The sequence below is a fragment of the Eptesicus fuscus genome, chromosome 12 (genome assembly GCF_027574615.1).
Source record: "Eptesicus fuscus isolate TK198812 chromosome 12, DD_ASM_mEF_20220401, whole genome shotgun sequence".
NCBI lineage: Eukaryota > Metazoa > Chordata > Mammalia > Chiroptera > Vespertilionidae > Eptesicus > Eptesicus fuscus.
The window spans coordinates 86548897-86681582 of record NC_072484.1 but is presented as its reverse complement, the minus strand read 5'-3'; the positions used below and the strand labels follow the sequence as shown (position 1 = coordinate 86681582).

The 132686-nt window shown below is 51.0% G+C and overlaps 1 protein-coding gene across 5 annotated transcripts; it reads left to right on the top strand.

Moving 5' to 3' along the window:
• The first annotated feature begins 12977 nt into the window (after positions 1-12977).
• On the top strand, positions 12978-131319 carry MAPRE2 (microtubule associated protein RP/EB family member 2). Of its 5 annotated transcripts, none has more exons than XM_054724076.1 (8): positions 12978-13035; positions 36286-36347; positions 81530-81657; positions 100135-100280; positions 104753-104966; positions 124117-124256; positions 127589-127747; positions 130051-131319. In XM_054724076.1, the coding sequence occupies exons 3-8, from the start codon at positions 81537-81539 to the stop codon at positions 130120-130122; spliced, it is 852 nt and encodes a 283-aa protein (XP_054580051.1). In that variant the 5' UTR covers positions 12978-13035; positions 36286-36347; positions 81530-81536; the 3' UTR covers positions 130123-131319. The 5 variants fall into 5 exon arrangements, with proteins under 5 accessions (XP_054580051.1, XP_028011502.1, XP_054580050.1 ...); XM_028155701.2 differs by lacking the exon at positions 12978-13035 and adding an exon at positions 14250-14419; XM_054724075.1 differs by lacking the exon at positions 12978-13035 and adding an exon at positions 15711-15729.
• Positions 131320-132686: the final 1367 nt, after the last annotated feature.

Below are 132686 nucleotides of genomic sequence, written 5' to 3'. Positions count from 1 at the left end.
TAACAGCTCCCAGTCAGCTCACTTGCCTACTCTTATTATCTTAAACTCATTGGGAAGTTTTCCAAAATTGCCATACAGATCATTTATTCATTCTGTCACATGTACCAAGGAACAGCATGCCTAAAGGAGACCTAGGGAAAATGTCGTTCATCGTCCATCCTCCACCGACCCAAATATTCAGGGTAGATTATCTTCTCTCTCATTTTTTACGTCATTACTAAAAGCACTGGTGCATTTTAAACAGCAAAGAGCGCCATTCAACCATCTCTGGGATGGTGAGGCACACTGCCTTTGACTGCCCCGTTCAGTATAATTTAATGGTAAACATAATAAACGTTTAGTGGCATCTGAAAGTTAATGGCTTAAGGGCTTTTATTCATTTTCATTTTATTTTTGAAATATTTCTAGACTGCAGACCAGAATAGAAAAAATTATAGACTTCTATGTCCCTGCCACCAACATTAAACCTGTTAACTTTAACCATATTTGCTTCAACCTTTACATCTACCCATCTATCTACCTAAGCCCCTCTCCCATCTTTCCCCTTCTTCCACAGAAGTAGACCACATTGTAGAGTCTATGTGTATCATTCTCATGAACGAGTGGGAGGAGAAGCAGGTGGAAGAGGAGGAACAGGAGGAAAAGAGAGGAGATGATGCAACAGGAGGAGGAGAAGGAAATAGAGTAGATGTTTTAGTATTTTCCAAATTTATTGCAAAGAGCATATATTAATTTTGTGTTTTAAAAAATCACTTTTAAAATAAAAATTGAAACTTTAATATTACCTTCTATTTCAAGGAGTGCAGATGGAAAATATTTTTGAAAGATTGTTTTCTGTCACAGTTAGGAATAGGAATAAATAAATAAATAAATAAATAGGACCTTGACTTAAACTTCACACCTTAGTAAAAATTTAACTAACTCAAAATAGCTCAGAGATCTAAATATAAAATTCAAAACCATAAAACTTTTAGATAAAAACATGAGGAAAAACTCCCAGGCTTGGAGTTAGGTGAAGAGTTCTTAGACATGACACCAAAGAAGAAGAAAAATATCAGTAAATTGCACTTCCTCAAAACTAAAGACTTTGGCTCTGACAAAGATTCTGTTAAGAGGATGAAAAGACAAATCACCAACTGGGGCAAAAATACTTGTAAATCATATATATACCTGTCAAAGGACTGGTTTCCAAAACATATAAAGATGTCTCTAAAGTCAGCAGTAAATACACAAACAGTCCAACTAGAATTTAGACAAAAGATATAAACAGATCTTTTACCAGACAGTGTATGAATGCAAGTAAGCACCTGACAAGAGCCTCACTATCTCCAGCCATAAGGGAGATGCAAATGGAGGTGACAAGGAGATCCCATTACACACCTGCTAGGGTGACTAAAATAAAAAATACTGATGATATCATCAAGTGTTGGGGAAGATACAGAGCAACTCTGTTCTTGTATTACTTTTTATGGGTCTTAAACTATTTCAAAATTGAAAGTTATTTTATAAAAAGTAGTGAGAGCAAAAATCTTATCGCAGGATTGATCAGGGGAAGGGAGAGGAGAAAGTAGAGTCAATGAGTAAAGATCACTCTGGAAAATTATCTGACTGGTTATCTTCATAGAACATGGCCCTCAACAGTGGGACCTGGGCAGGCAAATCCCGAGATGAGGAGTAGCAGCCTGTGCCAGTACAATGAGAAGGAACTTGAACTCCAACTTAGGGTTGACACTAACTCAAAATTAAAGTTGTATGACCTTAAGAAACAAATCTGTGCCTGCTTTCGCCTCTGAACACAGGAAAACCATAGCATCCATTTTGAGGGATCATTTTGAAGAAAACACTGTTCATATAACATTCTAAATATTCAATCCATTTTAACTTTTTAATTATTATTATACTTGCCTAATTTTGCCTAAAATCTAAGGTATCAAAGTATCTTAATTCATTTATTTTCTCTTCTACCCATTTTCGGAAACCACTTCTCATTATATCTTTCTTTTTTAAATGTATCTTTATTGATGAAAATGTTACAGATGTCCTCGTTTTTTCCCCATTGACTCCCTCCATCCCGCACCCGTCCCCCCACCCCACCCCCAGGCCTTCACCACTCTATTGTCTCTGTCCATGGGCTGTGCATGTGTGTATATAAGCTTTTTGGTTAATCTCTCCCCATCCACCCACCCACCCCTGCCTTCCCTCGTCAGTCTGTTCCATGATTCTTTGTCTCTGGATCTATTTCTCAGTCTGTTCCATGATTCTATGTCTCTGGATCTATTTTATTCATCAGTTTATTTTGTTCATTAGATTCCACATACGAGTGAGATCATGTGATACCTGTCTTTCTCTGACTGGCTTATTTCACTTACCCAAGATGATTACACTGTAAGGAAATAGATTAGATGATTGTGTACTGACTTTTTCTGTAAAGGGAAACTTTTCACGGTCCTTCAAGGAGTCACTCTTCTTATTAACAGAGAATATGCCTTTTTCCCTCAAAGCCCCAAACCCTTAGGAACCATTAAGCATGATTTAAGTCAGTGGATTAATTCAAACTTTTCACCAATAAATTATTCACATTTTTCCTGTAATAATGACTAATGGAATATGTAGGAATTGTGGAGTATATTAACATTTTCATGGTTATTTTTATCAGAACACTGAAAGCACATGTTCTAAAACATTTATCAGTGGACTACATTAAAATTGGTAGCACACAAAAGAAACGAGGAGAATTATTATCTAAAATCCTGAAGTACAGAATGCTGTGGTTATGACTTTAATTAATATAATGCTTTACACATAGGAAAGTCTGACATACATGCCTGATATTGTAGAAACTGCAGTTACGTGTTTATTAAATCAACATTAAAAAGCCTAAGTCCAGCCCTAACCGGTTTTGCTCAGTGGATAGAGCGTTGGCCTGCGGACTGAAAGGCCCCAGGTTCGACTCCGGTCAAGGGCATGTACCTTGGTTGTGGGCACATCCCCAGTAGGAGGTGTGCAGGAGGCAGCTAATCGCTGTTTCTAACTCTCTATCCCTCTCCCTTCCTCTCTGTAAAAAATCAATAAAATATATATATTTTTTTAAAAAGCCTAAGTCCATAATGTGCTGGGCCACACAGATTTAAAGTTTTGGTCTTTGACCTGGGAAGACCACCTTCTGAATGGCAGGTGCCCTGAAATACGCAGAGAAGAGGAAAAGGCAGCAATGTACTGTCATGGTCTACTCTTCCTCATAGTTGGTAGGGGCTACACGCACACTCTCCTGAGAGGCCGATGAACAGGTAATTGTAGCAGTGTGGCAGTGCAGCCATGGTTATACCTACAATGTGAGGGAGAAGGGGGTACCTGTCCCGCGTGGCCCAGAGGCTGCCAGTGGTGGCCGACCACAAGGCATGTTCCGCCCAGCGTGTCCCAGCTTGAGGCAAATGCACATCAACATGTCAGAGCATACGAAGCAGGAGAGTATGGGGGACATGCCATTCCAAACTCACCCACCCACACCATTGATTTGAAGATGTAAGTAGGCCCCACGGTTTGATGCCGAGTGAAAATTAAAATATATTGTTCCTGTTTTTTATGTCAATCGGTTTATTCAGACTCGTCAATTGGATAGTTTGGCTCTCTCCTGCCTTGGCCTGTTTTCATCTAACAGTCAAAGCACAAACACTGATTGTGGTGTGGGTTTTGTTTTTGCCCTTTAAAAAATATTCATACCCGAAATGTAACTGAAAGAAATGTTAGCTTTTCCTTAGGTCAGATTGAGCTGTTTATTGCTCTTGTGAAAGCCTGTTAAGCAAGACTCATTTGCTCTCTGCTTCCTAAGGTTCTGTGTCAGGTAACAGAAAGCCTGGGCCTCAGACCTGGATTGTGTTCGGGAAAGGGTTTGGGGGAGGCTGTGGTTTCGGGGAACTGCTTGAAAGCTGTGATGTAATTTTGTGTGTCCGCTTGTCTAGCTATGATGCCCAGTTGTTTAAGCACGAATGCAGGTGTTGCTGTGAGGGTATTTTTTAGATGTGGTTAAAATAGATTGCCCTCCATAATGTGGGTGGGCCTCACCCAATGAGTTGAAGCCTTTAAGAGACATGACTGAGGTTTCCCAGAGAAGGAATTCTCCTCGGGACTGCAACATCAACTCTTCAGCCTCCAGCCTTTTGGATTTAGGACTTGTCAGCTCCCACAGTCACCCTAAAATAGTGAGAGCCAATTCCTTAAAATCAATCTATCTCTCTCTCCCTCTCTCTCTACCTATCTCTTCCCCCCCCCCTTCTTTTTTCCCTCCCTCCCCTTCCCTGTCTCTTTCCCTCTCTCCAGATATAGAGACAGAGACAGAGACATACAAAAGAGAGCAGAAATTCACTGTAGTTCAGGAATACCACCATTTAAAAATATTTTCTCTGTTATTTATTTACTTTTCTATGCATAGAAACATATGGAAACATTTTCACTCAAATGACATCATCCTGGATATATAAGATTTCAAAACTTTTGAATTTTGTCTTTGTCCTTTAATATGTTAAAGTGATCATTTTACCATAGCCTAAAATATTTTAATGTGAATTTTTTCCAGCAGTTACCAAAAAATCCATCACATAACCAAACCATAATCTGTTTAACGGTTTGACTCTTTCTGGGCTTTTTTGAAAAATGAGTTCATTTTATCCTTTAAATACACAGCCCTCTCTTCTGGTGTTAGAGCCAGCAGGGCTCTGCCCTGGCATCTGAGGTCTCCACCAGTCAGGATCAGAAGTGTCACCTCTAAACTCAGCAAGTTGTGTGCATTAAACATATATAATTTTTTATTTTTTTTTTTTTTGTATTTTGCACTTGGTTCCATTTGGTGCACGCCAGAGCTCATTAGGATTAAACAGCGTGTTGCCAATTCAGTCTTCAGCCAAGGTGAGTCTGACCGGCCTCAGAAAACGTCACTGCTCTGGAGGTGACCACGAAGATGTGTGCCCGCCGTAGAGGCCTTTGGGCAGCACGTGGACCCCTGGTCCCTGCTCCCAGGTCACATCACCGTTAAGAGCACACATTTGTTTTCAGGTAACAGGAAATGCGTGTGACTTGTCCAAAATGTGTTCCATCCTATACAATCCTCATAAGAGTAAAAAACAAAACAAAACAACAACAAAGAGAATAAAAGGAGGGGGAAGAGTTGTGGAAGGGCCTGAGAGCCTGTGTGGACTCTCAGTAGGAGCGTGTTCCGCATTCACACTCCTAACTGTGAGATAAAACTAAATGTGTGCTCATGAGTGGTGAGCAGAATGGCTGTTCTTAGAGAACAAAGAAACACATGGTAGCATGGCAAACCACGTTAGCATTTCTCCCGAGCACCATTGTCCGGGGAGTTTCGGGCCGGCTTTCCCACCACTACAGATTTCACTCTCCATCCATTATCGTCATGTAAGGTCCTGGTCCAAGTCCCCAGAGCCAGCGCACTCCCAGCAGCTGGACTTCTCTGAGATGGGGAAGTGGCATTTTTCCCAGTCACTCTTCTCAGGTTCTAGATGGGGGAAACATAGTATTGTGAAACGGTGATAATAATAGCAAGAATTAATTTGTGGATTTGGTTAGATGTTATTTTAGCAATGCCTTCAAGTATAGCATCTGATTAGTGTTTCACTAGAACAGATAGTCATGGTCTATAAGAAACTGATTTTTAGTTCTTCAATTATTTTAATATATTTTATATTTTTTATTTATTTACTTTTTTGCCATATTCTAGAGTGAACTTTTGCTTATGAAGGCTGGGTTTTGTTTTTAAGACTAAACTTGACCTTCTTACCTAAATATTTCTGGGAGACTTACATAAGATATGTTTGTGGCCTTTAGTGTATCTGTAAGCTAAAAGAAGACTGAAAGGACTTTTTCTCCTAGATGCTGAAAGAATAAAACTTTATGTATCAAGCTAACTATATCACAATAAACTTATATTAAACTGAGTTTTTACAAGTAAATGAAGTTGCTAAAATACAGAGAAACAAAATAATATGTTAAGATTTAAATTTTTAAAAAATAGGAAGATGATTCAAATCAAGACATTTATGAGTCTATTCTGTTTCTTTATTTATATATTCATTCAGTCATTTAGAGATTTTTTTTATCATCTATCATATCCTAGACACAGTTGTGTGTGCTGGAGATAGAAGAGTAAACAAAATGCACAAAAAGTCTTGCCCTCATGGGGCTTCCATTCTAATGGAGAGGGAAAAACCCCTGCACTGAAAGTAATTCCACTGTAATAAAGAATACTGCATACGTGCTTGAGATGACACAATGCCACAAAACCATATGAGAAATTGCAGATTTAAATCAATATCTATTACCGTTATTTAATAATAGTATCTTATTTATGAGCTAAATGGTTAGAAATAGAATTGTATGAAACCTGAAAATTAAACTGGTAAGTTACCTGCAGATTCTTCGTAAGTGGAAGGTAAGCATTGAGGGGAATGGCATGGTATTAAAGCCATCCTCATAACTTAGCAAGAACATGCTTTGTCCAATAAATAACACGCCTTAGTTTTACAATGCTCATGATTCCTGAAGAAGGGGCACGTGTACAGCAGAATTAGAGCACAGTCCCAATTCCTACAGTGTAGTAAGAGAAAATAAGTGATTGGCTTGAACAACAAGGTTTTAGGTGTGAAAGACAGTATGAGAGAGTGACTATTTTACAATACACCATCGTCTAGATAACACTTGAAAGAGATCAAAATAGTAAACTAGCCCAAATGTCCAACTAAAATCCTAAGATTGTCTGTTCGGTGATGATGTCATACCATCATGCAATGTTCTTAATCATTTTTATTACATTATGAAACATTATAAATGTTAAGCTGTTGTGTTAATTTTTCTTTAAATGAAGGGATTTTTTTTAAGACCAGCAGTTACAGAAAAAGCTGCAGATCGAGAAATTAAGGCTACTGCAAAATCTGTATCTCCAAGCTCTCCAGAGCCTGATTTATATTTAAAACACCCACCATCACCTCCGGGAATCCCTTGGGCACCTCTGATTTAACATGTCCTAAACTGAACTCTGTATCTTATTCAGTATCCCGTTTCCTCCCTCAAGTAACAGTTCCACCATCCAATCAGACTGGCAAGCTACAATCTCTCTCTCTCTCTTTCTCTCTCAGACACACACACACACACACACACACACACACACACACACCTACTGAAAACCAAACCACGTGCTTTGGTGATCTCTCCATCACCAGGTCCTCACCACCTGTCCTCTGAGTCAGGATAGTAGCCACCTGGCTGATCTTCCGGACTCTGGTCTCTCACCTTCTACTCTAAAGTGTTGTTTAAGTCACCTTCCAAAAAACAAAGCTAATCATAGATACCTTGCTCTAATATCTTTTTTTTTTTTTTACTTCCTTCTGCCTACACACTCCTGTAGGTAAAACATTTATTATATCACACATATACATTCATTTATAAATTATATAAATATACAACTGCGTTAATATATTGTAGACATAAAAATATACCACAAAATTGAAATTGTAAAGGGTAAATTAAAGATGAAATACACACTTTTATATTCTACTAGAGGCCTGGTGCACGAATTCATGCACCAGTGGGGTCCCTTGGCCTGGCCTGCAGGATAGGGCCAAAACCAGCTCTCCGACCTCCCCCAAGGGACTCCACTGGTATACAATCAGGGCCGGGGAGGGACACAGAAAGTTGGCCAGCTGGGGAAGGACAGTGGGAGGGCTCCAGGGCGTGTCCAGCCCGTCTCACTCAGTCCCAATCATCTGGACTCCAGCAGCAAGCTAACCTACCAGTTGGAGCGTCTGCCCCTGGGTGGTCAGTGCACGTCATAGCGTGGCCTTAGCATATCATTAGCATATTATGCTTTGATTGGTTGAACAGACTACTGGACGATTGGACACTTAGCATATTAGGCTTTTATTACATACTAGCATTCCCGTTGCAGGAAAAATCCTGCAATAGGGTTTCCTGCTGCACTCTACCCCGCCCTGCCTGCTCTCCTCCCTTGTCCCCTGCCCCGCCTTCTCCGCCAGCCCACCTGCTCTTCTTCCTTCTCCCCTGGCCCCGCCTCCACTCCTCCCTTCTCCCCCGGCCTGCCTTCTCCGCCAGCCCGCCTGCTTTTCCCTTCTCCCCCGGCCCCGCCTCCGCTCCTCCCTTCTCCCCTGCCCCGCCTTCTCCGCCAGCCCGCCTGCTTTTCCCTTCTCCCCCAGCCCTGCCTCTGCTCCTCCCTTCTCCCCCGCCCCGCCTTCTCTGCCAGCCCGCCTGCTTTTCCCTTCTCCCCCGGTCCCGCCTCCGCTCCTCCCTTCTCCTCCCCCCACCTCCCGGCTTGCTTGCTTCTCCTCAGCTTTGCTCCCTTCTGCAGCTCTTGGCTTCTTTCTACGCTGTCTTGATATGCAAATTAGCCACCACCTTTGTTGGGGTAATTTGCATACTCGTCCTGATTGGTTGGTGGGCGTGGCTTGGGCGTAGCGAAGGTGTGGTCAATTTGCATATTTGTCTATTATTAGGTAGGATGATTTCTTTTTTAATGTATTTTTATTGACTTCAGAGAGGAATGGGGAGGTAGAGAGAGATAGAAACATCAATGATGAGAGAGAATCATTGATCGGCTGCCTCCTGCATGCCCCATCTTGATAAATGCTGTCATATCTTGGTAATGAACATTTCCATCTCAGTCTGCATGGCATTACAATATATTCATAAGTGGCTCACTGCAGCATGTCTGTTGAGACTATGATTTATACTTAGGCAGTACCACAGGTTAGCAAGCACTCTGAGCTAAAAATAAATCAGATAAAATGAAAAGTATTTGATCATACAGTTTAAAATATGAATTGATAAACTCTGTCTCCCCTTTTCAATACCTCATCTTAGATATTTGTGGAAATGTGTGATTGAAGTCTCAGAATACTAGTTTTAGGCAGACGCTGATATTCTGTAAAAATATTTTATCTGGGAACAGTTTTATGAGAGGTACATGTTTTTAAAAGGATGTCACTGGTGGGTGTGGGCAGGGACAACATAAAATTGTTGAGATCAAAAGCATGATTCAGTGCCCAGCAACACATTTTAATAGCCTATATCCATATTGCACGTTAGAGCTAACAGCATTCGTCAATGCTTTTACCTCTTTTAGATACAGGAAGTGTCGGGGGATGTCAGAAGCAAGTTTAGTTGACAGAATCTCTGCTCTTTAGGAAAAGAATTCAAAAAGCTTACAGAAAACCATGATTTTATTCGTTCACACTGATACCAGTGCTTTTTCCCCTCTGTGGACAGATTTTTACTCATTACGCTACATTTCAACATTCCCTTGAAGACAAGAAAATTCTTTGTCAAAAGCATAATTCAGACAATTATGAGAGGAAACATGGGACACTTGGATCTCACTGAAATATTTCATTCTTCGTAGACACATTTTCACTCCTCGTAGAGAATGACCACCAATGTCAACCAAATCAGCAAATTCTCTTGTGTTAATGAAACCTTACTTACTAATGGTTGCTGTGTCCCCAGAGTAGAATCAAGATGGAAGACACTTCCCGGCTCCTGTGTCACAGAGAGTTTAGATGATCGGTGCCTGGAGCTGACTGACCTTGGCTGAAGCATAAGTTGACGCTGAAAAGCAGCGAGATGGAAGTTTTCACTGTGAAGTGTCTCCCTACATAACAACATTGTATAACAACAACCATGGCAATGCTTCTCCAAAGACTCCACGTACAACTGAGTACCTTCTCCAACTGGCACTCTATGCTCATTCCCCACTATAACGGACTGCTTCCAATTCGATTTTACCCCTCACCCGCTGTGTCCAGTGGGTCCCTGTGGTAGTCATTACTTATCCCCCAGATTCCTACTTTCCCATTCCTTCTGAGTGCACACCCCCTAAAGTTAGGTAATGACCATGTGACTTCCTTTGGCCGGTGAAGCGTGAGAAGTGATCCGTGTCGTTTCTAGGCGAAAGTGCTTAAGGTTTGGTGAGCAGTTTCCCACACTCTGCCATGGCCATGGTGCTCACGGAGGGTCTCAGGAGTGAAGCAGGCTAAAATGATGAATCCCCATAAGAGCTGCCCAGGAGACTTGGCATGAGCAGGAAATTAACTTTGGTTGTAGGAAGCCACTGAGATTTTGATGGTGTTTCCTACAGCAGCATAATCTAGCCTCCCCCCCTCTCAGGAGCTCAGTTCACACTGATCACCATTTATGCAGCAGCCCACAGCTGCGTATGTGGGTGCCATACCAGCAAGTTGTTTTTATATATGCGTTGGCCCCATATTGAAGGCAAAGTCTCACAGCAATACCTGGGAGCAGTAGGAAGGCAGCAGGGATAATCATACTGTGTCCCCCATGTCCTTTCCTAGTCCCTGCAACAGCACTGAGGGCTGCCCAGTGCAAATAACCATCTTGATGTATTACCAAGGAAGTATCAGTTTTATGGGAGGAGGGAGGGGCTTAATTTAGAGCACACTGGGACTTCTAAGCTAGTGGAGAATTAGTGGAAATGCCTAGCAAGTAATTGGTAATGCAGAAATGGGGGCTTGGAAACAGGTTAAGGATGTAGGTATAGATTCAGGAGTAATCACACACTTAAAAATTAAACATAAGATGTAAATAAATTTCCAAGGGAAATGGCAGAAACTGGAAAAAATAAAAAGCCAAGAAATGAGTCTTAGGACACATTCATATTTGGGTGGGGGGATGGGGTGGGGAGGTACAAAGAGAGGAGAATGGAGGAAGGGAGAGATGAGAACGATGGTGACAATACCATTCATTTTGAGAGCTAAGAATACCACATCTTCATTAATAAATCCATTTAAACTGCAAGGTTTTTAATGAGGATAAAAAACGTACTACCCCTTAACAATTCATTACTCCCTCAGATATTAAAACAGATTACCCACCTGACAGGCAGCTGGCCATCTATAATAGAGAGCAAAATGGCTTTTTAATTCAATGTCCCAGAAATCATTTATCAAGATTAAAAGTTTTGCAGATGAAACAGGAGAACTTTTTAAAAAATATTTCAAAGTTTTTTAATAAACATATTTTGGGATTCATTTCCTTCTCACTTTGTTTTGTGGGATTTCCCTGGTTAAACCTAAAAATTACCTTTCGTTTCACAGATCCAGTGTTCTATGCTGACAGAAGAACTGGTTGACAAAAATAACAGATTAAAAAAAAAAAACTCTTTAAAAATGTCCAAATGGAAACAGCCATCCCGTGGTGCTTCAGGGTGTTCACGGACCGTACACAGATGGCTTTGCCAAGCCACTTCCGCTACTGGAAACTCCCTCGTGGCACACACTATAGTTCACCGGGAAATGGGTTCCCCCAGCACCTCTCGGTGCGTTAATCCTTCTTCATAAAATGGTCTCCATTGTCGCAGAGGTCAAGTTCCCCCAGGGCTGAGGGCAGTCAGAGCAGCCCTGCCTCTCCATCACCAAGACCCCGTGCAGGTCCCTGACCTCCCAGCAAGAAGGTTCTTGCTCGAAACAGAACTTTTAAACATCTATGATTCGCTCTGCGTTGCAGTCGTCCAACTACTCAACAACCTTATTCTGCACATCCGGCCCATGCCAGGCCCTCTGGGCGCAGTGGTCATTGTCGGGCTGGCTGCCTTTACCCTGGGCCATTCCACACACCACTGCCCCCGCAGGCGTGCTGGGATCTGTGCCAGCTTTCCTCCTGCAACGGGTGACACCCAACAATTAACCAACATTTCCTAAACCCCACATGAGTGTGCCAGGCACTACACTAGGCACCTCAGACGAGTTTTCTCATTTAACTTTCAGGATCGAGGTGGATGTTAGTCAGTCACATCCCTGTTTCACAGCTCGGGAGGCTTAAATGCTAGGAAACTTGCCTAAGGTCATGGAGCTATTACGTGTTGCAGTCAGCACTCCAAATGGTTTGGCCAGCGCCCAGCGGGGTGCTCTCAGCCTTGCTCCTCAAAGTGTGGCCCTCCGGCCACGTGCCCCGTCATTACCTGGGGGTACCATGCGGAATCTCAGGCGCACCCCCAGACCCACTAAGTCAGACTTTGGTTTAACAAGGCCCCCTGCGATCCCTCTGCCATTCAAGTGTGGGAAGCACTGGGCTGGGTCACCCACATGCAGACCTCACCGCCATGGGTGCTGGCGGGGAGGGGACCGTCTTTCTCCTGAGCTGCAATCTGGGCGGTGCGGGGAGGCACCAGGTGTGTTATCCAAGGGCAAGGGGAGGGATCCAGACAGCAGGTTCGTGCAGCTTCAGACACTGGGCGTCCGCAAAGCGTGGGACCACTCCCAGCAGCAGCAGGTACTGGGCTGCATCTGACAGGGTCTCAGTTCACCTCATTCAGCCCAGGTCAGTCATCCGGAAGGAGCGGATCCAGCCGGGACCCCATTTTCCCAACAGAATGCAACTATCAACAGCACCAACGAGCAGACTTGAAACCTCCATAAAACTTGCGGTCATCACCTCGCTCATCGCGTTACTCGGCTCGGAATTCCTGGTGTGGGTCACAATGTTCGGGACAGAAACAGTCCGCCCCTCCTGATCAGTTCTTCCCGGGCTCCAGTGTAAACCCTCCCAGGCGGGAGAAGGCGCGGGCCGCTGGGTGCGCAGCCCCGGTCCCAGGGACCCGGTGGAGGGGGGAGTGGGGTGGAGCCTTTCCCAGCCCCTGCTCCGCGCCGAGCCGCCGCCTCCCCCCCGAGTGTGGCCCCCCGGCCCCGCTCAGCTCCCCGGGGCACTTCATTTTAGGTCACCCACTCACCCCGGCTCCCTGGGGTCCTACCCAGCGTGCCACCTCCCACCTGCCCCGCAGGCGGGCCACCTCGGACCCGCCCGCACCCCTCTCCGGCGGGGGTCTCCACCCCGCACCCCCGGAAAGGGGCGGAGGCGGCGCGGGCCGGGCGCCCGGGGGTGGCCCTGCCGGGCGGCGGCGGCGGCGGACGGCGAGTCACGTGGCTGGGGGCGGGGCCGGCGGTGGGAGGAGAAAACAAAGCCCCCAGCTGTCAGCGCGGGCGGCGGCGACGCGCGGAGCAGGTGAGTCAAGTGCATTTAAAGCGGTACCGCCCTGCGCACCCGGCGCCCCCGCACCCCGGCACCCCGGCCCCGGCCTGGCGCTGGCCGCGCCTGCTCCCGCCGCCCGGGGGCTGCAGTCGCCGCCGGCTGCGCCCGCGGGACCGACCGGGGGTCTCCGAGCCCGGAGAGAACTTGCGCGGGGTCGGCCCGCGCCCCGGGGGGGTGCCCCCGCCGCGTTCCCGCGGCCGCCGCCTCCCGGAGCCCCAGCGCCGCACACACACCCCGGGAAAGGGGGGAGCCGGGCTGCCACGCTGGCAGCACCGAGCGGACTGGCTCGGGGTGAGGGCGCGGCCGCCCGGGACAGGGACACCGGGCGCCGGGAAGGAGCGGGTCTGCGGGTGCGCACCCGCGGCGCCCCGACATAGAGGCGCCAGAGTTGGGGCGCAGGGCTGGGAGCCAGGGGCGCTGGCAGAGGCTGCGGGGCGGACCAGGAAGTGCCGCGCGCGGGCGCCCCCGGCGGGGAGCCACCCCGGACGCCGACCCCGCGCTTCCCTCCGGCCGACCAGCCCCCCGCCCTCACTCTGCCCCCCGGCGCCCGGGATGGAGCTGGGGGGGTGGGAGGAGAGTTCTCCTGACCCAGTGGTTCTTCTGCAGAAAGCACCCCGCGCGCTGGGCGAGGGCCACTCCGCGACCCCCCACTCTGCTCCCAAAGGACACTCTCCCCCACCCCCGGGGGGCTGTGCCAGGGCCCGGGGCGAGGTGGGCGCAGGAAGACGCCCCTCTGCCCCGGCGCGCTCGGGCAGGCAGACTGCGGAACCCCGAAGGGGCCAGGAGACTGGGTCACCCCGAGTCCCTCGGCCAGCCCCGCGCCCAGGGCCGGCGGCTCGGGAGGAGCCTTTGCCCCCCCCCCCCGTGCCCCCCAGGCCTCCCGCTGGCCTCGCGGGTCGCAGCGCGCGGAGTGACGGATATTCCTCCCGTGGGCCGGCCCTCCGTCCGCACCAGCCCGCAGGCTGTCTCCCCGCGAGCTTTTCCCCATCCCTCGCTCACGTTCTCTTCTTTCCAAAAAAAGGACCGTGGTCCAGCACCGCCGGGCCAGGGGCGGTCCCTGCCCTCCCCCCAGTGCGGTCACGGTCACGGTCACGCAAAGCCACGGGCTGCGCGCTCACCCCGCACGGCCGCCGCCCACGCCCACGGGCCATCAGCACAGGCTCTGCCCCGCGGCCGGGAGGCGCGTGGTCCCCGCCGAGCGGAGCGGAGCGCGCAGTCCCGCCCGTCCCGTCCGTCCCGTCCGTCCGTCCGTCCGGGTGCAGGTGTGCACGCAGCTCGGGCTTCTCCTCGGCGAGGACCTCGGGCTTCCAGCCCGGCCCCCCGACACGTGGCCATGAGGCAGAACCGAGACCCAAAGGTAACGAAGGGCGCTCCGTGGAGCTGGGTGTCCAGCCAGCGGAGGGGCCCGGGGCCCGGGCTGGCCAGTGTCCCTGCCCCGGGACATGCCCCCCCCTCCCCCCGGCGGTGCCGGCGTCTCTTCTGCCGAGCTCACCGGGACGTCAGGGTCGGGATCTGCAGGGTGGACCGTCTGGGAGCCCACCGGGGGTCCGGCTGAACGGGTCGGGTTCTCTCGCGGGGGGGGTGGGGGGGGAGAGCGATGCTTCTCCCAGAGCAAAAGCTCCTCCACTTGGCTGCCCTGAGAACCACCTGGGAGCTGGGAGGGACCCCGACGCCCACCCCGCACCCCCATCCCTTTAAGTCCGACTGTTGGAGGCGTCACTGTTTCATTGGAACCTCCGGGGGCGGGGGTGGGGGGACCCCTGGCCGCCGCGGCGCAGCGAGTTTGAGAATCCCTGCTGCCAAGGGAGAGCTCCGTGGCCACTTGTGCAGACGTGGCGAGACAAGATGCCCGCTGAGCTCCGTGGGTGGGTGGGTGGGTGGGTGGGTGGGGGTTCAGACGCGGAAACTGGGGGGCCGCGGAGGGACGCCCTAGGGCGGGGGGCGGGGGGCGGGGGTCCGTCCGCGGGGCCGGCGGGGCACCTGCCGCGGTCTGGGGTGGTTCTCAGCGGGAAGATCGAGGTTCCCGGCCAGGGCCCGCCCGCTGCACGGGGGTTGAGGCGACGGCTGGAAACTTTGGTTCCTGCGCTGAGTCACGTGGGCCGGCAGCGGGGAGCCCGGCAGACACCCCGGGAGCAGCCGGTGAGTCAGCAGCGGCCGCGCGCCCCGGCGGGGCGGGGCGGGGAGTGGGGACCGGAGTAGCTGGCAGGCTCCCCCCACGCCGCTCCCTGAAAGTGCGTTTGTCTATCTGATCGCGGTCTGGCTGGTCGGGCCCGCCCTTCTCCAGTTCCTATGCCACCTGCCCCCAGAAGGTTCTCTCCGGGAGGAGGGGAACCCCGGAGCCAGCGGGACCCCCTCTTGTCCTCTCTCTGGTGCTGAGGCCTCGGGGACAGGAGCCGTGGGGGGGCGTGAACTCGCCTGGGCTGTTTCCATGGGGTGCAGGAGAGAGGATGCATTTGCAAGACACACATTTCGGATGCAAAAGCGTCAAAGGCTGTTTGATTACACACTGGAGGTGGGTTAAAGGGTCTGTTGAAATAGAAATGGTTATCCCTAACATTTTACTTACATGGAACTTTATGTTTGCTATTAGCCCAAGGTTTCCTGCTTTAAAAAAAAAAAAAGTTATCCCCAAGGGATCAGCCTAAATAAGATGGCCTGCTTAAAGAGGTACACAAAGTTTATTAAATACTTACTTTTCTTATTTGTATTCGTTTTAGTTTTTATACTTCTCCTTTCTAAGTGTTGTTTTTTTTAATCCTCACCAGAGGATATTTTTCCCATTAATTTTTTAGAAAGAGTGGACGGGAGGGAGAGAGAGACAGAGAGAGAGAGAGAGACAGAGAGAGAGAGAGAGAGAGAGAGAGAGAGAGAGAGAGAGAGAGAGAGAGAGAGATGGTTACCTCCTGCTACCAGGCTGAGGATCTGGGATCAAGCAACCCAGGTATGTGCCCTGGACTGGGAATTGAACCCAAGACCCTTGGTGCCCAGGGCCAAACCCTCTAACCATTTGGCAACACTGGCCAGGGCTCTTTGTGTGTGTGTGTGTGTGTGTGTGTGTGTGTGTGCGCGCGCGTGTGTGTGTGTGTGTATCATCATGACTCTCTCTACCATTGCCTAAATGCTTTCTTTCCCATCTTGGTCTCTTACGGAGAAACAACAGTGCCTGGCACATGGCAAACTGGACATTGTCAGCTACTGAATCTGAGCCTCTCCCAGCACTTACTTCCGGCGTGGTGTTCTGTCGTCTCTTTATGTCTGCAGCCCCCATAGCACAGAGCACAGGGCCTCCCGTGTGATGGGTGCCGCTGTTTGTACTGAACATTATCAGACGGTGGGGTGAACGCTTGTGAATAAAGCATCCTGGGTGCGTTCGGTTTCATTTTGAACACTGGGAGCCAAAGTCTGCGACACTTCTTAAGGGCTCCCAATGGGCAGCTCATCTGCTCACTTACATTTTTACAAAAAACAATCTAGCCTTCTGAGCATAACCAACAATTGTTCCAGGACTTAGGTCACAAAAGTTCCCTCTGTACCCATTTTTTTGGGGGGGAAATACCTATCCAACCATGTGTATGCCTCAAGGAACTCATTCAGCTAGGAGAGTTATTTCAGAGAAGGACAGACAGCAGGTTAATAGTTAACCAGCTCGTACTGTCATCTGCCTACTGGTTTCATGAAGATAGCACACGCATATTTAAATAGCCAGCATATTTCCAAGTGGGAAGTTCGATGTATATTTTGACATATACCACCAAAAATAAATGTTAAGAATTTCCCCCCAAGGCTTCTGTGTAGCTTAGAAAAAGACCCAGGATGCACTTCTGCAATTACCACCACTTTTTGGGGGGGGAGGTGTGAGATACTGAAAGGCTGAAATGCAGACGAGAAACATGGGAGTAACCCAGATGGATCAGAAACTGTTCCTCAGAGGATGGCAGACACCCAGCTCTGTAATGTTTACAGGTAGGACAGAAGGGGGAGGTAGAAAGAAAGGGTGTCATCTCAGCTTCAGAAGCTCTGAAGTTTTCCAGAACCGATGAGAACTGCCCAGTCTTATTACCTTAAATGCATACCGCCCTTCAGTCTTAGTAACATATCAGGGCCTACACAGAATTGGGTAAATAGTATCCCCACATGCCAAATAGCACAAGGAAGTCCAAAGGTTAAGTGATCTTCCAAAGTGGCAATGCCAAGGTGAGAAACCTGGGGTCCTGATGCCTCTGCCAGTTCCTATGCTATCACACTGCCCGCTTCTTGAATAGGTTTTGATGTCATACTGCGCAGAGGCGTTGGCGGTACAAACCCAGTTCTAATGATCTCCTCCCTCATTCTAATGATCTCCTCCCTCCTTCTAATGATCTCCTCCCTCCTTCAAACAGGAGAAACTCCTCGCAGATGGCATGCTCTCACTGGTTTTATTCCGCAATCATCTTGGGACTAGGCCAACCCCAAACATTCTGAGCCGTGTGTGCTTCTTATCTAGGTGACCAAAGTAAGTTTTAAAATCTTTGCCCAAATCATAGAAGCAACGCTCTCTTGAGGGCCCTTAATCGTCAGTTGCGCCAACCAAGGAACTCAGGTGCCCTATCCAGCATCCTGAATAATTGGCCCTCTGACTCACGTTCCCATTCTCCTTCTCAGCACATTCCATGGTGGGGAGGCTCTCTGCAGTACCACCTACTGGAGAGCGCCAAGATGCAATCCAACGCTCTTACATACTCACCTGCAGCCGCCCTAGTTTAAAGGGAATGGATTCTCCTCCACCAGAAAAATCTGGCTATGATATCTCTAATCTGTTCATTGCATACAACGTTTGCTCCCAGTTGGCACCCAGAACTGTCCAGAGAAGGACTCTAAATTGTGGTTTGTTACTCCGGGGCTTTAGAGAATAGAAGCACTGGAAAATTTGCTTCCAGCAAACCTAATCTACCAATCCACACACTTCAAAATCGGCTACTGACCACCCTTGTACCGTGAAATGAAGCTCGGGTTGCGTTAGAACCCATGGCTCCAACTCTTCCTGGGATCAGCAAACCTCGGCCTCCTGGCTGTGTCTGTGTGGCTCCCAAACTAGGGTTGGTTTTTATCTTTCTGTAATGGCCGAAAACACGTCAAACCAAAATAACTGTTTGACACTTGAAAATTACCTGAAATCCAAAGTTCAGTCTACAAAACAAAGTCTATTGGATACAACCGTGCTTATGTGCTTGCACCTTGAGCTGCCTCAGCCAGGTGGGCTGTCGCACCAGAGAACGTATGGGCCATAAAGCCCAACATATTGACTGAATATGTACAGACTAGGTTTGCAGACCCTTGATTTACTCCATTTCAACGTATTTCCGCTTTAAATGAGTATCTGATCACGTAAAGCCTTAGACTTCTTTCAGTTCTTCTTGCTGAGGAGAAGGGGGGAAATTTGTTTCCAGACTAAATCACTAAAGACTAGAGGCCCAGCGCGTGATATCATGTGACACCCAGACCCGACACACCAGTGGGACCCAGGCTGACTCCCGGGAGACCCAGAGTCAAGTCCCCGCCCACCCGCAATGCCTCGCACGCAGCCTCCTGGTGACCAGTCTTTCGTCATTCTGCCGTATTGGCGTCACAGCCAAGGGGTTTTTTATAATAGAGGTAGTTTAGTTATGCCCGGCCAGTGTGGCTCAGTGGTTGAGCATTGACCTGTGAGGGCACATGCCCAGGTTGTGGGTTCGATCCCCAGTGGGGGCCATGCAGGAGGCAGCTGATCAGGGATTCTGTCTCATCATTGATGTTCTCTCTCTGTCTCTCTCTCTCTCTCTCTCCCTCTCTCTCTCTCTCCCTCTCCTTTCCTCTCTGAAATCAATAAAAATATATTTTTAAAAAGATAGTTTCACATCCCCCTTTTTGTGTGTATTTACTTTGCAAAAGCAGTGCCTTTCTAAATAATATATGAATCTTAGTGGTATAGTTAACGGTAAAACTTCAGGACCTGAACAAGCTCAAGGGGTGTGATACCGACTTGCACTGAGCTATGTCTGTCCCCAGAGCTCTAGAAAATGGGGTAACATGCTCTTGCCAGAAGCCCAGGCTGACACTTGCCTTAACTCTTTAGAAGTGGCAACTGCCTTTTCCTGCCACCGTGAGGGGGTTTGTATGCTTTTTTGATTTAGTAAATGAAGGCACACCTTAAGGATTCACTCAGATTTAGAAAATTTTCATTGTCACTTCAGACTGCTGCCTTTGGGAATAGCACTGCTTTTCTGAAGTATGCATGTAAAGTAAGCCCTAGCCTCTTTGGCCCAGTGGATAGAGTGTCCGTCTGAGGACTGAAGGGTCTCGGGTTCAATTCCGGTCAAGGGCATGTACCTCGGTTGCCGGTTCAATCCATCCCAGGTCCTGGGTCGGGGAGCATGAGGGAGGCAACCAATCCATGTATCTCTCTCACATCGATGTTTCTCTCTCTGTCTCTCCCCCTCCCTTCCACTCTCTCTAAAATTCAATGGAAAAATATTCTCAGTTGAGGATTAACAAAAAAGTATACATTTAAGGTAAATTGCTTGCTACTTATAAAGGCAGTGATCATTAGATGACAATCGGATACGCATACAGTCACATCACGAAAGCCTGGCATTATGCCATGGGCAATTTAGTTTGAAATTCCCAAATTTAAAAATAGATCAGATTCTGGTCTTCAAATTATTTGCCTTCCGCCCAAGGCTGGGCAGATTCCTCTGAAGATTCTACAAAGAATATTTGAAAGGACAGTAAGTGCATTGACAGGAACTTTTTTTTTTTTTTTTTTTGTAAGGGTCGCCTTTTATAAAATTTCCTTCCGTTAAGAGAACTTCCTCTTTTGGAGGACTGGTGAAGCCACAGAGCATTTGCTCACTGAGGTGAATAGAGCAACTTTAGGGGTCGCCCAGAACTGGTGCCCTCCTCATCCCTTCCGGGATCAGTACCCCTGCAGCGTAAAGACCCGAAAGTAAGAGGAAAAAGAGGAGTTCCTTTTTCACTGAGTCCAACAAGGCAACACCTATCATGCAATATACGTAATGTCTGAGATCCTTGAGATCAGCTAAATCATTTCCAAAGACAATCAAAAGTAAGTGTGTTTATTCCCATTCAGGACTGTGGGTAGGAAGTCCCCTCCCAAGGTAACAACCACGTAGTGTTCCTGACAGGGGAGGAGCGGGCAGGGGAGGTAGATTGTGTAACTCCTATGCTGACCTGGTAAGGAGCCCCTTAAGTGAACTCACCTCTCCTCCCTTATCATCATGTAGATTTCACGTTCTTATTAAATATATTTTCCTGCAGCCAGTGCAGTGCAATTAGGTGTACACACGGAAGTGAAATCAGAGCACTAGATTCTACCCTCTTACTAGAAGGCTGGGCGAGGCCGCCTTCAACCACGGACAGGCCAGAGGTGGGAGAGTGCTGCAACGCCTTACACGCACCTTCCTTCCATCAAAGATCATCTTGCAGCCAATCAGCTTGCCAACATGTGCTGGACTCAGAAGACCCTTTCATGAGTCTAACCAAGACCCCACAGCCTCTGTTTCCCACCAGCTTCTTCGGCCCTCGAGAGCGGGAGAGAGAGGGAGCTGGAAACACCCTGCTGCCTTGCCCCCCCTGGTCCTTCCCGGGAGGCAGCTGTTGAGATAAGACTTGTTAGTTTAACTTCCGGCTTGGCCTCTATCATGGTTTTGTTTTTTTTTGTTGTTGTTTTTAAGTGTGGTCTTCTGGGCACAAATCTCCTAAAAGGAGTTCCCACACATCGACAGCAGGAATAGCCAAGTGCTCTGTGGGACTGGCAAATCCAGAAAGCAATTCTCTGAGCTGCTGGAACGCTTGAACGACACTCTCAGAGGGTCTGTTAACTCTCCACCCAGCACCTGCTCTGTCAGCACTTCCAGGTCAGTTAGAATCGGGGGCCTAGGGTTGCTAGATAAAATACAGGACATCTGCTAAGTTTGAATTTCAAAAAACTGGTGTGTGTGTGTGTGTGTGTGTGTGTGTGAAAGTATGTCCCATACATTGCATGGGATAGACTCGTACTAAAAAAATTAATCTTTTAATCTTAATTTAATCTGATTTCATTTTTAAATCTGAATTTCAGATACACAATGATTTTTTTCTTTTTTTAGTATAAGTATGTCCCATATATTGAATGGGATATACTCATACTAAAAAAAAAACTAGTCTTTTCTCAAATTTACCTGGACATCACATTATTTGGGGTTGCTGTTAGCTTGGAGTTTCAATGTTGCTTTCTCTTTTTCTTTTTGCTAAATTTTGTGACCCTATTCTTACTCCATAAGAGACATCACCATGATGAGCTTTCCTGGTCTGTAAAAGATCTTACCTGAGACTGCCTTTCTTAAAAAGTCTGAGCTGTCTTCACCTACTAAAGAAAAAAAAAATCAAACCATTATATGAAGTTTTCTGCACAATTTGCTTAATTAAGAGGATAAATAAAAAATAAAACTAGAACTAGAAAATTAGCAATTGTTTTATTATGTCAGATGTTTTCAGGTCCTTTCTATTTCACAGAGTTGTGTGTTTTTTTAATATGTTTTTATTGATTTCAGAGAGGAAGGGAGAGGGAGAGAGAGAGAGAGAAACATCAGTGATGAGAGAGAATCATTAATCGGCTGCAGGCCCCCTACTGTGGATCGAGCCTGCAACCCGGGCATGTGCCCTGTCTGGGAATCGAACCATGACCTCCTGGTTCAGTGCCGACCACTGGGATAGGGGCTTAATCACAAGGAACAACAACAGCCTGTAATTATTGGAATCGAGAGTGTAGGTCAGTGGTCGGCAAACTCATTAGTCAACAGAGCGGCAAACCGCGGCCCTGGAGCCGCATGTGGCTCGGGAGCAGCAGATTGCCGACCACTGTACCTGGTTCGTAGGTCGATGCTCAACCACTGAGCCACGCCGGCTGGGCTTCACCGAGTTTGTAATAGAATAGATACGTCAATAGGTAAATTGTTGGCTCAAGTGGAGCAACGTGAGAAACACATCAACTGCTGGAATGTCGCTCATCCAAGTTCAATCTCAGGTCAAGCCACTGAAGTTCCCTCCCAGGGGCCTGCAGCGACGCCCGCACAGCCCAGTGTGGGCCCAGCACCTGCAGCCCAGCACCCCCTTGGACACCTCAAAATCAGAATCCCATGACCCCCCAGAACTCCCCACTCCTCACTTTCCCTTTCCCGAGGCCCGCAGGTGATCCGCAGGTACATTAACGTCTGGGAAGCCCTGAACCACATGATCTAGTTTTTCTCACAGAAATGGGTCTATTTTTACTGCCATGTTGAAATCATCTTTAGCAAACTCTCTTTTAACACCTAAGAAGGAATGGTTTCTTTTTTGAGCAAATACCTTCGAAATACGGAACTATTGTATTTCTGCTTTATTTATATGAAAATCCTGAATGATCCTTTCTAATATTGTTTTATATAACAAAATAAGACCAATGTAAATTTAAGTCTGACTCCCAGGTGGACTAACTCGACAGCCGATTGTGAATGAGAGTCTGGGTTGCCCTTGATTAATAACCTATAATTAGGTGGCAGGTATATCCTGGCCCTCAGATCACCAACAAATCGCTCTCACGTTCTTTATCGTATGTTGTAACTTACACAAGAAGGCTCATACGCCAACACCACACATTCATACATTTGTATATTTTTACCCCTCGGTTCCTCTAAAACGGAACAAACGCATGCAGTTTGAGCCTATGGCCCATTCCAGTCTGCCCTTGTGAAGCTGTGAGTTTTAAAAAGTCATTTTTTAAAAGTTCCATAGATTTAAGTTCCTTTTGAGTTCAAACGCTGCACTTCCTCATGCCAGCGTGCCTGTCAGTCTGTTTTTAAGAAGTGATGATGGTGTGTCAGAGGGAGAATTCTGGAATCGCAGTGAGAACATCAGAAGGGCAGAGTGTAAAGCTGGTTTGGAGATGTTACTACCACCCTTGGGCGGCATCTCTCCAGCCTCGTTCTCTCGTCTGTCCGGTGGAGACAGCGGAGTCTGGCATCGTCTCGCCAAATTCTCATAAGAATCCAATTAGGTAACGTGTGGGTCTTCGTGGTGACATTTCTTTAGTGACCTGCCTCAGGTAGCCTCCGACGCGGTCCCCTGCCTACCTGGGGAGGAAGGTGATGTTCATTTGGGGAAGGGAACCACGGAGCACATGACATGCGGCTCGTGGCTGTAGGTCCAAGGCAGCCTCAGCTTTCCCTCCTGCTCCTCAGAAATGGGAAGATCCCGGCTGGGGACAGACTTGCTCCAGGACACCAGGCAGGGAGCTCCTGGTCAGATTCCCCCCCCACCCCCCACCCCCCACTGCGCTGTGAGGTCACAAGACACAAGGGTGGCTGGGTGGCTGGGTGGCTGGGTGGGTTGGTTTCGTCGGCCAGAATCCCGCACTGTTCCTCCCGCGGCCTTCACCGCGTGCCGTTGTGCTAAGTTAGAGGTGGGGCTGTAGGTTACCAGTCCCACAGGCCCGGATCGCAAGAAGCTGCGTGGCCGCTCCGTGGTCAGTGAGGGTCCGAGAAAGGTGAGGGCGGGCAGGAGGGGACGCCTCCTCGTCTTACCACCGCGACGGCAAAGACTGTTTTCCTTTGGGGCAAGGCTCTTCGGTCGGCGCTCACGTTCAGTCATTCTCCACATGGATATTTCCCCAGACGCCGAGCGCCGTTTCCCATGCCCGGCGTGTGTGCGTGTGTGTGTGTGTGTGTGTGTGTGTGTGTGCGTGTGTGCGTGTGTGTGTGTGTGTGTGTGGCTTCGTGTCTGCACGTCCTTCTGCCTGCCTGTCTCCCTGGGAGACCTCAGCCCAGCCTGGTCTCCTCTCACATGGGACTGCCTCTAGGCCCGTGGTCGGCAAACCGCGGCTCGCGAGCCACATGCGGCTCTTTGGCCCCTTGAGTTTTTAGCAAAGGCCAGCTGAGGAGGACCCTAATTAAGTTAATAACAATGTACCTACCTATATAGTTTAAGTTTAAAAAATGTGGCTCTCAAAAGCAATTTCAGTCGTCGTCCTGTTGATATGTGGCTCTGCGGACTAATGAGTTTGCCGACCACGGCACTAGGTCCTTGCAGCTCAAAGGGGGCTCCACGGACCAGGAGCACCAGCAGCCCAATGGGCAAGGCCGGGCTCCCCCCAGGCTTTCTCGGTGAAAATCTGCGGCCCAATGAGATCCGCAGGGGCCACTGTGAGGCGTTCACAGCTGAGAAGCATCTTCTGGAAGCCTCCCTCATCATCCCCTCCGCGTTCCCTTCAACCCCCGCAGACGCACGTGGGCCTCCCGCACATAAAGGGGCTGGAGCTGGGGCGGGACGCGGTCATTCCACGCCATCCGCCCTGTTCAGAGCTCGCTTTCTGGAACTGTCCCAGCGTCCGGACTCCGCTGCTTCCAGTCCCGGAGACACAGATGACCCTCCCCTTCCAGGCCGGGAGGAGGGCTCCTCGGGTAGGGCTCCAGGTCAGGGGTCGGCAGTTCCCTTTGGCTGCAGATTTTACTGCTGCAAACATGGGGGTGGGGGCCTGGGGGCGGCATGCTTCTCTCTCTGCAAATAATTCCGGAATTATTTGGCACTTTGTCCCTTTTGCTTAAAGTGTGACGATCTGTTCAACACCCACGTCCCCGGGAGGAAAGGCAGGCTACACTTGGGGCGAAGGCCGCGTCTGGGGAGCCGCGCAGAGATCGTGGTCACCTGACGGAAGACGGGGAGCAGGGGTGGGTGCTGGAAAACGGGAGGGTGGGATGCTGCTGAGCAGCTTCTAATTCTTCAGGTGTTACCGTGTTTTTATCTTGAGTCCTACCACAGGTCCCTTCTCCATTTTAAAAACTCACCCTTCTTTTGTTATCTTTATTGTTGAAAGTGTTACCTGGTACACATGTCCCCCTTTTTCCCCCATTGACCCCCTTCTAGCTCCACCCCCACCCCAGGCCCTCACCACCCTACTGTCTGTGTCCATGGGTCATGCATATACACATACAAGTTCTTTGGTTGATCTCTTCCCACCCCACCACCCCCCCCTCCCTCCCCCACCTGCCCTCTGAGATTCCGCAGTCTGTTCTATCCTTCTGTGTCTCTGGTCTATTTTGTTTATCAGTTTATTTTGTTCATTAGATTCCACATACGAGTGAGATCATGTGATACTTGTCTTTCTCTTATCTATACATTTCTTATCTATAAAATCTCAGGTGGACTCCCCCACCCCCATCCTGCCTTCCATCCAGCATGCGGTCAAAGCAAAGCACTGGTACCTGGGGAGCCCCCCCCCCCCCCCCATATTTCTTTTAGCACTACAGACAAAGGGCACTGGTGTTCACTTCTAGGCTGATGTTTCCAAACGCCCATCAGCACTCCACCACAGCTGGGCTCTGGGGAGCGTTCGGTGTGTCCGGGGACCCCGGGGTCTTTCATGGTGGAATTGGCTGTTTTGTGAACTCGGGGAGGGAGGAGCGGCTGGACGAGCTGCGGAGGGCGTCGGCCAGGCTGCAGTTTGGAGGCAGCAGGAGGCCGGTGAGGGCTCTGGAGTCCGACTGTCTCCAGAAACAAGACCCTTGTGTCCTGCGAGGCTGTTGTTTGTCTTCCGCGAACGGGCCCAGGGGCTCCTGGTACCGCTTCCCCGCCCTCTCACAATCAGCCACTCAGACCCAGGAGTCTAATTACAGCAAGAATGGTGGCCCCCTCCCCAGGCTGCCCTGGGCTGCTCCTCCCCGCGGACACCGGCTCCGGGGCAATGAGACTGAGCCGGGCAGGTTCCTCTCTGGAGCTGGTATCAGGCTGTCTTTCTGTTCCGAATGCTGTCCGCCTGGCCAGGGCGATGCTGTGCATGGTCAGGTGCCCAGACCCGGGCCTGGTCGGGGTGATGCTGTGCATGGTCAGGTGCCCAGACCCGGGGCCTGGCCGGGTGATGCTGTGCATGGTCAGGTGCCCAGACCCGGGCCTGGCCGGGCGATGCTGTGCATGGTCAGGTGCCCAGACCCGGGCCTGGCCGGGCGATGCTGTGCATGGTCAGGTGCCCAGACCGGGGCCTGGCCGGGTAATGCTGTGCATGGTCAGGTGCCCAGCCCCGGGCCTGGCCGGGCGATGCTGTGCATGCTCAGGTGCCCAGACCCGGGGCCTGGCCGGGGCGATGCTGTGCATGGTCAGGTGCCCAGCCCCGGGCCTGGCCGGGCGATGCTGTGCATGGTCAGGTGCCCAGCCCCGGGCCTGGCCGGGCGATGCTGTGCATGGTCATGTGCCCAGACCGGGGCCTGGCCGGGCGATGCTGTGCATGGTCAGGTGCCCAGACCCGGGCCTGGCCGGGGTGATGCTGTGCATGGTCAGGTGCCCAGACCGGGGCCTGGCCGGGCGATGCTGTCCATGGTCAGGTGCCCAGACCCGGGCCTGGCTGGGGTGATGCTGTGCATGGTCAGGTGCCCAGACCCGGGCCTGGCCGGGGTGATGCTTTTCATGGTCAGGTGCCCAGACCCGGGCCTGGCCGGGGTGATGCTTTTCATGGTCAGGTGCCCAGACCCGGGGCCTGGGTGGGGTGATGCTGTTCATGGTCAGGTGCCCAGACCCGGGCCTGGTCGGGGTGATGCTGTGCATGGTCAGGTGCCCAGACCCGGGCCTGGCCGGGGTGATGCTGTTCATGGTCAGGTGCCCAGACCCGGGGTCTGGCCGGGGCGATGCTGTGCATGGTCAGGTGCCCAGACCGGGGCCTGGCTGGGTGATGCTGTGCATGGTCAGGTGCCCAGACCCGGGCCTGGCCGGGCGATGCTGTGCATGGTCAGGTGCCCAGACCGGGGCCTGGCCGGGTGATGCTGTGCATGGTCAGGTGCCCAGACCCGGGCCTGGCCGGGGTGATGCTGTGCATGGTCATGTGCCCAGACCGGGGCCTGGCCGGGCGATGCTGTCCATGGTCAGGTGCCCAGACCCGGGCCTGGCTGGGGTGATGCTGTGCATGGTCAGGTGCCCAGACCCGGGCCTGGCCGGGGTGATGCTTTTCATGGTCAGGTGCCCAGACCCGGGCCTGGCCGGGGTGATGCTTTTCATGGTCAGGTGCCCAGACCCGGGGCCTGGGTGGGGTGATGCTTTTCATGGTCAGGTGCCCAGACCCGGGGCCTGGCTGGGGTGATGCTGTGCATGGTCAGGTGCCCAGACCCGGGCCTGGCCGGGGTGATGCTCTTCATGGTCAGGTGCCCAGACCCGGGGCCTGGCCGGGGCGATGCTGTGCATGGTCATGTGCCCAGACCCGGGCCTGGCCGGGGTGATGCTTTTCATGGTCAGGTGCCCAGACCCGGGGCCTGGGTGGGGTGATGCTTTTCATGGTCAGGTGCCCAGACCCGGGGCCTGGCTGGGGTGATGCTGTGCATGGTCAGGTGCCCAGACCCGGGCCTGGCCGGGGTGATGCTCTTCATGGTCAGGTGCCCAGACCCGGGGCCTGGCCGGGGCGATGCTGTGCATGGTCAGGTGCCCAGACCGGGGCCTGGCCGGGCGATGCCGTGCATGGTCAGGTGCCCAGACCCGGGGCCTGGCCGGGCGATGCTGTGCATGGTCAGGTGCCCAGACCCGGGCCTGGCCGGGCGATGCTGTGCATGGTCAGGTGCCCAGACCCGGGCCTGGCCGGGCGATGCTGTGCATGGTCAGGTGCCCAGACCCGGGCCTGGCCGGGCGATGCTGTGCATGGTCAGGTGCCCAGACCCGGGCCTGGCCGGGGTGATGCTGTGCATGGTCAGGTGCCCAGACCGGGGCCTGGCCGGGCGATGCTGTGCATGGTCAGGTGCCCAGACCCGGGCCTGGCCGGGGTGATGCTGTGCATGGTCAGGTGCCCAGACCCGGGCCTGGCCGGGCGATGCTGTGCATGGTCAGGTGCCCAGACCCGGGCCTGGCCGGGCGATGCTGTGCATGGTCAGGTGCCCAGACCGGGGCCTTGGGTGCGGTTTTGTGTGTCAGCTGACACCTTGGGAGTGTACCTGTTGATCAGTCTGACGCAGGTGAGCCGGCGGGCTGGGCAGGACCATGGCTGATCCTTACACCGAGGCCAGGCCTAAATCCCTGAGTCACAGTTCCCCGCGGGCGTGGGGCCCATCCCAATGGGCAGAGAAGCTTCCCAGCACGTTCTCCTGTGAGGCTTCCCGGTGCGTTTGGGTTGCTCCTGGGATCTGAAAGCCACGCGCATTTTTTGGTTTGTTTTCCACATGTGTGTGTGGGCGGGGAGGTTGTTTTAAAATGTTAAATACTTACTCATCTTGGGCTTTGTTACTGTTCTGCTCATTTGTAGGACATTAGTTGAGAGACTTCTTCTATACCTTTTGATCTCTCTCTGAAAAACCACCAAAGTTTGTTACGAATGGTCCTGAGTAGAAGTTCTAGAGATGAAAAAATTAAAGGAGCAAATTAAAGTTATTCCAGATGCAAAGCGTGGGAGAAATGATAGTCAAAGAGGAAGCGACCACATCAAAAGATTCAAAAGAAAAATAAGCCTGAGTTAAGATGGAAAATGGCTGTCTCTAACTCCCCCCTCATTCGAACAATGATCTTCTCTTAAAACCTCGGCAAGTGAGGCACCTTCTTCTTGTTCTCATTGTACTAACAAGTCCGTTTGAGCTGATGGTCCGGGACCTGGGTCTCATCCCAGCTCCGCTTAAAGTGCAATTCAACACCTCAGTTCACCTCGCCTCCAGCCCATGAAGGAGGAGGGGCTCTCATCTGTACCTTCCCTTTCCCCAGCTTAGCCCCGGGCTCGGAAAGGTGGCTGCTAATCCGTCTTTCTTAGAATAAAATGTAATAGAAAATGCCGTGGGGGCTACATTTTCTCTCTTTGGAGAATCCACACATTTTTCAAAACATGAGGAAAGGATGGTTTTGATAGTCCACTAGAATTATTTCGTTAAATTGGAACAGGCAGAGTGGTAAAATTCCACTTAACACGTGGAGAATGCCATTGGCTCTCCTCAAAATACATATGAAAGTAGTGTGATTTCTGGCACAGCAGACGTATTTTTAAAAAGCATTTACTCAGCCCTAGCCGGTGTGGCTCAGTGGATAGGGCGTTGGCCCTCAGACTGAAGGGTCCTGGGTTCGATTCTGGTCAAGGGCATGTGCTTTGGTTGCAGGCTTGATCCCTGGCCCTGGTCAGGGTGCGTACAGGAGGCAACCCATCGATGTGTCTCTCTTACATCTTACATCGGTGTTTTTCTGTCTCTCCCTCTCCTTTCCATTCTCTCTAAAAGCAAATGGAAAAAAGTATCCTCAGGTGAGGATTAACAAACAAAACAAAAGCTTTGACTCAGAAGCCCTGCTGAGCTCCCTTTTCCCAGTGAGGCTGTTAGTGTTGGAGGCTCCGGCTCTCCAGCAGCCGGCCTGGTCTGAGACGGAAAGAGGCCTCATGTCCCATTGGAGACAAGGGAAGACATGGGAAACAGAACGACCAGCCCAGGCTGGTGTGGGTTGTATTGGGCTGCCCCGGATCCAGGCAAAGACAAGAAGGCCTGCCTCCGATGGTTTCTCGTAGCTACACAGTCACCGAACGCCAACATGGTCCCCACCACCAAGAGCAGCAGAGCGGGCAAGGACAAGAAGCAAAAGAGATTTAAAACACAGGGCTTGGAGAATGGTTATCCATCTTCTGAGCCAGGTCGTAGCAGCCCTCTGGTCACTGTCAGTCTTACTTAGATCGCACATGTTACCTTTCCAACATTTTAAATATGTTACTGTCAAGACAAGGCAGCCCTCGCCGGCTTTGCTCAGCGGATAGAGCATCAGCCGGTGGACTGAAGGGTCCCGGGTTCAAATCTGGTCTAGGCACATGTCCAGGTTGTGGGATCCATCCCCAGTGTGGGACGTGCAGGAGGCAGCCAATCAGTGATTCCCTCTCATCATGGATGTTTCTGTCTCTCTCCCCTCTCCCTTCCTCTCTGAATTCAATAAAAATATATTAAAGAAACAACAACAACAACAAAGACAGGACAAACATGAAGCATGGTTTCCAGGAGGACCCAAACCCTGAATTGGAACCCTCAGCTCTGCAGGTGCATCTCCGCGCTGCTGCCCTGGTCCATGAACATTCTGCTCCGTCCCGTTGGCAGTCACACCCACGAGGAAAGGCCATTCTTCTAGGCCAGTGGTCGGCAAACTCATCAGTCCACAGAGCCAAGCATCAGCAGTACAACGACTGAAATTTCTTTTGAGAGCCACATTTTTAAACTTAAACTTCTTCTAACGCCACTTCTTCAAAATAGACTCGCCCAGGCCGTGGTATTTTGTGGAAGAGCCACACTCAAGGGGCCAAAGAGCCGCATATGGCTCGCGAGCCGCAGTTTGCCGACCACGGGGCTGGGCCAACTACTTTATTTTCAAGGACAGCCGATTAGAAATGGGTAAAAGTGCAAGGGAAAGCTTCTCAGAATTATACTGCATGTGCGTGGCTCCTGCGTGCAGTTGGTCCCACGTCGTTTTTTCTTTAGGATTTTACTTTTGTAAGTTTAGCACTATGAACGTTCTATCTAGAATGGAAAGGGCAGGCTATGCCCATGATGGGCAGCAGCAGATGGATAAAGGAGGGTTCTGAGACGGGAGGGTGAGGCCCAGTTTGTGTGGAAAGTCCTGGATTTCTGTTGTAGTATAGCTAGCCAATTAGGTAGGTAGTTTCTGGGGAATAAATTATATATATATATATATCCAAATCACAGAACCATAAGTTCGTAATGTTATTGCTCTTCTTAACATCTACCACCCAAATCCCATGATCCGCCAGCTAACGTTTTCCAAAAGCCCTTAAATACACAATGTGGGTCCTTTGGTCGTTTGCCTTTCTTAGAGGAATGTTCTGTACCATACTCAATGCCCACCATTCGGTGTGACTGCACCCCGTTACTTGCCAGATACTCTCATTTGGTTCTGGTTTCCCTGGTGGGTGCTCAGCTCAGTGCTTCCCAACAGTCATGCCCTGGTCACCTCCCCCACCCTCTGGGGGCGTTGAATTTTGTAGGCTCTTGACCCCCCTCCCCCCCGCCCATGCACTGGGGAAGACCCAGATCCCAGCTGGAGACCGAGAAGCTAATGGAGGAGGTGCTGGCAGGGGCGGGCTCTCTGGAAGCTGTTAAGGAGTAGGATCGGCTAAGGATTAATAGCCTGTGACCTTCTGGGAAAGCTTACAAGCTGCTGTATTTCTAGAAAGCTCTGGGCCTCCCACACTAAAGAATGCGATATGCAACTGGAGTGATTCCATATCGCTGAGTAGCCGGAGGGGGTTTGGCATTTAGGATGCAGTTCATTGTGAAAATCCCAAGATAGCTTAGTCAGCCCCTGAGAGGAAAAGGGGGTTCGGGTCCAAGGGGGTGGGACAGTCTTGGAAAAGCTGGGAGCAGCTGGGGAGGAGCAATTTCCGTCTCTGTGAGGGGAGGGCTTGACCCTTGCATTGATCAGCGGCCTCGCTGGTGGAACAGAGCACTACAGAGAGAGTGAGAGAGGGCGAGAGAGAGCTCTTCACTTTTCCATGGCATGGCGTGACCGGAAATAACTTTACTGCCCTTTTTCCCCATTCTGACATATCTCTTATGTGCCGATGGTATGGCTGTACCACAATTTGCTTTTTTATGGTCGTGCAAGAAAGCAGTCTTTTTGGGGGCGGGGAGGTGGCAGAATCCAGAGTCTGTTTGATGGAAGGGGATCTGCAGTTTCCAGAGGATGAGGGAAATGGAGTTTTGTGGAAACAGAGAATGTGCTTTGGGGAAGAGTTTGACCGCGTCCTGGCTCTCGTCCTCACAAAGGCGTTGGGTCTTTTCTATGAACACAAAGCCGGCAAGCCCGGAGGGGGCGTTGGCTGACAGCGGTGTGTTTCCGAGGCGCTGGTGGTGCCGGAGCGAGAAGAGGGAAAGTCACCGCGGCCTCTCCCAGCGTGGGGGGGCCTCGGCCAGCTCCCCGTTAGCGGGGTGGTGAAGGGTATGCCCTCACTTAGTGTGAGGTCCAGGTTCCAGTACAGAACCCCTGCCTTGTCACCCACACAAACCCCAGGGATGGACTCTGCTCCTGTGCAAAGAGCACGATGTGGGAATTTTGGGAATTCTTGGGTAGCATCGGCTGGGAGGTATGAGAGGTCATGTCCAAAGTGCAGGTGTTATACTGCGCTTCGGAAGTCCCTTCTGGGTTTGGGAGTGTGTGTAACAATATTTTGAATGTTCATGAAGGGTTGGGGGGGTAAACATAGGAGAAGGGTTCACGGCAGAGAAAATGCCAAGATAGGCCGGCAGTGGGCCCTGAGTGCTGAAACCACAGGTGAGATTATTTTTTTCTCGGATCTGTGCAAAGGGGAGCAAATTCCCAACCCCATCTTGCTCACTGCTCTGGGGCTTTTGTTCTTCTCTGGAAAAGGAAGGAAATGAAAGAAGGGAGTTATCTTGTTCAAGCCTAGTTGCTGTCCAATCTCCTGATTTCTTGGATTAAACTTTATTTAGAAACAAGTGTACGTTTTTCTAGCTAGAAGAAACAATACAGAGATATTGCATGTAAGCCTTACTCAGTTTCCCCCTCAGGGGTGACATCTTGAAAATCTACACAGTGTCACCACCGGGATGTGACATCAACTCTCGTTCAAGGCACAGGACATTTTCATCGCCACAAGGATGCCTTGTGCTGCCCTTTTCTGACTGCGCTCCCTCCCCTCCAGCCCTCACTCCCTCCTGAACGCCGTGCAACCGCTAATCTGTGTTCCATGTCTATCGTTTTCTCATTTCAAGAATGTTAGATAAATGGCTCTTTTCATTCAGCATCATTCTCTGGAAATTCACTCAGGTTTTTGTAAATGTCAGGAGCTGGTTTCTTTTTATTGCTGAGGCATATTCCACGCTATGGATATACCACAGTTTGTTTAACCATTAACCGGTCAAAGGGTATCTGGGTTGTGTCCAGTTCTTGACCACTATAATAACTTTGCTATAAACATACATTTTTAACTTCCTTGGGGAAATCCCTAGGAGTACAATTGGTGGGTTGTATGTTTAGCTGTGTGTTTTTTTAAGTCAAATGTTTCCAGAGTAGCTGAACCATTGTACCTTCTCACAAGCCATCGGTGAATGATCTAGTTTCTTCTCGTCCTCGTCAGCCTGTCGTGTTGTCACTCTTTATTTTAGCCATTCTGTTAGGTGTAGAGTGATCTCTCATTATATGGTTTTTAATTTTCTCTTACCTAGTGGCTAATGATGTTGAATATCAATTCATGTGCTTATTTGCTATCTGTATATTTTCCTCAGTTAAATGTCTGTTCATGTATTTTGCCCATTTTCCAATTGTTTGGGGTTTGTTTTTTACTGTTGAAGTTTGAAAGTTCTTAATTTTAAATGCTAGCGCTTTGTCAGATATGTAGTTTGCTAATATTTTCTCCTAATTTAAAGCTTATATTTACATCTACTTCATGTGGGCAAAAGTTCTAAGTTTTGATGAAGTCCAAGTTATCAATCTTCCCTTTTATGGATTGTGTTTTGGGGGTTAAGGTCAAGAACTCTTTGCCAGGCCCTAGATTCCAAAGATTGTTCTGGGTTTTTTTCTGAATGTTTCATGGTTCTTACATTTTACGTTTATGTAGTGATCCATTTTGAGTTAATCTTTATATAAAGTGTGAAACTCATAGACAATAACTGCTCTACATCTACTAAACACCACAGAAAAAAACAAACTGTTGTCTCCCCTGCCACCCCCACTAGAGGGGGCCCTAGACCTCCACCCTTGCAAGATGTTGTCTTATTGAGCACCTACTATATCCTGGAGCCGTCGCTCTCCAGGCATTTCAAATCAATGGTGAGGGGCTGGCTTTTAAGGTGTATGCTGTGGACGTGAGAGCTGACACTAGAATCCATCAGACTACATTAGAACCCAGCTGTGTGATATTTGGGCAAACGGCTCCCTACGCTGAGCCTCGTTTTTCTTCATTTGTCATAAGATGGCTTTGAGGATTAAATTAGACAAAGTGTGTGAAATGGCCTGTGCCGGGGTGTTCAATAAATGATCTCATTCTTCTCCAAACGGATCCATTGCAGCTGTTGGACATTAGCAATGGGTTGTTGTCAGAGAGCAGAAAAAGGCCAGTTGTGCGCAGCCAGGCCCGAGTTTTCTAAGGGCTAATTATCTGGTTTATAGATAAACTAGGAACCGTCTGCTCTGGCTTCCCAGCTTGGTGGCCAGTGCTGTGACCAGCACCCAGCAGCTATGGTGCCAGGCAGAGAGGGCAAGTGAACATTTTATTCCGACTCAGTTAATATTTCTAGAAGGTTGGAAGGCTCAAGAAAGAAATGAGCATGGATAGAAAGAGATTTTCTTTAAACTGATTTTCTTAATTTTACCAACTTTCTATAAATTGTGGGGGCGGGGGGGTTGGGAATGAAATACCCATAAAATTAAATTCTGCTATAAAACACATAAAGAAATTCCACCTGTTCTATCTGAAGGGGAAAAAGTGTCAGGTTACCAGAGTGCAGTTCTTGAAACCATTCATGTTAAATTTTCTGTTTTTTTTAAAACTTTATTGTTCAAAGTATTACAAATATGTCCCCCTTTGTCCCCCGTTAACCCCCTCCACCCCACTCCTGCCCCCTCCCCAAGCTTTCTCTGCACTAATGTTTGTCCATGGGCTATGCATATATGCATATAAGTTCTTTATTTAGTCTCTCCCACACCCCCTCCCTCCACCTTCGGAAATACATCAGTCTGTTGCATGTTTCAGTGTCTCTGGATCTGTTTTGTTCTTCAGTTTCTTGTGTTCACTAGATTCTTTTGAGGTCCCTTACTGACTAGTGTGACAGTGAAAACTCAGCTGTCTCCTTTACTTTTACTCTAGCACTTACCATTTATTTGCCTTTTTTTCACTTACCATCTTCTCTTGCCTCCCTTTCTTTTTTTTTTTAATATATTTTTATTGATTTCAGAGAGGAAGAGAGAGAGGGGGAGAAACATCAATGGTGAGAGGGAATCATTGATCAGCTGCCTCCTGCACACCCCCTACTGGGGACCAAGCTGGCAGCCCGGGCCTGTGCCCTGACCAGGTCGATGCTCAACCACTGAGCCATGCTGGTCGGGCCCCCCTTTCCTAAAATCCTTCTCTGAGTGACATCTCAGAACCATGCCTGGGATCCACCCCCTTATGTCGGGCCTGCCACACCAAAGGCATTTCTGAAAGGGCCACACACAGGAAACAGAGTCGTGTGCAGGGAAAGGCTTAGGTGGAAGGTGGAGCGGGGTCATTGCTAACTTGTTTCTCGGGGACGGGGAAGACCATCAGGGATCCTGCCTGCATCTTAGGTCCTTGTGAGCAGCATCTGCATGAGCCTCCCCCCCCCCCCCCCGTTTCCCTCCACCCCGCCCCTGACACTGGACCCTCACAGCCTGGAGCTGGGACACACGTCCCAGCCTCTAAATTGGATCTGCCCTTCATCTGTTTACTTTATCCTTTAGCCACAGCGAAGAGAAATAGTTAATTCACATAAAGAACGCAAACTATTACTTGTGGGTGCACATATTTTGACGTTTGATCCTGGCATTTTTGTTTTGTTTTGTTTTTTTTTAATGTATTTTTTTATTATTTCAGAGAGAGGAAGGAAGAGGGAGAGAGAGATAGAAACATCAATGATGAGGGAGAATCATTGATCGGCTGCCTCCTGCATGCCCCCTACTGGGGATCGAGCCCACAACCCCGGGCATGTGCCCTGACCTGGAATCCAACTGTGACCTCCTGGTTCATAGGTCGACGCGCAACCACTGAGCCACGCCGGCCGGGCCCTGGCATTGTTTTTAATGCTTACCCTGTTAAAATGAACACAAATCTGTTGACTAAGAGACGAAGCCTGGGTCGATACAAAACCTGCAAATTACCTAAGTTTGGGGAAGTCAGTATTTTCATTGCTGTTGACATGTGATACCCCATGAGAAGCACTGTCCCGGGTTTCCTGCTAACACACGATTCTCATCACATGGCGGGGGGGGGGGGGGTGCTCCTCATAGGACCGACAGACTAAATGCTCACACCCTGTGATAAAGCCGCCCAAGAATAACGTGGATTGAGAACCCTATTGTTTGGCTGACCTCTCTCCCCTGGGAAAAGCCACTGGGGTTGGGTGTTGTGTGTGCGTGTTTCCTTTCATCCCCTTTTGTGTTGTTGGCCACACCCGGTGAACTAAAGGATAACTCTTTGCTCCTGTGTTTTCACCGTGTTCCATGCTCACTCTTAATTTCTCTTTCCGTTTTTTTCTATTCCAGCATCCCCCCTCTCAGAGGAACAGTTCATCTCGACAGCCGGGGAGAGAGCCCGGATGCGCAAGGTAAGGTTTCGATGTCAATTATGTTAGTGTGACTTACAGACTAAGTCGTTTACAGATCAAATTGGAGTATTATTAATACCTTTGTCATAAATTTATCCTCAAAATGGCATGATACAACTAATGCAAATATTTGAGCAAACACGCTTGGTTAAAACGTTATTTTCTCAAACTATATTCCACATCCCATGGGTACTGAGGGCTAATTAACCGCTATGAGCAATTCCTCTAAAAGTGGGCAAGCCAATTAAAGTTTACTGTTAGAGACCTAATGAAGGATACGTGGAGGAAGAGACGTTTCTAATGGTAAGCGATTGTTTGATCTTGTTAAAAACCAAGGCGACTGCTCTGTTGACTTGACAATAGAGAGAGACAGGGTGTCTGGGGAAGGAGGTGAAGACCCGGGGTGCCTCCCTGTCCAGTTTGGGATTTGTGTTTGAGACGCAGTCATTTGACCTTCAGTTCTTTCCTGCTGGTACTGAGTCTCCAGGTTCACGTCAGGGCTCCCCAGAACAAAGGAACAATTAACCAAAGTTCCACCAGATGGCAATCTTTGGAAAGCCATCGACAGGCTTCCACGCTCTGAGCCTTGACTGTCCAGAGAACAGCCTCGCTCAGCCTAGCGCCCTGGATTTCGTCAGAGGCGCTCCAAACACCTCTCGTTTTACTTTTTTCCCCCCAGCAGCAACGTTTTTCCGTCGGGGGGATAAAGGAGTGTGGGGTATATGTGCTGCTTTCTTTCTGGAATGATAAAACTAGAACTCCGTTCTTCGATGATTCTCCAAACTGTATTTGGTGAGCTTTACAAGCTCAAATCCATGGGTGATGTCCCCTGTTTGCCTTGCGGTGTCTTTGTGATAAACATTATGGCTGATGATCGTTTTAAAATAGAGTCATTTAGAAGAGAAACTAAAATTCTTCTCCAACAGAAGCGTAGACTTGCAAGGAGTTGCCTTGATATTGAACCCAGTGAAACATACAGGTACAAAATTATATTAAATTAACATAATTCATTTACTTAAATAGGGGTTTGCTCTAGTAAACTTCCCCCCTGGGTGGTGTCCAAGCAGCTGGACTCTTCGGGGCCCCGCGCTGGCTCAGGGGCTGAGTTGGGGCAGAGGGAACTGGAAAGGCCTTTGTGGGGAGAAGCCGACGGGTGCCTAGAAGCATGGACACATGCACACGGGGTGGGAGGCGTGAGCCTGCGGTTGTGCTGGTCTCCCCGGCAGAGGGCCCGCGTACCCGAGCTGAAGAAAACTGGACAGGAGCCCCTCTTTGGGGAAATATGAAACTTGATCATGAGGACAATGCATTTATTGTAAAGTAGGCTGATGCTTTCTTTTTGGAATGTTGTAGGGGTAAGAGCTGTTGACTGGTTTATGAGTTTATTAGTACAGGGTTGTAACTAACGCACGAGCGCCCCCTGTGGACAGACTAGATTCTGAGAGACCGGCCTTCGTTAACCATTGACTTGACTGATAATGAGACGTAGAAGAGTTGGAGTAATTGGGTGTCCCATCCCTCATCCACCAACGTGTACTGCTTGTCATGGGTACTTGTGGCACCGACTGGAGTCAGCTGCTTTCTGCATTCAGAAATTAAACTGCCGACTGCTTAGCAACCCTGTAGTACACGGTACCCCTTCCGGAGATTTCTGCCTTCCACAGAGAGTTCTGGAATCTGGTGGAGTGCTCGCATTGTGGCCAGCAGAAAAGGTTGACGTATCTTACCAACGTGTTCTTTCCGAGGGGGCTGAGGTCCGTGGAAAGAATGCTACTGAGGTCGCTCAGGCTGGAGCCTGCAATGCTTGTATCTAGTGGGGCTCCCTAGCCAAGAATCGGGTTTCTGCCGAAACCGGTTTGGCTCAGTGGATAGAGCGTCGGTCTGCGGACTGAAAGGTCCCAGGTTCGATTCCGGTCAAGGGCACGTACCTTGGTTGCGGCCACATTCCCGGTGGGGGGTGTGCAGGAGGCAGCTGGTCGATGTTTCTCTCTCATCGATGTTTCTAGCTCTCTATCCCTCTCCCTTCCTCTCTGTGGAAAATCAATAAAAATATATTTATAAAAAAAAAAAAACAAGAAGCGGGTTTCTTCTGCCCCCTTCACTGTCTGAGCTGAGTTTTCTGGCCTGAGAGTCATTACAAAGAAAAGGATTAATAAACAAAGATGCTGGGCACTAGCCCTCGGACACGTCTCGCTCCCACGGATGGCCCGGAGCAGTTCCTAAACGCCTGGGGTTGATGATGAAGATGCCCTGCGTCTGGGCCATCATATTTGGTAGCCACTCGCCACATGTGCACATTGAGTGACCGGAATGTGTTCACGTGATTGGAGAACATTTTAGATGCATTTCCAGTTGTATTTTATTTTAATTCATGTCACGTGAAGAGCCACACGTGGCCACTGGCTGCTGTACTGGGCCACCAGCTCTAGAAGCCAGATTAGCGAGAACTGACGCTTTCAGTACATCTTACAAACAGCCTCCTGGGAGCTCGCTCTGGTCTGGAGGTGCAGACAAGTATGGCCTGGCCTCATGCTGCGTCGTCGGTTATGACCAGGGATCCTGGTCCCTGGGAGGGTAATTATGGGGGGGGGGGGAGCAAGATCTGAGAACAGCCTGCAGCCGAGGCGGGTTCACGTCCAGTTCTCCATAAACTGTCTCTCCAGTGCTGAGCACAGGGTCCTGTGTGCCAAGGGGGAAATGGGAGAGAGAACAAACTTTATTTCATGCCTCCTACAACCCAACTCCAACATTTAGTGCCTGCTGGGTCCAAGCACTCAGCTACAACTCAAGCATTGTCTCAATCTGTACATGCCCTATGCTTTTCATGGGTGAGGAAATTGAGTTTCAGAGAGATGACTCGTGTGTTCAAGGCACATAGCTAGTACGTGGCAGAGGCGAGATTAGACCCCCCGCAGGTGTGAATCCAAAGTTACTTCCACAAGCAGGACTCACACCCGGACACACGTTTGGAACTGCCTGTGAACCAGAAAGCCTTCGGGGCAGGGGGAGGTGGGAAGGGAGTGGAAGTAGAGTGGAGGTTATGGGAGCAAATGACTTTAGTGTGTGTGTGTGTGTGTGTGTGTGTGTGTGTGTGTGTGTGTGTGTGACTAATCCTGATTATCTCAGAAGTTGAACCTGTATTCCTCCTCTCCTCCCCCTTCCCTCCTGCCCTCACTCCCCTCACACCACCCCGGCCATGTTGACCACAGATGACCTCTTGGTGGCAACACAACTGTTAGTGTCCTAGAAGACGTACAATTGCTCATTTGGATTAAAATCACGCAAGAAACAAAGACACATTTCAACGTCTTAGTTACCATTGAGGTAAAAGCCTCAAGCCACTTGGCACTGACCTATACTTATGTTTTATGAGAAATAGATTAGATTACTTACAATCATTTAAGTTGTAACTATCTCCCAGCGTCCAGCTGCTGCCTGCATTCCTTCTCAAATGTCTCGCACGTGTACATTTTCTTCTACTTCTGTAGTATTTCCAAAATTTCCGTTATTGAAATTAATAGTGGAAATCACAAAAAGCAAATCGCCTATAATCCTCCCCTAACAGATCATTTGTTCTAGTCTTTCCCTTCTAGCCCTCCTTCACACCGTTTTACATACTGTAGCGATACCTTGTGCACATCTCTGTGAGCTGCTCTTTAACCTTGTCGAGCAGTGTTCCATGCGGCCTCGCTGTTCATGAGTGTAGGGTTAAAGTCTGTAGAACAGCCTACAGAGCTGACATATTATTATTATTCCAACCTGCCATTATTTGACGCACGGAGTCGCCTTCAAAGCTAATTGGCAGACTTTAAACTAATCGGTCCCAACGGGTTAAACAATACCCCCCTGGCGGCCTCACACCTTGTTCCCACACCCCCTGGGAAGGCAGCTGTTGTGCTATGAGATTCCTGATTGGATGTTACCTTAGATCTCATTGTTTTTCACATCCATAATTTCTAACTTCCAAAACATAACGTTCCCAAGAGCGGTGCTTGGTGATGCATTCTACTGCAACCGTCTCCCTCCCCCACACCTGAGCCGCTCAGCACAGGCTCCCCACAGGTTCTGTGAAAGTCTGTACAGCTGGCGTGGCGTCAGGTTGCCCGGCGACTGGTACTGCGTGTGACACAGATTTCCAGCATCCCTCGCCTCAAATAGCATCCTGCCCCAGATGCATGCGCTGGCGTGTTTGTCTCTGTCCTAAAGTTAGTCACATTCAGGCTTCAAGAGAGCAGTTCAAAGGGATCACAGATGATCAGGTTAACCACAAACTGCATTAATAAACGTGGACGGTAAAGGTCACGTAAAACCTCAGATGCCCCGGAGACTGAGTGCTGAGCCACGCGGGTTTTGTATTTTCCGATACTTGGGACTCCGCTTTGGAGAGGGGCAGCCAGCCCCCCTGCCCTGTGGTATTCCCAGTGCTGGCGTGTCACGCCCTTTCAGGGCAATGGCTGGGCTAGGTCATATCGCTGCGGAGAGCTTCCCTCGTGGGAGTCTTGCTTCTCACTTTATTTTTGCTCCTGGGGAGTGGCACGTCTCAGACCGGCGTGCGGGAATGCCACTCAGGCAGCAGTACCTTGGCTTAGGAGCGGGACTGAGCCATTAGTACCCTTCTCTGGTGCCTGGCTTAGGGAAACTGGGCTTGGTTTGTCGAAAAATGTGAATTGAGTGCTTGGCACCTTATGTGATGACAATGTTGTCTCCCGCCAGGAATAACAATTCTAGATGGGTGTCTCGGATTAAGAGGAGCCAGCCGCTCTTCCTCCTGCTTAAGAAAACGTGGCCTAGCCCTGACCGGTTTGGCTCAGTGGATAGAGCGTCGGCCTGCCGACTGAAGGGTCCCAGGTTCGATTCCTGTCAAGGGCATGTACTTTGGTTGGGGGCACATCCCCAGTAGGGGGTGTGCAGGAGGCAGCTAATCCATTGATGTTTCTAACTCTCTTATCCCTCTCCCTTCCTCTCTGTAAAAAATCAATAAAATATTTTAAAAAGAAAAGAAAACATGGCCTAGTAATAATGGCCTAACCCAGGCACACTCGTTTTTGAAAGCTGTATCTTATCAACAACCTTGATTTTTTTTTTCATTGTAGCACTCGATTCTGAATGTGCATTTTCTACAAATGACAACTGACATATTATTCACATAGACAGAATAGATGGGAAGGAAAGGAGAGCGGGAAAGACAGACTCTTGGGAGCTACTGCATTTGTCCACATTCCTGATGATATGAATTTGCTAGAAACAAACAAACAAAAAATACTGAGAGAGGCAGCTGGAAAAGAATTGATAGGATTTTTTGGTTGGGTAAACACTTGATCAGGATGGATTTAAAAAGGGAGGAGGGAGAATAAAGATGTATAATAATTTCAGACTCATTGGTTAGGAATCTGAACTGAGGCTACTAACAAGACGATACCCAGGATGATAAACTTATTTTTAAATTTACTGACGCCTCGATGTTTCTTACCCAGTAGTATTTCTCCAGGCTGGTGGAGAAGTGAAAATATAGCCATTGTATTAGGCGGCATTTGTGATAGGATCAAATATTTTTCATTATAGGAATGTGATAATCCAACTATTTTTATTTCATCATAAAGGTCAAATATATTACAGTAAAGAATAAGTTTAAGTTTTTTTGGTCAAAACCTTTATATACAAAAACCTTTATTTTTACATAAAACGAAGTGTTGCTGCTCCAGCTCACAGTGGGTGCTGGCTCTCTCAGATAGCTTTCAGGGGTGCAGTTTATGGTGGGGGGGGGGAGGGGCGGGGGTGTGCCCGGTTTCATTGCGTTAGAAGCACTCAGAGTTCAGGGCTGTGAGTATCGGGTTTTCGGTGAACTTCTAATCCTGCTCTGCTAATGGGATATTAGCAACTTTCCCATCTAGATCCTATTTGCCGCACGTGCTTAAGCTTCCAACTTGAAGCTAGGAAGCACGGAGATCTCTTCAAACCCCTTCGCAAAGTATTAACATTCCGGGTCCCTCTTCCCTCCGTTCACACGCTGACACCATCCCTCACTCGTGGAGTATTATTTGCCTTCAGACGTTAAATGCTACTTTCTTCAGACTGTCGTAGAACAAAGCATTTTATACAGATGAACCTATGTCAGATCTAGTGATAACTGCAAACCGTGCTTTTCGTCAGCAGATGGAAACAAGAATGCCAAATTTCACAAAATGTAGCAGCAAGATCTGTGGAACAGGATCCAAAAGTTCGCTTAAACTCCACTTCCCATTGTGGAAAGAATTATAATTGTGCGTAAAATCATGCAGAAAACTTGGCTCTCACATTTGCCTGATTGATATTCAAGGGGAATCAGAAAAAGAGCTTTTCAGTAAATTTAGGATCTTCCTGTCTGGCACAGACACCTCTCCCCTCGCCCCGGGGCTCTGCCTTTGGCCAGGGAACAGTGTGCAGGACTTCCGAGAGGCTGGACAGACATGAGTTTTTTTGGTGGTTGTTGTTTTATTGCTTTCAGAGAGGGAGGGCGAGGGAGAGAGATAGAAACATCAATGATGAGAGAGAATCATTGGTCGCTGCCTCCTGTACGCCCCACACTGGGGATCAAGCCCGCAACCCGGGCATGTGCCCTGACCGTGGAATCGAACCGTGACCTCCTGGTTCATAGGTCAACGCTCAATGACTGAGGCATGCCAGCTGGGTCATGTGTTGGCCTGTGATTGGGCTTTTCCCTCCGTGCTGGGCATGGCTACAGTGATGAATTTAAAGGGTGGAAGTCAATGATTCTTTTGCTTAGAGACGGGGGAGAGGAGAAAAGAAGATGGGAAAAGTAATACAGGCTAATTATGCATTTTAGAATTGCATCTTGAGGCAGCATGGGGGGTTATTCTTAAGTCTCTTCAGTGGTATTAAGCCTCACGCCTTGATTGGCACCAGCAAAGCGATGCTCCTTCTCCTGACCCGAATGTGGCCTTTGCATGGGGTTTGTGCAGCGCAGGTCACACGCATGGACTTGAGCCGCCTCCTGACGTTGTGAAGTGTGTTGGCTCTGCTCCGCAGCCCTGGGTCCAAGCTGCAGTAGCTCGTCTCCAGGATGGTGGGGGGGAGACCACAGGGATAAGTGCTTTCCCGAGCCCAGCGCTGTGCGTGCAGAGGGCGAGGGCTGCTCTCAGCAGGTCGGGCCCGAGTGGAAGCGACCAGCTGGAGAGACACTCTGGGGGCCTGTGGCCCGGCCTCACCACGGACCTCTGCGGAACTTGGCTCTAACCAGACAAGAGACCCCACAGCTGCGGGGGTTCTTGTCCCAGCCTTACAAAGGGTGCTGCAATCTGGAGAAAGTAGCTGATGCGTAGATTCAAGAAGGAGTCCAAAGACGAAAGATAATTTTGAAAGGCATTGGGGGTCAGAGGTGCTTCAGCTAAAGGAGCTGAAAGACTACACCCTTGTCTAAGGACCCCATGCTATTTATTAACACAGTTTGTCCTAAGGAAAGGTGGAGATAATACACTTCAAAGGGTAAGGTTTCAAAGGGTAGGGTACAGAAGCATTGTCAGTTTGGGGAATAGCCTACAGCTGTTCAGGTGCCTGGCCAACAAGAGGCAATAAAATGCCCTGAGCTGTCTGGCAGCAGACAATCCTACTCAGGTTTGGTGGAAGTGCTGTTTTGTCGCTCCAACAGGTAAACTACGTATGTGGCTCAGCCCTTGTTGAGCCACCCAAGCTTCATCACCTTTTGATGAAACTCTTGTAGTTATTACATGCTGGAATTGGTTCCCGGCACACAGCGATGTGTGATTCTTGATTTATTTCTTTTTTTTTTTGTCCTCACCCGAGGATATTTTTCCATGATTTTTAGAGAGCGTAGAGGGAGAGGGAGAGACAGAGAGAAACACCGATGTGAGAGAGACACATCGATTGGTTGCCTCCCCCACAACCCCGACCAGGGCCGAGAGCCTGCAACCAAGGTCCGTGCCCTTGACAGGAATGGAACCCAGACCCTTCAGTCCACAGTCCCACGCTCTGTCCACTGAGCCAAACTGGCTAGGCTGGTTCTTTATTTCTTTAGAGCAGTCATCCCCTGCGAGGTTTCTAAGATGACAAGTTAATTGGTGAAACAGTGGTTCTGACTGTAAGGGGGTCATCTGATTGGTCCGAGCAGGCGAGGAGGAGGGGCAGTGGCTGCGTGTCCCTGGCTCGCTCTCCTTGCCCTAGGCCAGTGGTCGGCAAACTCATTCGTCAACAGAGCCAAAGATCAACAGTACAACGATAGAAATTTCTTTTGAGAGCCTGATTTTTTAAACTTAAACTTCTTCTAACACCACTTCTTCAAAATAGACTCACCCAGGCCGTGGTATTTTGTGGAAGAGCCACACTCAAGGGGCCAAAGAGCCGCATGTGGCTCGCGAGCCGCAGTTTGCCGACCACGGCCCTGGGTGGACGGGGCCCTGCGGAGACCTCAGGTGCTGTGACATGTGCTCCATCGTCCACTGGCCGGCTCCCGTCCTCTTCCTGCCTTTGTGATGAAGCAGCTGACGTTGTTGTCAAGCGGGAGCTTAGAGGTCTGGCAGCCCCACGGAACACAGAGTCCAGAACAATAGCTGGCCGGAAGAATCTCCTGCCGCAGGAGCATGTGTGAGTGATTCCAAATAGGGACACCTACCGGCTCTTTCCTCTGCTGTCGCTTCCAGGGAAGTCTTCTGTGATGCTGACTCCAGGAGACGGAGCAGCATTCCAGGTTAAGAGGCAGCCAAGTTCACCCCACCCTCGCTGTCGGTGGGGGGAGACAGGCGTCTGAGGGGAGTTAGAGTGCATAAGGCTTTAAGCACCAAAAGGGAACCGTGGAGTTTTTATACGGCCCTGACGGAGAACCACTGAAGACTTTTGGAGAAGAAGCGGGGAGGTCACTTTCATGGCTTGTCAGAAGCATAGAGCAGTAAGAGAGCCGGGGAGCAGGGAGCCCTCTGGAGAGGCCCCTAAGGCAGGCAGGAGGGGCGTGTCCCCTGAGGTGTGCTGGGGGTGGGAGAGGAGAGGAAGGGCCTAGTGTCATGTTGTGAGATAAACAGGTGTGGTGACCAAAGGAGAGACACGGGGGAGGGAGAGCGGCGAATCTGAGGTCGATTCAGAACTGAGTGCTGGCTCGGGGTGCAGTTCAAGCCGGAGGTGTGGGAAGCGAGGGGCCAGGGGGGAGTCCTCCTCACTAAATGTGCTGTGTGGGCCAAAACTATGCTTTCATTGAACAGGCACCAGGTCCCACCAATGGCCCCACCCTGGCGTCCGCTCCTGCCTCTGGCCTGCCTTCATTCGGCGACGGGGAGAGTGCAGTGATGACTGCAGACACCACACCACACTTTTACCAGGAGCTTCTGGAAACAATGGAGATTAAGGAAGGCGGGGGGGGGGGCGGGGGGGGCGCTTGAGTTGCTTTCATGGCAACTCTGCCTCAGAAAAAATCACCGCATAGGGTCAGGAGTGTCCCCCGGGGCCCCCCAGGAATATTCGGCAGCTCTGCAGAAATAGGGGTGTCACAGTGACCCCTTCGCCCGCATCGGGCCCTCGTGCTCCTGGGAGCCCAGAGCCTGTGTGTTGTTACGACTAAGATCCCTCTGGCTCTCCCAGGGGTCTGGCTCCTTCACGTAGAAATGAAACAGAAGCCGCTGGAGGGGACCCTTGATGTCTCCGTGCGTTAGACCCCGTAGTCACATCCCTCAGGCGCGCCCTACGCACACTCGGTGCGTGTGAATCGAGACCACGAAGCCTCGACGTTATAAGCTCTTGAGTAAACAAAGTAGAAGCACTAATTAAAACATTCCCGATGGAAACTTAGCCTGACTTCATAATTTCCATGTGCGTTCTTTTCTTTAATGAAGTAAGCTTCTTTAATTTCTTTTCTAGAATTTTATTTGGATGAGGTCAGAAATGGGTGGATGTCTCTCCCATGACTCACACTGCTCCCCAGCTGCTGGCCTCATGTTCCCTGACGCCCTGGTGAGGAGCCATCGGGGGCCGGAGCTCCACGGCCGTGGGCAGCAGGCTCCCCGAGACGCCCCGGCCCGGGGGGACCCTCCTCCTGTGTCCCTGGTGGCCACGGTGGTCTGGCTTCTGAGTGGCTCTGGGACGCTGGAGGCCCCTGGTGCCTGTTAGAACTGCTGTCCCCACCCTCCCCCACTGGCTTTGGATCTATAAATTCAGGAGCGTCTTCCCTCAGTTAGGACTTCTGAATATCAACGTCAGAAATGAAGCCCAGTGGTTTGTGGCCAGCAGGCCCCAGCCTGAGTCTATGACCGGGCTGCACACCACCGCCGCCGGCAGGACCCAGCTGGCCACTGGCTTTGAACACCCTTAGTCTAGGGGTGGTGTCTGCACTTTCCAGTGATGAGGAAGGGGGATCAAAAGAAAAGTGGGCAGAAACCGGTTTGGCTCAGTGGGTAGAGCGTCGGCCTGCGGACTGTCCCAGGTTCGATTCCGGTCAAGGGCACCTTGGTTGCGGGCACATCCCCAGAGGGGGTGTGCAGGAGGAGCTGATCGATGTTTCTCTCTCATCGGTTTCTAACTCTCTATCCCTCTCTTCCTCTCTGTAAAAAATCAATAAAATATATTTTTAAAAAAAGAAAAGTGGTATTTGTAACACATGAACATATCTGAAATTCAAATTTGTGTTGATAAAGTTTTATTGGAAGGAAGGAAGGAAGGCCAATGTGCTAGCTGACTTTTGAGAACCCTAAAGAAATCATTGCTTACAAGCTTTGAGCCTTCTGGAAGATGATTGGCTAATGGTACCTAGAGTCTCTTCATGTCCCTGGCCCCCCCAACGGAGCCCATGATGCCTTTTATCCTTTCTTAGTTGTCCTACCTGTCAGCTCAATAGGAGGTGTTTTATGTGAACATGGAAATAAGGTGGAATGAAATACAGGCATCTCATGAACCTGGGCATGGACACGTTTCAGTGAGAGCATTCAGCGGGGCATGCCTGTAGCGGATGGGTGACTGACAGCAGGCCTGGTAGAGTGAAAATGAAAGCAGGTTCTAGCTTCGAAAACAAATACCAAAACAAGTGCCTGTGGCCTCTTCCCCCTCCAGAAGAGAGCAAAGGCGTGGACAGTGATAGTCGAGGCTTGCTCAGAAAAAGAAAATAGCTAATCACTATAAATAAGGGTACGACAATTATTTTTCTCTGTTGATAACATATACTGCTAACACCAAATCCTGGTATCTCTTCCCCCCCCCCGCCCCCCCCCCTTCCTTTTCCTGAACCGTAATTTACAACTCCTGTCCTAATCTCTCCAGGAATACTGCTCCCCTGACAGGCCCATCCCCGCCTCCTGCCCTGCCCACTGCCTTCTCCTGGCTTCCCCTCTGTGCTCCCCACCGACCTGCCTTCCGGGCCGCAGTGGACACTCCTGCCTCTTGTGTCCTCGCTTCCTCCTCCCTGCGGTCCTTCTCCCAGGTCTGACCAGGCCCTGGTGGAAGGCAGGCTGCTCGAGGGTTAGGAAGCCGGCTTTGGCACCTGGCAGGCCTGTGCGTGCCCAGCTCCCCACTTCCTGGCTACTGATCAGGCAAAGTTATTTCACTCGTTACCTCCTCTGGCGAATCGGGGTTTAAAATCCCCCCTCCCTCATACGTTTCTGTGAGGACTGAAGCGCCTGTTCAATGAAAGCATAGTTTTGGCCCATTAAAAACGTGCTCGGTAAACGTTAAGTGTTGCCATTGCTATTATTGTCATTGTTACTAGAATTCCACGTCTGTGCCAACAGATACTGCTAGCACAGCCACAGATGAATGGTTTCTCGTTGGTGTTAAGCCAAAGTCTTTCCAGTGGCTGTTCAAAGCCCTGCACGTTCTGGTCCGTCTGACATCTTTCTGACCTCATCTCCTAAGATTACCCCTGCCCCACCTCACACACACACACACACACACACACACACACACACACACACACACACACACATTCATACACTCAAGTGTAAGTTCCATGAGGACAGGAAATTTGGCATTTTGTTAATTTCTGTCGTTTCAGTGCCTAGAATTATTCCTAGCACATAGTAGGTGCGCAATAAATGTCTGTGGAGTGAATGATGAGCCCTAGGAGAAATAAATCTCACCGCCTTGGTGGAGCTGTGTCTGTTTCCCCAACAAGGTCACTTTCTTTTCTGAATCCTGCGATACCTAATACATTCTTCAGTTATCACATTTATCACGTTGTATTTTTATGGAAAACATATTTAAAGCTCTTAAATTTAACCAGATGGCATAATTCACAAGCACATTTTTATTTAGTGGAGTGAACCCTCACATGGCACAGATGTGACTGAACGGTTACAGGAATCGCCGTGCTCCGTGGGTGTTTTCAAGTGGCATTCCCATCATGTTCTCTGAGTTGTTCCACAAAATCATGTCCACGCTTGAGAAAATCCAAGAAAAAGCAAATGAGAAGAGAAATTCCAGCACAGAGAAAGCTTACACGGTGGCGTGTTGTGTAACACATGAACATATCTGAAATTCAAATTTGTGCTGATAAAGTTTTTGAGATGCCTGTATTTCATTCCACCTTGTTTCCATGTTCACATAAAACACCTCCTATTGAGCTGACAGGTAGGACAACTAAGAAAGGATAAAAGGCATCATGGGCTCCGTTGGGGGGCCAGGGACATGAAGAGACTCTAGGTACATTAGCCAATCATCTTCCAGAAGGCTCAAAGCTTGAAAGCAATGATTTCTTTAGGGTTCTCAAAAGTCAGCTAACACATTGGCCTTCCTTCCTTCCTTCCTTCCTTCCTTCCTTCCTTCCTTTCTTCCTTCCTTCCTTCCTTTTCCTTCCTTCCTTCCTTCCTTCCAATAAAACCTTATCAACACAAATTTGAATTTCAGATATGTTCATGTGTTACAAGTTTTGACGTCACGGAAACCTTGCTTGTTTGACTAGCACGTGGGGCGGTGCGGGGGGGGAGGGGGGCTGGCAGGATGCTGCCCGGCCCAGGCGTCAGCGCAGCCTCAAATGTGGCTGAGAAATAGTCCGCAGCCATGAACCCTGGAGGAGCGCACCTGTGTGGGTTGGCTTTGCAGAGCGTTTCTTCATCAGGGAGAAAACTCACCAATGTTTCGGAAGTAAAATGCTATGACTACAAGCCAGGAGCCGTATACATATCAGACAATTCTCACCAGATCTGCAGAAGGACCTGCTAAAGTCTTCCATGCCTTGGGGTAAAGGTAGTGGGCAAGGACCCCTCTCAAATACATTTCTCTGCCACCCATGTGATTCCGGGGCCAGTGCCCCTGGCTGACCACTCACGCATTTATTCCCTGCTGTCATTCTGGGTGTGAAGCGGATTGTGAGTCATTGATACGCAGCTCCTGCCATTCCCTGCTGGGAAATAGGCTTTTCCCAGGACAGCAATGGGGGCCGCTACGTGGAATCTGTGTCTGCATTCGGAGGCGACAGGCTAAGGAAGCCCCCTCAGAGGTGCTGTGGCAGGTGTGAATGCCTTGGACTGTAGTGTTTGTCACCTCCAGCGGACACCTTTTCACCCGAAAGGCCTCCGTGATGAGCAGGTGCTTCTGGGAGGGGATCAGGGTTAACGGCCGGCGTGGCTGATGATGTCATGTGTTCCCTGCTATTCTGTTGGAGCAGTGGTCGGCAAACTCATCGGTCAACAGAGCCAAATACCAACAGGACAATGATTGAAATTTCTTTTGAGAGCCAAAATTTTTAAACTTCTTCTAACGCCACTTCTTCAAAATAGACTCGCCCAGGCCGTGGTATTTTGTGGAAGAGCCACACTCAAGGGGCCAAAGAGCCGCATGTGGCTCACGAGCCGCAGTTTGCCGACCACAGTGTTGGAGTTTTCCAATCCAGGGCAGTGCACAATGCCTGTTCTAGATGCACCTCTCTGTGGAGTCGGGAGACGATGGTTTCTGCCAAGACGCAGTTATCGGTGCTTGCTGGCCAGGGAAATGGGATTGTGCTACAACCTGCGAACTCCGGGAATGAAGACTGGGCTGCCTCCCGCTTCCATCTGGATTGGATCTTGGTTCTGGGGGTGCTGCTGGCTTCCTTTTGTGCGTGTTGTTCCCGTGGCTCTGGCTCTGGGTCCTCTGGGTCCTCCTTAGTAGCCCTGCTCTCCGAACAGGAGTTTTAAATATTGGACTTTTTTGGGGGGGTGGAGGGAATCTTGACCCACTAGAATGGGGGTGCAGGGGTGGGATCAGTTCATCTGGGGCCTAACTGGGGCCCATTGATGAACACATTGACCCCTCTGGTATCACTAGGAGCTTTTTTGTTGTTGTTGTTGTTGTTTAAACTATTACAAATAGTAGTGCATATGTCTCCTTTTTTTTTTTTTTCCAATTGACCTTCCCCCAGTCTCCCTACCCTGGCACATGCCCTCACCCCCCTCACTAGGAGCTTTTTAATGCAGGCACTTGTTGATTCTAGTTAGTCGCTGATACTATATACATGACGCTGGATTTAATATCTCTTCCTTCCTTCCTTGCCTATCTTTGCTAGGTCAGAACACTAGTAACTTGGCAAAGTATTGCAGCTTTCCCTACGTGCTAACGATTTCGGTATTTCCTTCAGATCTGGAATCCAACTTCTTAAGCATACCTTTGAAAGCACCTTATCAAACGTAGTGAACACCTCTCAGCCTTATCTGATTCAAACTTCCTGTGACCCTGGGCCCGGAGACTTCCTCCTCTCTGCTTCTCCCCGGGGCCCCCAGGGAAACCACTCCCCGTGGTGATGGGCCCCACCGTGCAAATGTTTTTTAATCGCTTAGCTTTTAAAGAGTTCCATCCCAGGCTTCTCTTTCTTCCTGAGTGAGGTGTCAACACCCCCAGCTTCAGTTAGCACCTGTGAGATCATTTCCTCCAAATCTCCAAGTCAAACAGATCTCGGAAGTTCAAAGGCCCTCATATGCCCTTAGTCAGCAGATACCTGAGGACCCCCCACTGTGTGTGAAGGCCAGTGACCACGCATTGTCACCGCTGGGATGTCCTGTAGGCACTTCTCTGTGTCCAAGACAGAGTAGGAGAAACTTTCTTCAAGAAGGGCGATTCGACCTGTATTTCCTAGCGTGATGCCACTGTCCACTTGCTCACGCAAGCCATAAACCGAGGATTCATTTGCAATGTCTCTTTCTACTTCACTATGCACCCTCATTCAACATCTGTGCCCACATCCAGTCAGTCAGAAAACGCTGAAAATTATACCCTCCGACAATCTCAGAACTGTGCTTTCTTTCTTTCTTTTTTTTTTTTTTTTTTTATTTTAGAAAGAGAGGAAGGGAGAGGGATAGAGAGAAACACTGAGATAAGCTGCCTCCTGCACGCCCCTCCTGGAGATCAAGCCCCAAACCCTGGGCATGTGCCCTGGCCGGGAATCGAACCTGGGATCTCTTAGTTCATGGGTTGATGCTCAACCACTGAGCAACACCAACCAGACTGTGCTTTCTTTTTTAACCTCTTGGCCTCTGTCTTAGTTTAGGCCTCCATCACCTGTCCCATTTTAATCTTACGTACCAGCCTCAGACTTTCTTGATGCGAATTTCGCCGTCAATTTCCCTCCCTAAAGCACTTCATGGATCCAAAATACCTTCAGAATTAAGCTCAACTCCTGCGTTTGGCCACCTTTCTGCGCCTGGCCCTTGTCCTGTCTCCTGCCACTGTGTCCTCTAGTCTGAGTCTACACGAAACAACTTACTGTGTCTCAGAGACATCTCCCCGTCCTACCTCTGGGCCCCAGAGCATCTGCCTGAGGGGCCCTTTGTCTTCCCTCCCCACTACCGGCCTCCCTTAGATGACAGTGCTGCCTAATGGGTAAGCGTGTGAGCTTTGGGGCTGAGAAACCCATCCAACCTCAACAAGCTGCTTCCTCTTTTAGAGCCTCAATTTTATCATGAGGGTTGTTTTGAGAATCAAATCAGGTATTTGTTGAATAAACGAATGAATGACATGTTCACTCGTGGCCTGCTGGGAGCTGCGGACAGAGCAGCGGACAGAACAGTCGAAGTCCCTGCCCTGAGGAATCTCGCATCCCGTCTGGCACAGAGGAAGTGAACAAAAAAGTTACCGTTATTATTCACCGGAGGCTCAGGTGATAGCTCCGTGGGGTAACTTTGCCAGACCTGCTGCCAATTTCCATTCTGATTAGGTGCTCATCTTCCATGGTCCCAGAGCACCCTCTGCGGCACCATCATTGCAGCATTATATGGTATCGTGACTGCCAGTATTTTATCTTAACAGACAACGAGTTCCTCAAGGACGGAGCCTGGGACGGGACTTCTTGCTTGCCAGCTTCTGGTACACACGAAATCCAGTTACAGGTGTCAAGTGAGCGAATGGCCATTTTAGGACATACCTAACATACTGCTGAAAAACAGCACAGGCCGCTGAAGAGCAGTGCCTATATGCCAGGCACTGTGTTAGCTGGTTAGATATATTACGTACTTTAACCTTCACAGCAACCCTAGGCAACCAGCATTCTTACACGGACTTGATCGATGAGGAATCTACATCTTAGATGCAAACTAGCTTGCTGAAGGCAGGTTGGGGACCCAGGTCCGCCTGCCTCCAGAACCCCCACGTTGCTCATGACGCTTGATGAGGGGAGCCATTTCTCCACGGGCAGGGGGGGTGCACACGCGGTCTGCATGCACTTTATTATGGCTGCACCTGCGCGCACAAGGCACAACCCGAACCCGCCGTCAGGGACACGGGCGTTTTAGCTTCGTTCTGTTCTGCTGCGCTCACCTGTGCGACTCCGCTCGCCCTGCCGAGGGTGGGGAAGCAGAGCGGGTTTTAAGCTCGCCAGTTCGCAGTTTTGGCACCTCTGCCAGTTGACACTGTCTTTGGGCAGCGAGCTCCATCTCTTGGGTGAATATTTCATCTTTGAGACGCCCCTTCCCTCTCCCCAGCTCCTCTGCCTCACCTACCAAGCCACTGATTTGAGTCTTTGCTGTCCTGGGGCTGCCCCTGTTTGGGGAGGGGGTGCTAGGGAGATGCACTTTAGGGAGGTCTTCTCCTGGAGTCTCAGATGAGAAACGAGACAACAGAAAGTCTCTTGGGCTGAGAACAAAGCCACTCCCTCTCGAAGTCTCCCTTCAGGGACCTGACGGTGGGAGATCCCGCTTTCTCCTCCTTGCATCCCCTTCTTCCTCCAACCAGTTGGGATTGGAAAGGGTGGGCGCTGCCCTTCCTGCCCCTGCCTCTCCTGCACGCTCCCTGCACCCCAGCATCCTCCCTCCCGGCGTGGCATTTGCCCTCCCCTTCTCCCTAGGGCTCAACTGGGGAGTGGCTGCCAGGTCGCCTGATGTTTGAGGCGAGGAAGGAAAACACATGTGTCTGGTATTGTCAGATGATCACTCCTGTTGGCCCTGCGTCTTGGAGGGTGACCACAGGCCTCCGGAGCGCTCGGGTGCCTTAGAGTGACGTGGCTCCGAGCAGCTCCGAGGAAGATGGCCAAGGGCCCTTGGACACCTCCTTCCCCTCCTAGTCCATCAGCTCCGATTCTGGGCCATGGCCTTCTCCTTCCCAAGCAGCCTGGAAGAGGTGGGGGCATTCGCTCCACAGAATTGGTCGGTGTCATCCATGAGCCGGGCATTCCCATTCCGACACATTTAGTTCCTACGATACCATCAGTGATGCCTAACCCAGTGGTCGGCAAACTCATTAGTCAACAGAGCCAAATATCAACAGTACAACGATTGAAATTTCTTTGGAGAGCCAAATGTTTTAAACTGAAACTTCTTCTAACGCCACTTCTTCAAAATAGACTCGCCCAGGCCGTGGTATTTTGTGGAAGAGCCACACTCAAGGGGCCAAAGAGCCGCATGTGGCTCGCGAGCCACGGTTTGCCGACCACTGGCCTAACCTATTAAATATGGGATCAGGGAGACGTGAGCTGTGACAAAGAACACAAAAAGAGAGGGCGTGCTCTGAAAACATTAAATACTTCATTTGTACGCGGTGTCTTTCGGCTTCAGACTGTCCCCAAAGAAAAGGGAAGCTTTTGTGAAAAAGAACAAATTAGGAGGGAAATTGACAATAACAAAAATAGTAAGAGGAAGCGGATCTCTGTGGCAGTGACTACACTCTCAAGCCCCTTATAGCTCACTGTGCAGTGTGAGGCGTGGTGTGTCTCTCTCTGACTTAGCTATATCTGTGTGCCTTGTAAGTCTTAGGTCAGAATTGGATCTTTATTGTGTAAGAAAAAATTCTCTTGTAAGCTGACATATGAAGACATCAACTTGTATACTGTGAATTCACTGGAGAAGCATAAGATATAATTATTAAAATGTAGCCCCAAAGGAGAATATACAATGGGGGAGGGGATGTCCCGGGGTGTGAGAATATTATTGCCATCTGGGTTGTAAGCCATTTGATTCTAATTCTAGTAGCTTGATGCCAGAAATAACTTATTACCAGGGAGATATGCTGGAGAATCGTCAGGAATGACAAAGTTTTTACTTGTTTTTAACATCTGTATCACAAAATGATAAAGCTGCTGATCCATGCAATGATGTGACCAGGTGAGCCGTACAGCCTAGTACACTAGTACTTTCTGCTACATACACTGAGTGGCCAGATTATTATGATCTCTGAATGCATAATAATCTGGCCACTCAGTGTATATCCTATATAATAAAAGGCTAAAATGCAAATTGTCCCCTACACCAGGAGTTCGACCAGCAGGCAGGCCGGCCAACCGCCCATGTCCCCTCCCCCTGGCCAGGCTGGCCGGACCTCACCCATGCACAAATTCATGCACCTGGGCCTCTAATATATATACACATACACACTGAGTGGCCAGATTATTATGCGTTCACAGATCATCATAATCTGGCCACTCAGTGTATATTTATGCTGCCTTTTACACACCAATTCTTCCCCCTTTCCCACCCCACACAAGGTCAGAGACCACTTAAGATAAACAGAGAGTCCTTCAAACTCTCTCCTCCTCCCCGGAGGAGAGCACTGGACACACCTGGCGTCTGGCCAGAGTTTATAACCTAATCCATAGATTTTGCACCGTAATAGCAAATCTCACAGTGGTCATGTTGAGATTGTACATAAAGGACTCGATTCTTTCCTTGATCTACGATATTTACGAGCTCACATGAAATATAGATCACTGCTGTCCAATCACATTGATAAAAGGCATGTCATTTTGAAGTTCCAGTTCATTACTTTCTGGCTGCCTGACCTTGAGCAGGTTACTCAATCTCACGAGTTGACTCATCTTTAATGATAATAGTACCTGCCTCAAAGCCAGTGTGTTTGGAAACTCCATTACCAGGATATAGAGTAGCTTTTGAATGCCGAGAGCTTCCAGATACTAAATTGGGTGTTCCCTGAATTCCAATGGAAATGAAGTTAAATGACAAGGAGTTCATTTCCTGTAGCATCAGGCCGTATAAGAACCTGAAGGAGGGGTCTTGGATAGCTAGGATGTTCTAAAATGGTGGCTATCTTTTTCACAAACCCGCTTTTGGGGATTCTTTTGTGCACCAAGTCTCTTAGATTGCAGTCTTTGCGCTTCCCATGATTGAAGTCAAGACGACACGGATGAGAAGGAAACACAGCTTCCCCTGTGGTTTGCAGGTCTGGGGCTCACTGGGGAGGCCCTCAGTGCGACACCTTTCCTGGAAGCAGGCCGCCAGGGGTCCGGCGTTCCCGCAGCCGGGCCGGGCTTCCTGTTCACCGCAGCTCTGGGTGCGGAAGGAGTTAAGCCCCCGCCCCGCTCCCGAGCCGCTCTTTTGTGTACACAGCTGCAGCGGGAGCGCGGGCCGGGAAGGAAATGGGTAGAGGAAGAGCCGGGTTTCAGACCCGGCTCGTCTGCGAGGGGGGCTGGCGGCGGCCCGGGCTTTACGCGCCAGAGGTGGGCCCGCCCGGAGCCCGTCACGCCACGGCCCAGCGAGTGCGGGGCGAGGTGATGAGTTAGCCAGTTGCTATGGTGACGGGCCGGCCCACGTGACCCGGTGCTGCTGCCGGCGCTCTGACGTCAGCGCCGGGAGGGCGGGGCGCAGGAGGGCGGGGCGGGGCGGGCGCCGGAGCTGCGAGCAGGGAGCTGCGTGCAGGCGGGCGAGCGGGCGGCGGCGGCGGCGGCGAGGTCTGCGGCGGGCGCGGGAGCGGGAAGAGCGGCCACCTCCTCAGCAGCCAGCCCCCAGCGGTGTGAGCCCTTCGTCGGGACCGCGCCAATGCCTGGTCCGACCCAGACCCTGTCCCCCAATGGCGAGAACAACAACGACATCATCCAGGATAACGGGACCATCATTCCTTTCCGGAAGCACACGGTGCGCGGGGAGCGCTCCTACAGGTACGGGCTGGCCCGGCGCGGGCGCGGGCGCGGCGGGGACCTGGGCGCGGAAGCCGCCCGTTATGTAACGGAGCGGAGCGGACCCTGCCCGGCCGGCCGGCTGCGGGTGCGGGTGCGGCGGCGATCCCCGCTGTCCGTGCCCGTGCGTCCTGTGGGGGGTGCGCGGAGGCTTCCCGGCCGCAGCTGGAAAGCATTTTGTGAATAGGTTTGCCGCCTGCGAGGGGTCTCCCTCCGGCGCCTGCCTTCCGCGGGGACCCGAATGCAGGCGGCGTTCCCCCCTCTCCGCGGGGAGACGGGCTGCAGCCCTGCCTCCCCTCCTTCCCTTTCAGCCCTGAGAGGAGCCATTCGGTGGGCTGTGCCTGGAGGCGGAGGACGGGAGGGTGGCGAGCAGGGCGCCCGCGCTCGCCTCGGGGTGTGTGCGCGCAGGGAAGATGGAATCCTCTCGATGGAGCTGCAGCCCGGGATGGGGAGCCGCCGGATTGATGGAGCTTTGTAGGAACGCCGCTCGCTGATTGGTGCGAGGGTTGACAGCAGAGGTCACGGTGTCAGGCGTTCACCAGAATGGTCTTCCTAGAACCCGGGGTTTGCTGGAAAGAGCCTGGACTGCCAGGGGCCCGGGCGCCGTCGTGCCTCTTCCTGGGAGCGGATGGCCCGCGCCCGGGTGCGGGGCGCCCACCCCTCACACGGTGTTGGCGGCGGGAAGGGAATTCCTGGTGTTTTGCGGAGGTCTGATCTGGGGATGGGGCTGATCTTGGTCCTTGGATCCTGAGCCCTTTGATTCAGGAGCCGGCCTGGGCGGTTGGCGTGGTCCTGACATTAGCATATCTGGCCATATGCTCGGGCAGATAAGCTCATTAAAATTGTTTGCATTGTTTGATAAGGATAACGATGTCAGGGAGAACGCAGCTCGAGGCTGGTGCGTGCCAGGCCGGGCTCGAAGGGAGGCTGATAGCTTCGCTCCTGCCTCCTCCGAAGTTCTTTTGTGCCGGGCGGTTATTTTTAAATGCTGCCTCGATAACCCCGAACAGGGCGGTTGCTTTGAAGCAGGGCACACATCCCCCCCCGACGTGCATCCTCTCAGCCAGCGGGCAACAGGAAAGGGCTCTTTTCTCTTTTCTTTCATGCCTTCGTCTGAACATCCAGATGGTATTATGGGCAGAATATTCTGGGTGTATGAATGTTTATGTAATGGGACCCAAGTACCCCGTTTCCTCTGCCTGTGACCAAAGGAACACTGTGTGCTGACGCTTTGCCCCTTCGCCTCTGGCGGTTCTAGAGGTACTTGGCGTTCGTTTTGGCTGTGCCCAGGAAGTCACCAAACCCCCACGCCTTAGGGTTCCAGCTCACGCGGTGACACGGCCTCCTTTCCGATTCCACGTGCTGGGCATGCCCTTCACGGAAACCACCGTGGGCCCGCGACTTCTGGGCTTCTCCTTGTGGAGACCCAAGCTCCTGATGGGAACGTGGGGTCCCTCTGTCCCTAACTCCTCCGCCTTTTTCTGTGGACATTCCAAGGCCTAAAATAGAATTTAAAAAATTTTAAAAAAAAAACCCTGAGTTGCTTTGAAACCTCACTTATTTAAGCTGTTCTTATAGGTAATGAACTTGAAACCCTCGCTCCTTAAATGGTTTCATCTCTGCCGTGTAGGTAGCAGTTGCTTTTTCAGACGAGTTCGAATTTGACCACGTGGGCCGAAGGACGTGGCCTAGTTGGGTCTCATTAGTCATGTGAGCTAACCTGGAATGGCAGTGCCGTGGAAGATCACTCGGTGGAGAGGTTAAATGCGAATTCTGGTGATAAATTATTGCTTTCAAATAAAACTTTATGTACCTTTTTAGTTCAGTCCACGTTATTTCCATCTCCCGAATTATTTCCAGTTTGCTTCCTGAGTCTAGAATGGTTCCTGAAATCATGTGAAAAACAGAACTGAATTGGAATAACGACCTGCCTGGTTGGATGGATGCTTAAGCCGCTGTGCGCATCCCGGCGTCCGTGTGTGATAGGATAGGGGCATTGGGCACGGCAGGGAGAGATGCGTGGGTCACGTGAGGGGGAAGCCTCCAGAGCTGCACGTGGGCTGAGGCACCCCGAGGGCGCACCCAGGGGCAGGGCCGCTCCGTGTGGTCCTGGGGCTGCTTCCTCCCCAGGGGGAGCCCGGTGTCTCCTCGCGACGGCCTATTTCTCTGCAGGAGCAGCGGGGAAGGAAAACGGGGGCACATTTTTCTACTCAGGAACTGTTCTGCGGTGATGTTGGCATCCTGGGGCTGGAATAACACGGCCCTTTACTTGCTGAGGAAACGTGGAAGGCAGTTTGAAAGCCAGAGTAGAGGTGTAAGCAAATAAGTGTTGCGTTGGCTGAGGGTTCAGTGTACCCCCACCGATGAGAGGTGCTGGGGAGAGTCCTGTCGGAGCCCTGGACGTCCCATTCTTTCTGGCCCCTTGACAGACTTCCAGGGAGGCGCCCAGCAAGTCCCTCCCCTCTTTAAAGATGCCTCCATGTGCTCATCACCTGGAGGGCATCTCACCGAATTCTTACAAAGTTTCCGTGAGGTTAGCTTCAAAACGTTTAAAACAAACACTTAAAACGGAAAGAGCTATGTAAATATAAGAAGGAGGTTGTGATTTTTAAAAAAATATTTCTTTATTGATTTTTAAGAGAGGGAGGGAGAGGGAGAGAGAGAGAAACATCCATGATGAGAGAGAACCATCGATCGGCTGCCTCCTGCACAGCCCCCACTGGGGTTCGAGCCCACAACCCGGGCCTGTGCCCTTGGCTGCAGTCGAACCCGGGACCCCTCAGCCCGCAGGCCGACGCTCTATCCACCGAGCCAAACCGGCCAGGGCGAGGTTGTGATTGTTGAAAGAGGGGCTCTTTCAGGAGCTCCAGGCCGAGCACCCCTCACCTGGCAGGTGGCACAGCGGAGAGGGGCAGCTCCCCAGACTCTCCGCGAGGGGCCGGCTCGCTCCCCGCAGGAGACGGTACTGCCATAACGTGTGCACCCGATTGTTTGTCCGTAAGGGTCACCCGTGGTTCATGACCCACATGTCCGAGCCCAGGTCTCTCCCAGTGTAAACAGCCCGTTCTTCCGGCCGGGACTGGGGCGGGCAGTGAATCCTTACGGAAACCTGAGCCCCTTTGGTAGAAGAACAAGTTTCCTTCAGAAAGCTGCCCCCCCCAGTCATTTCAGCGGAAAGAGCGAGGGCAGAGATGCCCCGCGGAGCCCTGCGGACGTGTCCACGCGCGTGTCCACGCCCTGTGGTGGCCTCCTCGGCCGGCTTCCTCACGGCACGTACAAGCACTGGAAATCCATACATGTCAGAGCCGCCGAGGATGTCAGTGCCGTGTGGGCCGTGTGAGGCGACCCTAATTCACGGTGAGCGAGCCCCTCGGGCCTCCCTGGGGAGGGCTCCCTGCGGGGCGGGGCGCACGCAGATGCCGGGAAAGGGGACGAAGAGCGGGCGCCCTCCTGCCGGCTCTGCCCGCGCGCTGCAGGCTGTGAGCGTGAACGTGCGAGTCCGGATGGAGGGCTGTGTCCACGTGGGTGATGGACCGCGCAGCGGCAGTCGCGTACGTTTCTGAATACTCTTAAAAGATTTGCTGGGCCCCAAGAAATGGACTGTAAAAAAAAAAGCAAAATGAAAACTTAAGGTTTTGACATCCAACTTTGCCAGCTTTGCAAAACGAACTCTTGTTAAGAAAAACAAAAAGAAGCCCTGGCTGGTTTGGCTCAGTGGATAGAGCGTCGGCCTGTGGACCGAAGGGTCCCGGGTTCGATTCCGGTCTAGGGCACATGCTTGGGTTGCGGGCTCGATCTCCAGTAGGGGGCCTGCAGGAGGCAGTCAGTCAGTGATTTTCTCCCATCATTGATGTTTCTTTTTCTTCCTCTCCCTTCCTCTCTGAAATCAATTATATATATATATATGTATGTATGTATGTGTGTGTGTGTGTATAAAGAAAAACAGAAAGAAAAGGCATGCATGTGTATAAACGATAGTCGTGAACGTGTGTTCCATTTCATAGAAGCCGTTGTAACATGGCTCACTTTGGTCAGAATGTGGGTTTCAGACCCTACTCCCCAAAACAGCGGCTGCAGACATGACAGATCTAGCCCCATGCGTCTCTGTTATGTATGTATGTGTATCATCTGGGTTTACTACTGTCCTAGGAGATTTTCACAACTAATGATTTTTGTCCTTAATATTTTTCTTGGTATTTGTAAAAAAAAACCCACAAAACCCCACAGGATTGCTTGGTGCTTCAGTTCTGCGGTGCCCAGTGTTGGCACTCGTGTTCGGGTTCCGGGGTCAGAGCTCCGTTTAGGGGATGTCTTCGCGGTGCCTTCCTGAGGGGCTCACCCCTCACCAGCGGCTGTCGCCTGGAGTGTCTGTTGCCCCAGTGCATTCTCTCAGAGGGGCAGGGGTGGAGATGGTCCCTTGCATTTAGATGGTTGCTTTCTGCGTTTACAGGGACCCCTTGGAGCTGCAGTGAATAATCCCTTAGGTTAACGGAGGGGAGATGTTGGGCCTGATCTCCGTTTCTGTTTGGTTTGGGGAATTCATTTGACAAGAACTTGAGAGTCTGCTCCCGGCAGCTCTCTGCTGGATGCCCCTGCGAGGGCCTTGCGTTCCAGCAAAGTCAGACTCGGACGTCTTGTGACAGATACACCTTGTGAATGTCTGGCTTGGTCTGAAAGCAAAAGTGGTTTGCATTTCCTGAGCCCACAGTGACTCAAAGTAGAAGAAGATACCCCGGAGGCCAGCCGCCTGCAGGCAGCCAGCGGGCACCGTGGGAGGCCGGGCGTTTGGGTGAAAAGGGGGTAGGCTTTCGCATCAGGATTTTGCTCGGCCTGGCAAGCTGCAGGGTGGGCAGTAAGGCGGGAGCACTGGAAGGCAGGCAGGGTGGGCAGAAGTCGGACATGGAAAGCCATCCAAAGTTCATTCATCAAAACCCAGCGCCGTGTCAACGGGCGTGTGTGTGCTGGGATTGATGTCCTGCGGTGAAATGAGAGTTAAATGGAAAATGGAGTTCCAGCAGTGCCCCACCCTGCAGGCCCCAGACGGACTAGAGCATCCTTAATCCCCAGGAGAGAACTCCCTGGGACCCCGTGTAGGGATCAGGACTCAGTGGACGGATGTTCCCCGGCTCCGGGCTTCTGACCCCGAGTGGCAGCAGCCACAGCTTCGCCCCAGAACAGGGCTGGCACGCGGGTCAGACAGCGGCCCCGCTCTTGCAGAAGCCCACTTCGTAGGCAGCAGCCGAACTTCAGGGGTCACTGGTCTGTACACTACTGCTCTAAGCATCCCCCACTCCAAACCGGGGTGCCCGGTACTTCATGGGGCAGGACCCCCCGAGCCATTGAATTCCATGGGGTGTGCAGACAGGACTGATGGCGCTGCCCGGGGCGCTGCTCGGGGCTCCGCGCCAGTTCTCGGCCAGCCGCGGTGGCTGGCAGGCCCTGGAGGAGACTGGGAACCAGCCGCACTTGGATGGTATGGGTTTGTTTCCTTCTGAATTTTGTCGGTCTCACTTTAAGGGAAAAAACGATTTGTCCCTCTCCTGTGAAAAGTACCTTTTCCCACAATGAACAGTGTTAGAATGTGAATATATGTCAGCGTAGTGTCATATGCCAACACGAGCCTAGCTTTCCGCTGCCATGCCAACTTGGATGTGCCACGTTCACGCAGAATCTTAAGCAGCATTCATTCTAGCAGCGCTTTTCCTCGTAACACCCCACACACATCTCACGGGCAAAACATGGGCCTGTTCCTTAGTTCCTTTTAAAATCGTGATTTTTATCTTGCTGTTCTGGCCCTTGGAATTTATATTATGTTGAGAGAATTCTTTCAAAATGGAAAGCTACAGTTCACCTAGGCAAAAACTAAAATTATACAACTATGGCCTTATAGCACGAATCCAAGAAATTTCTCCTGAATATGTTTTTTTTGTTGTTGTTAAATGCATTCCCAAAATGCTCGTTCGTTTTAATGAATCATTAGTGAGGTAAGATTAAACAGTCTTATAGGTCACCAAGAAATCATTTCTTAGTAGGTTACTAAAAAAAATAAAAAAATACTTGTGTATTTTCAAGGTCAACTCTCCCCAGGCTAATTGGGATTTTACCCACTGAAACCAGCACAGCCGCTTGTGCTTAAAGCATTCCTTTGCTTTTCCTAAATGTGGTAAATATCGACATAGGACGGTCACGTTGATGATGCTGTGCTTGGGCCATTTATCCTGAATTCAGTCTTCCTGTTATCTCTGGACCTCATTTGGTTTGGGCCGGGTCAAATGTGCCAAAATCCAGATCTGGGCCAGGACCTGGGACAGAGAGGGATGGGCCAGAGGTGTGAGAGAGCCGCGTCGCTGCTGTGCCCGCCCCGTGTGCGGCGGTGGGAGTCTGTGGAACGGGTGGTGCCGCCCAGCGTGCGTCTGCGGCCAGGCTGTGTGGCTGCCTGAGCCTGAGCCGTGAGTGCTGTTCCTGTGCGGCACACCTCCATCTATTCCTGAGCCGGTCCTACTGTCTCTGGAAGGCATACGTGTCTTTGTTTTCTCTCAAAGACACTTATCTTTTTGTTCTTGAGAGTCAGCCTACCCTGGCAAGAACCTGAGAGGGAATTTGTCAAAAACGCCAGAGGCCGTGACACCTCGGGGTGGCGTTCCTATGTTCACTCCACTTCGATTATAGACAGGAGAGCCCTTCATTTAAGAGCGCGATTCCCTGCAAGGTTTGCATTTGGTGCTCAGCAAATCGGGGGGAAGTGAAGCTACTAGAATGGGCTCCCCACCCCCACTTCCTTTTTATCGTTTTAGAATGCCAGAGCATGTCTTCAGATTGCTCACAATAAACAATTTCCAATTCCCACTCTCTAAATCCATTGTTAGATTGAAATTTAAGCCAAAAAAAATCCGGCCAACTCTTCCTCTGTCCTGTTAGCAAACTTGAGTTCCTTCGATCTGCTGAACTCCATGCCGGGCTGGGAACACAGAGGTGACCACGGCTCAGCCCCGCCTTGAAAAGCCTCTGGCGTCCAGGCCCCGGTGGGCGCGGAGGGAGGGCTCTGAGTAATTTGTGATTGCTGTGCTGATAGCTGGCAGAGGCAGCATGATCGCGCCTGTGGTTGTCACACGTCCTCAGGAACGGAGCATGGAAGTAAAGCTGTGCCTGAATGTGGGTCCCGGACCCTGCGATCGGCGTGACGTTTTAGTGCAGCCCGCAGGCACGGCGCGGAGCCTCCTGGCGCGGCCTGGTGGGGGAAGGCTACTCCTCCCTGGCCGGAGTCACTGGAGGACGGTGAAAAGGCTGCTCTCTCCTACGCCGCGCTAACTTTTATGTAGAAAGTGAGGAAAAGGAGCGTAAACCCTCAGGAGATCCCGGGAGGAAGTGTAAGGATAGACACTAGTAACGGACCTGGGCAGGTGGGTCCTGTGTGTGTTTTTATAGAGGTTTTTTTTTTTTAAATATATTTCTTTATTGATTTCAGAGAGGAAGGGAGAAGGAGAGAGAGAGAGAGAGAGAGAAACATCAGTAATGAGAGAGAATCATTGATCGGCTGCCTCCTGCATGCCCCCCACTGGGGATCGAGCCCACAACCCGGGCATGTGCCCTTGGCCGGAATCGAACCTGGGACCCCTCAGTACGCAGGCTGACGCTCTACCCACGGAGCCAAGCTGGCTAGGGCTTTATAGAGTTTTACCTGCTGAAATCTATTGGGAAGCATCTCGAGATATCCGTGGGCTTCCTGAAGTCACGTGGACGATGTTTAACACGTGAAATCTGCTTAATGCAGGTCCCAGTCCTCATTACAACCGGCTCGCACGTCACAGATGCAGTGCCGCCGTGGCATCTGCCCCCTGAGCTCCCACGCCGCGCCCATGGCCCATCCTGGCTTCCCTTGGGCCGGAGGGCCGCGGCCTGCCGCCTGCGGGCCTGGATGTGTCCAGCCGCTCCGGATGCTCCGTGCGTCCTGCACCAACTGCCAAGCAGCCCTCTGTGACGGTTCTCTTTCCACATCCTCTTCGAATGGTTCTTTTCTCACCTTTTGAGCACCTGCTGTGTGTCAGGTACCGTGTGAGGCCCTAAACAGTGAGGTCACCCGACGTCAGCCACTCCGCTGCAGTCCTCTGGCCCCCCCAAATCCTAGCTTAACCAACTCCCGCCTCACGGACGACACTGAGCAGTATCTGGCCTTCGTGACCCCTGCAACATGCTGGTGTGACAGCCCCTCACCCACCAGTCTGAGTCCCCATGGAGACTGACCACGTAAGAGGCCCCCAGAGGAGGGCTTTGAGGACACGATCCCAGCTATAGGGACCTGCTCACCACCCATAACCGGCCGTGAAATGGAAAGCTGAGGTCTCTGCTAGAGGAGGAGGGAGTGGAAGAGGGGGTGATGGGTGGGTGCAGCCTGGGGGGTGGAGGGCGTGGGCCCAGCACAGGGTGAGGGTTTCTTGGGGTGGATGTGCCAGCCCCTCACTCCTCCCCCCACCCCACTCCCTCTTTCTGTTCCTGGGGACAGTGTTCTCAGGAGGGAGGAGAAAGATGAGTCATCAGCCCCCGGGGAGGGATGGAGACCTGTAAGTCTTTCCAAATCCCCGAGTGAGGCCAGCAGCACACAGTAAGTGGAAAGGCAGGTCTGGTGTTTGGGAAGCCAATGTTTCTCTCCCTGGAATTTCTGACTGTCATGCCACCTTGACGGCGTCAGCAGGAATAGCAGCGAGCACGCTCGCAGCCTGTGGCATGGCTGTGTCACTGCTACCCCAACTCCAGTTCAGAACTGGGTCTGGACTGAAAAGTTGGCTGGGCTCTCAGCTCCCCTCTGTCCCTGCCCCACATCCAGACCAGGGGGTCCTCCAAGGCCCCGCTTGCTCTGGGAGAGGCGGTGCGGTGAGTGGCAGAGCTGGGCTCCGGCTGGAGGCCTTTCTATCCCAGCTGCATCCCTCTCTCACTGTGTGATCGAGGGTGAAATTTCCAGCCTCTCCAAGCCTCATTCTCTTAATGTGCAAATGGCAGTCATAGCATCCACATCACAGAGCTCTTAATGAGGACTTAGATGAGATACGGAATATGAAGTATGCCAAGCAGTGACCGGTAGAACTAAGTGCTTTCCATATATTAGCTAGTGCTGTAGCTTGTAGTCTTAACCTACTCTTTTACCCTCTCTTTATTTTACTCTATGACCGTGGTGTCCTCAGTACCTGGTACAACACCTGGGCGCAGAGCAGATGTTCCCTAAAAGTCCAAATTGAATGTGGAAAAAAATTCAGACATTACGCTGTAGTCTTTTCCACTCTTATCAACTTTATTAAGAATTCATTTACATAAACAAATTGTATCTGTTTAGAGTGTATGATTCAGTGAGTCTTGGCAGTGTATGTACCCTTAAAGCCGTCATCCCCAAGATTCCTGATACCCATCGGAGTTCATATCGCCTCGGTCCACGTTACCAGGCAACCACTACTCTGCTTTCTGTCACCATAGTCCAGATTCTGTTTACGTTAATGGGATCGTTCAGATTGTCCTCTCTCGTGCCTGACTTCCTTTACTCAGCGTGATGGTTTTGAGGTTCCAGAGTGGGTTTATCAGCGGTTCAGTACTCTGTATTGCTGAGTAGTATTCCATTGTATGGCTATACCATATTTTACCATTCACCAGTTGATAAACATTTAGCTTGTTTCCGGTCCTTAGCAATTATAAATCTATGAATATTCACGTACATGACTTTGTGGTAACATATGTTTTCATTTCTCTGGGGTAGATACCTAGGAGTAGAATAATTGGGTCATATAAATGGCGCTGAACATAAAATATCATATACCAGCTATACTTAAATAATTGTCCAAATAGTTGTCCAAAGCGGTTGTACCATTTCACATTCCTACCAGCAGAATGTGAGAATTCTGATTGTCTCACATCGTTGGCAGCACTTGGTGTTGTCAGCCTTCCACTGTGGCCATCCTTGTGGATGTAAAGCAGTATCTCACTGAGATTTTAATTAGTATTTTCCTGATGGCTAATAATGTTGGGTATGTTTTCATGTGCTCATTGACCTCTTTGGTATCTCTAGTGAAGTGTCTATTCAAATCTCTTGCCCATTTAAAAAAATTAGGTGGTTTATCTTACTGTTTAAAATATATTCTTTATACTATAATACAGTGTTGACTTAACCTAACTGGCATATAAACCCCTCAGGAGAAAGGGTCGTTGTTTCTCCCTGGTCTTTGTCCACAATGCCCTTTCTAGAAATTAGGTCCAGCTTAAGAGACATTTTTTAATTCTGTGGAGAAGAGCCCTGTAATAATCTATACTAATAAAAGGGCAATATGCAAATTGGTCAGGATGCCCTCACAGTAACAACCGAACAGCAGGCCATGTGGGGCGGCCAGGACGGCAGGGGGGTTAGTGAGGGATGACCAAACAACTGAACAGCAGGCTGTGTGGGGCGACCAGACCAGCAGGGGGTGGGCAGTGAGGGGAGACCAGGCTGGCAGAGGGGGACAGTGAGGGGTGACAAGGCCAGCAGGGGGGGCCATGAGGGGCGACCAGGCTGGCAGGGGGGGCAGTTAGGGGCAACCAGGCAAGCGGGGGGGGCAGTAAGGGGTGACTGGGCCGGCGGGGGTGGGGGGGCAGTTAGAGGCAATCAGGCTGGCGGGGGGCGGGGGGTGCAGTGAGGGGCGATCAGGCAGGCAGTCAGGTAAGCAGTTAGGAGCCAGCGGTCCCAGATTGTGAGAGGAATCCCAGATTGGAGAGGGTGCAGGCTGGGCTGAGGGGACACACACACACACACACCCACACACACACACGAATTTCGTGCACTGGGCCTCTAGTGCAAATATACTTTTCTTTGTAGTGAGTGTCCCCTTAACACTATATCAGATTTCCCACTGTTAAATTTTGAGGAAAATGTGTGGAGAAATGCTTTCTTTTTAAAAGCAGCAAGAAACCACTTCCATGCTTTCTAAACTTGCCCTGATAATTAAAGCATTAGATTCTCTCTTTTTTTTTTCCATTCTGAGGCAACCATCCCCCACCCCTTCCTTGCTCCACCCTCATTCCATCTAATGTGACCGTCTTGTTGTTGCCACTTGACTCCTGACTTCGCTAATCCCCTGAGGAGAAACTGCCTCCAGTGAAGTTTGGAAACTGGGAAGCAAAAGCCCAGTCAAGTCTTGCATTTACCTGGAAGGATCTGCTGAGGGAATGTGTGATTTCCAGAGGGTGGGAATGCGTGGCTTCCAGAACGTTTTCAGCTAAAAGCCGAATTTCTTAGCCGTGTATGTTTCAAAATCCAAAGAGATTGTAAAATATAAGGTCACTTATGATTTCACAAATGCCCTGGGCCACCAAGTAGGTTTTGTGAGTGTAACTTATTTCATCTCTCATCTGTTTTATCGAAAAACCTTCGGGCCAGATTTCAGATGAGTTACTGCTTCCACAGTGGTAAGCATCTCTAGCTTTCTGCCTTCTGGTTGGGACTGAACAGGTCACGGCCACTCAAGCGTCAGTTGAGAGTGTTGTTTTTGCTTTAATTGAGGTTGTTCCATGAAAGGAAGCCAAATACTATTAGACAGGACATCCTGTGATTCCCTTGGTTTACGATGGCCAAGGACATGACTAAAAAAAAAAAAAAGATAATTGCTTGCTTCCTTTCCTGGTAACAAGGGGGCCCAGAACCAATGATGTCCATTTGGCTTTAAGGACTCTAATTAGCAAACAACTAAACCTCCCCGCAAAATCATCTGGAGCATTATAGGACATGGAAAAATGTCAATCTTTTTATGTGATGGACATGGTTAGCATGATTCGGCCATTGATAGCATGTAAGTGACCGATGGCTCTGTTATTTTGAAATAATAATTAACTGAAAAAGAGGAGAAATGATGAAACTAGTAGTTCTTGGAAGCAAACATCTATATATATAAAAGCCCAGCGACCAGAATGAAGGAACGACCAGAACGACTGGTGGCTGTGACGCACACGACAGCAGCCAGCCAGCCTGATATGGGCCCCGATTGGCCCCAACCCCTCGATCGGGGATGGGGCAGGCCAGCCAACTGCCCGGGCCCCTCCCCACTGCCAGCCCGGCCCAGTGGGCCTCCATCGGGGCAGGCCAGCCAGACCCCGCCGGTGCACAAATTCATGCACCAGGCCTCTAGTGTTCACATATAATTCTGGAATCGTGCATATTATGGTATACCTACACAGTGACATGTAGCGCATCTGTTCCACATGAAGAAGATAGGAAAGATACTCGCAACATGTGAAGAAAAGCAAGCTCAGTACTGAAGTGTGTGTGTATTGTGTCGGTTTCCTAGGGCTGCCGTAACAAATGACCACAAACTCGGTGGTTGGAAATGTGCTCTCACAATTTTGGAGGCTAGGAATCCGAAATGAAGTGGTTGGCAGGGCTGTGCTCCTCGGGGGTTGGGGAGGAGCGGGGAGAGGTGCCATTCTTAGCTTCTTTCTACTTCTGTTGGCTCCATTCTGCCCTTGGCTTATGGCTCCATCACTGCAATCTCTCCTGGTATCTCATGTCATCTCCCTGTGTCTCTCTGTGTCTCCTCTGGCCTTTTTAAAGGACATAATCATTGGACTTAGGGCCCTCATCCAGTATGGCCTCATTTTATTTTATTTTTTAATTTTAATTTTTTTTGTGGGGGGGGGGGCTTTCCAAGTTTAAGGACACAGGACAGTATGGCCTAATTTTAACTAATTGCATCTCCAAAGACCCCAGTTCCTAAGAAAAGCACATTCTGAGGTTTCAGGTAGACATGAAATCTGGGGGCACACTGTTGAACACTGTGTGGGTGTAAACCCGTTATTGTATATAAGTATGTGTGCATAAAGTTCATACACCAATACCCAATACACACATAAAAAAGGTCTTTAATTTTATGTTTATTTTCTCCTTTTTCTATAGTGGAAATGTACTGTTTTTTATATAAAAACTTTTTGAAAAATAAGGAGCATTTTTACATATTCCTTAAAAAACCCCACACAGCAGTTTTTTACTAGCATCCTACCTTGAGCTTACTTTCTTTGCCTCGTCAGACTATTCTGAGATATTCTGTCCTTAATTTAAAAAAGAATCCTTAGTAGCATAGATATATACACATAAAACTATATATAATGAGTCACTTTTTACAGTATCTTCTATTATTCTTAATATATTAATTCCAACAATAGCTAAATTTGAAATAAAGTAAAATAGGTCTTGAGACATCAGGTCAACCAGTATAATGCCAAGTCTTTGGTTTAAGTTTGGGAGCCAAAGAAAAGTTACAGTTAATACTCAACTGCGAAATTAAAATCCAGTTTTTAAAAGTTTTAAAGTCTCTAAGTCAGATTAATTCTAGGAACCTAGATACAAGGTACTGGGATAGGATGCTGAGGCACTTCACCAAATTTTATCAAATTGGCTCAAATGCTTAGTGATTTTTTTAACACAAATGTCTACTCTAGAGCCAGCTTCATCCACTCACCCTTCTGAAGACTTTGTCTATAGTAACATCTCTAGTTATTTAGTCAAGTAGTTTATAAGGTCTTCTCAAAAGTAATTTCCTTTCCCTTGTCCGTGAATGCTCACTAGCCAGCGGTTCTTTTTCTGTCTGTAAGTATCTCAAGTTTAACAAAACATTTTAAATTCAGTAGAGACCACAGTCCCCCACAGCTGTTCAACTACAGGAGTGTATCTACTACATCGTCCTTTGCTCCTGGCAGTCCTCATTCTATAGAACTGCAGAATCCAAGGAGGTTTCCCTTAAGAAATTTCTAGGCTTCCACTCTTTCCCAAACCCAAGGGTTCTTCCCATGTGCCTGCCCCTCTGTTATTTGTGCACCTGATTCCGTTTGCACATGGCTCAACTCTTGCCTACTTTTTACTCAAATGCTCAGTTTTTGCACTTCCCTTTGAGAATCACAGTGTTATTACACTGATGCTAGAAATGTTTTAACTTTTGACCTATTTCAAGGCAAGTAGATCAGATAACAGAGAGGTCCTGCAGGGGTGTGTGTGTGTGTGTGTGTGTGTGTGTGTGTGTGTGTGTGTGTCTCCGTGTGTGTGTGTTGTGTGTGTGTGTTTCCGTGTGTGTGTGTGTGTATGTGTGTCTATGTGTGTGTGTGTGAGTGATTTTTGTCAGGGGCTGTTGAGTACTTCTGATGCAAAAGTCTATCAGTCCCTTCTTTATGTTCCAGTAAATAAATGGTAGATGAGCCTATTAATTTAAGAAAAAAACAAAAACCCTCTTGTTCTAATCCGCCAATTTACAACTGGTGTGCCGCAAGAATTTTCAAACATGCAATACCTGACTATCTAGCCAGGGGCACTGACCTCTTTTCCCTTAGACTGCCCAATAAAAAACAACAACAGCCGTCCGTGTGAATGAATCAAAGTTATACTTTTTTTTTTTGTCAGATCAGCAAAATAAGTATTTTTTTTGGCGTGCTGCAGAATTGTAGTAATTAGTTTATGCGTTTCACGAGATGAAGAAGGAAATGTAAGGAAGACGGGACTGGTGTCTCCCAAACAAGAGGAGCGGGGAGGAAGGATGGACTGCGCTGTGGGGTGCAGTGAGGAAAGCAGGGAGGCGGGGTCCCCTCTCTGGCTGACACGAATCATCGCAGCTGGGAAGGAAGTTCTGGGGACGGTGGCCTGGGGAACTGGTGATGGAACAGTCTCCTGGTTTGGAGAGCAGTCCTCACTGCCACACTGATCTGGCTGAGCGTGACTAATCTCAGCCAGAGCTACACCCCAGGTTTCCATTTCCTGCTCTCGTGTGCAGCCGTCCTGTGTGCAATTTGCGGGCTGCTCTCTGGGGTTGGGGTGTCCTTTGAGGGAGAAGCTGATTGGTACCTTGTCAACTAAGAGGTCTAAAGCTCATATCTAAGAAGCTGGGTGTTAACTGTTGCTGTTTGACACTGGCCGTTTTGGTTTTGTGTCAGCCGGCTGTGGGAAGAATTAAGAGTGGATGGCACCAGCAGGGCTGGGCGTATGGGTGTACGTTACCCACTTTGGGGTCGAATTCTCTGGAGTAAATGCTAACACTGGCCTGTGCTTTCCTTGTCCTTTTGGGCTTAGTTTTATTGGTACTTTCCATGTCCATTCAGAACGCTCTCCGGGTTTAAAAGTGGATTTTACCGTAACGCACGGGCAGACCTTTGGGCAGGCCCCGGTCTCAGAGGGAGAGTCCAGGGGTGTTTTTTTAAAGAAAGAGATTTTTCTAAACACACAGTCAAGACACCAACCTGAAGTCTTTCATTGGTCGTGAGAAAAGCTTATAAGCCGTAATGAACATGATCCCTGTCCATTTTGACTAAAGTACCTCAATAAGCAAATTGAGAGACTTAAGTCCAAAGTATGCACCGCCTGGAAATGGGAAATGGGCGATTCCTCAAATATTAGCATGGCGTCTGTGTTACAGCTGTGTTACAGGTTTTTGAGCCAAAAATTATTCCCAGCAATAAACGGAGTAAGTAGTCCCCCACGTCTCCACATCCAGGGTGTTCGGGGGAACTTGTGTTTTGAAGTGAGAATATAAAATAGCCCGTGGTAGGAATGAAAGGGGAAACGCTTGTATGAAGACCACGGTTGTGTGCTCATTTGGAGTTCTCCCCCCGCCCACCACACCCACACACACACACACACACACACACACTTTCCTGATGTGGCACAGACCGAGGGCAGACGGGGCCTTGGTGCCGAGCACGAACCCTGGAATCAGCCCTAGGCCCACAGGCCAGCTCGTCACTTCATAACCGTGACTGGACATGTGTCCCTGTGTCTGCTCCTGCATCACGACATAACGGCTGTCGGGTCACATCGCGTGGTCGTGAAGACTAAGTGAGACAAGGCCTGAAGGAGAGGAGATGCCCAGGTTACCAGCCGGCTGCGGGGGGCTCCGGAACGAGCGGCCGATGCCCCCGACTCCCAGCTCAGTGCTCTCAGGACGCTGAGAGGCAGCCGGTGAGTCTGTGTGTCAGTGTGGGAGACGTGAAGAGGGGCACATTCCTCCACCTTTCTTTTGGGGGGGGAGGGGGGCATGGAGGCAAAGTCTTCTAATCCACTCACCCTCCATGTATCCTCCTCCGAACCCTCTCCCATAGCACCAGAGACATACCAGTATCTTGGCAATTACATACATGGCGTGACTTCAGGAACCCTGTGTACTTCCCCTCCCCACGAAACGCTTCCACGCGTGCGCTCATTCGGCGCTTGTCATTGAGCCACGGCCGTGCGGGCCAGGCCCTGCCCGGAGACAGGAGGTGCAGCGGGAAGCGAGGCGTGCTCTGCCTTCACGGCTAGGCGAGGGCGGGAGGTAGCAGACAGGCCACACACCAGCCAGGGGACCACAGACGTGTCGGTATCACCAGGGGGTGTGGGGGGAGGCACCTCCGCGGGGGCAGGGCGCGCTGGCGGAGGAGTTGGCCTGTGAGCCCAGCCTGGGGCCGAGGCGCAGCCCGGGGTGCCCAGCGCTGGGAAGGACCCTCCTCTGCCCCAGGCCCGGAGCCCATTATCCCTCGGGATGAACCTCAAGGCCCTCACCCCTTCATTTGCTTTTTTATAACGAGGAGGTTTAGAAAAGGTGGACAACAGGAGATGCCAGGTACCCGAGGCGGAACCAGCGCCGCCCAGGGCCCAGAACCGCCCAGAACCAGGAGGTGGGCGCCCTCAGCGCATCGCCCCCACGCGGCGTGGCCTCGGTGGCATGGTCACTCGGCGGCCACACTCCGCTCTGTGTGCTGCGCCCAGGTCTGCGCTGCTGACCCCACAGCCGAGTGTGGGCACTGGTCCCCGGAGAGGCTGACCCCGGATCGGGGGGAGTGGGGGGGCATGGCCTGCCTGGAAGTGACTCGGGGTCATGGGAGAGAGCTAAGGTCGGTGAGAGGGACCAGGGCCAGGAGGCTGGGGAAGTAAACAGCGGCATATGGTCAGGAAGGAGGAGATGTCCTGGGAGCCGGGGCGGCGGGGGGGAGAGGGGGGTTTGGGGGGTGGAACCACGCAGGGTTGGTGCCCGAGGAGACCGGCCAAGCCTGTGGCATGGGAACGCGCTCGGGTCGTTGGAATTATTTTCGGAGCGTGGACACCGGCCCCCGCTGCTTGGAGCAGATGGCCCCTCGGGCAGACGCTCGGTCTGACCTGCTGCATTGCTGACACGGGAAGGAGCGCAGGCCCCCTCTGCGTGTCTGCCTGTTGGCGGCCGGAGCCCCGGACCCTTGTCACAGGAAGCGAGTGTCATTCAGATCCACGAGCGTTGTGGATGCCACAGAGAACTTCTTCAGAATTCCACCATGTCTTCATTCCTTCGAGAACAGCCGCGTTCATCCGGGGCCAGAGCTGTTGGTTTGCTGGTTCTGAGTTTAAAACCCAAAACCTACAGGTGCTGTTCTGGAAGTCGCCTTTGGGGTGCGTTTGCTTACCGAGGGCAGGTGGTGACGGTGAGGAGCCCCTGACTGAGGAGTCTCCGGGGTCGGCACCGAGCAGGCCAAGCTGTTGGCGTGGAGCGAGGTTCTCAGGCCAGTTATGGAAGGGGTCTCTTTCAGGCCGTGGGAGAAGTCTGCTCCCATCACACTCGTTCTTTAGAAATACAGGACTGGGAATATCGATGCTGTGCAAGGAGGAGCTTCCAAAGGCTGGGCGCCCTGGAAAAGACGGACTCTCTGCTCATTCTCCCGGGAGGGGCAGGTGTGTGCTGGAGGCAGGGTTCCTGGGTGTCAGGCGGGAGTGGAGGCCTGGGCCTGTTCAGGCGCCATCCGTAAGCAGGAGCGATAACGGGGAGCAGACCAATAACTGGGAGGGAAGGCCGCCTCGAAGAGCCGGGGACAGAGCAGGCAGCGCTGGTAACTCACGTTTCATCCGGTGTTTCTCAAAGCCCCTTAGTGTTAAAGTTCATTGCGTTGGTATTCTGCACTAGATCTAAATTGGGAAGAGCCTGATTTTGAGCAAAAAGTAGTATTAGTTCCATATCTGTGTTTTAATAAAATGCACGTGTTTCATAACCACCGGCATGTCTGATGTTGGCCGCCCTGTCTGAGGTCAGTTCTGCACTCAGACCTCTGCCCCAGAGGCTCTCCTCCCTGGGCTGCTCTCCCTGGAGGGCAGCCTGGAGGAGTGGTCGTGCATTGTCTGTCTAATCCCCTAACGCAGTCACAGGGCCTGTGCAAACAGAACAGACGCACCTCTGGCCCGGTGGCCCGAGTCAGCACATGACCTCTTCACTCCCCGTCCCAGCCATAGAGCCCATGCGTGCGTCAGTAGCCCCCAAGTTCAGCGGAAGCCTTATCCCCACGTTTAGATGGAACTCAGGTCAGTTTCTGTAAGGTCTCCAGGGCGATTTCCTCTGCCAAGGTTTGTCTTTCCAGGATGCCCTCTTCGCTTCTCTCCATCCTGATCTCCCTCCTCACAGTCTCCTTGCCCCCACGCTCCAGGTCACCCCTGAAGAGGAAGTGCTGAGGCGAGGATTACCGCAGATGCCTGTCCTGGTGGCTCGTTTAAACCCCACCCTCACGGGACTGAATCTAGAGAAGGAAGTACACGCGGCCGAGAGCGGGGACGCTTCTGTTCAGGGGACACGTTGGCAGGCCACTCCCCAGGGATGCCAGTTCATGACGAGCACAGCCACTGGGGGTCACATCAGCCTTTCGTTAGGTCGGAGTCCGGGGGGCACTCAGGCGGGATCTGGTTGTGCTGCTACAAGGCCCTCGGAGGGAAACTCGCACATTCACGTGACCGCTGTCGTCTGAATCTCTTCACCCCCCCTCCCCTCAGACGGAAGACACACATCCAGTGCAGAGTGGCCTTTGAAAACAACTTTGGGGTTCCAGCCTTCGGCTCAGTGTGATCTATGGTCTTAAATGTAAATTGATTTCTTCAGAATAAAATAAAACCGGTTGTTTTAGAAACACGTCACTTGTAAGAGAAGGAAATCTTATATCAATGATTAGCTAAATCTCTTTTTAAACTCTTCCTCGTAATATCTGTGAATACTTAGAAGTGTTTGCAAAAGGGCTCTGTCTGTTAGAATGACAAAATTCTGAGCAAAGAGCTGTGTTTACGAGTGTGTTCGAATCATGCATGTCCCCTTGCCTGGCACAGAGCAGCAGGCCAGCCTTGAGTGTCCTGAAGCCTTTAGTCAGAGTCACCCTGGGAGATGGGCCTTCCAGGTGAGGTCCTACCGGAACCAGGTGTGAATTCAGCGGTCGGTAAGGAAGTGGCCTCGGAGGCTCCTCACAGGGGCCTCTGACGCCTGCCGGCAGGACAGGCCTCCTGGGCAGCGCGGGGACCTTTGAACCTGGCCGAGAAACAGTTTGGGTGCTAGATTACCGTGAGGGTTTCGGAGTTTGTGTGCCGAGCTCCGGAAAGGAAGCCTCCAGGTGAGAGGAATGCCGTTCCTCTTGGTGCCGCTTTCCCAGGCTGTCGTTGTTTTCGTGAAAGGTGGCTTGCTCCCCGCAGTGCTGGGGGACACGCTGAAAACAGGGTTGTTACAGGAGAGAAGACGTCACCCGTATGGGCGTAGTGTCAGTGTGGGATGTATGAGCGAGCACGTCCGCGTGGAGAAGGTGGGGTTTTCAGTGTTTCATATGGAAGGTGAGATGTCGATGGCATATGGTTCCGCTAGGGAGGGGCATAAGAAAGGCTACTCCAGGCAGGAGGCCTTCTGCAGGCTCAGCTTCACCCGGGTGCGGGGTAAATTAACCCAAACGGAGCTCCTGCAGACAGGAGGCCACCTCGCGGGGGCTGTTCTTCTGCAGATGGTCATGTCAAACTTGGGAAGCCTGGCAGACTCACATGTTAGTTGTGAAAAAAAATCAAAATCAGAATAAGCTCCACAGGCCTCATTCCCAGAATTGTTTCTCGAGCCCCTCTCCTTCCGCTCACACCCCAAAACAAGGCCAGAGCCGCCGGCCCGGGCCCCCTGGCCTGCTGAGACCTTCCCGAAAAATCCGTTTTCCTCCAAAAGGAATGAGCAGAGTGTGAAGGGAGGAAATGAGGTAACATGGCCTCCTCCCCACCACACACACACACACAACACACAACACATACACAGAGATATACACATACCCCACACACACCCCCAACACACCACACACACACATGCACACACACCCAATATAACACCCAACACACACACACAGACATACACACACACACTACATACACACACAACACATGCACACACACAGATATATACATATACCACACACACACCCAACACACCACACACAAATATAACACACACACACAGGCTACACATGTACACACACCACATACCCAACACAATACACGCACAGATATATACATACACACAAAGTACTTATACTTGTACACACACATGCGTACACACATAGACATATGCCACACGCACTACACATATATACACAGACAACACACTACACAGAGAGGCATACACACTACACACGTAGAGACATACACACATACTACACATAGACACACACCACACACACTGCACGCACACGCGGCTGGGATCTCTTAGTAAGGCTGGGGTGAGGCCGAGAGACAACATGAATTACAAAAGAAATACTTTCATGCAATGCCGCATACAATGCTAGCTGTGACATTTTACGTGTTTGTCAAATCCTGAGGAGACGCCCTTCCGGAATAATTCGTAAGCGTTGGCAAATCTGTTCTCAGCCAGCATGGTCGTGTGTTTTGTTCGGGGGCCAGGGCTGGTGAGCGTGGCACTCATCTCTCGGCTTCCACAGTCCAGGGCTTGCCCAGCCTTCGTCCGGGCTTTGCTCAGCAGGTGCGCTCAGGCCTGTCGCCCAGCACCCCTGCTCCTGGGCCACATGCGGCGTCTCATCAGCGGCGGTGGCTGCTGCACAGCCTGGACGGCCCTGCCCCGGGCCCGCCGAGGGCTGACACCGGCGCTGGCAGGGCCTCAGGCCCAGGCCGCTCTCTCTCAGCCAGTGGGTCCCTGGCCACAGACAGGCCCAGCAGTGCCTGCGTCTGCGGGGGTGTGGAGGGGTTTTTGTTTTCCTGTGTGTGTTTTCTCCCTCCTGTTTCCAAAAATAAAATAAAATAAATATACATATAGTGCCAGTTTTCGGAGCAATGCATTAAGATTCACTGTGAAGTGACATGTCAGTGCCGTGTTAAAATACAGCGGCCCCGGGCTGTGATGCCAGGAAGCAGTCCCGTTGCCACTGCCACTGCCACCGTCCTGACCAGCTCTAAACGCGTGTGACCTGGTTAGGAGTCTGCCGGAGCGGCGGAGTGTAGGCCAGGGCTTCGACTTCCTTTTCCGCAGGGCCGGCACCGAGAGAAATGGTTAGGTCCCGGGGGCCAGATGGAGGTGCGTCTAAGAATAAACCTGTTCCGGGTAAAAGGCGGCCGAGGACCCCAACGGAGGACAGACCTGCCTGGTGCCTGGGCCCTTCGTCCTCGACGTGTGACATCACTCCACCTTCTTAACCATTTCCCTCTCTTGGCCGAACTGTTGGAAATTGCTCAAGGTCAAGAAGTGTAACACGCTGAATCACGGTAACGCTTACCTTCGGTAGCACTGGGCATCTCGTTTGTCAGGAAATCATACGGTTCCTGCCCTGCTTCCCTTCACAGAATTTTTTCGAGGATCAAAATGGGAGCATGGACTCCCTTCAACTCAAAAATGACAGAGAAACGCCTTGTCATCCACACACAGGCCTGAAGAATCAGCAGGGCAGGTACTCTCGCCTGCACCCGGTCAGATAGGCTGGCACCAGGAAAGGGTCATAAGACCGTGGGGTGGTGGGGGGCGTCCACGGAAGAGCGGAGACTGGGAGGTGCGCTCTCGCCGGCCCTGGTGTCGTATTGGGACACGTGTGACTGTCCTTCTGTGAGCTGTCTGGCCACCTGGAGGGCTGAGGTCTGACTGTGTGGGAGTCGCTCCCGCAGAGAAGGTGGGAGCTGAAGGAACTGAGGAAAGGTGGGGGGGGGGGGGCCGTCTGCGGAGAGGGAGGAACCAGGGCTCTCACCCACATCCCAAGGCGCTGCCCGGGGGGTGGGGCGCTCAGCTCACAAAGGGTGTGAGAGGCAGCCACAAAGGGAGGGGGATTTGGGAGTATTTGGGCGACATTTAGAGGAGAAAGATCCTAAGGCTGTTTTAATCAGCATGGATGTGGTGAGACGTTAAGCATATCGATTCCACTGCTGGTCATTGGAAAGAGGTGCGGGCATCTGTTTAATGTGCCGTCTGTTTTAGAAAATTCTCCTCTTGGCCCTTCCTCGTGGCCGTTCTCCACCCTGGCCTTCCTGCTGGTCCATCGGCACACGGTTGTTTTCCCTGCGGGGTTTCTGGGCCGAGGCTGCGCCGGCAGGCGGTCGGGGGTGGGGAGGACTTGGTGGAGGTGAATGCTGAGCCTAGCACTGCCATCCAGTGAAAAGGGCTCCGAGTTTTTCTCAAGCAAAAGCAGATGCTGTGCGGTGTCCACACTCCTCTGCCTGAGGCCTGAGGGCACCGGGCCGGGCTGGGCGTCTGTTCGGCCGCAGAAGGACCGGTCCCGGGGAGTAGCGGACGTCATCAGGAAGGGCCGGAGGAGAGGGTGGCTCATGGACAGCGCCTGCAGCACGGGGCCTGCTGCCTCGCTCTCCGGGATTGTCGAAAAGCCAGCGTGACTCCCCCCCTGCCCTTCGTGCACTCCTTCTCTTAGGGACCCACACAGCTTCTGCACTCACTGGTAGATGGCTTTAACTGTCTGAAACGGAGATCAGCGTCTCTCTCCTGCATTGTGTTCGGTTTCATTTCTACGTCATCTAGAGCCGTGGTCGGCAAACCGCGGCTCGCAAGCCACAGGCGGCTCTTTGGCCCCTTGAGTGTGGCTCTTCCACAAAATACCACGGCCTGGGCGAGTCTATTTTGAAGAAGTGGCGTTAGAAGAAGTTTAAGTTTAAAAAATTTGGCTCTCCAAAGAAATTTCAATCGTTGTCCTGTTGATACTTGGCTCTGTTGACTAACGAGTTTGCCGACCACTGATCTAGAGTAAAGTTTCACCCCAGTTTGGCCTGTTGCCATCCAGCACAGTCTGGGCCCTGGAGCCTCCTCCTCCGTCGTGGATACGGGCCGTGGATGCGTAGCCTGGGAATGCAGCGCGGGAGCTCTCAGCTCAGCCTGAGAAGCCCTCAGGAAGCATACCAGGGCCGGAAGGATGCCAGGATGCGGAAATCACAGCAAACATCCCAAATACTTTAAATTTAGAATTAGTTGTCTTTTAAGGGTTTATGTAATTGACACAGTGGATTAAAATTTAGAGGGATGTTACAGGCAGTGGTTTTGTTTAATAGGTGATAGGCTAAAGAAAACAGTGGACGTTATTAACCAACAGGTAAACAGCCTTCGATACTGTGGTGGAAAAGCAGGATTCGGTCCCGTTATCCGAGTGCCAGCGGCGTGAGCGTCTTCAGGGGAAGAGAATTTCGAGAGGAGGGTGCTTTTAAGGATGGGTGGATGGATATTCATTTATTTTTAGTAAAAAACAGATTTTTATTGCTTTTTTAGCGTTAATAAGAATGCCGAACACAGTTTCATAAATCTGTAGATTTTCATGTAAAAACCTATAAAACTATAGTTTTTTCTCTGTCATATATAGTCATGCTTAAAAATATTACTTATCTCTGACTTCCATGTACCGTAAAAGGGATAAGGAGCCTTTAGGGAGATGACTGCCTTGGGGTCCCAGGCAGGAAATGTAGTGAGAGTCTGGAACACGGTGTGGTACCGGAGAGCCAGGGCATTACCAAGGACTTCCAGGGCCTTGCCAGAACAACTCGGAGCCAGCCCAGCACCCCTCCACGAGCTGTGTCAGTAGAGAGAGAGACTGCCGTGGACTGAAGCACATCGAATACGTTTAGGTCCACGAGTTCATTATTACTCCAATGATAAAACCCCATTTGCTATCTTCGGAAAATAGTAGGGAACTGCCTCTTTATGTTGAAACTTGGTAAATTAGGGGATAGTACCAGGCATCTCTTCTGCCTTTCTTATCCGATTGGTACCTCAGGGGGAACTGTCTCTTTATAGATTATTCCAGCTAGGAGGTCAAGAATAAATAGTCGACTATCACTTTGCAGTCTCTGAAGAATTGTTAGGTGCCACCAATGGCTAACGAATCACAGGAGCCAGCCAGACATACTGTGCCTCCTGCTGGAGGCTCAGACACGGCGTGATCTTGCCCCCCAACCCCTCAGTTAGAGCTTGAGTCAGATCAACCTTGAGATCAAGCGCCTGTGGATAGAACACAAGGGTCACGATCGCATTGTAAGGTATAAAAATGTGGAGCAACTATATTGTACACCTGAAACTAATATAATATTGTACACCAACTCTACTTAAAATTTTTTAAGAATTAAAAAAAATACAGGGGACAGAGGAATGTGTTAAATCAGACCAATGGGATGCAGTGAGCAAAATCCAGATTATGGAAACTCCATGAGACAACCAGCCCAGTTCCTTCAACAATAAAAACATAGCAAGGGAAATATTAGAAATGGAGACGAAACCTATAAATAATGGGAACCTAAAGTGGCAAATGCATAGACTAGAAAGAGAAAAGAAAGGGCTTAGCCAGATTAGGGCTGTTACATCCCTTAGAGCCGTGGTCGGCAAACCGTGGCTCGCGAGCCACATGCGGCTCTTTGACCCCTTGAGTGTGGCTCTTCCACAAAATACCACGGCCTGGGCGAGTCTATTTCGAAGAAGTGGCGTTAGAAGAAGTTTAAGTTTAAAAAATGTGGCTCTCAAAAGAAATTTCACTCGTTGTACTGTTGATATTTGGCTCTGTTGACTAAGGAGTTTGCCGACCACTGCCTTAGAGTTCTGCCTGGGGCGCCCACCTTGACCGGCTGGATGTCTTGCTTTTGAGTTATTCTTTTCCTCGCAGGCCAATAAACGTGTTTGTTTGTTTGTTTGTTTTCTAGTTGGGGAATGGCGGTCAATGTGTATTCTACCTCGATAACCCAGGAGACTATGAGCAGACATGACATCATCGCCTGGGTCAACGACATAGTGTCTTTAAACTACACAAAGGTGGAACAGCTCTGCTCAGGTAAGACCTCCTCTCCGTGTTCACCTCACTTCACTGTCGTGCGGGTGTGATTTCATGAACCACCGCTGACATCTTCGGGCAGGAGAAGCATGTCAGCGTGGACCTGTAACTAAGGGGAGGACTCGGGTCTGCCTGAGGGGTGTATGGAGGGCCGGCCCTCAAGCATCGGGGAGCACAAGCCGTCCCATGCAGCACTGGCTGGGCTCGCCGGCTCTGTGCGGCCTCTGCCTGGTCCTCCGGCCTCCCCTGCCCTCCCCTGTCCCACCACGCTTCTCGTCCCAAAGTACAGATTGGGTCTTGCAGCTCTCTTGTCCCTAAAAACCTCAGGGCTCCGCGTGGTCCTCCCCACGGGGTAAGAGTCAACCTCTCCCCGCGGCTGAGCAGGTCGGTCCTTCCTGTTCTGGCTGCAGCCCATCTGCTGGTTTCGCTGCACATCTCTCCCCTGTGCCCCAGCCCGCCCCACACTGTTCCCCAAGACTCTCCCTTCTGCATCCCGGAGCCCTTCCACGCGCCCTTTGCGAGGCCTTTCCTCTTCCTGACCCTCGCATTTAAAAGCCTGTGGAGGGTCCCTGAGACACGGCGCCTGCCCTTGCAGAGTAAAATGCCCCGTGGCATCTCTCTGAACTTCAGATCGCCCCTCGGTCAGGTCTTCGTTGTGCTGCTCTTGCTGTGCATTCTGGGGCTCTCGCACATTTTATTTTTAATTTGCTCCTCAAAACCCACACGCCTAAAGCAGGTTCCTCTGTTTTGAGAGCCCCTTTGCTGATCGCACATACCGCTTTGTACTGCAATGAATGCGTATCTTGCCCACAGAGCCGGGGGTACGTCCATGTGGATGAGGGGGATGGGGCTGGCTATCAGAAAAGAGGCGCCGGACAGAAGAGGGTGAGGAAAAGAGTCAGAGGGAAAATCCCCAGTCACGGTTCTTAAGTTAAAAGAACCCGCGAGGAGCTTCCTGTGCCCATCAGTGGGGAGGTTTGGCTAGCGAATGAGCGCAAATCAGAGGCGTGTATTTTTTAGATAAATAAAATTTTATGAGTAATATACATAATTTCTCTGCAGATCTTTCCAGTTTCTCAAGCCAGATTCACCAACATTGTAAGCGGCATCTGTGAAGGGCTCTGAGGCAGGATCTGCCTTCTGCAGCCGCTCCCAGCCACGCGGCCGTCTTTGATCGCCGCTAAGCGGGTAGTTTCCGTTGGGATGGCGCACTGGCTAGCAGGTTACAAGGTAGATGGTTCCGAGAATAGAGTTTAGATTGAGAGATACCTTTCTGCTCTGAAACGAGTTTTTGCTGGGGAAAAAAAAAGTTGTTTTAGGCAAAAGTTTCTTTAAAGTCTAACCTTCAAAGTGTAAAAATTATGCATGTAGGCCCTCCTGGGAGCTGCCTGAAAATGCAGATTCTTAAGCTCCTTGACCTTCCACCTCGGTATCTCCGGGTGTGAAGCCCACAATCTGCATCAGAACAAGCCTCCCACCCCGACCTCACCCCCACTCCCGTGCTGTGTGCTGGTGCCAGGAGCTCCGAGTGCATTTCTGAGAAAACCCAAACCGCTGAGACTGTAGTTAAGTTATCCGGAGCCCGACCTGGCCAGTGTCCTCGTTCATAATTCAGTCTGTGACTTTCCTCTTGTCGTCAGCGGTGGCGTTCAGCGGGAGAGTGCTATCTCTCTATTTACTTATTTATGAGTTTATTTATTTATGGCTCTCCTTGTTCTGGAAGACATTTAAGGCAGCCAGGACAGTGCTGTTAGGATGAAAACAAAACCAAATTCTGTCGACCTAAGTGATTTACCCTCGGTATACTTCCGAATAGTCACATTTCTGGGGTAATATATTTCCCTCAACCTTTATTTTCATTCCTCTATTTTTTTTTAATCTTTATTGTTGAAAGCATTACGTATGTCCCCCTTCCCGCCCCCCCCCCCTGACCCTTCTAGCCTGCCCCACCCTCCGCCCCAGGCCCTCACCACCCCACTGTCTGTGCCCATGGGTTATGCACATATGCATACAAGCTCTTTGGTTGCTCTCTTCCCACCCACCACCACCTTCCGTCTGAGATTCGACAGGTTTGTTCCATTTTAACTCCTTTCCGTGAAATGTGACTGTATGTTAGTAGGATGCTGTGGGGAAGCACACAGAATAGCTTCACACATTGAGACTGACTTCTTTCCTTGTTCCATGAGGTTGTTTCCTCCTCTCTTTCTGAAGACTCCGCTCTCATTCTGGCAGCCCCCTTGGTGGTTTTTCTCTGTTCGCATTATTTCCTATTTCGTTTTTCATTTCCAGCTAAGAGATCTCCCTCCAGCTAATATTAAAACTAACTCAGCTCTTCTCTAGCTCATAAAAAGCTGACCTAACGTGTTCACATTTGCATTCCATTTTCTTCAGAACGTCCTGCCTTTATAATAAATAACATCCCATATGTTTTTAATGTGAGCATTTAAAAAACTCTTTACAGGGGAAATGGTGTGAGAAGGTAGGACACTTGGAAATACGTTGCAGTAAATTGTAAAACAATGACGCACTCTTAGCTCCTGTTATTTTATCCCAAGGATAGAATCTTATGAAAACTTTCTTTGAACGTTAAATCTGGATCAGATAATCATATATGTATTTGGTTTGCATTCAACTTTATGTCTTGTGAAAAGCAAGTTCAAGCAAAAAATAAACACACAAACAAGCTGTATAAATGGAGAGAGGTTATCAGGGGAAGTGAATACCACACGGTATACGGCTCGCCTGAATCTGTTTTGAAAAGTAGTAATATTTTTGGGTTTCCCAGGGTGGAATGGGGGCCTAAGCCACGTAAAATATCAGATTGGCTCTGCATAAAAATATTTCGTGTTTTACTTGAATTGTTTATAAAATGTACAGGGCTTTTGGAAAGGTGAGATGTTCTGTTTGACTTTGGAATCAGCCCGAACCAATTTACTGGGTATTTTGTAAAGTATTCAAGAGGGAGAAAGGGCAGCTCGGTTCTGAAAACGCCTAAAGCGGCTTTAGCAAGAGAACTGTTTTTGGAGATGATAGACAAGGTAGGGGCAGTACGGTGAGAAAGCGCCAAAAGGAAGGGGAAGGGGCGTGTGAGGGGAGCAGAAGAGACATACAACTTCCTGTTCCCTTCCACCCCTCACCCCTGCCCTAACCAGCTTTTGGTCCACGGCTGGTTCACTGCCAGCACTTGGCCAGCCGAGCACCTGACCATCGACCCCCCCACTTCCACAGGCGGGTGCAGACCACCCTCCCTCTGTGCCCCCCTTCCCACCCTCCCCCCACAGGCCCAGCAAACAACTGACTTCCCTGTCACTGCCTGGTTAGCAGCTCAGTTACTGTCCTGAGCATTTTAGTATTTTAATAAAATGTCATTTGAATTAAACCATTTTTAGATGGAAAGTTAGGTGGGTTTTTTTTTTTGTTTTTTTTTTTTTACTATCTTTAAAAAAAATAAAAAGGAAAAAGATCAGGATTTAATTCAATTTCAACTTGTGCTTCTCCTAATTGTTTCAAGCTTTGTCTTGGGTCCAATTTCTGGTCTTTTCTTCTTCCAGAAAAAAACTTCTGAACCTGCTGATCACACTGTGGTCATTGTGGTCACATGGACCGTTCTGGGTCCCGGGTGGCTCCCGGGGGGGCCGGACTGCACAGCCACGCCCAGGACCTGCAGGGCCGGTGCCCTGGGCCGGAGGGCTTGCTCTGTGGCCACGTTTGATGGCGTCTGGGCTTGTTAAGTAGGTTGATCCCATCCCGTGTGCTGTCCGCTGTGCCTCCTTCCTTCTGTCTGCAGAGACCTGTCAGGGGGCAGGTTAGCGATGAAATCAGCTCGGCGGCTAAATTTAGTAGCCCTTCTCTCCTTGGCTCTCGGGCTGAAACCAAGTAAGGCTATTTCATCAGCATCTGTAGCTCAGGAGCTCGCCTACTTGGCTTTACAAAGTCACAGACTGTTCGCTGCAAGAAAGTTAAGTCACCTTGGATTGTGTTACTGTTGTTAGAGACGTGACTGTATTGTAATGCAATGTCACTTGTTTGTGATGTATTATGTAGAGAGATTTTTGTTTTGCTTTTTGTGTTAAGTTTTGGGCTGATAGCAAAAGGGAGTGGTCAGGGGGGAGGGAGAGGTCCCCCTCAGGGTCACTTGCTGCAGTGGCTCCACGAGGGCTGGTTCCAAGGAGGGTTATTTTTTGAGCAGAATGTAGAATACGGCAACTTTTCCTCCTAAAATTACTGATTTACATATATCTTGATTCTCTGTTGCTAAAAATAAACTGATATTTTTGTTTTTATTGGGTTGTTTTTTTTTTACTGCATTTTGTAATACCATTGGGGGAAAGCGTATATGCATTCAAGCTCACGTGTCAAACTGCCCCTGTCCGTTTTTTTACACACGTATGGATGACATAGCTTTGCAAGCAGTCACATCTTCATTGTCCTCACAGTCGTACTCGGTTGTGATAATCGGTAAGTTTTATTTAACACACATATCTCGGCGCCCTCTTTGAGCGAGGCCTTGGGGACTCAGATGGGTGAGACTGGTCCCTGTCCTCTGAGAGCTCACTGCCCCAGGGCACTTCCGACCAAAGACTCCAGACCGCCCTGAGGGAAGCGCTGTTTTGCAAGAACTTGGAGCTCCTGGAGGAGGGCGGGGTGGGGACCCAGGGAGCCAAGGAAAAGGCCTCCGTTGGGATTCTCTGGGAGTGGCTGGGAGCTGCCTGAGGACTTAGAACGGCCACGGTGTGGGGAACACCTCAGAAACCGCTCCCTCTTGAGGGAGGTGGGGTGACGTGCTCAGGATAGCCTGTGCTGTGTTAGGTACAGCCCGTAAATGCCCGAAGCGTGTTGTCTTCTCCAGGAGTTCCTGATGGCCTCATCGTATGAGTATGTGAACATGGTTTTCACTCTGTTTGGAGCAACTATGCACACGTGTGGGATCTTCTCAGGAAACTATAATTTCTCGTTTCTTTGGGGGGAATGCCGCAAATGAGGGCACATTATTAGAAACCTAAAACTAATCACTGTCTTTGAGAATTCTCAGTAAGATCACAAAAATTTGATAATTGTAGGAATTTGTACAAAGCACTACTCTTGGTTAAATCCTAGACTTTCATCTCTTATTATTTTCCCTTAACTGGGAAAATTCTCAGTCTTTAGGGTTCTTGGTAAGTACGTTGCTAATTTACAAACTATCATTCAATTCGTTGGGGTCGGAGTTTTGTGGGTGTTTTTTTCTTCTACTCGGCTCCAGTAAGGCTCTGCTGAGTTTTACCTGCTCCAAAACCATGGATGTTTGTGGTTGTGAGTCTAGAGATGAGAACTGTTTTGCCCCATGGGCAGGTAGGTCATGAAAACAAGTAGAGGGCGGGTACGTGAGGAGGTGGTACTGATGAGAGTGGAAGGCTTAGGACAGTGAGTAGCTCTGAAGCCCAGCATCCACTCCTTCAGCTTTACTGCCTGGAACCCCAACTCCATGGCCCCAGGAATCCCTGCAAGGCGTGTAGGGAGCAGGGCTGGAGCCTTAGGGTACAGTGTGTTTCAGACTCACTCGTCATTCATAACTCTAATTTCAGAAGCCTTAGAGTCCCTTCCCTCCTGATGTTGTCTTTGTTTTATGATAAGATGCTTACTTTTAAAGCAAATGATATTTTTTGAAGTCATTCACCAAGATACATAAAAACCAGTATCATAACAAGAAAAAAATGTATGTTTCAACATATTGTAAGTTATTTTGATTTTTCTAAAGATGTCGGTTACTTTACATGATGGATATGTTCCCATTAAAACATTATTTTGCATTTGTGTTGCTATTTTTCTTTCCCTTTTCTCCTTTTCAGTTTTAATCCTCTAGAGACTGTAACGGGAGGAGTGTAAAAGCGAGGAGAACAGTCCTTTTCTTTTATAAATGAATTTGTGATTACTTACGCACCTCCTCTGTTTTTCTGGGGGAAGGCTTAAGGACTGGAGAACCCTCGAATGCTTTTCAGCAGAGAAGCTGAAGGGTCGTGGGAATGTGCTCATGCCCTTCCTTTGTTATGGGAGGCCAGGGACCTCATTTCGTTCTTTGGTTCCTGGCCCTCTGAACCTGAAACATGCATTTTGGAAATTCACATTTCATATCTGAAATAATCCTATTCAATCCTATTCTTTTTTTTTTTAAAGATTTTTTTATTGCTCTCTAGAGAGGGAGGAGGGGAGAGGGAGAGAAACATCAATGTGAAAGAGAAATTGATCAGCTGCCTCCTGCACGCCCCCCACCCCCACCAGGAATCAAGCCCGAAACCCAGGCATGTGCCCCAACTGGGAATCGAACCAGCAACCCCTTAGTGCATGGGGTGACGCCCAACCAACTGAGTCACACCAGTCTATTCATTTTTATTTTTTATTGATTTCATAGGGGGAAAGAGAGATAAAAACATCAATGATGAGAGAGAATCATGGATTGGCTGCCTCTTGCATGCCCCCTCCTGGGGATCGAGCCCGCAACCCAGGCATGTGCCCTTGACCGGAATCAAACTGGAACCCTTCAGTCCGCAGTCCAACACTCTATCCACTGAGCCAAACTGGCTAGGGCCAGCCTATTCATTCTTAAAGCTCTGATTATTTTAACCATAATAAAGTAGAATACATCGTTTTATACTTTAGGGGTGTAATGATGTCATAATGTTGCAACTTTTACATATTTCTCTTTACTATTTTCATTGTGCTTTTATATATAGTATTCATTTCAATTCTTATAACAACCCTGTGCAGAAGAATAGGAGTTTTTTATTCCTATTTTATATAAGAGGATAGAAGCTCAAAGAAAGGGAAGATGATTTTTGTCTAGAAAAGCTTGTCTTTGCCTTGTCTGGGTCCCTGGCCAAACAGCCATGCACATTTAGTGGATGGTCAATAACTACTTATGAAATGGAATTTAATTGAAATGCTGTTCAAACGAAGATAGGATTTGGGCCAAGAGGAGGAAGATGGAAACCTTGAGTAAAGGCACCATTTAGATATCGATTCCATGTTCTAACCTGTTGTTTTATGTATTCCTGAAGTCAGCATATATTTATTGAGTGCCTACAGCGTGTCAGGTGGGCTGGGATCTGGGATGCAGCCATATACAAAAAATACAGGTCAGACCCAGTTAGGACCCATTCTTTACCACCATAGTTCTTCTGGACACATTGGTAACCAGAGCATTCAAGGTTTCTCCTCAGCTTACCCACGTACAAAGCGAAGGTGGAACAAGGCCATTGGATAAAAGTAGACATCTCATCATCAGACAGCATGTAACACTAATGTTGTCTGTGCACCACCAGACAGCATGTAGCACTGATGTCTGTGCACCATCAGACAGCATGTAACACTAATGTTGTCTGTGCACTATCAGACAGCATGTAACACTGATGTCTGTGCACCATCAGACAGCACGTAGCACTGATGTCTGTGCACCATCAGACAGCATGTAGCACTGATGTTGTCTGTGCACCATCAGACAGCATGTAACACTGATATCTGTGCACCATCAGACAGCATGTAACACTAATGTTATCTGTGCACCATCAGACGGCATGTAACACTGATGTTGTCTGTGCACCATCAGACGGCATGTAACACTGATATCTGTGCACCATCAGACGGCATGTAACACTGATGTCTGTGCACCATCAGACGGCATGTAACACTGATGTCTGTGCACCATCAGACGGCATGTAACACTGATGTCTGTGCACCATCAGACAGTATGTAGCACTGATGTCTGTGTACCATCAAACAGCATGTAACACTGATGTCTGTGCACCATCAGACAGCATGTAGCACTGATGTCTGTGCACCATCAGACGGCATGTAACACTGATGTTGTCTGTGCACCATCAGACGGCATGTAACACTGATGTCTGTGCACCATCAGACGGCATGTAACACTGATGTCTGTGCACCATCAGACAGCATGTAGCACTGATGTCTGTGCACCATCAGACAGCATGTAACACTGATGTCTGTGCACCATCAGACGGCATGTAGCACTGATGGGCATCTGTGCATGAGCACATCTGAAGCATTAGTAGGCTACCGGTTTCTACCCAGCTAAGATGGCCAAGCCAAGTATCTCCACGTTCTGCTGTTCTTCAGAGGAAAATGTTTTTGTAACCCTTTTTGTTCTGAATTGTGTTTTTAGCTGTACAGTTTATCATCCATGTAGGCACTATTTTTTAAAAAAGTGTCTGCCCTAGCCGGCTTGGCTCAGTGGATAAAGCGTCAGCCTGCGGACTGGAAGGTCCCAGGTTCGATTCTAGCCAAGGCGATCCCCAGTGGGGGGCGTGCAGGATGCAGCCAATCAATGATTCTCTCTCATCACTGATGTTTCTCTCTCTCTCTCCTTCTCCCTTTCTCTCTGAAATCAATAAAGATTTTTTTTTTAAGTGTCAGAAGTCCCTGTCCGATGCTAGACATGTGAGAATTGCATTCCTGGAAACAGAGTAATCGAATTGCTTGGCAACTCTCCAGTTAGCCATCACTCTCCAGGCTGGGTTTTTCTACCCGTCACCATTACGTCATCCTGTTCTCTCCGTTCCAAAGGTTTGTTCTTACCCAAGTATGAACACTCATAAGCTTTTATGACCAAGTTATTTGACAGTGAGAAGCATGTGAGGTGAGACCCGCGCCAGCCCGGCTTCCTGCCGGTGCTCCGCGTTCCCCTCCGGGAGGCTCGCCGGCCACGTGCCTTCCTCCTGGACCGGACCGCACTGCGGCGGCTCCTGGCGGCGCTCCAGAGCGCTGAGGAGCCGGCGTGGAATGAAAACACGGACGTCAGTTTGAAAATGACACGTAATTGTGTTTAAATCCACTGTTCCGAGAAACCTCCTGCCCACTTTCTTTCTCCTTTTAACAAATGAAATTCCGTTCTGCTTCCCTTTCTCCTGGGGGCACCCGATCGGCTCTCTGGGGTAAACACTGCACATCGCTCACACGGTTTGGGGTCTCCCCATAGAGCTGTGCTGAGGGGAGCGGCGTGTTCTGGAGGAACGTGTGAACTGGACCGGAAGCGATGCCTGTGGGAACGTCGCTCTGACCCCGCACCGCCTTCGTGCTCAGCAGGGGCAGCTCCGCTGACTGCTGGGGCGCCCGTGGTGCCAGCCTGGCCTTCGGGCTCTCCGGCCTCGATTGGGGGGCTCGTCTCTGGATGGGAGAGGACGGGACTGTTGGCCAGAGCTGGCGCCTGGGCCTGGGGAGGGGCCGTCAGGGGGGAGCCCTCGGCCTGCTGCCTGGGGCAGGTGGCGTGGCTTAGGCTGGGGAGAGCCCTGGGGCTCCCCGACAGTGACCTCTGCCACACGGCAGCCTGGGGGCCCGGGCCCTGTGTGCGGGGCAGCCCATACCCTCACATCTGCGGGACTGAGCGCCGCGTCATCCGCTGCGATGCCTGGAGTCTCCTTAGGGCCTGGGAGAGCCCTGTCCACGGGGTGATAAGGGTAACAATTCAGTAAAATCCCCTGAGAAACGGGGGAAAGTGTGTGAGCTTCGGGTTTCTTACCCTTAATCTCATTTGCCCTTAAAAGAGATATGTCCTTAAAATAGGGTTTTAGGCATTCTCTCTGTAGACATAGCATTGGCCCCCTGCTACTCACCCACCTAAATTAACTTCTTTTTCTCCTGGCTTTCAAAGTCACGTGCCTGCAACCCACCTTTCAATATCTGCCTCCATTACTCCCCCCCCCCCCCCCCCCCGCCTACATTTTCCCAAACCGGTCTCTCACCACACGTTCTAACTGTGTCTTCCCACCCCTGAGGGCCACCTGCAGTGCCGCCTCCCCCCCCCCCCCCCCCGCCCCCGCCCATTCCTCCCTATCACCTCCAGCCAGATGCCAGCTCGCCTCTCCCTCTCCGCCCCCCCCCCCCCCCCCCCCATTCCTCCCTTCACCTCCAGCCAGATGCCAGCTCACCTCTCCCTCTCTGGGCTCCCCCCGCCCCATTCCTCCCCATCACCTCCAGCCAGATGCCAGCTCGCCCTCAGCCTTCTCCGTGGTCAGGGCCCTGCAGCCTCACGCCCACTGGGCACCTGTAACCCCGGCGTCGGAGGGTGAGCTCCCTGAAGACCGAGGGGACCCTGCAAGTTGACTTGATCTGTGAGGACATTGATTCCTTTCTTGGTTCCACTGGGCGGGTTTTGACTCCTTTGGTGCTGGTGCGTCTTTGCGTCCATAGCTGAGCACTTTGTTGTCGTACTTGTGTGGGTGGTCCACGTGTGTTTCTCTGTCTCTCCAAGCTAAATTCCTGGGTTCTTTAAGATCGAAATCACATTCCTCAGTAAGTTTTTGTTGGCTTACTGGCTTTTCATTGATGAATAAAGTGGCATCTTTCAAAAACACCTACAGGTAGATGGGCATTTCCTCAGCAGTGACGTATAGCCCCGAAAATGCGACAGGAAAGCTCATTTTTGCCTCCTACGCAAGCTTTTCTGAAATAAACCTTCCTTTTATACAGTCAGTCATGTAACTTTGGCACTTCCAAAAAACTCTCTGCCCATCAGAGGAGGCAGTACAGACAACTGTGTGAAAATACGTGCGTGCACACGGAGAACTGTACAGCTTTCTAGAACTTTCCATTTTGATGACGCTCCTAAGAAAACGGCCCCTTTCAGAATGGGCTTCCCATGTACCGTTCTAACTTGGTCTTTATTTGTAATAAGAAGGCGTTTTGTGCCTCCTTTCCTTCCCTCTCTAGAATGCCAGACTCTAACTTTAGCTCTGCTCTCGACTTCCGCGCTGGGACATCTCGCTGCCAGTTTAGGTATCAGGCTCCTGGGAGCCAGTGACATTTTGTCCTGCCCGGCATTCCTGCCTGCTCCCCCCTCCTCCATCCTCCATCCTGCCTGCACTTCATTCCTCCCCCTCCTCCATCCTCCATCCTGCCTGCACTCCATTCCTCCCCCTCCTTCATCCTCCACCCTGCCTGCACTCCATTCCTCCCCCCTCCTTCATCCTCCATCCTGCCTGCACTCCATTCCTCCCTCCTCCTTCATCCTCCATCCTGCCTGCACTCCATTCCTCCCCCTCCTCCATCCTCCATCCTGCCTGCACTCCATTCCTCCCCCTCCTCCATCCTCCATCCTGCCTGCACTCCATTCCTCCCCCTCCTTCATCCTCCATCCTGCCTGCACTCCATTCCTCCCCCCTCCTCCATCCTCCATCCTGCCTGCACTCCATTCCTCCCCCTCCTTCATCCTCCATCCTGCCTGCACTCCATTCCTCCCCCTCCTTCATCCTCCACCCTGCCTGCACTCCATTCCTCCCCCCTCCTTCATCCTCCATCCTGCCTGCACTCCATTCCTCCCCCCTCCTTCATCCTCCATCCTGCCTGCACTCCATTCCTCCCCCTCCTCCATCCTCCATCCTGCCTGCACTCCATTCCTCCCCCTCCTTCATCCTCCATTCTGCCTGCACTCCATTCCTCCCCCCTCCTCCATCCTCCATCCTGCCTGTACTCCATTCCTCCCCCTCCTTCATCCTCCACCCTGCCTGCACTCCATTCCTCCCCCTCCTTCATCCTCCATCCTGCCTGCACTCCATTCCTCCCCCTCCTTCATCCTCCATCCTGCCTGCACTCCGAGTCCTCCCCCCTCCTTCATCCTCGATCCCTTGTAGAGGCCAAAAGGTGAATGCATTTCCCTGAAGGACACCACCGGTGTTAGCGAGACTTGAAACCACGCTCCCAGCACCTGGCCCTCAGTTAGCAGATGAAAGAAATCTCCCAGACCAACAAGGTAGTTCATCACTTGCCATTTCTTTCTTCATCCAGTTGGCTGAATCCTTTTTTGTATCAACAGGCAGACTTGAAGTTTTGTACCTTTTCCCTAAAGCATTGAAGTGCAAGGTGACCAGTTACAGGGTAGCGAAGATTTCATTGGAGAGAACAAGTGTGAACTGTCCATTTATACTTTGGCGTTCTTTACATTACAGTTTTTCAACTAGAAAGTTATAGTTAACTAGAGGCCCAGTGCACGAAATTCGTGTACTTGGGAGGTCCCTCAGCCTGGCCTGCACCCTCTCGCAATCCAGGAGCCCTTGGGGGATATCCAACTGACGGCAGCCGGACGTTCTTAGCACTGCTGCTGAGGTGGGAGAGGCTCCCGCCACCACCACCGCGCTCGCCAGCCATGAGCCCAGCTCAGGCTTTTGGCTGAGCGGTGCTCCCCTTGTGGGAGTGCACTGACCACCAGGGGGCAGCTCCTGCATTGAGCGTCTGCCCCCGGTGGTCAGTGCACATCATAGCGACCAGTCATTCCATGTTCAGTCAATGTGCATATTAGCCTTTTATTATATAGGATTTCTACAAAAAGTTATTTTCACAAATACCACTCTTAATATATTAGCTCACTTCTGAATATTGTGCCTTTTTATTTGTTATAGTCCAGCTATTTCTCTGAAATTTACTTTTTAATAAAAATATTGATGCCTAAATATTAATCAAGGGCTATTGGTATGCAGACCTTCACTCTGTTGAAAATTCCTTTTGAAAGGTAAAGGAAAATATTCTTCATTCTTCCATGATTTTTTGATGAAGATTAAATTAATTCACATTGATCTTAATATTTGATCAATTTTCTCTACGGCAGAACTCATTTTTTAACATTGTTTTGCAATGCTTTTTTTTTTTTTCATTTTTAATTTTTTTTTTGTTAACCCTCGCCCAAGGATATTTTTCCTATTGATTTCTAGAGAGAATGGAAGGGAGGGGGAGAGAGAGAGAGAGAAACATTGATTGGTTGCCTCCCGCATGCACCCCAACTGGGGCCAGGGTTCGAGCCTGCAACCAAGGTACATGCCCTTGACCGGAATCAAACCCTAGACCCTTCAGTCCATGGGCCAACGATCTGTCCACTGAGCCAAACAGGCTAAGGCTGCAAGCTTCTTAATAAAAATCAGAAAGACAACTTTACTTTCTAAAAAGTATTCTTGCTTCTTTTTAAAAAACGTTTTTATTGATTTTTGAGAGAGAGGAAGGGAGGCGGAGAGAGAAACATCAATTGGTTGCCTCCCATATGCACCCCACAACCTGGGCATGTGCCTGCCCGGAATTCGAACCGGTGACCCCTTGGTGCATGGGACGGCACTCCACTGACTGAGCCTTGGTTCTTGAAGGCAGGTTGTGACAGGATGTTGGCACCTTGACCTGCAGTTTGCAGAAGCCTCCTAAGGTCCTTCAGAAGGTTTATGTCCCATGAAACAGTGAGAACCCGAGGGCACATGCCGGGTGAACACCCAGCCCTGTGGGTGACAGGCCTTTCACTGGGGCTGTGGATCCTCATAAAAGCACGTCTGCCTGAGAAGTGGTTGCTGGCTTATTCCTTTCTCTGGGAAAGAAGGGAGATGGGAATGGCCTTTGAGGACTCGGGGGGTGTGTGTGTGGGGGGGGGGGGCTTTTCAGCACTCTGCCCAGCTCACGTAGGCCTCCTGTCTGTCCGCGGGCGTGGCATCTTCCTGCTGGTCGTCACTCCGTCCCTCTGCATGGGACCGGCTTGAAATCAAACCTCCTGTCCGTGGGGCTTATTGAAAATCTGAATTAGAAGTTTCTGCCTTCACTCCACGCCGTGTGGGAGCAGCAGGAAGCTCAATGGAGGGCCCTGGGGCTTGCAGGCGGGAGCTCAGTGGAGACGGGGTTTCTGAGCCCCCGTCTGGCTGCTGCCTCTGTGCTGGGCAGGTGCAGCGGCCTGCTGAGCCCGTGACCGTGACCGGAGGGAGTGAGGCCGGTAACCGGCTATCGGCTGCCGTTCGTGCCCGGGCCGAGAGCCGCCTGTGCCGCAGCAGGGAGCTCCTCCGAACGCCAGCGTGTTTTTGTTGGATTAGAGAAATGCAGTTGAACTTGGGGATTTTCAGTTCCTTTAAAGCATTCATGTTTCAAAGCCTCATTTCACAGCGGCCTTAACGCTCTCCGAGCCTGTGCTGTGTAGGCAGAGAGGGGGCCAGGGTGGGGAAGAGGCCGCCTCCGTTTTGCAGTCTCACTCTCCTTGGGAGGAAGCCCGGGCTCCCCAGAGGGGGCACGGCCGTGGCCGGAGGTGTGGGCCTTGGCGACATGACTGATGCTTTTCTGTAGTAAGATCCGTGATCCGTTCAAGGAAAGACAGGGCTGAGAGCGGAAAGAGCTGACATGATTTTGTGATTAATATGAAAGCTGTTTAATATTCAACTAAATTCTACTATGAAAGCTAGTTCTAAAATGAAAGTTATTTATTATTCACCTACTGAAGAGAAAGAAATGTGGTTGTGTTGCTGAGTAGATACATACCCAGAGCTCAAAGGGCATGCGTGGGAGATAGCATCACCTGACCTGCAATCCGGGAGGGCGTCCGTAGGCGGTGCCCCTGCGGGGGTGTGCAGCTGGGTACTCGTGTCTCTTACGGCGACTGTGACAGAAGATGGTCGTGGCTGGGAGCAGGAGCACTGGCAAAAGCCTTAGTCATATGAGGATGAAGCATTATCTCCAAATTAGCAGAAATGTCCGGTGTCCCTTACAAGGGAAGTTGAGGATTAGAGAATCGTCTAATTTTAGAGCTGAGAGATCTATGCAAGCCTGACGTTTTGCAGATGGGAATACTGTTGGCCTAGAAGAGCGTGATGACATGTCACGGTTCATTCAAGATGAGGAAGGCTTAGATCCGAGGAGCAGCCGCCCCGCTCTGTCCTTCCCGCCCCCTCCCTGCTGGTGGCAGATTGAGAGACTGGCTATTGCACATCGTCTGGATCTCATCATGTAGATGTATCCGTACATTAAGGTGGTCGTAGGTTTCTTCTGACCCTTCATCAGCACCAAGTAAGACTGGGGAAAGTTGGGACTAAGTCCCTCAATGATACAGGCATTTCTGTGTAATAGCTTCTTGGCCTTTGAAAAATTCAGATGGGCCATGTGAGTAGCTGTGGCAGAAACTGATATCACTTGATGCCTTCTCCAAAGATTGCATCGTATTTCAAGGAAAGTGCTCTGAGATTTTGATAGTAGTTATATTTCTATGTATATGTGTGTGTAAATATATGCAGGAGGAGAGGGAGGGCAGGGGAGAGGTGAAATGCTTATTATATGTATATATATATATATTATACACATGTGTAAAATGAAATTATTAGAAGTGTATATTAATACATAAAATCATAACATTGGCAGCTCTTCAGAATGTTAAATATAGAGTTAGCACATTCCACTCCCACGTGAGTCCCAAGAGAACTGAAAACTTAAGTCCGTGCAAAACCTTGTCCACAAATCTTCATAGCAGCACGAATGGACAGTAAAACGTGTATAGTCATAATATTCAATAATAACAATAGAGTATTACTCAACCATAAAAAGGAGCATGAGCTTCGGATATACCACAACATGGATGAACCTTGAAAAATTTTTGCTAAGTGAGAGAAACCAGACACAAAGGCCACCTATTTCATTATTTCATTTATATTAAATATCAAAATTAGGCGAATTCATAGAGACAGAAAACAGATTAGTGGTTTCGAGAGCCTTGGGGGGAGGAAAGAAGAGAGAATTGCTGCTAATAGGTATGGCGTTTCTTTTGGGGGTAATTAAAATCTTCGGATGGATGCACAATTCTGTGACTATATTAAAAACCATGAGATCTACTTTAAAGGTTGAACTTTATGATGTGTGCATTATATCTTAATAAAGTTCTGTTATTAAGTAGTAAATGACTAATTTTTTTAAAAAAAATTTATTTTCTATATTCCATGAATGACAAATTAAAAAATATAATGGAAAGGATAACTGCATGATAAAATTCAAGAGATTTTTAGGAGGAAAGGGGAAATTATTCTACAGATAGTAGTACATTTTAAATCTAGAAAGAGACCTAAATGGTAAAGATACTGTTTTTCCTCAGTGGGAAAAGTATAGGTCATTTGTGAAATAATGGTGTTCAACACTTAGCTACCCTTATCAGTTGGCCTTTTGGGTTGAAACTGGAAGAAAATAATCCTGGCGAGCCTGAGCAGAAAATGCCTTTAAAGCAGGGTGGGGGGCGTCCGGCCTTCTACGGCCCGTGACGTCATTGGGTCCGGCCCTGCCAGGGCATTAGGGGTGAGCTCACTGAATGCTGGACCGAAGATACGGGCTGATGTTTCAGAGGATGATGTTGTGTGGCCCTGGACTCGCGTTATAGATACCTACGTGGCCCTGGAGGAAGAAAGGCTCCCAGCCCTGATTTAAAGGAAGGGTACTGGGTGACAGCATCAATGCGGAACCAAACTCAGAAAATGACAGCAACCACACGGTGCTCAGGAGCCGGGACAGCCGGCCTCGCGCCCCCGGACAGGTGGTGAGGAGGCCACAGGCCGCGTCGCTGTTTCACTTCTCCGGACCCCACCGCTGCCACCGTGACTGCGTTCTCGGGGTCCCCGCGTGTTCCTGCCGCTCCCTCTGACCCCGAGACCCAGCGAGCCCCCAGATGCAGAGCCTGGGCGCGGGCCTGCGTGTTTCCCGCGGGGGGTGGCTATCTGCCCACTTCTGCTCCTAGAGTAGGAGGCGGGGCCCTGGAGCATCAACTCGGGGAGGAAGATGCCCAAACGCTGGAGCCCAAAATGCCGATTTCCATCACACGTGGGTCAGCACGACTGGAACCGCCCTGTATCGGTCAGAGACCGGAACAAACTCCACGTGGGTCAGAATGCCAGTGTAAGGCCGGGGACCATAAAAGTATTTGGAGAAAAGGCACGTGAATATTTATGTAATCTTGGTTTGGGAAAGGTGCTAAGCACGATGTGAAAACCGGAAAGCCGTTAAAAAGGTCAGTAAAGACCATTATATGACTCAGGAAGGGAATCACGGTCTGTTACATTTAAAAAAAAAAAAAAAGTACATCCCAGAACATAAACAGTGGTTTTCTCTGCCTCCCTCTGTTAAGTTTATTGTTGTTTTTCTCAAGAGCTATTTTTACACTTTTTAGTAAGTGATTTGGTGGATTCTTTGTAAGAATCCAAAGATACCTGGCTCTGCATGGGTAAGATTGATGCTAAACTCTGCGAAAGTGAAAAATCTTGAAAGAGTAGGCGATGAGACTGTGTAGTTAGACACCTCCATTTTTTAAAAATAATGTGAAGGTGGCTGTTGGAATTCACCCCATCTGGTGGCACTTCAAGAGGGAGAACCGAATAGCTGAATGGTGCACAGGCCCACGGTCAGGATGTCTCTCGTACCTCCCCCGATGTTTTTGTTTGGCTTGCTCTGTCTCGTCTTGTTTTAAAGAGAACCCATCTGCCTGACTAGAGATGGGCCAGGTAGTGTAGGGTACCGGCATCTACGGGGCAGCATCCTGGATGTAAGGGCTGCAGGACGTACTCACTGGGGCCTGTACCTCAGCACTGCATGCTCTTACCCGGGAGTGAGCTGCCCCGCCATTTCCTGTCTAGCAGCCCTTAGCCTAAGCCCTGGGATGGCCCTTCCCTCTTCCCTTGGATTCCTGTCCCGGTAAAGGATGCTCAGCATCCGTCTGACACGGGACACCCAGTGGGTTCTTCGGGTAAAGGTGAGTCGCCTGAGAAATGAAGGCTTCGCACAGAAACCCTGATACGAAGGTGAAAGGAGCCTTCATGTTCCAGAAAGGCCGATCCCGGGGCCTCCCAGGAGCACCCCCCGAGGCCTGGGGAAGCAGAGGAGAGGGCAGCAACGCCCCCTCGCGCTTTCCTCCTCGTCAGAGAGAAAGGACCATCCTGGCTTTGAATCTCTTTTTCTCGACGCCCTGACTTGACCGTAAAGAATATCTGAATCAGTCAACATAACCTGGCAGGAATTTTCCAGTTGAAATTGTCATGATCTAAAGTTCATTTTAGAAAATGAGAGACTTCCGGGTAAACCTTTTTTCTATGACCATTGCCTCCGGGGACTCTGCGCGTGTTTGTGACTTTTACTCCCCGATCAGAGCAGCGTGACGCTGGGCCTCTGTGGGCTTCAGAGTCGCCCTCCTCCTTGTCCCCTGGGAGCCCCGTGGCCGGGCTGGATGGAACGGGCCCGCCCCTGCTCCGGGTGTGGGGGCTTGGTTAGCGTCTCCCCTGCGCCCCTCGGTGCAGCGGCGTGAACTGCCGGGCCTGTGTGTCTCCTGAGCGGCCCGTTTCCTGAGCGCATCGGTCGTTGCCTCGTGTTAGAGTTGCTGCTGTCTTTACCTTACGTGTGTGTATTTTGATGACGTGGCGCCGGATGGAAGAACACGCAGGGCCCCGTTGTTTGTGGTGGGAGCCAGGCAGAGCTGTTAGACCCGCTGTCCTGGACAGGAGGGTCTGAGGCTGTGCTCACTGTCCGTGACCCCCGCGACGCTGTGGGCACCGGCACCGTCCCTTCCCGCCCACACCCTGGCCCGGGACCCGGAGGGCCTCGGGAGGTAGGAGGGGCGCGCGGGCCCGGCCGGGAGGCTGCGGGTGGTGACGGCCCCTCCTGCCCAGCGTCCCCAGCGGCACCCACCGGGGCCGGATGGCGGGACTCACGCCCGCGCTCTCCTCGTCTCCCCAGGGGCGGCCTACTGCCAGTTCATGGACATGCTCTTCCCCGGCTGCATCAGTCTGAAGAAGGTGAAGTTCCAGGCGAAGCTGGAGCACGAGTACATCCACAACTTCAAGCTGCTGCAGGCGTCCTTCAAGCGGATGAACGTTGATAAGGTAGGAGACTCCGGGGTGCCTCCACTCCGTGCACTTTCCTTCCTTCACGTGGATCTTGTGTGGAAATGGACAATGGGTATCAGTGAACAGATCTAGCTCTCTTAGCGGTAGGTTGGGGTCTGTACAAAGCATAGAGCATCAACCCTAGCTTCCCATATTGGGTTGAGGTTTTTATTTAAGGAGATTTCTAAACACGTAGCCATTAGACTGAAAGCCCTCCTAGAAATTCAAGTGCTAAACGTTGTTCTCCGCTTTAGCATGGCAAATAACCGATGTTTATGTTTGCCACGTGCCACTGGGGTTCTTCCTGTATTTTGTTCCTTTGGAGAACCAGTGGTTACCATGGAAGCAGCATGGGCTGAGCAAATTATACTTAACTTCTCCGAATCTCAGTTTACCCATCTGTAAAATAGGACTGAAACCCAGATCCCTGTGGTTACTAGGTGTACCGGTTAACAATGCGGATTTTTTTCAATAGATGGAGTTACACATATGTTGATATATGTGCAATTTGATATGTGTGCTATTTTGTTGTATTGACGGCAAGCTTCAAAACTTCATGTCAAATTTTCTGAAGGTGTTAACATCATAGATATTTTTACGCTTAAAAATGTCGAATTTTGTGCCAAAAATAAAGAGCATTTGCGGGAAGTTTTAACTCATTATTTTGAAGAAAAGTGCTGCTGAAAGTCATCGTATACTTCGGGAAGCTTATGGTGAACATGCTCCATCTCAAGATGGTTTAAACGCTTTTAAAAATGATTTCGATGTGAAAGACAAAGACATCCAGGTCAACTGAAAAAGTTTGAAGACCAACAGTTACAAGCATTATTGGATGAAGATGCGTGTCAAACTCAAAAACAACTTGCAGAAAGATTAAACGTTGCTCAGCAAACAATTTGCGATCATTTACAAGCAATGGGAAAGATTTTAAAGGAAGGAAAATGGGTGCCACAGCAACTGAACGAAAGACAAATGGAAAACCGAAAAGTTATCAGTAAAATGTTGCTTCAGCGGCACAAAAGAAAGTCTTTTTTCATCGAATTGTGACTGACGATGAAAGTGGATTTATTTTGAGAATCCCAAATGCACAAAACCATGGGTTGATCCAGGTCAACCATCAACATCAACCACAAGGCCAAATCGCTTTGGAAAGAAGACAATGCTCTGTGTTTGGTGGGATCAGGAAGGTGTGGTGTAGTATGAGCTTCTAAAACCAGGTGAAACCGTTAATACTGATAGCTACCGACAACAAATAATCAATTTGAACCACACTTTGATAGTGAAACGACCAGAATGTGCCAGAAGACACGGCAAAGTAATTTTGCTTCATGATAACGCACCATCACACACTTCAAAACCAGTTAAAGACACGTTAAAAGATCTTGCCTGGGAAGTATTAACCCACCCGCTATATTCACCAGACCTTGCTCCTTCAGATTACCACTTGTTCCAATCGATGGCACACGCACTTTCTGAGCAGCACTTCAAAACGTACGAAGAAGTGGAAAATTGGGTCTCTGAATGGTTTGCCTCAAAACAAGAAAAGTTCTATTGAGACGGTATCCACAAGTTACCTGAAAGATGGGGAAATGTGTAACTAGCGATGGACATTACTCTGAATAAAGCACTTTTGATGCTCCTCTTGAAATTATCGTGTTTTCTTTGATTACAAAATCCGCATTATTAACTGGTACAGCTGGTATATGAAGTTCAAGTGAGGAAACGCGTGAAGATGTCCATCATGGTATACACATGCAGATTCTCCGTCCGTGTCCATAAATTGTCCCTTTTTTTCCCCTTTGGATTTTTTAATTTTGTCCTAGAGTGATACAAATGGAGGCAGACTGGATCCCCCCGCCCCCCACTGAAGGACGATTGCTAAAGTCCATGCGGTCTGTACGTTTCCTCCATTCACATACATATGCAACCCATATTATTCCCTTAGGATCTGTCTCTTAGAGGGAACAGGCTTGGAAAGAAACTAATTTTGAATAAGAGAAAATAAATAATCCAGCAGGGCAGAAATGGAAAACTTTTGTTTGCATAGATAATAGCAGTAATTAGGCTCTGGAAATAAAAACTAAAGTCCTGGGTTATTAAGAAATGGAAGTTAAATAAAGGAAAAGAGAACGGTTTGGCAAATCGAAGGTATTTTCAATTTAATGCATTTAATACCTTTCTAAATATAAACATTCTTACCAAACTATTATTAAAATCTTAGTTTTCCTTTTCTCAGAATTTTCATTTCAAAACATATTCTCTTCAGCATCTCAGCCTTCTGAGTGCTCTCAGCTTCGTGTTTATGTCCTTTGCTGGGGTGACTGTCCAGTTAGCTCCTTCAGAACAGGGCTGTGCGGGTTCTCCTTCCTTAGCAGCAGCACCCCCCACGTCGTCTCTCATTTTTCGTCAGCTGCTTCTAGTCTGAAAGAAAGTCCCTTTTGTGGGTTCACTGCTGGAGCGTGCTCTCTAACCAGTCCGGGCTCCGCGCTCTCCAGAAGCACAGGCACACAGAGCGGATGAGCCCTTGTCAGGAGGACTGAAGATGAGGCCCTTGCGTGGAGGAAGACGCCCCGATGGCCTTTCCTGGCCTCGCCGCTTCCTGTGCTGTGATTCCGCCAGAGGCCCTTGAGAGACGCGGCCCCTGTGCACGCCTGCCCGAGCCTTCACTGTGTAGGGAGTGCCGAGTTAAGCCAGCGGAAGGGAGTGCTCCTTTAATGGCCAGTGGGCACCGTCATCTACATCTGTTCATCAGTGTTCATGTGCGGCAGAGAGCAGAATCCACAGCGTGTTCATTAAAGGGCTTCTGCGCGAAGGAGGCACTTCCTTAAACAATCAATAGCAGCACACACACAACCTGTAAGTCAGGAGACATGGAAATCTGTAAATGGCTCAGTGAAGAGTCGGCCACGCGCCTGTGGGGGCAGCGCCCTGAGGTCTGGGGAGAGAAGAGTCTCCATCACCGGAGGAGCCTTCGTGAGACACGTGGCTTCTCTGTGTTTTGTTCTGTACTCGACTTGCGTTCAGTTTCAGCCACGCACACATCTTCTCTGAAACTGTGTTTTGCGAATGACGGAGTGTAACGGATGCCCTGAAATGCTGCGGTTCCTTTTTCTCTGCCAATGTGTCCGGACCTTTGGGTCTCCCTCCTTTTCTAAAGTGGCCCTCGTGGCCCACAGGATGCCCATGGCACATCTCTCCGGAGGCGGTGAGTGCTGCTGGAAGGTAGTTGACACAGGCCTCCTGGCCGCCTGGGCAGTGCGCTGCGTCCTTGGAGCGCTGGGTGTGTCTGAATTCACACTCACACACATGCGCACACACAACCTGACCTGCCCCCCCAGCTTTATCGCTCTCAGGGCTCACGCTCAGCTGGTGTTCCAGCCCACGGGTGAGGAAGTAGGACTCTGGTAACGGTGCGGTTTGGACAAGCACGCACCTCCCGTCTCCCTGTAGGCGTAGCTGCCCCTGCGTGGAAGCGAAGCGGTCACACCACACACTTCCCGACCGAGCACCCAGGCTCCTGCGAGCTCCGAAGGGAACTGCCTGGCTCTGTAGGCCGCCGATAGGAAAGGAAGAGCTGAGGTTCGTCTCAGACGTTGAGGTTCATGCTCGCACCTCCTCCAGGCTGCCTTCCGTGACTCCCCTAACCAGCCCCATCCCTTCCTCTGCTCTCCCACGGCACGCTAGCTGCGCTCCCGTGCACCCCAAGAATCACTGGGCCCTGCCCTGGGGGGTTAGCTGTCTTGGTGCCTCTCGCTCTACAGTCTTAGCAAGCGCTGTGCAGGCTCCCTGGGACCGTTAGGCTGGTGTGTGCGTACAGTGATTTGAGTCTTGTGTGTTCACACTCTAGTAGCTGTAATCCTCTTAAGCATTTATTCCGACACAACTGGACCAAGTGCTACAAAGAAGTAAGGAAAATGCATCAGTCTTGAAACAACACAGTATCCCAGGCCCGTGATTTGGGGGAGATGCTCTGGCAATAAACACACTCTAAAGAGCATCGGCCCCTGTTGGCTGAGGGTATTCCTTGTTTTGTCAGGTTGTTCAGAAATGTTAAAAAATTCCAAGAAAGCCAACTACAATTATTTTTTTAAATGTATTTTTATTGATTTCAGAGAGGAAGGGAGGGGGAGAGAGAACCATTGATCGGCTGCCTCCTACACACCCCTCACTGGGGATCAAGCCTGCAACCCGGGCATGCGCCCTGACCGGGAATCGAACTGTGACCTCCTGGTTCATAGGTCAACACTCAACCACTGAGCCACGCCAGCTGGGCCCAACTACAACAATATAGGTAGTTTTTTTTTCAATATGGTGAAAATGACGAATTCTCGACGAGGGCTGGCTAAGAAGCTGGGGGGAGCCCGTGGCGGTGAGGGGCAGACACGTGGGAACAGTCAGCGGAGGGGCCGCTGCAGTGGCTCCACCACAGGCGAGCCCGGGCTGGGCCTCAGCGTGGCCTCCTGTTGCAGGTGATCCCGGTGGAGAAGCTCGTGAAGGGGCGTTTCCAGGACAACCTGGACTTCATCCAGTGGTTCAAGAAGTTCTACGACGCCAACTACGACGGCAAGGAGTACGACCCCGTCGAAGCACGGCAAGGCCAGGACGCAATCCCTCCCCCCGACCCTGGCGAACAGATCTTCAACCTGCCCAAAAAGTCGCACCACGCCAACTCCCCCACCGCAGGTAAGCGCTGCGCCCCGTCCATTCTCCCGCCGTCGCGTCCCGGTGCCCCTGTCTGCCTGGCCTCGCTCCCCTCCTCGCCGAGGCCTCTCGGTGGCAGTCTGACGCCCACCCGTCATCGAACTGTCACCGGGGCGGGCTGTTCGCTTTACATCCCGGGAGCCGATGTTAAAATAACACCCAGGGTAGATTTCATTTTCCTCGGGTGTGTTTTTGAGAAATTTCTAGTAGTCTGTTTAGACTTTGACTGAGGTGCTTTACTGCTTAGTTGCTGGCAGTACGTACCAGAATATGAGCTGATTTATGCTTTTAAGTCTGAATCACCTGTGATCCTTCAAGGAAATGCGGGAAGTCTTCCCCCATCTCCAAGGGACAGGGCCAGCTTCTACGTGACGATGCTCAGCAAGACGCGTTTTGTCCAGAAGGGAAGTCATGAGGGTGAATCCCTAGAACTTTAACGTTTTAAACCTTTGTGGACAGAAATCTTTCTAAAATACATTATAAACGTCCTTCCTCTAAGAAGCAGGTCTGACATCATTCACGGCCGTTTTCCTCCCAGACAAGTCGGGTTGTGTCCACCCCGAATGGGAGACACAGGGAGGTGTTTGCTGAGGGCGAGGCCGCTGTCGGGAAACGCACATCTGTCCCCGTTGTCGCACAGGGACGCCCGGGCGGGCGGGAGCACCTGCGGCCATCCCTGTTCCGCCTCCAGCGTGGTCGTTCCGTAGTGATCTGCGTTCGTGGGAACGTAGTGGTGGGTACAGCCGAGCACAGGGCTGCGGCGGTCTTCACTGCTTTTCCATCTTGGCTTGGGAATGCTTGATTCATGTCGCAGTGGGTCTCTCTCCCCAGATATCTCCTTAGATTAAAATTAACTCGCATGTCCTGACACTGACACGGTAGGAGCAGTAAGCGGAGGCTCCCGAGCATCTTGGGGCAGAGGGACTGGATTAGCGGGACGCGATCGGTGATCCGCGTGCTGGTAATTCAGAAGGGACTGTCCGCAGTGGCAAGAAAACGTTTCTTCCGTCGTACAGACGACGACAGAGATTGTCTCCTGTGTCTAACATGGTTGCACGCCACCCACGTGGTGCCTTCTGTGTTGTGAGCACGTGCTAGATTTTTCTGCCATCTCAGTAGGGACACAGGATGTTCTGGGGGTTCAGAGAGGCCATGGAGCCCAGTGGTGTCTGCGTGTGGCTGGGCGACTCACCTGGGCTGTACAAGGTCGGCGTAAGCAGAGGCTGTCGAGTAGGAGTGGACAGCTGCCTGGCAAGTCTTATTCGCTCTGCGTGTGGAGGAATTGCATCTTGAATTGCTTTTGGTCTACTAACAAGGAGCGTGTATTAAAATACACATTTTCATGGTGATAGATACCTGCCAATGCATATACCGTCATGAGCCGTGATGTTTGTAAATGCATTGCCGTGAGCCATATCTGCAACTTGAGATAGCCGTTGGGGGATCAGTTTTTATGTGTGAGCACTTACTACACTTAAAAGGAAATTTGAGGGTGCAGTTCCTATGGCAACCACAGCTTAGACACATTGCAAATTCACATGCATTAATGTATTTAAATCAAACTCCCATATACAGATACAGTGCCAAGGATTTAGAGTTGCTATGGAAGTTGTGTCTAAGTTTTCTCTTTTTCCTTAGGGATGTCAGGGTTCCAGACTTAAAATCAGATTAACAGAAATACTAGAAAAATGGTTTCAAAAAAGAAGCAACCTAAGAATAATAATAGAATGAAGTATTTGAACAATCAGAATTAAATTTGTAAATGTATATTTAAACAAATACCACTTTTTCAAAAACTGTATCGAATACTTGAATACTTTCATTCTCAATTATCTTTAACTAGAGGCCCGGTACATGAAATTCATACACTGAGCGGGGGGGGGGGGGGGGGTCCCTCAGCCCGGCCTGTGCCCTCTCGCAGTCCAGGAGCCCTTGGGGGATGTTCGACTGATGGCTTAGGCCCGCTGCCCACGGCAAGTGGGCCTAAGCCGTCAGTCGGACATCCTTAGTGCTGCCACAGAAGCGGGAGAGGCTCCCGCCACCGCCACTGTGCTCGCCAGCCGTGAGCCCAGCTTCTGGCTGAGCGGCGCTCCCCCTGTGGGCACACACGGACCACCAGGGGCAGCTCCTGCATTGAGCGTCTGTCCCCTGGTGGTCAGTGCACGTAATAGCAACCGGTCGTTTCGCTATTCGGTCGATTTGCATATTAGCCTTTTACTATGTAGGATCCGGGGGTTCCCTGCTGCTGTTCATACAGCCTGAACAAGGTGATCAAGTTTATTCCTTTGCTCAGTATTGTCTGGGCACTAGCTGAGCACCTGTAATTGAAGGAGCATCGCCTGTCACCCGCTACGGGGAAAGAAGAGTTGCTTTCACTTTCCCAAAAAGTTTTTGTTTGTTTTTTTTAGAAAAGGCTATGAAACGTAGCAGTTTATAGTGGTTTTTGTGCTTGTTTTGATCTTGACTTGACGACCCAAAATATGGTCTTTCGTGGTCAACATACCACCTGTTCTTGAAAATATGTATTCTGCTGTTGTTGGTTTCCTGGTATTTTAGAAACATCAGTAGTAGATAGTGTTAGAAAGAGCAGGTAGTAGGTAGTGTTACTCAGATCCTCTGTTTTCACTCCTGTTTGTTGAATGTGGAGCCGCCTGTTCTCCCGTAATGCTCAGTGTGCTTCCTGGGTTTAAGGCCGTGTTGTTAGGTGCATACGTGTTTGTGACAATGACGTCATCCTGATGAATTGACCTTCGTGCTTTCTGGTGCCCCTCTTTACCTTTGGTCATACATTTGTCTTCGAGTTTAGTTTACCTGGTTCAACAGCCACTCCAGCTTCCTTATGCTCAGTGTTCGTATGGTATATCTTTCTCCCTGACAAGCTAATTTTGTTTTTAATGTTGAAAGTATTTTTCTTGTAAACAGCATTTTATTGGGTCTGGCATTTTTTATTAATTCTGGTCATCTCTGGACATTTGAGTATCCAGTCTATTACAGCTAAATGTAATTGGTTGGGTTTAGATCTGCCATGTTATCATTTGTTTTCGCTTGTCCTTTCTGTTTTTCTCTGTTTCTCCCTTCCTGTTGTCTTCTGGATTTTTAAAATATTTTTAGCATTCCATCCTAATTCATCTTTTGTCTTTTTCACTATATCTCTTTGCATTAAAAGTTTTAATGGTTCTTCTAAGAATTACAGTATGTATATATTCTTATTTTTTCACAGTGTACTTAAAATTAATATTCTGCTTCATTTAAATGTGGAACCCTGGCAACCATCCTCCCCGTCCTTTGTTATAGTTGGCATATATGTTACATCTACATACGTTATAATCCCCTCAAGAAAATGTTAAAACCTTTATTTTAAATCAACACTGTTCAATGCAGTGGCTTTTGACCACTTTAAATGTGCTTATTCTTCATTGAAATGTGCTGTATGTATAAAATGCATGCTGGATTTAGAACACTTAGTGTGAAAAAAATAAAACAACTTATAATTTTTATGTTGATTACATATAGAAATTATAGTTGGTATATATTTTGCATATTTTAAAAATTTTTAATATTGCTACTAGAACTTTTTAAAATATTTAACATGGTTTATATTAAGCAGTGGTGCTTTATACAGTCATGTATATTTTTTAAAAATTAAGAGAAGAATCATTTATTATTTTATATTTTTATTATTTCCAATGTTCTTCATTCCTGAACATCTGAGTTCCCTGCTGATTTCATTTCTCGTCAGACTGGAGAATTTCTTTAGCATTTCTTATAGAACAGGTCCAGTGGCAATAAATTCTTTAAGTTTTTTTTTTTCTGTAAATATCTTTATTTCACCTTCATTCTTGAAGAATATTATCCCAGACAAAGAATGCAGACTAGTCTTTCTCTTTCTTTAAGCATTGTAAAGCTGTTGTTCATTGTCTGTGGCCTCCAGAGATAAGAAGTGCATACTCATTCTAATCCTTCTTCTCCTTATATAACATGTTGTTTTGCTCTGAAGTCAAGCTTTTCTATCTTTGGCTCCTGCTAGTGTGGCTGTGATGTGCCTAATCATGGTTTTCTTTGAATTTATCTTGCTTTGGAGTTTATTAAACATCTTAAATCTGCAAGTTTATGTCTTTTACCATATTTGATAGGTTTACAGGCATTATTTTTTCAAATATTTTTTTTAGCTCCACACTCTCTATCTTACCCTTCTGGGACTCCTTTTATCTGTATGTTAGAGCTTTTGAAATTATCCCACAGGTCCCTGAGGTGCTTTACCAGGATTCGCTCTCTCTCTCCCTCCCTCTCTTTTTAAACTTTTGTTTTCAATTACAGTTTACATTCAGCATTGTTTTTTATTAATTTCAGGTACAGCATAGGGGTTAGACAGACATATACTTTACGTTTTCTCCCCAATATTTTCAGTACTCCCTGGCACCATACATAGTTATTACAATACTAGTGGCCCGGTGCACGGATTCATGCACATTGAAAGGAAATTAATTAGAAGAAATATTTTAATGTCACTATTCACCCTTTCTCTATAATAGAAGTGTCAGAGATAAAAGAAAATTAGTGAAATGTACATGAAAATCCTATATAATAAAGAGCTAATATGCAAATGGTCATCACGCCTGGGCCGGGGACCTGAGGCCGTGCCCCCCCACCCCGGCACTGGGGCCGGGGGACCTGAGGCCCTGGCCCCGCCCTGGCACCACAGCTGGGGGACCTGAGGCTGCGCCACCTGCCCTGCGGGGCTTGATGGGGGTGAGGCCGGCCGTGTCTGAGTTTCACACAATTTCGAGGCGCACGTGGGTGGGCCGGGACTTGACTCTGGGTCCTGCAGCACACCCCAGATGCTGACAGAAGGGAGATTTTCATATACATTTTACTTATTTCCTTTCATCTCTGACACTTCTATTATAGAGAAAGGGCAAATAGCAATATTAAAATATTTCCTCTAATTAATTCCCTTTTATTGTGCATGAATTTCGTGCACCAGGCCACTAGTAATATATAAGTTGATTAATAAACAGTAACAACATGACATAACAACAACAAAGACATGATATAAATACAAAAACATGATATAAAAACATTGATAAAAACAATGATTGATAAAATTGGTTAAACTTATTCTAATATCTCCCTGTATACCACATTAAGAGTGAAAACACTTTCAGAGTGTTGACTAATTAGCCTTGTGATGAAGTATTTACAACTTTAACTTTAACGACACACGCTCTTCTAACTCGAGAGAAAGCAACGTATAAGTTACCATGTCCGAAAACAGGTTCAGGTAGGAATATTCCTACTCTGTCTAGAGTTTGTCCTTGTGATTTATTAATAGTCATCGCAAGTGCTGGCATCACGGGAAACTGTCTTCAAATTAATTTAAATGGGAGGCCAGTGTCAGATGGGGGACAAATCAATTCTTGGAATCAGAACAACCTCTCCTTCTGCAGATCCTGTTAATACTTCAGCTTCAATTATGTTAGGTCACAATCTTGTGATGATAAATCTAGTACCATTACAAAGACCCCATTTACTATTAAGATTTCTCAGTAGCATGATGATTGCACCAACTTTCAATTTTAATTTATGACATGGCATTCCCGAAGGAGTAATACTATTAAGAAATTCGATGGGAACATTTTCCTTTACGGCATCATCCGTTGAATCAACGGAATCATCACTCAAATTAGGTGTGAAAATCTCCATCAAGTATATCCAAAATTTCCTCATTTAATTTATGAATCTGCTCATTTTTAGGACAAAGAATCGCACATTTGGGACAAAGAATCACATGTTTAGAAAAAACAACAAAATTCACAATTGACAATGACAGATCAAAACACACGCATGTAATTGGTGCCAGTGAGAGCTTTATATGTATCACGCATACGTGAGACAGCGTTTATTTTTAAATTGCCAGTGTGCGTCACATGTACCAGCCAGTCAGTCGATTGGACAGTCGGATGGACAGTCGGTCATTTAGCCTTTTATATATATACATTATTGACTATATTCCCTATGTTGTACTTTGCATACACCATAAAGAACTCATACAACTCAATGCCAAGAAAATAATTTAATTAAAAAGTGGACTGAAGACCTGAATAGACACTTATCCAAAGAGGGCATACAGATGGCCAATAAGCATATGCAAAAGATGCTCATTATCACTAATCATCAGAGAGATGCAAATTAAAACCACAATAAGATATCACCTCATACCTGTCAAAATGTCTATCATCAATAAATCGACAAACAGTAAGTGTTGGGAGGATGTATAGAAAAGGAAATCCTCTCACACTGTTGGTGGAAATGCAGTTTGTTGTAGCCGCTGTGGAAAACAGTATGGAGGTCCCTCAAAAAAAATGGAACTGCCCTATGACCTAGCAATTCCACTTTTAGGTATATACCTGAAAAAAAAATACTAGCTTGAAAGGATAGATGCACCCCTAAGTTCATTCTAGTGTTATTTACAATAGCCAAGATATGGAAGCAACCCAAGTGCCCATCAACAGACGATTAGATAAAAATGCTGTGGTATACATATATAATGGAATATTACTCAGCCATAAAAAAGAATGAAATCTTACCATTTGCAACAGCATGGATGGACTTAGATATTTTTTATGCTAAGTGAAATAAGTCAGACATAGAAAGACAAATACCATGTGATTTCACTTATATGTGGAATCTAAAGAACAAAATAAACAAAATAGAAGCAGACTCATAGTTACAGAGAACAGACTAATGGTTGCCAGAAGGGAGGAGGGTTGGGGGACTGGGTAAGAAATGTGAAGGAATTAAGAACAAATTGGCAGTTGTCTCTATTCTTTAGATTAGATGGTTTCTATTCATGTATCTTCAAGTTTACCTCTTTTCCTCCTTCATCTCCATTTCAGTATTGAGCTTTTTTAAAAATTTCAACGATTGTATTTTTGCAGTTGTAAATTTTCCATTCTTGCCTCTGCTGAGATTGCCTACCTTTTCATTTATTATGAGCATACTTTACTTCACTGAGCATGATTAAGTTAGCTGCTTTAAAGTTCCTGTCCGCTAATTCCACCATTCTGACTATCTCACAGTTGTTATATGTTGATTGTCTTTTCCTTTGAGAATATGTGACATTTTCCTGGCTTTTTATATGTTGAGTAATTTTGGATTGCATCCTAGACATTGTGATGTCATGTTGTGGAGACTCTGGATTTTGTTATATTGCTCCAAAGAGTTTTGATGTTTATTTATTTAACAGGCACTTAACTCAGAGTCCAAGTAATCCGTACATAAAGTTAAATTCCACCCAAGCCTGTGCCTTTATGCAGGACTTCCTTTTCCTTATTATCAAGACGCAAGTCTTCATTTGCTTTTTGAGAATCCCCACCCCTTCAACACAAACATTGTTCTCACTCCAAAGCCATCGCTTACTCCAAGAAATGCATGTTTCCATGTCTTTTCTTTAGACGAGGTCAGTGGTCGGCAAACTGCGGCTCGCGAGCCACATGCGGCTCTTTGGCCCCTTGAGTATGGCTCTTCCACAAAATACCACGGCCTGGGCGAGTCTATTTTGAAGAAGTGGCGTTAGAAGAAGTTTAAGTTTAAAAAATTTGGCTGTCAAGAGAAATTTCAGTCGTTGTACTGTTGATATTTGGCTCTGTTGACTAATGGGTTTGCCGACCACTGGGCTAGGTACAGTCCATGATGGCATCAGAGCCTTGTAGGGTAGGCGCAGGCACCTTCGTCTCCCTCCATCGTCTTCCTGTCAAGATGAGTCATGCCTGTTTATTCTTACAGCTTCCCAGTTTGTACCTGCTTGATGCCACTATCTCAGTCCCCAGCCACCTAACCATATACTGTACTACACACATAACTACTTAACTCTTCAAGGATCAAATGTTAATTTTAGGAGGTCATGTAGTATCGACTCAAAACAAGGAAGAGGTCCCTTTTTCTTACGAATCCCATCATTAGCAAGACATCTTCCCAGATAGAGGTTGGCACCTCTCCCTCCTCTGTGAACAGTGTTTCTGCCTTTTACTCAGTCCCTGCCCTCTATCAGCATTGCATCCCCTCGGCTTGTTCACAAGAAGCCATCCCATTGCTGAGCTGCACACCAGCTGATGGCTCTCCCTTAGCTGCACTCAGACCTGGAGAAAACGGCAAGAAACTCTTATCACGGCCTCGGTAACCTCTTCGGGGCCATCCCCTACTCCCTGGAAGGATAGGGGGCTTGGTGGCTTTGTTCCTCCAGTTACATATCTACCACATGGAAGAAAGATAAACACACTGCTAGCTATGGGGATACTCCTCTCCTTAAAGAATAATTGGAACTGCATTTCTCTGCCTGTAATGGCGACAGACACAGCACAGGACGTGAGCTGCTCTGCCCTGCCAGGAGACTGCCTACCTGAGCGTCTGGAATTCCAGCACTGAGAGCAGCGTCCTGAAGAATTCAGGAGCTTCAGATGGGGATCTCTGGCACCGCACGAGGGCCCAGGCTCCGTCCTGGGAAGAGCCGTGCATTTTTCATTTCTGTCCCACTCCCTGCTTTCTGAGACGCCTCCTTGACAGGTGATCGGCTAATTCAACCCTAGATTTGAAGCTTGACCACGTGGTTTGGTCTGGTTTTCTGTTGTTATCTCCTCCCCATGCTGTCCTGAAGCTCAGTGAATTTTCACAAACCACCTTCCGATTGCCTCATGTGTGGCGGGCATACAAGGCTGTGCAGTGTTGGGAAGGCTGTTCTCTTTGGGTGGCATTTATTTTGAAAACCAGTCATCATTTTTAAAAGTTCAGAAACATTCCCATTCGTCTTTGTAACAGACTCTGGGGTGAGGGCTACTGTGTTTTATGAGCATTTATAAATGCAGGGTCGGTGACGCCACCTGTACCAGGCCTCCGCGCAGCTCCAGAGCACAGTGTGCACAAAGCCCTGACTCCTGAGCCCTCGGTGAGTAGGACTAATCTCCGAGTTCTTAATCCTCCCATTAAAAGAGTTCTCTGAGCGGATGGTCTGGGTGATTGCAAAGTCGAGAGCAAGCCCCTCAGACAGACTGGCGTGTACTGAAGCGTGCCGGGCTCTCTGCCCGCACACGGGACTTGGCCGAAGGGGCCAGGGGCTGCATTGCTGTCCCGCCTGCCCCTGAGAGCGAGCCCTCTGGGCCCTCTTCACAGCATCGGGTCCTTTCATAACAGCACTGGGGCTTTCTCCTCCAGCTGCTCCCTTTGTGTGTTGAAATATTAATTGGCTCTGCCACTGAAACCCACGTATTACTCTAATGGCTCTTCCCTTCTCTCTCCAGAGGTGTAATAACTTGATGTTTGGCCTCTCGGCCTCACGCTAAAACTTGTCAGGCCTCAGAAGGCAGTGCTTAGCATTTATCGTTTCCATGAACAGAATATGAGATCACCGGGGAACCTGTCTTGCTTATTACTGGTGCCTCTCTTTGTCACTTGGTATGTTGGGTGGGAATAGAAACCAGTTTTGACTTGAAGAATTTTCTAGACTCCCTTTGAATTAGGTGACTTGAAGCTATCAACCAGTTCTGTCTTGTTCAGTCATTGCTTCCCAATTGCTTGATATTCAGTTCCTATTCAGTACTTGTTGGATTGATTTCAGTGGAATCGCTGCAGTGACGGTTTAGATCAAGAAGACGCAGTACTTACGCCGACACGCGTGTGTCTGAAGTTCTTTCCAACCATCGCCACCACCTGAGGAGCCCCTTGCGCTGTAGCTTAGAAAACAGCTGGTGTGCTGCCCGGAGTCCAGAAAACACTTCTTCAACAACAGTTCCTATTTATTGGATTCCTTGCTTTTTTTGGCTAAAGCTTTACTTGAATTCTCATTCGTTTAGTCTTTCAGCAAATGGTTGTTAAGGCACAGTAAGAGATTTTGGAGAAACAGTGATTCAGGGAAGTTGCAGCCTAGTGAGGAAACCTGGCAGTAAATAGATAATAACAGTCAACTGAGGTGAGTGCTGTTGGGCTGTGTAGGAAGACCACGTGAGCTGGTCTTGTGTGTATTCCAGAAAGGGTTTTGGGGGGAAATGAGGTATGACCAAGACTTAATGAATGAGTAGAAGTCAGCCAGGGGAAGGGGATGGAAGGACCACTGCAAGCAGAAGGAGCAGCATGTTGAAGTTGAGAGAGAATGTGCTGTATTCGGTGAAGTGCACTTTGTATGAACTCTGAGATGTGAGGCTGCAGAGGTGAGCAGGGCCCTTGTATAATGGGTTGAGAGGTCATGTTCATAGTCTGTTGCTGCAAAAACAATTACTACATATCCATCAACTTAAAACAACACACATGTATTGTCTACAGCTTCTAAAGCCCTGGCACAGCTTAGCTATGTTCTCTGCTTTTGGGTCTCACTAGGCTGCACTTCAGGTATCTGCTGGGGCTGTGGTCTAATCAGAGGCTCAACTGGGGAAGCTCCTTTAAGTTGTTGGCAGTTTTCTGAGGCTGAAGGATCGAGGCTTCTGTTTCTTACAGGCAGCTGATCTCGGTTCTAGAGGCCACCTCGTCCTGTGCGTTTTTCCGGCTTTGGTACTTACTACACGGCAGCTTGCTTCTCCCAGGACAGCAGGGAGAGTCTCTCCAGTGTGTATGCCAGGAAAGCAGCGATATGTATAGTTCCATAACCGTAGGTGCAACGTCCCAACATCTTTGCCATATTCTGTTGATTAAAAGCAAGTTACAGGTCCCACTCACACTCTAGGAGAGGGGACCACAAAATGGTGGGAGCAGCAGGAGGTAGAGACCATTATGTGTGTGGCGGGGGCGGGGTCACCAGAGGCTCTGTCCGTCATAGAGGTTTACACTTCATCATGGGGACTGTGGGGAGTCATTGGAAGGTTCTAAGCACAGTTTTGCTCTGTGGTGTAGAGAACTTCGCTAATCCAGAAGACCAGCTAAGAAGCTGTTGCAGCAAACCATGTAGGAGAGGAGGGCGGCCTAACTAGAGATGTGGGCTGTGGGGACATTAAAGAGGTGCTGTCAACAAAACCGATGGCGACTGGGCGTGAGAGCAAAGGAGAGGGAAGCCAAGGATGCGTAACAGGCAGGGGCTTCATGGCTGGTGGAAGCAGAGAACCCCGGAGCAGGAGCCACCTGGAGGGGAGGAGAGGCCGTGACTCCGGGCAGGTGGTTCGGGCTCTCAGTTGCCTGAGCTCCAACCTGCTCTGTGGCCTCCGACGACATCTCTCTTTGCAAGGGAGTCTGGGTAAGATAGTGTTAATGGGGGACAATAGACTTACTATGTGAACATCGTAAAGTAATTGAAGACTTCTGTTCCCCCAAAATGGCCATCTGGGTGTGTAAGCTTTTTGCCTAGAGGACTGTTGTACGCCAGGAGGACAGCGATGTCAGGACGCCAGTGTCGCGGTCACTCCTGAGTGTGTCTCTCAGGTGGCTGGCTCCGTGTGCGAGCAGGCCAGGGTGTGCCCCGCTTCCCGTCGGGATTCCGCAGCGTGTTGTTTCCTGGGGGGAGGGTCCTCGCCATTCCTAGAAAGATGTTGCTCTGAGAACAACTTATAAACCAGACTTTTGAACTAAGGTGGTGGTTGGTTGGCACCTGACGTGTTCTAAAGCACACTTACTTTTCTACCAAGACGTGAGAGGTGTGCAATCAGTTTACCAAGAGGAATACACGCAGGATCAAGTAACGGTTAAAAGTTAGAATTTTTAGCATTGAGCCATTTCAAAACGAGGAGTGCTTTCCTGCCTTTTTACCCCTCTAACACCCCCCCCCAACTCCCCCATGAAAAATAGTCTGAAACCAGAGTGACTCAAGCAGAGCTGGAAAATACTGGAGAATCACATGATGGCTAAAAATAAGCTCATCGTCTCCAGCAGGGACAGTAACCAGGGCAGGAGGAACCGGCCCCGAAGGCTCACACTGGCTGGCCGTGTTGGGGGGGGGGGGGGGGGGGGGAAGGGGGCGGGGTCAGCTGGGGCAGGCAGGGGAGCCCCAGGCTCGCAGGCCCGTGCTGCAGCGGCAGCCACGCCCTCCCGAGGCCCTGACTCCGGTGCTCACTGCGTGCTTTCGGCAGAGCTAGTCGTTCTGTGTGATGCCCTCGAGCAGTGGACGCACAGTGTGCTCACTGCGGCTTTTCCTCCCCCTCTCCTGGGAGGCAGTAGCTGTTGCACTGAGCACCGAGGTTACAAATGCAGGTTGTGCACAGCGGCTGGACATGGGGTGCCTGCTCCTGGGGTCTGCGTTAGGGTTTTCTGGCTCTGCTTCCCCCAAAACACACCTGTGTGGCGCGCTCACTGCCCTGCTGTCCTCCGTGACCTCCTGCGCCTCTCAGACCTCTGCCTCCGGCTGCCCAGGCCAACCTCTCTCCCCTCGGGTCCTTGCTCAGCTCTCACTCAGAGGCCTGGAGGAGGGAGGGACTCCTGCCCTGGCCCGGCCCGGCCCGTGGGGAGATGTTGGCTTCTCTGAGGAAGGTGCCCCCGCGCGCCTGGGGTGGCTCTGGCCTCCTGGCGTCGGGGCTGGGCTCCCACCTGGAGGACCGGTGCCCGGACCCCTGGCCCTCGGAGTGGGCTCAGGCTGCGGGGCCCCTGGAAGTCCCGTGGGCTCAGTGGAGAGCTGAGACTAGAGACCCCTGGTGGGCACTCGGGCCTCCCCTGAAGTTCCTATTTAAATTGCCCTCCACTCCCCCCCCTTCCCCTACACCTCCCCCCCTCCCCCGCCCTGCTCTCCTTGCCCCTGCTCCTTTCCCCTCCTCCACAGCACTTCCCTTCTCGTTACCAGGCCACTTGCTAGTTGACGCCGTTCTGCTGGTGAGTGAGTTCCCCGTTAGAGTGGGAGTCCCACAGGGAAGGCTCCTTCGGCGTTTCCCTCCTGTCTTACCGAGTGCCTGGGCGTGCAGGTGTGCGAGGGTCAGTGCCCCCTGCTGCGTGGACGAAGGAGTCGGTGGTTTAAGCACAGGGACCTGCGCTACAGCCCCCTGGTGTGCAGGACAGAGTGCGTGGGGCGGGGTCCCTGTGCCCCAGAGCCCACTGGTCTGTGAATCTTTCTAAAGACTTTCTTTACTTATTTTTTTAAAATATATTTTTATTGATTTCAGAGAGGAAGGGAGAGGGAGAGAGAATCGCTGATTGGCTGCCTGCTACATGCCCCCCATTGAGGATCTAGCCCACAACCCGGGCATGTGCCCTGGCCGGGAATCAGTGACTCCCGGTTCATAGGCCAGTGCTCAACCACAGCCTCGCCGGCCCGGCTAAAGGCTTTCTTTAAAGAAAATGAGTTTTGCTTCCTTGTGATTTCAGCAGCTTGGTTTTTATTTTGCTGGTGTCTCGGAATGGGACCTGTGTGCCTTTTCATCATTGGCGGAGTCCGGTCTCTGGCCGAGGAACAGTCGTGTAAGCTAGCCCTTACTGAGTGCTTACTGTGCCAAGCTCTGTGTGCCAGCTTCCCGGCTATGAGCGCGTCCTCTTCCCAGCTCCGGGCGGGTCACCGCTCTTCCTCTTAACACAGACCCGGGGCAGCAAGTCCCCGGCCGGCGGGCGGCAGAGCCAGGACTCCGGTGCAGGCACGGGCTGCAGGGCCCTGCTCGGCCGCTGCCCCCGAGGGGCAAGGTGAAGGGTGCCCGCTCCCCCCGGGCCCTCACTCCCACGGGCACTGGGCTCAGGCTCGCTGTCGGAAGTGCCCCCAGCCGCTCGGAAGGGAATCCTGCCCACTTTTAGGAGCTGACGCTGAAGGAGCGGAAAGGAGGAGGCGGACTGTGCCCCTGGGTCCACGAGGGGACACAGCCCCGAGGGCTGTGAGCTGGTCTCGGAATGACAGAACCAGCCTCTGAGTGACCCCGGTCAGGGCCCGTGGGCACTGGCCGCCCCGGGCGGCTCTCTGCCCTCACAGGGGACAGTCACAGCGTGCAGGAGTGGAGCCACTCCCGGTGGGAAGGGTCAGATCCTGAGTGCACCGAGGTCAGAGCTGGGGGGCGCCGTCGGCACTGCGGACCCTCAGCTGTGCAGCCCCATTGCTCCCCTGGCGCCGGCTGTATGTACTTACACGTTAACGAGGCTCATTGTCCCGTTTAAGAAGTAACACCTAGCCTGGCCGGGTACTCGGGTAGTTAGAGCATCGTGCTGAGACGCCAGGATTGTGGGTGCGGTCTCTAGTCAGGGCACATACAGGAAGCAACCAGGGGCTGCATAAGTGAGTGGGACAACAGATCAATGTCTCTATCGATCTCCCTCCCCCCCCCCCCCCGTTCACCCCCTTCTTCTCAAAGAGACAGAAAATCTATTTGCCCGGGTACAGGGGACAAGGCGGCCAGGACAGAGCTGCCCACAGTGAGCGTGGTGTGCTCTCTGCCAGCCTCCGGTTCTGGGGAGATAGGACGGACGGAGGTGTTCTTCCCCAGGATTTGGTGTTTGTGTAGACGGCGAGCTGACCACTCCACGCATACAGCTGTCTCCTGTGAGGAGAGCTTTAAGATCTGCTCTCCTAGCAACTCTCACGCATACAAGATGCATGAACGCTGGTCACCGTGCTGCCCGGACACCCCAGGACGTGTTTCCTAACTGGGAGTGTGTGCCTTTGACCCTCCCCCCTCCACCCCCCGTTTCTGCCTCTGCGGTTCTGAGTTGAGTGAAGGCCCAGGGGCGGGGGGTGTGCATGTCCGTGTGTGTGCGCACATGTCCGATGTCCCTGCGCTGCTTGTCAGCAGCATTAATGCCGTATTTTTAGCTTTCTGTTTATGACGTTGGCAGACAGAACACGGTAGATTATGTGAGAAGAATTCCTGGATTCCATCAGAGCCCCGACCATGAAGGGTAAGCCAGGCGCAGTCCTTTTATTTGCTTCGTCACCCCGAGTTCCCAGGGCCTGGGGCGCCCACAGCGCTGTGGCCTCTTCCACAGACGTCACGCCAGCCTCTCATTACTGACAGACGCCGCGATGCGCCGGCCACTGTGTCACTGCAGTTAACGTGTCGTGGACTCATATTTACGCCCCAAATCCTAAGGGCACTCATTCAGACCCACGCTCAGCGGCCGGCGTTAGGAATCACGGCAGGTCCCTGGGGTCAAGCCAGAGGATGACAGGGCCGTGGACAGAGTCTGCGTCTGTTTTCTGCTCCTGAAACCCCTTCGTGCTTGAAAGGGAGAACTCGGGGGGGAGGCCGGGGGGAAGGACTCTGGGCAGCAGCAGGCGCCGCTGGGAGGAAGCGGAAATGTCTGGTGGCTCCAGGAACGAGGTCGGTGTCTGCCCGACAGCCACCGGGGCCGCTGTCCGAGAGAGGAGGCACTGGGGAGGGGGCGGAGGGGGTGCCCAGGGCGAGGTCACCGAGGCATCGGGTGTCTAGGAAGCAAGAAGGCAGCCGCGGGGACCCCAGTGTCTGCCACAGGGCTGGGCGCCGTCGAGGACGTGATGGGGTCCCCTCAGGACACGGGAACGCAGACGGCAGCTCCCCTCAGGACGGCGTCAGGGCCCCCTGCCCAGCATTGGCGGCGGCCGTCGGATAGTGGCCTTGGCACAGGGCCGGGTTCGAGGGGGAGAAATGCGGCTCCCCGGAAGCTGGTGCACTGAGAGGGGTTGTCTGAAGGAACCTGTCAGGTTTCTAAAGCCGAGAAACAAACACACAGGCCCTCGCTGTCACCTGAGGTGGTGGCTTCTAGTACCTTCTACCACCATCTATTCTAAAAACGAACAGCACGCCACTGAACATCGTGAGGAGAGGGGTCTCGTTCCTTCCGTAGACGTGAGGCTAGTGGCTCCCGGCAGCCTCTCCGGGCCGCCGCGGGAGTTACTCCCTCAGGCGCAGCTTGTGGTGGGAAGAGCTTACTTGACATTCCTTTGAAAATGAGTTCTTTAGTTTAACCCTTAACTGCGTGTTTTTTTAAAACTGTAAACTTCTGAAGGTACTAAAACCTACCTTGTGTTTTTTCTGTTCTTTCATTTCTTTGCATTTATTCATTCGAAGGTATAAATGTGCAGCTAACTAACGTGAATCTCTCATATCCTCACTCATCAGGTGTTTATTTCTCTCTGCAATCTATTTCTTTCCAACTTCATCAGAATTTCAAAATCCCTCTCATTTTAAATTTCAAATCCTCATTATTTAATGGATCTATTATTCAAGTTCCCAAATTTGTTTTCCATTCCTTTCTTTCTTCGGCCTGCACTGCAACCCCAGTCGGGCCTGTCTGGGGTGAGCAGGAGACGCGAACCCCTCCACCGCCCTGGCCCGCTCACCCACAGCAGGGCCGCCGGGTCTGATACAGGGGGACCCCCGTGTGCCAGGTCTGATACAGGGGGACCCCCGTGTGCCGGGTCTGATACAGGGGGCCCCCGTGTGCCGGGTCTGATACAGGGGACCCCCGTGTGCCGGGTCTGATACAGGGGGACCCCCGTGTGCCGGGTCTGATACAGGGGGACGGACCCCCGTGTGCCGGGTCTGATACAGGGGGACCCCCGTGTGCCGGGTCTGATACAGGGGGACCCCCCCGTGTGCCGGGTCTGATACAGGGGGACCCCCGTGTGCCGGGTCTGATACAGGGGACCCCGTGTGCCGGGTCTGATACAGGGGACCCCCGTGTGCCGGGTCTGATACAGGGGACCCCCGTGTGCCGGGTCTGATACAGGGGGACCCCGTGTGCCGGGTCTGATACAGGGGGACCCCCGTGTGCCGGGTCTGATACAGGGGGACCCCGTGTGCCGGGTCTGATACAGGGGGACCCCGTGTGCCGGGTCTGATACAGGGGGAGCCCCGTGTGCCGGGTCTGATACAGGGGGACCCCCGTGTGCCGGGTCTGATACAGGGGGAGCCCCGTGTGCCGGGTCTGATACAGGGGGAGCCCCGTGTGCCGGGTCTGATACAGGGGGACCCCGTGTGCCGGGTCTGATACAGGGGGACCCCGTGTGCCGGGGGCAGGCCTGGGCTCTGAGCCCGGCGTCCACAGGCTGCAGGAAGCACAGGCAGCACTTTAAGGCCGAGCCTGACCGTGTGGTGATCCAGACCCCACAGCACCTGTGGGTGGGACTGGGGGGCCCTGTATGAACGTGGGCGGGACTCGGGGGGCCTGTATGGATGTGGGCGGGACTCGGGGGCCTATATGAACATGGGCGGGACTGGGGGGGCCTGTATGGACGTGGGTGGGACTGGGGGGCCCTGTATAAACGTGGGGGGGACTCGGGGGCCTGTATGAACGTGGGCCGGACTCGGGGGCCTGTATGGACGTGGGCGGGACTGGGGGGGCCTGTATGGACGTGGGCCGGACTCGGGGCCCTGTATGGACGTGGGGGGGACTCGGGGGGGGGCCCTGTATGGACGTGAAGCTGCCTCTCCCACTCGGCGTGTCCCCCCTGCCCCCTGCCCCGCCCCTTCCCTGGGCCTGCCTCCCCGCAGAGAACCTGCCGCTGCCGTGGACACGGAGTCCCGGGAGCCTCGCGGGGGCCAGAGGAGGGACCCTCGGCACGAAGGTGGCTCCCAGAGGCCTTGGCGATCAGTGAGCGTGCCGGTCACCGAAGGCCGGTGTCCCTCTGAGCGTCAAAACTGTCGGGTCTTCCCCGGCCTGGCGCTCCTGTTGAAATCGGTTGGGCGTCTGTCCCCAAACCCACCGGGTCAGACGCTGCCCCTCCGAGGGCGCACACTCCCCCCGACGAATGGCCCAGCCCCGGGGACACGCCGACCCACGTCTTACAGCCGCCGCTCCCACCTGGTGCTGACTGAGAGCGAGCTGTCCGCACCTCACCCTCTGCACCCTCTGCCGCTATCATCAGCGGTGAGCTGGGAACAATGTGAAATTGTAAGCCACCTGACTGGGTTTACTCGTGTATTTACTGAAACATTTGTTCCCTCCCCGAAGAGGCCCCGCCGAGCCCTGTGCGCAGTGCTGCTGCAGAGCTGGCTGGCTGCTCCTGCCTTCTCCCCCCGCACCCCCCACCCAGCCTTCAGAGGCATCCGTGGGGGGGGGATGGAGACTTAGGGACGGGGCCACCGGAGGGCACCTCCGCCAGCGAGATGCCACGGATGCCACCACGTCAGAAGGCGTTCAGAGCAAGCGGGTGGGCCCGGCCAGGACCTGAGTGTCTGATTCCTGCCGGGCAGCAGCCCGTGCCTGTCCCTGTGCCTGCTGCGGGGCTGCGAGGGCACCTCCGTGTCCGGGCCGGGTTCTAGGCAGAGGGGGGGCTTCTGAGCCAGCTCCAGGGGGTGAGGGCTTACCTGAAATCAGTGCCCGCCCTCCCCCCCCCCCCCAATTTATAGCATTAGTAGCGATGCTGTGGAGTCACTTGGTTGGGGTGCTGGCCCTCCGATCTCTCCGCTGTAAGGCGTATGTTTTCCCTGTAAAAGTAGTAATTTATAGGGCGATACCTTGACAGGTGTGACTTATTCCCCAAAACATCCCATTTAGTGTCGCCCAGCCCGTCGAGGAGCCTTTCCTGAATCAGTTGCAAGACTGTGCTTTCCTAGTTCTAACGTTTCCTCTCGGTCAGTGTGCTATCAGGGTTTCCTTTTCCCCAGTAACCAGACTTCCGTGTACTCCGTGCATTCCACTACATTGCAGCCTTTTTTGGTTTTTGTACGCAAACGGTCCCACGTGTGGCTAGTGGGGGGCCCTCAGCTGGCCCCGCTCCCTGCGCCCTGCAGTCAGCCATTTCTCACGGAGCCTTTACCGCAGGGTAACAGTTAGGAACCAGGACTTGGGTACCAGGGTGCTCGCTGCACGGAAGTGTCGCTGTCCCCACGCTCTTTCCGTGACGAAAGCCGGGAAATACGGTGTTAATATTTCTTCTAAAGTGTTCATCGAGTATAAGGTCTTTTTTTTGGTTGGTAGAAACTCGATGGTGCTCCTTTAAGCTGATCTGAAAACCTTTCCTCTTAGGAAAAAAAAAAGCTTAAAATCTGTTCCTCTTACCTCTCTGGAGGGAGAAGGACATGCATTGACCTCGCGTTACTGGACGGGGAAACCCCACACACCCAGTGCTCAGAGAGTTAAAGAAGTTGCCCAAGACAACACTGCATTTTACTGTGTGTCCTTCCCACGAGTATCTGAGCTGCTTCTGCTTCGGGCAGGGGTCCCTGGCCGTGCCTCTTAGACATTTTAGCAGACTCCTTCTAAATCCTCCATTTGTCTGTGTCTACACAGCATTTTCATGTTGCCATTGTTGATTATTTATTCTGCTTACCTTCAGGTGCAGCTAAGTCAAGTCCGGCATCTAAACCAGGCTCCACACCTTCTCGCCCCTCATCAGCCAAAAGGGCTTCATCCAGCGGCTCGGCATCCAAATCGGACAAAGATTTGGAGACACAGGTCCTACAGCTTAATGAGCAGGTACGTCCTCCTCCCTGGCCCCATGTGTGGGAGCATGACAGGTGTAAGGGGGAGGGATAAATCGGGGAGGGAAGGCTGAACCGCGTCCAGCATGGCTGGCGGTGAACCTGAGGAGGGGCGGTGAAGGGTTAAAGAAAACAGACAAGAGAATATAGTTGGGGCCAGGTGGGTCACTGTGCCTGGATGAGGAAACAGTGACCCAGCCTGTAAGCTGAAGCTTTATTTTATAGTCAGATCACACAAAGCAAAACAAGGGCAAGATGTTTACAATGTTCTTGTGAGTTTCAAATCTGCTTCTTTCCTGTTGTTGCCATTCTCTGAACTCTTTCAAGTTTGGTTTAGGCAGCACTTGCTGCACCCCCCGCAGCCCACCTCCCTTAGCTACCTAGGACTGCGGGGTTGGACTATAAGGTCAGCTTACAACCAGAGCCTTCTGGCTATAATTGTGCTGCGAGGGCTTTGCCACAAGTCAGTCCAAGGCTTGAACCTGCCCAAACGCTGTAGCCGCTCTCCACAGAAGGTGAGGCAGAATCCATGGTTGCAAAGGGTAAGAATGAAAGGGACGGTTTGGGCCCATTGTGAATACACAATGTTCATCACCAATCTCAAAGCTACGTTAAGACAGGACACGTGGCTCGGCCCAGGTAACTGCGGGTTTGCTGGCCACCTCCCCCCGCCTGCCCCCCTCCCACCAAACACCCCTGAGTGTCTGTCAGGAGCCCCCATCTAGCCCACCACCTGTCTGTCCACTTCCGGCCGGTCTCGACCTCGAGGTGTTAGGGCTAGTCTCCTTCCTCTTCCTCACAGCGGTGTCAGGCTTGTTCTGTGTGACCGACCCTGCGTGTGATGCTGGGAATGTGATGGCAGCGGGACAGCCCCCCTCCCCTCGTGGAGCGTGCGGACAGCACTGTCAGGCAGGTGACCACGCAGCCAAGAGCCACAACCTGACACTTCCAACGCGGCGACACTTGTTACCCCAGGAGCCCTGAGCCCAGTATGGGCTGATCAGAAAGTCCAGTGTCTTTTCGGCAGAACTTGCCTTTCCATCGAATATTCCTCTCGGTCCCAGCAAATCTGGCTCCCCTGCCTTTGGATTTCCTGTGTGAAAGCATAGGTGCTTCCTAGCTGACAGCGCTCGTTCTGTTAAGTCACACAGAAACCACTCTACGTGGTGTGTGCTTTCAGGGAGGGGTTAGAACTCCATTTCAAACAAAAAGTCCTGCCTGTATCGAGACAGCAGTGTTTAGTGGTCACTTCCCTAGGGCTGAGCTGAATTCGGAAATTGAGAACTCTCTCCCAGTTTAGGTCTTTATAAAGTTTTAATAGTAATAACGCAGTTGGTAGGGAGGGGCCCCTGCAGACGCCATCAACCAAGTTCGGAGGAGGGTCTTGTATCCTGGCTGCTCCGCCCCCTGGGCGGGGAGCCTTCATCCAGGTCCCCAGGCTGTTCCCACCACTCCCTAGCCGTTCCCAGTGATGCATCTGATGTTTGATGAGCCAGCGAGCGTCTGGAAGCGGTTTTTGAGATCATTGTGCATTTGCAGTCACGAACCGAGCTGAAAAGCAGACAGTTGCTAACTAGGCCGTTGCTTTACAATTCCGACCACCAATGAAAAAGGTGACACCTTCAGTCATCGCCGGGTCGGACTCGGATTTAGATGGCGGGATGCCCGCGTTACCTGCCGCAGCTCCGTTGGAGCCACATAGAATTCCCGGTAACACGCGTCCTCCTCAGGTGGCAGGCGGGTAGGACAGCCGTGAGCCTTGGCCACACGCCTCGCTGCTCCGAGCCTGCAGGGAGCCACCCAGGCACCACTGGTTAGAACCGGGACAGCGGGACGGGAATGCTGAGGGAAGGTCTCGCTGAAGGTGAAGTGCAGCAGTAACAGGAGGGGAAGGTGCCGTGAACTAGGAACTCTCATGGCCTTGGCCGTGCCTGCGTTCAGGCGGCCTCCCACTCACACTGGAAAGCACCACTGGGCGACTCCAGCCGCAGAAATGAATCAAAGGATCGGGGGGGAAGACATCCCTGGAATAAGTAGGAGTTACCGAGAGAGCCAGCACCCAGGCAGTGGGTGGGGCGCCCCTTAGCCGGTGGTGGGAGAAGGGGGAGAGGAGAAGGCTGCTTCCTGGCCCCTCCCCAGGCCCCTCCCCTGCCTCCCTCCCCCCAGGCGCTGGGAGCAGGAGGCACCGGGCTTTACGAGTGGGACTTGCAGCATGGGATCCGGCTGCCAATTGATCTTTCATCGTGTAACTTAGCTCCTGTTGGTTTTACTGGGGGATGTTTATAGCCGCGCATCATTACCTAATGCGTCTGGAGCACCACAGGGGCTGGCGTGCGCCGGGTCTCTCTGCCGAAGCCTCCGCTCTTTGCTCATCACGCAGACCAGAGCACGCTCGCGAGGCGCACAGGCCTTGTCCTCGTTCAGATGTGTCCGGAAAACCTCTTGTCTATGCAAAGGGGCGGGGGGAGGGGGCGTGGTTTGTGTTAGAGCAAGACAGGATTTGGAGAATGAGGGGAGTTTCCTTTTCGTGGAATTGAGGCTGCCGGTTGCCTTCGGTTTTGACCAGTATTCAGGCAGTAGTACGATGAGAAATCCGCGTGAACTGTTGGCAGATCGGTGCCCTGCTGCTTGGCGAGCAGCTCCAGGGGGGCATCAGCGAGGTGCATCCGAGGGAGCGTGTCCTGGGCCTCCCAGGATGGATACGGGCTCGCCCTGGGTGCCACAGGATGGAGTCCTGCCAGGTGTGCGAGAGGGTGGACGTCGCCTGTGCTCAGAGTATGTTTGCACGCATCACTGATCGCACACAGACTGTGTGCACGGAGGCTCAGCCATTAGCAAAGGGAGACAAGTTCCCATCCCCCAGTAATTCTCAGAAACTCTGCTGAGGTCGGTTTTCCCCGTGCGGAGAGGGGTTTCACTTGCCTCCTGAAGCATGTTCTCTGCATGAGCAGGAAACGCACGAAGGGCAGACACTGAGGCTCTCGGAGCAGGAACGGTGATGGTTTGGGCCCGAGTGGAGCTGCTGGGAGGTGAGCCCAGGTCTGCTTACCCCTTGAGTGCTCCCTCGGCCGTGACAGGAGGGACAGCCCCGAGGCAGGGCTGGCTGGCCCCGTGGGCACTGTCTCCAGCAGGACACCCCCGGGCCCTGGTTCACACTCCCTGCCAGGGGAAGGACTGCGCTCTGAGGTGCACATGACCTTGTGGCCCAGACCCAGGCCGCCCTCAGTAACTCCCGCGGATGCACGGCGGCGGCCTGGGCTCCGCACAGGCAGGGGGGCCGCGTGTTTGACGCTGTCGGGCGCCTGACCCTCCGCCCTCGCCCTGCAGGTCCACTCGCTGAAGCTGGCCCTGGAGGGCGTGGAGAAGGAGCGGGACTTCTACTTCGGGAAGCTGCGGGAGATCGAGCTCCTCTGCCAGGAGCAGGGCCAGGAGAGCGACAGCCTCGTGCAGCGGCTGATGGACGTCCTCTACGCCTCCGACGAGCACGTGAGTGGGGCACGCACAGGAGTGGGGGCGCCGGGGCGGAAGCGACGCCCGGCTCGCTCGGGGCTCCCCGCGACTCAGGGAGGACGCCGTGCTGCCAGGGCCTCTGCGTTCCCTGCAGCGTCCTCAGACAGGCTGGCTGGCGCCCGCACCCTCCGGCGGCCTGGGAGAGGTGAGAGGTGGGAGGTGGGAGGTGGGAGGTGGGGGGTGGGGGAATGAGGGAGACTCTGATTGAGGAAGACGGGCATCTTTGTGCAGCCACGGCTCCAGTGTTTGTCACTGTCTGAGCCAGTGCGGGTGAGCGCGTGCTGAGGCTTCTTCCTCCGTGAGAGACGGGGTGCGGTTAACGCAGGCGCAGCTCGTGGCTGGGGGTCTGGTCGCCGTGGCCAGTACAGACCGGCTCTGGGGGACAGCCTGTGTTGACAGTACTTCCAGAAGCCCCCCCTGTCGGAGGACCTGCCCACCGGGCTGCGCGTGTGGGGATGTGGAGACGCAGGCAGGTCACCCCAAGCCGAGGTGCAGGGGGAGCGGCTCCGCAGCGGGAGGAGGGGAGCCCCACGCCGCGGGAGCGGAGGGGCTGGGGTCAGAGCTGCTCCTGCTGCGGCGAAGCCGGAGGAGGGCTCGCCTGCGGGGGCGCTGTGGGCAGGTGGCCTGGGTGCGGGCATCGCCACGGAACGGAACACGCACGGGCGGGTTCCCTTTATGTCCGATTCCCGCTCGCACCAGGCACACGTTCGCTCCCCGTCAGCTTAAAATCCCAGCTTCCAGACATTCCTGAAGGACGAGCCGCTGTCTGGGGTGGGGGGCGCCCCACCGCTCTGTCCCTCTCCCGGAGACTGTAAACTGCTTGGTCATCACTGGGCCCCCGGGCAGGGCCCCGCGCCGTGCTGGCCTCACCGGTGCTCACAGCCTCACCTGGAGGCGGGCCCGGCCTGGCTTCGTGGTGTCTGCCGCCCCCCCCACCCCCCCTGCAGTGGGCACGGTCCTGTGCGCAGAGTGCTGGGCAGCTCTCAGGGCGGCCGGTTGGGGTCATTATCATCACAGGCTGTTGGAGGTGGGCCCGGCCCTGGGCATCTGAGCGAGCGAGGCTGAGGCGTGCGGGATGGGCACTTCCCAGCCCCGCACTCCCCACGGGAGGAAACGCCAGATCCTGTCCCAGCAGGCGTCCTTGTGTGGGAACCCGTCAGGGGAACTCCCAAGTTTAGGGGACGTGGCCACTGAGTTCCTAGCTCAGGGCAGGCAGGACGGGCCTCAACCCAGAGTCTTGCCTCCTGGGTTGATTTCAAGGGGGTCTGTCTGCCCGAGGACTCCACTCAGCTCCTCTTCTGCTCTTCACATCACCGCCCCCAGGGCCCCCCCACACACACCAGTGTGCTGCCACTGGATTTACCCCCTGTACACACACACACACACACACACACCAGTGTGCTGCCACTGGATTTACCCCCTGTACACACACCCACACACACACGCACACCAGTGTGCTGCCACTGGATTTACCCCCTGTACACACACACACACACACACGCACACCAGTGTGCTGCCACTGGATTTACCCCCTGTACACACACCCACACACACACGCACACCAGTGTGCTGCCACTGGATTTACCCCCTGTACACACACCCACACACACACGCACACCAGTGTGCTGCCACTGGATTTACCCCCTGTACACACACCCACACACACACGCACACCAGTGTGCTGCCACTGGATTTACCCCCTGTACACACACACACGCACACCAGTGTGCTGCCACTGGATTTACCCCCTGTACACGCGCACCCACACACACGCACACCAGTGTGCTGCCACTGGATTTACCCCCTGTACACGCGCGCATGCACACACACACCAGTGTGCTGCCATTGGATTTACCCCCTGTACACGCGCGCATGCACACGCACACACACACGAGCGTGCTGCTGTCTGCATTCAGAGCTGCTGTCGGTTGCAGGCCGTGAACAAGCAGAAGTGATGCTAAGGCGCCCTCAGGACCGAAGGAGGGACCAGCAGGTCCTCTCCTGCTCACTCGAACCCCTGGCCTCTGGATTGGAGCCTGTGGGAGCTGAGCTCCAGTCTCACCAGGGCTCCCTGCAAGCGACAGGCCCGGGGAGAGGCCAGGGCCGGGCGGCTGGTGCAGGCCTGCGCCGCTGTCAGTGTCAGACTCACGGGTCCCCTGATGTCCCTGCAGGGTCCGGGCCGGCCCCCTGCTCTCTGCTGAGCCGCAGCAGGCTCCCGGGAGGGGGGCACCTGCTCCGCCTGGGCCGTCTCCGCTAACCCTCCTGCCCGCCCCCCGCAGGAGGGCCCCCCCGAAGAGCCCGAAGCGGACGAGCAGGCGCACGAGCAGCCCCCGCAGCAGGAGGAGTACTGACGCCTGCGCTGCCCACTCCCTGTCGCGTGGGGACTTTGCTCCTGGAGAATTGGAACGTGGTGGCCTCCAGCGCCACGGACTGCGGTCACATCGACGCACGGGCGCTCCGTCCGCAGCTGCGCTCCGTCCCTTCTCCTTTGCCAAGACCCAGAGCAGCCGCTGGCCGCCCCAAGCGCCCGGCACAGCCCTCCGCTTCGCCACCGGGCCGCGGGATTGGTTCCGTCTCCTCATTTCCTCCCAGAACAACCCCCCCCCCCACCGCCACCCCTCCCCCTGGTGTGAAACGATGGTAACTTGATATTTGGTATTTATATTGGCATTTCTCACCCCGTGTCACTAGATGTCACACACAGTGGTGCTTTGATGTTTGCGAGTCTAACCTCTGACATGAATCTGGTAAAGTAATAAATGGGACAAAGGGAAAGAGATTGACATGAAAGCCATAACGACAGTGACTTGTTTCCGAGGGACAACACGGAGCCGTGGCTCCCTCTGCTCACGACACGGAAGGGAAGGGAAGGGAAGGACGGAACAGAGCTGGGCCCTCGCCGGTCAGGCCGCCACACCTGTCCTGGTGGTTTTTCCTCGAGTGACCGTCTCTAGAAACAGTCTCCCCTTGGCCGCCAACCGCCTGCCCCGCCCCGACCCCCACCCCGGTTCTCATGCGTTTTCTTTCTCAGGGTCCCCTCGGTGGGCAGCTGCCCCCGCAGCCGTCACCAGCTCTGCGCCCCGAGGGCTCTGCCAGGTCCCCGGCTCCAGGGTGGGGTGCAGCCCCGAGGGCGGGATGCCACGCACCTGCTGGAGGGAGGACCTCGTGAATGGGGTTGGTTCACGGAGCGCCATGGCCGAGGTTGAGGGAACCTTCTGGAAGAGGAATTCCCCTTCATACTGCAGCCTCCATGCCATGGCCCTTTGCTAGCCCGGGGGGTTCAAAACCGAGGAAACATTGATGAATTAGAAGCATTCCTTTTCTTTTTTTTTAACTAAGATTTGCACATTTTGTGAGTATCTTTCCAAATCTTTGCCTCCCTTTTTCTGAGATGGTTTCCCTTCCCGGATCATTCATTGCACTCGGTTCCTAACTTTAGGTTTACCTTCACTTGGTATTGACCTGGCAGGTGCAACCAAAACAGCAAACAAGTGTGCCCACCCACTTTCCTCTTCACTGAAAAGCTTACAATAAATTTCTCAACTGTGTCCTAAAGCGCTGACATTGCTTTATTGGTGAAACGCTGGACTCCCGCCCTGACGGCTCCACCGACACAGCCCTCAGAACCCCCTGCGGCAGCGGGCACGGTGGCGGGGAAGCGGGCAGGTGGCGAGGCGTTAAGCACACCGTGAGGAGGACAGGTTCCGTGGCCACTGGACTCCCCTTCTCTCTGCTTGCTCCGCGCTGCGGCAGCTCCCTGCTCGGGCTGCGGCCCGGCTCTCAGCAGTGACGTCCCCTGGTTACAGGTGGCGGTTGTGCTATGCGCAGCTCATGCCTAGTGCCCCCCCCCCCCCCCCCCGCCCCAGCCTGTTGTACAGTTTCCTTGTTTTAAAATAGCTTTCATAAGGAGGCACTAATTCCACACAGACGCCGTCAGGGGTTCCTATGGAGCTTCCTGCCAGCCCTGCAGACGCGGGCCGGTGCACACCATGGCGTGCGACCTGCATCAGCCTCGCCGCCGGCACCCGCACCATTTCCCCCCCAGCCCCAGCCTGCTCCGCTCTCAACACACTGGCCAGACGGTTTGCAAAGATGACTTCCCCAGTCACCATACCCACTCCCCTTCCCAGGTCTGGGAGCACACTTCATCCCCTCCTCCTGTTCCCTCCCCGAGACCTGGGGCCCTGTAACAGCTGGTTCCCAGTCCCGGGGCTGCACCCCAGCTCTGTGCAGGCCACCTCTCGTGGGCCAGGCCTGCTCCTTCCTCCCGATGGCTGTCCCCCCTCGTTCCCTCCCCATCGCCAGGCTGGCCGAGCGGTCACCCTTGGTGTGCACCCTGCTCCTCCCCCCACACCCACCGTGCTGGTCAAAGCACTTCCGCTACTCGTGTCAGACAGGAAGTGACCGAAGCCGGGGCCAAGAGCCTGCCTGCTAAGCAGAAAAGCAGAAAAGACAAACACCCTGTTGACCCGAGAGAAGTCAACCCCAGAAGGGAGCCAAGGACCCCTTCCCTGGTGAGTATGGCCATTCTTCCGTCAAGGTTGATATGCATTCAGATCACTTTACTACATAGTACACCAGAAAGCTTTGGTTCTATATGAAATGTAAACTGAAAGGAATGTAAACAGATGTATTGTTCATTATAAATAGAGCTAAGTAAGGACATAATAGAGGAAGAGGTCTTATTCAGATGTATCACATTCATTTTACATTGCCCACCATTGTCGCATGGTAGAATAGCCTTTTGTTGCTGAATATGTGAATAACTTGGACTTGCGGTTATCTTTTTACATATTTAATAAAAAAAGTATATGTTAACATTGGCTCAGATCTATAGATTCTTACAGTTTGATGTTGAAGGTTTCCTTTTGAGTGAGTATACGGAGATGAACAGGCTACTTGTGTGGATTCACAT

Excerpts from the sequence above, each read along its gene's own strand:
- MAPRE2 (XM_008148303.3), top strand. The coding sequence starts at position 56,504 with ATGCCTGGTCCGACCCAGACCCTGTCCCCCAATGGCGAGAACAACAAC. Across the intron at positions 100,281-104,752 it reads AGCGGATGAACGTTGATAAG|GTGATCCCGGTGGAGAAGCT; the intron begins GTAGGAGACTCC and ends CTCCTGTTGCAG. Across the intron at positions 104,967-124,116 it reads CGCCAACTCCCCCACCGCAG|GTGCAGCTAAGTCAAGTCCG; the intron begins GTAAGCGCTGCG and ends GCTTACCTTCAG.